The sequence below is a fragment of the Oreochromis niloticus genome, linkage group LG19, assembly GCF_001858045.2.
Source record: "Oreochromis niloticus isolate F11D_XX linkage group LG19, O_niloticus_UMD_NMBU, whole genome shotgun sequence".
Taxonomy (NCBI): domain Eukaryota; kingdom Metazoa; phylum Chordata; class Actinopteri; order Cichliformes; family Cichlidae; genus Oreochromis; species Oreochromis niloticus.
In genome coordinates, this window is record NC_031983.2 from 29,576,030 (window position 1) to 29,683,535 (window position 107,506).

General features: G+C 45.1%; 3 protein-coding genes and 1 long non-coding RNA gene across 5 annotated transcripts; 3 read left to right on the plus strand and 1 right to left on the minus strand.

Annotated features, from left to right (window-relative positions):
* The first annotated feature begins 12,177 nt into the window (after nt 1-12,177).
* Nucleotides 12,178-18,622, plus strand: rcor1 (REST corepressor 1). Its single transcript, XM_005461938.4, has 13 exons — nt 12,178-12,916; nt 12,996-13,055; nt 13,678-13,758; nt 13,850-13,902; nt 14,559-14,720; nt 14,835-14,953; nt 16,159-16,237; nt 16,330-16,380; nt 16,479-16,625; nt 16,884-16,961; nt 17,432-17,489; nt 17,693-17,940; nt 18,195-18,622. The coding sequence occupies exons 1-13, from the start codon at nt 12,754-12,756 to the stop codon at nt 18,237-18,239; spliced, it is 1,344 nt and encodes a 447-aa protein (XP_005461995.1). The 5' UTR covers nt 12,178-12,753; the 3' UTR covers nt 18,240-18,622.
* A 6,447-nt stretch (nt 18,623-25,069) lies between these two features.
* On the plus strand, nt 25,070-33,237 carry traf3 (TNF receptor-associated factor 3). Of its 2 annotated transcripts, XM_013265318.3 has the most exons (14): nt 25,070-25,494; nt 29,421-29,571; nt 29,740-29,905; nt 30,008-30,059; nt 30,398-30,502; nt 30,594-30,758; nt 30,843-30,923; nt 31,029-31,103; nt 31,233-31,325; nt 31,408-31,548; nt 31,648-31,825; nt 31,962-32,305; nt 32,384-32,575; nt 32,671-33,237. In XM_013265318.3, the coding sequence occupies exons 2-14, from the start codon at nt 29,424-29,426 to the stop codon at nt 32,704-32,706; spliced, it is 1,776 nt and encodes a 591-aa protein (XP_013120772.1). In that variant the 5' UTR covers nt 25,070-25,494; nt 29,421-29,423; the 3' UTR covers nt 32,707-33,237. The 2 variants fall into 2 exon arrangements, with proteins under 2 accessions (XP_013120772.1, XP_025756743.1); XM_025900958.1 differs by lacking the exon at nt 25,070-25,494 and having other exon boundaries at nt 29,398-29,571.
* Nucleotides 33,238-34,445: 1,208 nt separating this feature from the next.
* mipol1 (mirror-image polydactyly 1) lies at nt 34,446-94,671 on the plus strand. The gene is made up of 13 exons (XM_025900974.1): nt 34,446-34,607; nt 56,846-56,921; nt 57,293-57,348; nt 57,679-57,958; nt 59,681-59,774; nt 59,942-60,047; nt 60,862-60,988; nt 63,780-63,813; nt 63,897-64,067; nt 67,916-67,957; nt 71,098-71,189; nt 91,880-92,053; nt 94,386-94,671. The coding sequence occupies exons 4-13, from the start codon at nt 57,822-57,824 to the stop codon at nt 94,450-94,452; spliced, it is 1,044 nt and encodes a 347-aa protein (XP_025756759.1). The 5' UTR covers nt 34,446-34,607; nt 56,846-56,921; nt 57,293-57,348; nt 57,679-57,821; the 3' UTR covers nt 94,453-94,671.
* LOC112843116 (uncharacterized) lies at nt 49,642-55,032 on the minus strand. The gene is made up of 3 exons (XR_003215258.1): nt 54,310-55,032; nt 50,409-50,557; nt 49,642-50,285 (listed from the first exon to the last, which is right to left on the minus strand). It is a non-coding gene; the product is annotated as an uncharacterized LOC112843116 (long non-coding RNA).
* Nucleotides 94,672-107,506: the final 12,835 nt, after the last annotated feature.

The following is a 107,506-nucleotide window of genomic DNA, read 5'->3' on the forward strand; positions in this document are numbered from 1 at the left end:
TCGAGCTCGGAAATGTTTGTTATGCCATTTGTCAGTAATGGTTAGAGCGCCACCTAGTGGGACGACTATAATAATGGTTGAATGAGATGAAATTTTAGCTGGTGGTTAAATGCATGAATTCCATCAATGTGACATCAGATCGGAAGCGCTGGTTTTAGGTGTTGGGCTTGGCTCGACGCGCCGGGGTGCGAGGGCCCTCATATCGCTGCTTGCAGCTTTAATTATTATTATTATTCAGGCAAAAGAAGGGCCTTTTTGAGAGCTTTAACATGCTCGAAAACTCTTGGAATTTTGCACACATGCCAGGTCTGGTGAAAAATTTTGTTTTTTAATGGTTTTACATATGAGCACTGGGAAATGGCTCTCTAGCGCCACCTATGCCTTGTTAAATGCAGCCCTACGAACACATTGTTTTAGCTACATGTATGAAATTTGGCACACATGTGTATCATGCCAAGACGAACAAAAAAGTCAGTGGGACCATTGTCGCAAACCCAACAGGAAGTCCGCCATTTAGAAGTGAAGGTGACATTTTGGCTCTAATTTTGCCATTTCCATGCCTCAAACTTTTGCGAACTCCTCATTGGAATTTCATCGTACAAGCTTCATATTTGGTCAGTGTCAACTACACACCTGGGCCATGTTAAATTGCGGAGCTTTTGAGTTTTCGGGATACGGTGAGCCCGTGGCGCCACGGCGAATTTCGATGACGCGCCATGAAAATCTTATTGCCTCTCATTCTGTCATACATTGTCCGACCTTGACCAAAGTGGACACATATGATAAGGCTCCACCCCTGAACATATTTCAACTGCCATATTTGACATCAGGTACAGCGCCACCTAGTGGGAACAGGAAATGTCATGTTTTACACTTTGGGGTACAGTATTGTAATGGGTGACATCTGCAGCCTCAAATTTCTCCAGGAAAGCCTTAAGGAGTTGGTCTTGGGCTACAGAGAAAACTGTGAGTTTTCGCTGAAGGGTGTGACCCCAGCAGCATGGCGAACATTGAGGTCTCGCCATGAAGAAACAAATTAGTGTAACTCAATGAAATCCAATCTGATCAGTACCAGATTTTACAGGGATGATGTCAGACCCGCCCTGAACAGATTGATATGCCCATTGTCAGGAATACGTAGAGCGCCACCTAGTGGCACCAGGAAATGTCATGTCTTTCATTTTGTTGTACTGATTTTCACAGGTTCATCGTGGCCACCTCAAAAGCGGTGAGTATCACCATCAGTCCTTCATGATGCTTCTGTGAGAAAATTGTGACTTTAAACTGAACGGCGCACCCTGGTGGCAACGCGGTTCACCATGAAAGATGAAGTGGCTTTTGAGGGGCTTGGAAATTTTAAAAAGTCTTGGAATTTGGCCCAAACCTCCAATGTGATGAGGGCTTTGTTGTTATGTGATCATTTTCCTTGAATAGTGCAAAATGGCTCCACAGCGCCCCCTACAAAATTTCAAAACATCAGCCCCTGCTCTGTGTTTTATTTATAAGTCTGAAACCTGGTAAGCTTATGGAGGATATCACGATGTACAAAAATGTCTCTTGGAGCAATATCCCAAATCCAACAGGAAGTCAGCCATTTTAAAATTAATGTGTAATTTTAGCCACTTTTTCGCCTCTTTTCAGGCCTCATACTTTGACGAACTCCTCCAAGGGATTTCATCAGATTAACCCGATCTCCTGTGTGTGGAATCTAAAGACCTTTGTGATGTTAAATTGCGAAGCTTTTTACGTTCAGGGAAACAGGGTGGCCATGGCGGCACATGGAGTTTCAATCCCTCGCCAAAAAGCAGTAATCTGCTGTCACTCAAAAATACAATGTCCAATCTCTCCCAAAGTTCGCAGGCGTGATGAGACTCAAGGTCAGAAATGTTTGTTATCCCATTTGTCAGTAATGGTTAAAGCGCCACCTAGTGGGACGACTATAATAATGATTGAATGAGATGAATCGTTAGCTGGTGGTTCTAGGCATGAATTCCATCAATGTGACATCAGATCGCACGTGCTGGTTGTAGGTGTTGGGTGTGGCCCAACGTACCGGGGTGCGAGGGCCCTCATAACGCTGCTTGCAGCTTTAATTCTGTTTATACTTCAATGCAACCAACATCCCTACCTCTTTAAACTGTATTTATTTTAACCTTATTTAGTATAGTTGCAACAGCACTATGTGCCATCAGAAACTGAATTTGAATAAGTTAAATTTGAATTTGAATTGCTCAGATTGAATCTGAATTGTAACTTGAATAAATGCTTTTGAAAACTGAATTTGAATTAGTCTAAATTGAAATTTTATTTTATTTTTGAAAATGAATTCATTTGCTTTGAAACTGCATTTTATCCTTTAAAAATTCAGCTCTCGAATAATTTCAGTTTCACTCTCACCATTCAATTTCAGTTCCAAAATTCAGTTTTTTGGAACTTACATCCGGTTCCGGTTCAAGAGTAAACAAGCGCAGATTAATAGAACTACGTTTTACTAGCGGACCGAAAGGGTTACTGACGGGAATCTACAGCGTCTTGAGCTAGTGATGGCCAAATGAAGCTTTCTGAAACATTGAAGCTTGTATTGAAAAACGGTTCATTACTCGAAGCTTTTCAACACAGTTTTCTCTGGTGACATCTGGTGGCCAAAAATATGAAGAGCAGCTTGAATCCACAAAATAAAACCAACTGCTTCATAATGATTGCTCACTCTACAGAATGGAATTCTGTCTGATATTGGGCTGCTGTTGTGTTGCTTTGAACGCGTATTTTTTGGTGTTTAAAAAATGTAGTTTATTTGTTTAATAAATAATTTTGACCAGTAAACTTTCCTTGTTTAAACATGCACCATGGTGTGGTCTTTCTTTGCTTGTGACTTCTTGATGTTGGTAAATACAATAATTGAAAAATACCACGTTACATATAACATACATATAATAATGCACATTATGGAGTATGCTTCTGCTGTGAGGTCCTGCCTCCATGTACTTATGCAGTTAATCACAGGAGGGGTATATTTATAAATAATATTATATTAGGGAAATTTTCCTATACATATTTTTGACCTGGGGGTAGAATTGATTGTGGAATGGAAAGGGAAAATGCTTATGAACTTGCAAATTAAAAACATGATGCATTTAAGGTAAGCCTTTTTCATTTTTATTTAAGAAGAGAATTTGTTCCACTGTGCGATGGCCGAACTTGTTCCTTTTCGTGGAGATAATTTCTCCTGCCTTAAGGAAAATCCCTTCACATGGCACAGAAGAGGCTGGAGTGCAGAAAAACCGGTAGAGATGCAGTTATACAGTCTAACTGGGCCCCACAAACTATCAGCTAAAGAGAATAAATAAATTAAATTGCTGCACATTTTGTAGACTAACATTTTAAGATTATTTTTTAAAATAAAATATATCTTTTTATAACATTAAATGTTACGAGTCAAATGGAAGTTTTTCTGAAGTTATTTAATGATATTTATATTATGAAAAGCACATTTTTGACATTTTAAGTTTGTCCCGTTTTCAGATAAAATAAACACGCACAAAACAAAAGCAAACACCCAGAAAATCTGTCACCATCAAAACACTCCACAAATCCCGTGAATGATTCACTTCCTTCCATTTGAATCAGGTACCGAAGCAGTTACGTGCGTAATGAAGCTTCGGACGTCACTGGTCACGTGACTTTTGCTAAACGAAGCAAGCTTCGACACAGTGCTTCTGAACCAGTGTGTTGTTTTTTTCGACACACGCTCCGGAGCGTCAGCTTCAAGCGAGCCATCACTATCTTGAGCTGAATTAAGACTTCAGAAGTCATTCGTCATGTCGAATGACCAGCGGATAAACTCTCAGGTTGGTAATAAATGTATTACATGTATAAGAACAAGCGTCATGTTAACAAATGATAGCCGTACAGTAACTTTTATGCTTATTGTAGCTGTTAGCTAAAAACGCTAATTTAGCCTAGTTTGCCCTGGATTTAGCTTTGACAAACAAATATGATCGACTGTTTCTAGTAGAATTCCAAAGTTGTCATCTTGTACCCTGTCAGAGCCCTGTATGCTTGCAGACACCCCTACAGTAGGGAAACATGCAAAACAGTGTCCAAACCTTTGTATTTGAGCTTTATTTATGTCTTACACAGCATCCCAACTCTTTAGCTAACTTAATAACTTTAGCTAAAGTGAATAGTTCGTCTAATTCATTAGTGCAGCATTACTGGATCACCTCCGTTTGACGTGATATGATATGATATACAACTATCACTGAAACAGCAAACTTTCTAAATAAACAACACTTCTCATTCTCTAAGCGTTTGGCCACAGCTGTAGATTACACTATCAGTGCTTTTTTTTCTAAATTCTCTTTGTGCATTTACAGGTAAACAATATCTAATATTTTATCTAAATGACTGCTTTGTCTTTGAAAAGGTGAAGAGCCTGAGGCTGGTGACAGTCCAGTTCTACTCCAAGTACATCCTTACGGTGGCTCACAGGACAAGGCCACATTCCTGTCCTGCCAGAAGAGAAGAGAAACTTCAGAGTCTTCATGCAGTTCAACCACACCTGTCCGTATGACAGGGGTCTCAAACTCCAGTCCTCGAGGGCCGGTGTCATGCAACTTTTCCATGTGTCCCTGGTGCAACACACCTGAATACAATTAGTAGGTCATTAAAATCAAATCAAATCAAATCACTTTTATTGTCACGTCACATGTGCAGGTACACTGGTACAGTACATGCGAGTGAAATTCTTGTGTGCGAGCTTCTCAAGCAACAGAGTTGTGCAAAAATACAATAACGTAAAACAAGCAAAAATATAAGAATGGCTAAATCTGAAAGTAATAAATATATGTACAATATATAAGAGTATATGCATTACTGGATGTGTATACTAAATATGTTTTTCTACGTGTGAGTGTGAGTGTGTATATACATATTTTACAAATGAAATAGAGTAAACAATAAAATAAGATATATAAAATGTACAGAGGTTGGTAGTCGGACATGTGCAAAACAGTGGCATTAATGTACAGTATGGAGTGCATAATGTTGAAGTTCCAGTAGTGAGGGTGAGGTGTCTATGACGTGTTCAGCAGTCTGATGGCCTGGTGGAAAAAGCTGTCTCTCAGTCTGCTGGTACGGGACCGGATGCTGCAGAACCTCCTTCCTGATGGAAGTAGTCTGAAGAGTTTATGGCTGGGGTGACTGGAGTCCTTGATGATCCTCCCCGCTTTCCTCAGGCACCGCTTCCTGTAGATGTCCTGGAGGGAGGGAAGCTCACCTCCAATTATCCGTTCAGCACACCGCACTACTCTCTGGAGAGCTTTGCGGTTGTAAGCGGTGCTGTTGCCATACCAGGTGGTGATGCATCTAGTGAGGATGCTCTCAATGGCACAGCGATAGAAGGTCCTGAGGATGCGGGGGCTCATGCCAAATCTTTTCAGTCTCCTGAGAAAGAAGAGGCGCTGCTGCGCCTTCTTCACTGTTTTGTTTATGTGTACTGACCATGTGAGATCCTCAGCCAGATGTACACCAAGGAAGCGGAAGCTGCTCACTCTCTCCACAGCGGTGCCGTTGATGGTGATGGGGGCGTGTACTTCCCTGCACCTCCGGAAGTCCACTATCAACTCCTTTGTCTTTGCGACGTTGAGGGTGAGATGGTTGTCTTGACACCAGTGGGTCAGGGCGCTGACCTCCTCCCTGTAGGCTGTCTCATCACCGTTGGTGATAAGACCCACCACTGTAGTGTCATCCGCAAACTTCACAATGATGTTGGAGTTTCTAGTGGCCGTGCAGTCGTAGGTGTAGAGTGAGTACAGGAGAGGGCTCAGTACACACCCCTGTGGAGCACCAGTGTTCAGTGTGATGGGGGATGAGGTGATGCTGCCCAGTCTGACCACTTGGCGTCTGTCAGACAGGAAGTTATTAGCAAGAGTATAGAACTTGACTGCATGCTGAGGTGGCAACTCCTAACCCTACCTACCTACTAAAGTAAATTTAAGTAAATATATGTATTTGGAAACATATACTTCTAAAATACTTTTATTGCACCATGTTCATTCACTCATGAGCTGCTGTAACGTGAATCGCCAACTCAGCATGCATTCAAGTTCTATAGTCTTGCTAATGACCTACTAGGTGTGTTGCAACAGGGACACATGGAAAAGTTGCAGGACAGCGGCCCTCGAGGACTGGAGTTTGAGACCCCTGCCGTATGGTGTTCATGCAGTTTTCTACCCCACATTTACAGCATGTCTGACTGCCTGTTCAGCATATGCAAAAATATATGAGTTTAAGCATGTGATGACAAAGGCCTTCCATTATGGTGTTTGTCATCACATGTCACAGACATCTGGATGATCATTTGGAATAAACAAAAAACTAAAAACTTGTTACTTATTCTTTTATCTTTATTATTATTATTGTTCTTATTTTACATTTTTCATTGTTAGGCATTAGGTTTATTTATAGTAGTCCTTTCCAACTTCTTTCCCTCTTCCATGTTACTGTGTCAGCATCTATTTGGGGTTGGGAGTGGAACAGAAAGTAAGGAAATCCAAAGTGCCATTAAAACCAGGAGAGGTTCTTATATTTCAGAAGAAGGGATTAATTCAAAAGAAATGACCTCAATGCCATATTTTATTTAGGAACCCTAGAGAGCACTTTGCAAAATAACACATTCTTATAATTTCACCCTCAGATGAGCCAAGCTACGATTGTCAGGGAAGGTGATGTAGGTACAGAGCATGTGAGAGTGGTTAAGTTGATGTCTCTGGTCTAGAGGAAGGCGTAGAGATTCAGTATCTTCAGTCTTCAGTGGACACTCCATTTCTGGCACAAAACACCTGTAAAAGATGGTCGATTTAGGAGGTGACCCGACACCTTCAGCCTGTCAAACATAGCAATGGAGCAGTATGTTAAAAAAAAACAACTAATTAAGCATGCACTCAGTACCCTAAGAATTATTATGATAGTTAAACACAGTGATAGTCACACATCATATCACTTCAAACGGAGGTGATCCAGTAATGCTGCACTAATGAATTAGACGAACTATTCACTTTAGCTAAAGTTATTAAGTTAGCTAAAGAGTTGGGATGCTGTGTAAGACATAAATAAAGCTCAAATACAAAGGTTTGGACGCTGTTTTGCATGTTTCCCTACTGTAGGGGTCTCTGCAAGCATACAGGGCTCTGACAGGGTACAAGATGACAACTTTGGAATTCTACTAGAAACAGTCGATCATATTTGTTTGTCAAAGCTAAATCCAGGGCAAACTAGGCTAAATTAGCGTTTTTAGCTAACAGCTACAATAAGCATAAAAGTTACTGTATGGCTATCAATTGTTAACATGACGCTTGTTCTTATACATGTAATACATTTATTACCAACCTGAGAGTTTATCCGCTGGTCATTCGACATGACGAATGACTTCTGAAGTCTTAATTCAGCTCAAGACGCTGAAGATTCCCGTCAGTAACACTTTCGGTCCGCTAGTAAAACGTAGTCCTATTAATCTGCGCTCGTTTACTCTTGAACCGGAACCGGATGTAAGTTCCAAAAAACTGAATTTTGGAACTGAAACTGAATGGTGAGAGTGAAACTGAAATTATTCGAGAGCTGTACTCATGGCCATTGATCAGTGTTCTTTGATCAGTGGGTTTTGGTCAGTGATTGTTGATCAATGGTCATGGGAATTTGCATAATTATGATTAAGGAACTGACCTCACAGCCCATTGTTCCCTCAGTGGGCTGGTTTCAGTCATTATGCAAATGTACTGTTTATAAGGTTTGGGGAAACCTGCAGTCAGCTGAGACTGAAGAAGTCACTTGGATGAGTGACGAAACGTTTCTCCCACAAAACGCTACGTCCAGATGAACAGATTCAACTTTTGGAGATTATCACCAAAAGGTTAATTTGCAAAAATCAAAATTAGCTGTATGTAAGCTGCAATACCTGAAAAAACTGTGGGACCCGCCATACAAGCTAGTTTAGGGTTATTTTAATTTAAAAAAACAAGTCTATGCAGATGCCCAAAGCTTAACAACACAACCGCTATAACAATTTAACTTTTGTAGCACCAGATTTTCATATACTTACATTTGAAAGTGTTTTCCTCTGATTGTGATTGTCTGTGCAGTGTCTATTTGTGTCTGTCTACATGTTGGGTAGGTGCCGAGTATTTGGTTGTGTATATGGGGGTGGGAATGCACGTTTGAGTCTGTGTGCGTCTGTTTGTCTGTGTCTATATGTCAGGTTGGGCCTTAGACTCTACCTCTCTGGGAACATCTCAGGCCCTCCAAAGTACGGAGGCCTATCTCCCCTCACCACACTGATGCCCTCAGACGTTGGTGTGCTGGTGGTTCTTGTCAACTGGGGCTGGGCACTCATGTATGTACCGGCTCACTCCTGGTGGCCAATTGGCGGGGCCTGGCACCTGTGGCCCGGCTGGGCCCCTTCCGGGGGTGGGGTGCCCTCAGGCCTCTGGCCTCTGGGCCTGAAGCTCGGTCCTCTCTGGCGCAGCCGGCTGCCGGCAGAGCCGCGGGCACGCCACTGCAACCCCCTCCGGCCTCTGCTCTGTGGCTGCTGGGTGACATCTCGTTTGGGGATCTACTCAGCTCTTCCCAGGAGGGTGGCACGGTTCCCCCCCTTTGGTGGTCCTCCTTGGGTCCTCATACTCTGGGGCCTCTGGATGTCTGGGGCCTGGATCTCCTCCATAGCTGCTTCATGCCCTGGGGGACGGGGCTATGGCTCCCCACACTCCCTAGCAGATCGTTACATGGAGAAACCTTTGGAATACAAGCATGCTTATCCACACAGGTGTATACACGGGTGTTCACAGACACAAACTACACCTTTCTTGGCTGCTACCTCAAAGCACATTGTGCGCTATCTATCTTGCGTGCTGCACAACAACATTTAATATTTAGTATCTACTGTTATCTACTGCTAGCTAGTTTATTGTGATGGTGCTGTATTTATTATGTAGCTGTTTTTTTTTTTTTGTATGTTTGTTTGTTTGTTGTCTCTTCTGTTTTTTCTCTCCATACAGGTGATCCAGGTGTTTTGTTTGTTTTCTTTCTTTCTTCTCCCCTTTCTCGCCATCTCTTCTCCCCTCAATTTTTCTTTCTCTCCCTCTCTTTCTTTCATTCTTTCTCCCTGTCCTATCTCCCAGTCATGTCTGTCCCGACTGTAACAACTGAAAATAAAATAAATACATAATTATAATAAAGGTCAATCAAATGGACCAATATGGCAAGGCCATGATGATCCAGTTGGTAAAGTAAATCCGCTTGGCATCTCTCTTGGCCTTAAGACAACAATTCTGATGGCTAAAGATCCAAACGGGACAGGGGGGGAAAAAAAAAAAGAAAAAAAGAAAGTGTTTTCCTCTCCCGCTTTGACCACCACTGTTATCAGAAAAAAAATGTATGGCCCGCAATGAATCCTGGGATATGGTAGGACACGAAGGATACACCGGATCCATTCTTCAAATTCGGGGAAATGAAGAAGGCATTTGTCGCCACATTTGAAGAACTCTTCGAATTCGGACAGCCTTCGTCGTGTCGCGTTGACATCATTGTCTACAAATACGGCATTTGAAGCATCCTTCCCCTGAATTTGGACACAACCACCGTGTGGCCTGAAACTAGGTCAGCCAAGGATACACGGAGGCCATGACAGAAACACAGTCTCAGATTTAATTATTCTAAACTAAGTTTAGGCTTTCCATGACTTTCAGTTGTAGTTACATTACTCATATAATCAATATCAAAGGTATTCATTGTTCAGCCACAAGTGCAGTCTCTAGATCAAACAACACATTTGTTGGTATGTTGTAATATTTAAAGGATGGCTTGTTTCCAGTGCGGGCGTTACTGCCTGAATGACTGTCATGGATTTTGGTGATCCAAATGTAAGTGCAGAAGAAAGTCTTTAACATTGTCCCAACTTCCCTTAAGACCCTGAGATACTTAAAGTCATCCACGTGGGGCAGAGTGGACACTGCACCCTTTTCTGGCTGAGGACCACAGATTTGGAGGTGGTGATTCTCATTCACGTTGCTGCACACTCAGCTGTGAACTGCTGTGAGAGCTGGAGGCCACCACCTGATGGCTGATCAAGCCTGTAAGGACCCCTCTTCAGCTTGATGGTGATTACCACCACGACACGACTAACATGGCATCTTGCAGCCTGCCAGGTTTGTCCAACTCACCACCAGGTTGTGATTAGTTGAAAACTCAGCTATCAACTGAGGTATCTCTCAACCTCATGCATGACTCAGGCTCTGTCAGGTGATGAAATAAAATATAAAATACAGTGAAACAACAACACAGAGAGGCATAAAGTAGAATCCAAAAGCTCAAGTAAAGCAGGCGACCTGTGAGTTGTAAGCTTCGGGGCGATCGTGGCTCAAGAGTTGGCTCAAGAACTGCTCAAGAGTTGGCAGATCGTCTTGTAATCGGAAGGTTGCCGGTTAGAGCCCCGGCCCCGACAGTCTCGGTCGTTGTGTCCTTGGGCAAAACACTTCACCCGTTGCCTACTGGTGGTGGTCAGAGGGCCCGGTGGCGCCAGTGTCCGGCAGCCTCGCCTCTGTCAGTGCGCCCCAGGGCAGCTGTGGCTACAATGTAGCTTGCCATCACCAGTGTGTGAATGTGTGTGTGAATGGGTGGATGACTGAAAGCACTTTGGGGTCCATAGGGATTAAGTAAAGCGCTATACAAATACAGGCCATTTACCATTTCTACCACTTTACTTAAGTACAGTATAGAGTAAATGTACTTAGTTACATTTAACCATGAAAAATTTCCAGCTTACTAAGTTTTTTTTAATTTAAGACAAATCAAATAAACTGAGTTGAACAGCTTTTTGAATGAATAGTACTGGTAACTTACTTCAGTCTACTTAATATTTGTTAATTAAGCACAATATTAGATTTTACAGTGTACAATAATACTGAGAAACCCCAACAGTCATATGACCCCCTATGAGCAAGCACTTTGGTGACAGCGGGGAGACTACGATGACTACGATGACCTGGATGACTGAGAACCTTCACAGACAATGAAAAACAACCTTTTAACAGGAAGAAACCTCCGGCAGAACCAGGCTCAGGGAGGGGCGGGGCCATCTGCTGCGACCGGTTGGGGTGAGAGAAGGAAGACAGGATAAAGACATGCTGTGGAAGAGAGACAGAGATTAATAACAGATATGATTCGATGCAGAGAGGTCTATTAACACATAGTGAGTGAAGAAGAAACACCGAGTGCATCATGGGAATCCCCCAGCAGCCTACACCTATTGCAGCATAATTAAGGGAGGATTCAGGGTCACCTGGTCCAGCCCTAACTATATGCTTTAGCAAAAAGGAAAGTTTGAAGCCTAATCTTGGAGAGGGGTTAATGTAGGAGGCAGTGAACCATGTTCCAGAGAGGAGATGGGCAGTTATTTTTAAATGTTTAAAAAAAGCAAAAAAAAAACTCAATAGGAAACCCATCAGGGCCTGGAGCCTCATGACTTTGCATGGATTTAATTGAAAGGAAAATGTGCTCTAGACTGAGAGGTGCATCAAGCCTATCAAGGAATATGAAGATTTTAAAGGAAAGTCATTCTGACAATGATTCAGACTGATAAAGAGAAGAGTAAACATTTCTACAAATATTTTAATAGCTACTGGTTTAAAAACGAGATTGCCTGAGAAATCCTTACTTTGACAAATTAATCGAGACTGAGATTTCGGTTGGTGTGCTAAAAGCCTGCTTGGTTTCTCGCCATAATCATAATAATAAACAGCACAGGAAGGTGATATCAGACCATCGAGCAGCTCTGACTGAAGGTCTCATCGTTGTTTCATTAACCTCTCTGAAGGCTTGTCGACATTTCTTGAATCAACATCATGAATTTGAGTTTAAAATGAATGAATGAGTTTGTTTTTGTGTAACGATGAACCGAGAAAGAAGTGATTTTCCCACGGAGATAAACTTTAGACCGATTCCCGTGATGCTGAATAAGAAACTGAACTGTTACGGATAAAAAAAAAAATCAATTGGATTAAAGCAGTGAAGGGATTAAACTGATGATCCGAAAGATCAAGTGGATTGAATCTCCGTGGTAACGAGTTTAATTATTCCACGGATCAATATTATTGATTAATCTGTGATTTGCTGTGAATGTTTAATTTATCTGACTGGTTGCAGGGTATTTGGGGAAATCGGCCGCATTCATTAAAAACTGATCACTGATCAATACTGCCGAAGTACTGCTCGGTGATCTATCGGTTATGGGTCAGCTGTGCAGAGTATTGATCAGTGATCAGGGCTGTTCCGGATGTCCTGTGATGGCAGCTCTCTCTCTCTCTCACACACACACACACACACGTCGAGCCGCCTGCACGCGCCTCTCTGATCGCTCTCGTTGGTTTTGTATCAGCTGATCGGAGCGGGTTCGGCTCTGGGTCCGGCTCCGCGTCTGGATCCCTGTACGGTTCCGGTCTAATCCGGTTTCTTCTGGTTTGTGCTCTTTGTTCCGGAACTTTTCGGACTCTTCGGTGAGCTGTTAGCCGTTAGCCTCTCCTAGCTGCAGCGGATTGATTCTTTCCTCGGAACCTTCCACAGCACAATTCCTGTTTCAACCCGAACCTTGCCCCGGCTGCCCGGCCCGGACTCTCGCTCTTCTCCGGGCCGACAGGCGGCTCGGTTTGGTTAGTGGAGCGGCTGAGCGAACAGGCTAACAGTTAGCCTGAGCTAGCTGCTAGTATGCCCGCGATGCTGGAGAGGAACCCGGAGGCTTCGGGCAAGAGGAGAGGCCGAGCCCCGGGAGGAGGGCCCGTCGGCGGGAAGAGTCTGTCCGGTAATGGAACCAGTACCAACAGCTGCTGGGAAGAAGGAAGTTCAGGCTCGAGCAGCGACGACGAGCATGGTGGGTAGCCTCGATCATCGCCGCTGCTGCTGAGACTAATCTGAGTACTGTACTGAGTACCGTGTGTGTGTGCGCGCAGGTGGAGGAGGGATGCGGGTCGGACCGCAGTACCAGGCCGTGGTTCCAGACTTTGACCCGGGTAAGATTGCTGCTGGCTCGGGAGCCTCGAAGTGAAGTAGTAGCCTTGAACAATACCAGCTGTAAAGTTCGCGGCGCTGGTTCCGGTCCCCGCGTGCCGGTTCCAGCTCCACGTGTGTGTCCGACTCTGGTTCTGGGTTCGTGTGTGTTTGTGTTTCAGGAACTTTTGTTTCCTTAGCAGAAGCAGCTCGAGTCTCCTCCTCACAGTCAGAACATTGAACTTTAGTCACAAACTTCACACACCGAAAATAATCAATAATCAGATAAAAGTCATTAATAATCGCTGCAGAATCTGACCAGAATCTTGAAAACTGGTCAGAGTAACAGCTCTGAGTTAAACTTCATGTTGATCCTCAAGGTGATGCTGAGTCTAACCCCTTCTTCACACAACCACCTGAAAAGTCGTACAGGTGAGCAGCTCTGCCTGCACAGGTGTGGCTGGTGGCTCAGAAAGAGCTGCTCCATTTTCAAAATTAGTTTATTGATCAATTTCTGATAAGCTCCAGCATTCTACCAGAACCGTTACAGCATGAATCCCTCATTGAGTTATTGAACAATAAAGTCTCTGACGTGAGAACCTTTCTCATCGTTTATCTCATTAACGTATGTGTGTGTGATTCCAGATGTAGCCCGGGCGGCTCATCTCAGGGAGAACCTGGGGATGTTGGTTTGGATCCCCAACAGCTGCCTGAACCAAACTCAGTGTAAGAAACGGCTGATTCACCTGAGAACATGGTGCGCTGATGCATCAGAGTCTGATGGCGTTTTGTGTGTGGGGGGGGGTTTCTGTTGCAGTGGACGAGTACATCGCCATCGCCAAAGAGAAGCACGGCTACAACATGGAGCAGGTAATTGTTCACACCTTGGTCACTTTTTTATTTTACTTTCTCTTTATGTGCCGCCATATTTAGACGTTGGTTCACGCTGCCATCCTCAGTCAGTAACAGGTGTACTTGTGAACACAGTGTTATTTTGGAGGTTGAGTCGCTGCTAATCATGTGGTGCTGCCCCTTTCTCTCTCCTGTCGGGTTCCTGCTCCTTCTCCACGTTGGACTGCAGCTGGTGATGTTGTCATGGACCTCTGACCAGCAGTTGCAGCAGGAGGAGGGGCTTGGAGAAAAAAAATGTATAAATTACATCTTTAACAGGGCACCTGCTTTAGCAGCGAACATGTGACTATCTGAGCATGTGCACAAACAGATGTCACACTCAGTCGGATCCGTTTTTTTCTTTGTTTATTCAAAATGCTCTGCAGAACTTTGCTTCACTTTCTGGACGGTAAAATAAAATTCAGGTTCTCTCAGGAATATCAGACAGGTGGATCTGAAGTTCTTCTCCCTGTGTTTTTAAAATCGCTGCCTTCACGCTACCATCACATGTTCAGCTGTTAGAGGGCCTGAACACACAGGAAGTGCTCAGCATTTGCAGGGACCGTACAGATCATGACGCCAAATATCCTTCAGTATTTAGAATGTCCACATTTTACCTGTCTCACCTGTCTCAGGCGCTGGGCATGCTCTTCTGGCACAAACACAACATCGAGAAGTCTCTAGCCGACCTGCCAAACTTCACTCCGTTCCCCGATGAGTGGACGGTGGAGGACCGCGTGTTGTTCGAGCAGGCCTTCAGCTTCCATGGGAAGAGCTTCCACCGCATCCAACAGATGGTACCAGTGCTCCCAGTCCTAGTCTGTCTCTGTCACCAGTGCTCCCAGTAATTTTCCCCCCTTTGACCAGTGCTCCTAGTTTGACCAGTAGCTCCTTGTTGTGTCTGACTGTAGTTACCTGATAAGTCCATGCCCAGCCTGGTTCGGTTTTATTACTCTTGGAAGAAGAGTCGCAGTAAAACCAGCCTGATGGACCGCCAGACTCGGAAACACAAACGAGAGCGAGACGACAGGTGAGCAGATACCTGCGCAGGTGTGGGTGCCAGGGTTTTAATAGTTTTGCAATTTTCATTAGTTTTTATTTTTATTTCGTTTTGACTTCAGATTTTCAATTTTATATTAGTTTTAATTAGTTTTTACCAATTGTTTGCTAGTTTAGTTTAGTTTTTATTTTTTTGAAAATCCTTACTTTCAGTTTAGTTTTGATTAGTTTCAGTTATAGTTTTAGTTGTGTTTGCAATAATTAAGTGTAACAAAATCCCAGTTTCATCATATCAGTCATGCTCTTCTGCTTATCCTTGGGTATGTTGCTATTCCAGCTACCATACCCTGCACCCTGCACAGGTCGCCTGTCTGTCGCAGGGCTAACACGCAGAGACAGACAACTCACATTCCCACCTATGGGTTCTTTAAATAAATAAATAAATAAATAAAGGCAGATGAACAACCATTGATACCAGGCAACTATAAAATGTATATCTTGGCCGCAATGAGACTATTAACTCTTGCAGCACCGGGTGTTAAGGCAATTGACTCACACAGTTATGTAGATATCCCAGTCCTGTTGTCTCGGGATGCATCACGCTGCCTTGCCTGGGGTTAGCTTCTGTTTCTGGGGATGAGGGTTGAGTGTGCTCCCTTACCTTCTCCAGGTAAGCTAGGTTAGCCTTCTTGTGTGAGCTTTTCAAGTGCACTTTAAGGTTTGTGGGATTTTTTTCCCTTTAGAAATGTCCCTCATAATTTGTCTCGTTCCACTACAAGACACTTGCTTTATCCAAAACACAGTCATATTCAAAGTAATCCCAAATTGGAAGCTGGCGCTTTCTCCAGACTTTTCCTGACATGATTCTGCGCGTGGACGGAGCAGCAACACAGACGACTCGACTAACGTGCTGCCACCTGCTGGCATAATGAGACACAGCAAGAAAAAAACCTGGAAACTAAACTTCATTTTCACCCTTGACTATTGTATGACACGCACACATCAACGAAAACTAAACGCATTTTTGCTATAAATTCAGTTAATTTTAGTTAGTTTTGTGAACACTCATTACAGTTTTAGTTAGTTTTCCTTTTTTTGTTTTTATTTTTATTTCCGTTAACGAAAATGTTTTTTCACTTCTAGTTTTTGTTATTTCGTTAGTTTTCGTTAATGATAATAACCTTGGTGGGTGCTACCTGATTGGCCGATGAGTGTAAATATAAATGTCTGTTTCAGTGACGATGAAGTCGAGGACAGTACTGGAAATCCTCCGAGTGACTCTGAGTTGGACGTAAATAAAGAAGACAAGAAGGAGGTACAAAGTTCAGTGTTTACTTGTCTGTTTGTTTGTTTGTTTGTTTGTTTGTTTGTTTGTTGCTGTTGTTTACCCGTGTGACTCTTTTTCAGGTGAGCTCAGGTTCAGAGAGGTCAGAGGTGAAACCAGTTTCTGGTCTGAAGGTAAGAACACCATAGCAACCCTCAGACCATAGCCTGTGTGTTCGTACCTGTCTGTCAGACAGGTGACGGCGGCTGCCTCTCTCTCTGTTCACCTGCAGACAGGTGGGAAGGCGTCCCAGCGGATGAAGAAGCGCCCCCCCAGAGGAATGTTTCTGAACCATCAGGACGTCGTTTCTCTGTCGTCCTCATCGCCTCAGGGACTCATCAGACAGCTCGACTCGCAGCTCGTCTCCATCAAGAGACAGGTGAGTCATTGTCATGGAAACACTGGAACGGGGAGGTGCAACCATCGCCAGAAATCTACAGAAAGACTGAAAATAGTCAGAGGGCTGGTCAGGTAACGGGGTTTATCACTGATACAAACAAACCTAATCTAAACAAAAGGTCACCTGTACGAGCTGCAACAGGTAAAAACAGCTTTCACGCCTGATCACCTGCACAGTGTGGATACCTGCACTCACCTTCATCACGTTCCTGTTTCTGAGCCTCAGTCTCGGTTTCAGATTCAGACCATCAAACAGACCAACAGCGTGCTGAAGGAGAAGCTCAGCTCAGGGGTGGACGAGTTCAGGCTGCCCGAGGTAACCACGGTAACACAGCAACATGGCAGTGCGATACAGCAACGCAGTACAGTACCACACAAACGCAGTACAGTACCACACAAACGCAGTACAGTAGCACACACAAACGCAGTATAAAAATACACAAATGCAGTACAGCAACATAGCAAAGCGATATAGCAACGCAGCAGCGAGGGCTGTGTATCCTCACTGATTTTTCTCTCAGTGATTTCGATGATCGATTCAAATTGCTTTATTTAAACTAAAATGGATTTTTTTAAGCCCAGCACTGACAGCAACAAAGTAATGCAGCCCGCCTTTCTCGGTAAGCTGGCTCAGAGATTACAGCACCGTGGTGCTTATTAACTTTCTGTGGTAATGTGGGCTCTCTGCTTCATGCTCTGAGCACGCTCGCAGAAAAAGGAGAGGCATGTCGGTTCTTCCAGTTGCTGGTATTCCTGGGTGCTGACGTTAGTTTCTTTATGTTTCAGGTGAACCAGAAGTTCAATAACCGTTGGACCACAGAGGAGCAGCTGCTCGCTGTCCAAGGTAACACCTGAAACAAGTCGCCTGACAGATGTTCTCATCTTTTTAAAGCATCTGTTTATCAGCATCAGGGTTTATTGATCAGACATGTAAAATCATAACTAGATGACCTATCGAGGTGCAGACATATGAACTTGAGGCTGCTGTCAGACTTCTCAGTCAGTGATTGGTCGATGACTGTCTCCCTCCTGTCCAATCCTACACAGCCATCAGGAAGTATGGGCGGGACTTCCAAGCCATCTCAGATGTGATCGGTAACAAGTCGGTGGTGCAGGTGAAGAACTTCCTTGTAAACTACAGACGCAGGTTTAACCTGGACGAGGTGCTGCAGGAGTGGGAGGCGGAGCACGGCATGGAGGTGGGGGCAGGAGCGAGCGAGGACGACAGGATGGAGGAGAAGATGGAGGTGTGTCCCACCGAGGAGGATGAGGTCACCGCCAAGCAGACCAAGGAGGTGAGGACACAAATCCCAGCATGCTTGGCGGCACACATACCTGTCTCGGTCATGTGACCTCCGTTTGTCAGCTCATGCTACTCATGTGACTGATTTTGGGCTCAGTGGATGGGATGAGTTTAGAGGCATTAAGGGAGTAGTAGTTTATTTCACAGCACTAATGAAACTGCATGACTGAAATTACTTACACCTGGCCACACCTCCGCTCACCTGCTCAGGTGTGACAGTCTCACCGTGTTTTTCTTCTCCTACAGGATTCGTCCTCTCCGCTGAATGCCAACAAGCCTTTGGCCTCCTGAGACCTTCTAGCCCTTCCTCTTTAGCTTCAGGGCTCCGCCCCTCCAGTTTCAGGCCCCGCCCCACAGGCTTTATAATGTAATTTGTTTTATTGTATGATACGTTTCTCTTTGGTTTTCTCTGTTTTTAGATCACGTGTGGGGTTTGTTTTATTAACCTGTCATTTACCGCTTGCTCTGGACCAATCAGACCTGTCAGTCAAAATGGGCGGAGCTTTTGTTGCTTATTTTCTACTTTTTCGGGTTGTTTTTGCTTTTATTACTTCCTGTTTGGTGTGTTGGGGATTGGGGGTGTGTCCTAACCTGATGGCATCTTTTTTTTTTTTCTATTATTTTAGGGCTTTTTAGAAGAAAGACAATAAAACCAAAGTTGATTAGTAAAGTAATTTGTATGCTTTCTTTTTTGAGACCAAACTGAGTCCTCAGGTAATTTAAGAGAAGTGGCGCCCCCTGCGTTTGTGTGCTACAGAGACAGACTGACCAGCTGTGCCTACTGATGGAAAATGAGCCAAATAGAAAGGAGTCACCATATTAAGTCACAGCAGTCTCCTCAGATGGTGGAAACGCTGAGGTTTTTTTCATTATTATTGTTCCACCAGATCATAAAACATCTCAGGACTCAGAGTTAATTTTCATTAATCTGCAGCATTATGAGTTTTCTAAAATGATCTCAGGATTTAAATCGGTGTGCGTGCCTGAGCTGGTCTGATCTGCAGCTAAGTGGAGCAGAAACAAACTCGTCTTTAAAGAAATATTTATCTGTAAAATAAATCAGAAGCTACACTTGAATCATTTTCCTTTTCTTGTTTCAGCCTGCTGCTCTTAAAGCTCACATGGAAATTAAAATAAACACTGCAGCAAAACTCTGTGGCGGGCTAGTTCTGGTCCCCAGGCCTTGTGTCTGACACCAAACCTCAGTTAATGAATTCACCATTTTTGAAGAAAACCGTCTGAGGCGGGATGGATCCATGCTTTCAAACTCTGACTGTACCATCTCTCTGAATGTTGCAGCAGAAACTGAGACTCATCAGACCAGAAAAGGTTTTTCCATCTTCTGAGCCAGAATCATAGTTTCTGTCAAACTGCAGAAGGACCAAAGAGCTTCAACACCAAAGCAGAAGAACTGATTTATGACAACCAGATGAGGAAAATGACCATCGGACAGCAGGACAAGGCTCATCTTAGATGACACGTTATAACTCGCAATGTCCTCCTAATTGCCACACTCCTTTTGTCCTCTGGGGTGAAAAATGACCCTATGTGATTTGACCGTTATTTAAAGTATAACAGTATAAATTATCTGTTCTGTGTTACAACTTTAGTCTTCAGTCCAACACATGACCACAAAATTTTCTCTTCAATGGAATTTAGGGCCAATAGACCTAGTTTCCGTAGTCTCTCCTGTTTTTGAGTGAAAATAAAATGAAACATTGAATCACAGAGTAGTACATTTCCAAATTTAGTGAGGATGCTGTTTTTCAATCATTTGAATTTTTTTAATGGCAACACATGATCACACTTCTTGTCCTCTGGTGTCAAAGTGTACGCTGTCTGCTTTGTTTGTTATTAAAAGAATATAAAGTGGATACTTCACCCTATAGGCCAATAAGACCTCATTCACATTAACTTTTACCTTGTTTTTGAGTAAAAATCGTCAATTATTCTTATTATAGTTAATAAATAAACAGCTTCTTCGCCCGGTTTGAAACACCACGATAGCAGCACTCATCTGCTTCAGCCCTGCTCCCATCCTCATCCTCACCCGGTTCCTGCACCGCTCCACTCACTGTAACGGAGCACGATGTCAGGCGTGTGCTCCTAGCAGTGAACCCCAGGAAGGCGGCCGGTCCAGACGGAGTACCTGGCAGGGTACTAAGAGCATGTGGCCACCAGCTCACCCTCATCTTCACCAGACTCTTCAACCTCTCACTGGATCAGGCAGCCATCTCATCCTGTCTAAAATCAGCCACAATCATCCCAGTGCCGAAGAAGTCTCCCATCTCCAGCCTGAATGATTACCGCCCTGTGGCCCTCACACCGGTAATCATGAAATGCTTTGAGAGACTAGTCCTTCAGCACATCAAGGATTACCTCCCCCCAGAATTCGACCCCCACCAGTTTGCATACCGCGCAAACAGATCCACAGAAGACGCCATCGCCACAGCCCTCCACGCTGTGCTGAGTCACCTAGAGCAGCGGCAGAGCTACGTCCGAATGCTCTTCGTGGACTACAGCTCAGCCTTTGATACAGTCATCCCAGACATCCTCATCACCAAACTGGTCACTCTTGGCCTTCCTTCTCTCACATGTGCATGGATAAAGGACTTTCTCCCAAACCGGCCCCAGACTGTAAGACTCCGCCCTCATCTCTCCTCCACTCGCACACTGAGCACCGCCTCCCTACAGGGCTGTGTGCTGAGCCCCCTCCTGTATTCTCTCTACACCCACGACTGCAGTTCGACCCACAACAACAATCTCATCATCAAGTTTGCTGATGACACCACGGTAGTTGGACTCATCTCAAAGGGAGACGAGGCAGACTACAGAGAGGAAGTCCTGAAGCAGCCTGGTGTTCAGAAAACAACCTGACACTGAACACTAAGAAAACCAAAGAACTCATTGTTGACTTCAGGAGACACAGCACTGACTTAGCCCCCCTCTACATCAACGGAGAGTGTGTGGAGAGGGTCCACACCTTCCGGTTCCTTGGTGTCCTCATCTCTGCTGACATCTCCTGGACGGAAAACATCTCAGCGGTCATCAAGAAGGCCCAACAGCGGCTGCACTTTCTGAGAGTCCTCAGGAAGTACAAGCTGAACTCCAACCTGCTGCTGACCTTCTACCGCTCGTCCATTGAGAGCCTGCTAACCTACTGCATCACGGTATGGTACAGCAGCTGCACCAAGGTGGATAGAGTGAGGCTTCAGAGTGTAGTCAAGATTATCAGCTGCCCTCTCCCCTCCCTGATGGACATTTATTCCTCCCGCTGCCTCAGCAGAGCAGCAAACATCATCAAGGACAGCTCCCACCCTGGTTTCAACATGTTCAGCCTGCTTCCCTCAGGGCAGCGCTACAGGTGCATCAGCACAAAAACCCACAGACTCAAAAACAGTTTCTTCCCTAAAGCCATAACCACCCTGAACTCACCCTCACTATGGGGTACTAGGGGGTCTTTTTCACCACACAGTCAAAAACAGATTTACAAAACAAAACAAAACATTATTTTCAGACAATTAAATGAATAAAAAATATATTTTGATGGCAAAAGATTTATTTTGGGGTCAGAATGACCCCGAAACAACACAAGGGTTAAAGTTGCAAAACTTCAGATCTTGTTGTTGGAATAACTGTTATTGTGTTACTGGGTGGAAGAGGTGGATATTTTACACAGTATAGATGGCAGGAGAAAGAGTGACTGCAGCCTGAACTGAACAGGACCTCTGCAGCATACCTGAAACCTTCAGTGATTGCACACATAGACCTCCAGCTGTGAGCTGCTTTTAAAACTGCACACTTTTCACTGCATCTTCAGCTTTCGGCTCTTTGGAGTGCAGCATTTAAAAATGTTTATGTGCACTGTTTCTGTTTCACTTCTGTGTGACGGAGTATAAAGTTATCAGCATTACTGGAGACCAGCCAGTAGATGGCAGCACTCTCCTAACCCAAGAGCTGCTTCCACTGCAGCGCACAGAGAAATGAGAAAACTCATTCAATGTTTAATTTGTGCTGTGACACTGGACAGTTTCCACACGGGTAATTTCCATTTACAAGAGGACTAACGTAACTGACTGTCTGTGTTCTTGCGTTCATATAACAAATCAAAAGAATGTGTACCCTTGGTGGCATTATGTCCTTTTACCTTTAGCTGGTATATTGATTTAACGTTCATATTTTAAAATTAAGTTTTATTTATATAGCGCCGAATCATAACTACATTTGTCTCAAGTTGTTCATGTTTATCCAGTGATGTTTATGTTTACTTACCTGTCGGAAACTTGTCAGGATGATGCTTGGTAAGTGAGCACCGTTTCAGAAAAGATTAAACGGGACCAGCTACGCTTTCCCTAGTTTTTTTCCCACTCTAATTAATATTAGCCAGTATTCTAAACACTAAACGTCTTCCACCTAACGTTAAGGTAGTTAATCTGTGGGTTGGACCATATCAGTAACTAATTATAATATAATCGGTTAAACAGGTTGATCGGCATTTAGCACTACATCATCTGAGAAACGATGATAAATAACCAGATTTATGATTAGTCACATTCTTTTCTAATTCTGCTTCATTCTGTTTTACTAGGATTAAGCACAGGATGATCCTGTAAAGAGGCTCATGCACCTCTCCAATGGCTGCAGTCATGACGGAGAGCATCTTCAGCGTGGTTATCAGCAGCTGGGAACATGACCTCAAAGATAAGAGTAAGCGTGAATTCATGAACTGAATCATCCGTAACTTTGGAAACTTGTTATTTTGGACTGGAAAATAAAATCTTCTTGATTTAATTTGAAGCTTTATTTGAACTTTTACTTTTCTATTCGCACATTATTTTTTGTCTAAATACTAAATACACTTTAATTTATATCACCCAATATTTTATTTCATTTTATTCTGACAGTCCAAGTGAGTAATGTTAAAAATACATGTGAGTCTTTTCAAATTCATATGTCTCCTGGGTCATTATTTTAATTTGCTGTGGGGCGATATTCCCAGGTGGGCAGACCTGAGCAGGAGAGGTCCTGGAGCCTAGAACAGGAGCTTTGCCCACAGGAAGGACAGACGAGAGTTACTGACAGATTCGCTGAATAATCAACTAATCAAAGAAGGATCGGCAGATCAGTTGACCACCAAAATAATCTTTAGTTGCAGTCTCACTATAACTAGAATTAGTAGATGCTATCAATAAATCCATCCATCCATCCACTTCCGCTTATCCTTTTCAGGGTCGCGGGGGGCGCTGGAGCCTATCCCAGCTGTCATAGGGCGAGAGGCAGGGTACACCCTGGACAGGTCGCCAGTCTGTCGCAGGGCCAACACACAGGGACAGACAACCATTCAGACTCACATTCACTCGCACATTCACACCTGGTGACAATTTGGATTATCCAATTAACCTATCCCCACAAGCTGCATGTCTTTGGACGGTGGGAGGAAGCCGGAGTACCCTGAGGGAACCCACGCAAACACGGGGAGAACATGCAAACTCCACACAGAAAGACCCCGGCTTGATGGTGGAATTGAACTCAGGACCTTCTTGCTGTGCGGCAACAGTGCTAACCACCGTGCCACCGTGCTGAATTCATAAAACAGATTCTGTAAATAGCATCAGTAAAATCAGTAAGACGTTTTGATTCTGATATTTTCCAGCACTGACTGCTGACAGTTCAACAGCTTAATAAGAGATCTTTTTTAAGAACAGACAAACTGTGGAGATGATTTTCTTTCAGTGGAAACAGTTTGGAATGATTTTCCAAAACTGGCTTTACTCTAATAATACACATTTGTACACTGTGAATATGTCACTGAAAACTGGAATATTTCCATCTATTCATCCTGGTGCACAGTTCTGCAGCACTATATACATATGAACAGTATTAACAGAAATATATATATATATATATGAAATGTACAAATATACAATGTAGTGTAAAAAAAAAAAGTAGAAAATACTGTTGTGTATACACATTGCACATAGAATTTAGTATTGCACAGTGGTGATTTATAGAGGGAAATGGGAAAGTGTGTGTGTGTGTGTGGGGGGGGGGGGGGGGGGGCGCTGTGTTATCGGTGCATGTGTGAGTTCAGGGTGGTTATGGCTTTAGGGAAGAAACTGTTTTTGAGTCTGTGAGTCTCTGTGCTGATGCACCTGTAGCGCTTCCCTGAGGGAAGCAGGCTGAACAGGTTAATCAAACTCACAATCATTTCTATTCCAGCAGATTGTCTTAGTGTGCAGGCTGTGATCAGCTGACCTGCTGCTCTCTGTAGATGTACACACCTGGATTAACCAGAGGTGAGCAGATGTTTCGTGAGTTGTCCATCCTCTACACTGACAGCCTGCTGTTCATGCTCTCTTTTTATTAGACAGCCACTGTGCACCAGTCACACACTGTTCTTTACTTTAAACCATCACAGTACAAACTAACCTGTTTATCCTGCAGAGGATTTTCATGCAGCCTTTAAATAACTCAGTTAGTCTGCCTCAGTTTGATTAGCAGCAGGTTTCACAATATATAAAAAACATAATGTCACATGTATGGCTTTAAAAACACGATGACTTACATGTCAGCTGGACCTTTAGCTGCAACACACTGTGAGACAAACTGCACACAAATAGTTTCTGTGTTTGCTGATGTTTATTGAGTTCATAGAAATGCTGCATTTCAAATTACCTGACACTTAAAAACGTTACTGCCTTTATGCTCGCTCCTCTTCAGTAGAGCTAGCGAGATGCTGAAGTACTGGCACCTGCACTCACCTGCCCAGGTTATCCCTGAGTATAAACTATAGATGAACCTAAAATAATGAATCTCTTTTCTGAAAATGTAAGGAGAACAAAGTACAGATATTTGTTTAAAATGTAGGGAGTTAAAGTAAAAAGGGTTAGAAAAATAAATAGGTTGCTCAAGTAAAGTACAGATACCTGAAAATTCTACTTAAGTACAGTAATGAGTGCTTACAGAGGAAAAAAGTTTGGACTTTCTGGTCAATTAAATGATTATGTTGTTCATAAACGTAAAAATGCAAAGGTCAAAGGCCACATCAGTCGAAGCAAGAATGAGCTGAAAATACTAAAATGAAATTATTTGACCTAATGAACTAAAATATGCTCCTGCCCTGTGTTTCAATTGTTTTTTTTTAATTATTATTATTTTTCGTTCCTGTTAATATCTCTTTAATATAGATAAACAAATAAAGAAAACTGTGCGTGGCGGAAGCAGCGCCCTCCTGCGGCCCGCCGCCGCCCTGCATGCTCCGGGCAGCTGGGGGATTTCCTGGGCGGAAGCAGCGGAGGGGGTTTCCAGCACTCAGCCCGTCCTGCTGCTGGATCTCTGAACTGATCCCAGCGCCGTCTGCTCACACAAACCACTCAGCCGGAGAACCTGAACCCGAAACCGGACCATGAGGAGTCCGTCCCAGGCCCGGAGGCTCCGACACAGCGGCAGGTTGACGGTTTGAATCCCGCAGAGAGTCCGCGGAGGAACCGCCGAGAAGGAGGTCCCGGGGAGTCCTGAGGAGCTGTGGCCTGCGGAGGAGATTCATGTGAGTCCGAGAGAGCAGAAACAGAATAAAGACGCACAGTAGACACATACTAGAGACGCGGTATTGACAAGAGACTCGGCGTGAGCAGCGGGAACATGTTAGCTGTGTTAGCGGGCTGGAGGAGATGCTACAGCTCGCTGTGTTTACATGAAAATCCCCGTTACCGATCACACCGAGCTAACAGGCTAACGTCGGCTAGCGTCGGCTTTCCGTCTGTTTACATCCGCGCCCAACGGATCAGTAACAAGATCAATAATCCGATCGGTAACTTGATTGATGCCCTGATCAGAGCAGCAGAGCTAAAAACAGTCAGACCTGAAGAATCGAGCTCAGAGAGGACGAGCTCAGTCAGTTGCATCTATTGTTCTTATTCATCCGCGGATCAGTTCCTGGTATCGATTATCGCTTGTGTGTCGATAAAATGTGATTTTTCAGGTGATGGGAAGGTTAACAGGACAGGTGTGTGTGAGGTCACGTGAACTTTGAGTTACTACAGTAAAACCTCTGTTTGTAAACACCAAAGTACTGTCAGAGTAAGCAGGGTAGTAAGGCAGTAAAAGTACTAAGAGTACTCCTCAGACAGCCTCGGGTGTAGAGTTTCCAGGTGGTTTCCCATTTGAGCACACGCAGATTATCAGGTTAGTTTCACCGTCAGCTCACCTGTGAGAGAGCAGCTGATCGTCAGCTGACAGAACAAACCATTATTCAGGTGAAAACACCTGGACATGCAGGTGACGCTGATGGTCTGAGAAGATTGAGGCACTGAGAGAATAAGACCCCGCGATGTTTAACATCTGAATCAAAGGTCTCACCAATAACCTGACACTGAGCATATCCGGGGGCGGAGCGTGTTTTCTTAGGTGATTCAGGGTGAGCCGGCAGGAGCTCTCAGGTTGACCTCTGACCTCTGATCGTCACCCATAAGTGTCTAACGGCAGCCTGATGGGATCCTGCTGAGGAAACACCTGGACAAGACAGATGTTAACACCATGTCATCATCGTTTTTGGTGGATTAGAAAACTCCAGAAAACACCCAGAGGGTCTGACTACATTACCCAGAACCCTACAGTACAGATCAGACAGACATGAGAAAAAGCTGCTCACCTGGGCACCTGTCCAAATTTAAGATCATGGGTGTTAGTGATGGTGCGTTCAGCTGAGCAGACGATGATAAGAATCCTCCCTTTACCCCAAGTTGGCCGCCCCTTCCCTGAGCCGCTTTCAGCTGAAGGTTTCTTCCTGTTAAAAGCTCGTTTTTCTTTCCCTCTGTCGCTAAGTGCTTGCTCACAGAGTGTCATTAAAGCACCTGACATGGCTGCTGTTGTTTTTTTGCTGCTATCTAAATAAAATGGTACTGATGGTGGTGATGATGATGATGGTGGTGAGCACAGGAGCATAAGCTCCACAGAAAGAGCTCTGATCTTCAGCGTTGCTCCAGGATGGTAAATCATAGAGAGGAACTGTGTTCTCAGCTCAGGGCAGCCTCTCCGATGGTACTGGTGTGTGTGTGTGCGTGTGTGTGCGTGCGCACCGGGGTAACTGGGACATGTGTGAAGGTCCTGTTAATGCTGAACCACATCTGCAGGTTCAGAAACATCTGCTGTCACCCAGATGTTTCTGTTTCAGGGACGATGAATAAACCCACCTGAGTACAGTCCACACCTGCCCCTCCACAGGCGCCCCCTGCTGGGCGCAGACTGCTATCATCAGGTGACTGATCCTCCATCAGCTGCTATGAGGAAAACCCCTGTGATGAAGCGAATCCTTCCAGTTTCTCTTTCTGAGAAGTGCTCAGTCACGACTGCAGAGATCACCTGGTCCCTGCTTCATGTCGCAGCACACGTTAACCACAGGTATGACATCACACACCTACGTGTGTGATGTCACACATCTGGCAGATCCAGATTGCATGTCAGTGACAAGCTTTCACTCTAACTTGAACCTTAGAATGCCACTGACTCATTTGGGGCTTTTATTTTGAAAGGGATGAGTTTGTCTGTCTGTGTGTGTGTTGATGATGCAGTGAATGGAAAAGTCCCCAGCATCCCTGACAGGAAGTGTGTGTTTCTGTTTCTCTGTGTGTGTGTGTGTGTGTGTGTGTGTGTGTGTGTGTGTGGAGGTTAAAGGTCACAGCTGTGTGTGTGGTCATGAAAGCGCTCACTTCAGGTTTTCATGTGTCAGCTGACCCAATGCTTCTGAAATTACGCAGAATTCCTGAGTGAAGTGTGTGGAGCCTCTTTCTGGATTTATTCAAATGTTCAAATCTTTCATTTTTTACCAGATTTCACTGGTTGTGTTTTGAAAATGCGTCGGCTCTTTGAATGTTCGTGAGTTGATAACATAAGCTAGGTAAATACTTCTGATCGAAACCCCACCAGTGTCACCGCACAGCCTCACTGAGGAGGCACATCTCATTGGCTGACCGTCCAGGTAGCTCAGGTGTGTGAAGCTGCAGTGGGCGGGTTTCCCGTCAGAGTCGAACAGCAGGAAGTGATGGTAAACCACGTGTGCACACCGAGGTTACTGTAACAAATGTCGGAAAGTCCGGTTGTTCCTCATCGTGTGTCCGATCGGCAGCCGGGATTCTCGGTCTGCGTGTTTGGCCAGATTTTCCAGAGCCTGTGCTGTCGGGGCAGTGGTCAAACGTCCAGATGAACAGAGGTGACTGTTGTTGTGATTTGGCGCTGTATAAATAAAATTGAATAGAATACTGCAGTACTGTGATACGGCAATAGTGTAATACTTTGGTACTGTGCATGCAGTGAGTATCAGAACACTGAGATCATTTCCATTGTGGATGTTTTTGAAACATCACATGTTTAAGGAAAAACCCCAAACTGCACGTCAGCCGACTGGAGTTAAAACAGGTTATCCAACTGTCAGCTTCATAAACTTCATTTAGAAAACAGAGTAACAGGTTAATTTTCCGAAATTCTCTTTATGTTTTTAACTGAAATTATTTCCATTTTGACTGAGAGAGAAATGCATTCATTCCTCAGTTTAATGGTTCAGTATCTGAACCTTTTTCCTTTATTTAACATTGGGACTCACGTCCAGGGCTGCTCAAACATCAGAGACTTGAACGACATGACGGAAGTCTGCTGTGAGGGTTAAGGGTCAGTATAATATTTAAATGTCTGGTCACACTCTACACGAGGAGTTCCAGCATGACCAAAATATGATTCTTCAACTGCAAACGTCCACCTGGTCATCAGGTGACCCATCAAGGGTTCAGGTAGCATCGGCCCTTTCAGAGGATCCATGAAAACACGAAAGGAAAAACTGTGAATGCCGACAGGTCGGAGACGGGGTTCCCCTGACATTCAGCCAGAACCGACCAGCTAAAGGATTCACCCGAGGGTCCACCTGAAGGACCTACCTGAGTCTAAGATGTTTGGAGGAAGACCAACTGATCTTTGGACACTCACTCTGACATGTCTGTGAAGGTTCTTAGTCACCAGGTCATGGTAATCTGAGGTAATCTGAGGAGCTTGGAAAGAAAAGCGACTGGGCTTCATGACATCACGAGCGTCTGAGCTGAGGTCGGTGTTTCTCTCGTCGTGAATGACCTGCCGCACCGTAGTACATGGTTAAACCTGACCTGTGACATCACAGTGACTGAAGGTGGAAGTTCTGAGACCTTCTGGAAAGATCTCAGGCTGGATCATGAAGTCATGTATGAAGGTTTTCAGCTTGTTTACTGGTTTTACTGGTCTGAATCAGTGGAGCTGAAACTGCCATGTTTGAGCTCACTGCCTGTTCTCCTTCACCTGTTCTCACCTGTTTTTGCTGCACTTTCTAATTAAATTAACATATGACCATTCCACTTTCCTATTCATAGGCCACGCCCCTTCGCCCCTTGCTGGACTCCACTGAGCACGTGCAAACCGGACTCAGTTGTTGGGTTTCTTTTAATATTTCTTCAGGTCATGTCCGCGGGGAGGAGTGCTGACGGCAGGGAGGTGCAGATTCCCCTCCAGCAGGTGGCACCCTCCCTTATTTCGCCCCTCTCGGCAGCCCCGCCCTCTCACCGCCCAGCCAATCTGTGGCCTTCCAGTGAGCCCACCGCTCAGCAAGGTAATGAGTTTCAGAAAAATCTTCGTTAGGCAGGATTCACACACAGCGGCTGATCTGATTGGCTGAGGTTACTTATGACCCAGTCAGGCTGTTGAAGCCAGGAGCGTGTGAGTCCTCCTTGAAGACAGGTTCAGTAAGGTGTGTCTCTGACCTCAGGTGTTTGTTCAGGTGTGCCCGCAGGCTTCCTGCCTCTTCATGGCGGCTTCAGAGATCACTTTGTAGAAACTCCAGAAGCTAAATACTGCTGCGAGGCGTGCAGGCTGGTCCTGTGTCAGCCCCGCCAGACCGAGTGTGGACACCGCTTCTGTAACAGCTGCATCTGCGACATCCTCAGGTGAGACAGGCCACTCCCACTCAGGGGAAACGCTGCATCGATTTGACTTCCTGCTCCGCCCTGCAGGTGTCAGAGTTTAACTTTGTGTCCTCTCTCCTGCAGTCGTCCAAACCCGGTGTGTCCGGCTGACATGGAGCCACTGTTCAGAGACAAGGTGGGCAGGAAGTGACATCACAGCAGAGATCACATTGTTGACTGATCAGTAGGACTGTCAACGTTAACGTGTTAACATGCGTTAACAAATAAAATTTTTTAACACAATGAACCCATCTGGAGCGCAGAATGGACAAACTGCCCGAAATGTGCTGACAGAGACATTTCCGATGGGTTCATTCGGTCAAAATTTTAATCGTGTTAATCCTGACGACGGATAACGCACGTTAACGTTGACAGCCCTACTGATCAGTGATTGATTCCCGATCAGTTGCTGATCAATCTGTGATCACTGATCGGTCTGTGTGATGATTGATCAGGCTGTGCTTTGGGTTTCAGATCTTCAAAGACGTTTGCTGCCACCGGGAGATCATGTCGCTGAAGGTTTACTGCCGCAGCGAGGCAAACGGCTGTCAGGAGCAGATGAGTCTGCAGCAGATACCTGTGAGCACACGTACCTGAAAATCCCGCTCTCTGATTGGCTGCTCTGCATAAAGCAGAAACTGACTTACGTGCCTCACCTGTGTGTCTGCAGGACCACCTGAACGTGTGTCCGTTCTTCGAGGTTCCCTGCCCGCTGGGAAAGTGTAAGGAGAGGATGATGAGGAAGGAGATTCCTGACCACCTGAGCTGGAAATGCAAACAGAGAGAGACCACCTGCGAGTTCTGCAGCACGAAGATGCCCCTGACAGACCTGCAGGTGAGCCGCAGGCAGCGTTTGGCTTCTTTTTCTTGGTTTTTAGTGTTTTTTGTGAAAAATTAAGTTTTTAAAAACTTTTTTCAGAAACACAAAGATACGGTTTGTCCGGCGTTCCCCGTGATGTGTCCAAACCACTGTTCCTTCACCTCCCTGCCCCGGAGCGAGGTGCTGACCCAGTTTTTCCCAGATCACCCACACCCTTCAGGTTTCAGCTTTTCCGATCGCAGTGATTGATCGATCTATTGATTTATTGATATTGTGCTGTTTCAGCTCTCCGGTCACCAGCACGACTGTCCCAAAGCTCAGGTCAGCTGTCAGTTCCACCGCTACGGCTGCATGTTCAAGGTAGTTTCATCATCATCCTCACTAAACGTGTGACAGACGTGTGGCTCATGTACCACAGTACTGCAGTTATACACCTGTATTGATACTTCATACTGTATGTACTGCAATATTGCGTGTGCTGTGTTTCAGGGTTTGAACCAGGACATGAGGCAGCACGAGTCCACCTTCGCAGCCGAACACCTGAAGATGATGGCAAACAGGAACCTATCGTTAGAGAACAAGGTAACCACGGTGATACGTAAAACACTTCACATCTTCCTCAGAAGATGCGGTGCGAGCTTAACTGAGCGCTCTCTGCTTCCAGGTGGAAGATGTGAAAGGTGAGCTGATGGAGCGGTACAAGGTGCTTCCTGCGCTCAGCAGCCGACTGTCGGAGCTGGAGAACCAGAACGAGGAGCTGAGGGAGAAGAACCGGCAAATGGAGCAGAAACTCGCCACCATGCAGGTACCGCCATTTCGCTGGTGGAGGTTTTTTCTTGACAGCGTGGGCTCCTCCCACCATCCACAGACACGCTCATCACGTTAATCTGTGCTCTCTCCACAGAAACTAATGAGCTCTCACTCAGAGAAGTTGCTGGAGGTGGAGCTGGAGCTGCATTCACTCCGTCTGCTCAGAGATGAGATGGAGAGCCTGCGAGGAACGCTGGAGAGCGTACGGACGAGGCTCGCCGCTCTGGAGCAAGGTGGACGCGGCGGATCCGGATCCACGACACACACACTGGGTTAGAACGACCTCTCTGTACCGCCGTCGGGGTCTGGGGACGGGCTGTAGTCTTAGACACCAGAGGTTTAGGGCAAGTTACGGCTGTTTGTCAATCGATAATCAATAACTCCTGGTGCACGTCTTCTTCTCTCCAGCATCCCTGGAGACTCAGCTGAATCGCCATGACGACATGCTGAGCGTCCACGAGATCCGATTGGCTGACATGGACCTGCGTTTCCAGGTGCTGGAGACGGCGAGCTACAACGGGACTCTAATCTGGAAGATCCGCGACTACAAGAGGCGGAAACAGGACGCGGTGGCGGCAAAGACGCTGTCGCTGTACTCGCAGCCGTTTTACACCGGATACTTCGGTTACAAGATGTGTGCTCGAGTTTACCTGAACGGAGACGGCATGGGCAAGGGGACGCACCTGTCGCTGTTCTTTGTGGTGATGAGGGGCGAGTACGATGCCCTGCTGCCCTGGCCCTTCAAACAAAAGGTACACCTCACTTCCTGTGTGATTTAGCACAGAAGCGTGAACAGTGTAGCGTGTTCTGATGCGGTCTGTCTCTGTCAGGTGACCCTGATGTTGATGGACCAGGGTCCCTCCAGGAAGCACCTGGGCGACGCCTTCAAACCGGACCCGAACAGCAGCAGCTTCCGCCGTCCGGTGGCCGAGATGAACATCGCGTCCGGCTGCCCGCTGTTCGTGTCACAGAATGTCCTGGAGACAGGGACCTACATTAAAGATGACACCATCTTCATCAAGGTGAGGGGCGTGTCCTGCGGGTTACAGACCACACCTATGTATTGATTAATTGAGCAATCAGTGAATTAACCTGTGGTGATTGGTTTGACCGGCAGGTTACCGTGGATACCTCTGACCTTCCTGACCTGTAAGCGTGTGATCTGACAAATGTGACCGGTGCGCACCTGGCAGAGCAAAGGATGATGGGAAGGATCAGAGATGGAAGAAGATGGAGAAGAAGAGACAGGAAGCAGCCAGTCAGAGTGAACTTTTTTGACTGGTGGACTACAAAACTGTGTGTGTGTGTGTGTGTGTTGGGGGGGGGGTGTGAATGACTCAGTGTCACCGTGGTGACAGAACTCAGAGCCAACATGGCCGCCACTATGAGGACGTTGTTGCTGCTCGTTACTGATGCTGTGCATCGAGCTTTACTTCCTTTTATTACCCGTTTACAGAGGCATGCTGGGAAATCCACTACAGCCACAGAGGAGTCCGAAAACCTGGTCAGACTGGCTGAAACTACATAAAGAGCAGACTCCTGTAGAGCCCGGCGGTGTGGTCCGGCTGCTCTGTGGCCTTGGTGGGTTTCCGAGCGTTGACAGAATTCGTGCGAGTCGTTCGGTTCATTTGCACACTTTGTTTGAATGTTTGTGTGAAAATAAAACTGACAGAAAACAAACAAACTTGTTTTATTGTGAAGTTTTTCTGCGGAGTCTTCCTGTTTTATCATCACTGATGAGGTCATCAATAAAGGATCTCTCTGCCCGTGAAATAATAGCGTAGCCGCATGATGTCACTCGGCGGTTTGGCTCCATGTTGCTGCCGTCACTGATGTCTCAGAGTCCGAGGCAAAAAGAGGCTCCAGCATCTGTTTGAAGAAACTTTATTAATATCCTGAGGTAGTAAAGACTTGGTGTGAACAGTCTGTGTGCAAGTGACCTGAGTGATGAGGGTCACTCACACCATGGCTCAGATTGGTTGGAGGGCAGGGTGCCATGTGTGTCGGGGGGGAGAACAGTCCGAATGGCCCAGGAGAAGAAGCTGTTTGTTAGTCTGGAGGTGTGGGACCTGACTGAACTGAGTTCAGAGGGTCAAACTGGCGGTGGGCAGTTCACTGGTTTACCTGAGACAGAAGGATCTGGCGATGGCCTCCAGGGGTGGCAGATGACAGCCAGTGCTTTTTTGGGTGGTGTTAATGACTGTCTGCACCGCCTTCCTGTTCTCAGTTGTGGCCCCTGAGCACCAAACACCAGGCAGGAGGAGAGCACGCTCTCCACTGAGCAGCAGTAGAAAGCCAGTAGCAGCTCCTGGTCCAGATTCTTTTTCCCAGGACACCGAGGACGTGCAGGCGCTGCTGGGCCTCCTTTACCAGGGCGATGGTGTTGTAGGTCCAGGTGAGATCAGGGGAGATGTGGGTGTCCAGAAACATGAAGGTGGAAACAGATTCTGCCTGTTCTTCATTTATAATGAGGGGGGAGTGGACCTGTCTGTGCCTCCTGAGTTCTTTGGTTTTAGGGATGTTCAGCTTCAGGTTGTTCTCTGGATCCCAGGATCAGGATCTGAAGGTGGTCCAGTTTGGTGTTGAGCATCCTCACGGAGCTCTTCCTCTTCTCCAGGTGGCTCAGTGCTCTGTGAAGGGTGATGGCATCCTCTGTGGGGTCGAGGTAGGGAGTGGACAGTCTGCGATGTGTGAGACACTACCCACTCGAAACACTAGATGACTACAACTCCAACATACGGATAAATAGAGATTAATAGGAGGACGACGAGATTAGCCATTTAAATGTCTTCACTGAAAGTGAACATTAAAAGGCCAGATAAACTGATTTTTTAGAGGAGAAGGAGGACGGTAGGTGGCGCTGCTCACAGGAAACGGCGGCTCTTTGATTTTTTTGTTTGAACCATAGAAGAAGAAGAGACCGTCATTCGCAGAAAAAGAAGCAGCTGAGAGTTTGTACTTCAGCTCCAGACTTCAGGCTCAAACCGAACCTGAACCACCTGACGGACCCCAGAACACCGACCCGGACCCAGCGGGGCTGCGAGGCCCGACCTGGTAAGTGAAGCTCGGTTCTAGCTGTAGAACCGTAGAGCCCCGGGCAGCCAACAGGCTAACAGATAGCATTAAGGTTACCAGAAAACAGGCTCTTACTTTGAAAGGGCGACAAGCGGTTGAATTACTTGAAAAATGATTTCAAAAATGTTTTCAAGAAAAAAATAAAATAAAAATAAACACAAAAAGCGGCACGGTGTGTGATCTGTCTGTAAAAAAAACAATAAAAATAAAACGCGTGTATATATAAGTAAAACAACAAGGTAAAAACAAAAATACGAATAAACATGTTTAAAAGCTGACAGGAAGGAACAGGCTCTACCTGTCAGACAGGTGTAACTGTCAGTGAGGCGTTTGGGTGACGGGCTGGCAGCTGATTGGTTTGTAATGCTGTGTGTGTGTGTGTGTGTGTGTGTGTGTGTGTGTGTGTGTGTGCGCGCGCAAGCTAAAATAATGTGAAAAAAACTTTATCATGAGTGTTCTCATGCAGCGTTTTCATCTGAGTATCCTGTGTAATATTACTATTCAGAGTAATCTGAATATCCTGAGTATCCTGAGCAGTGTTGGTCAATTTACTTGAAAAAAGTTATTAATTCCTAATTGCTGATTAATTCACCAGAAATAATTCAGTTAATTTACTGATTACTTATTTTAAAAGTAATTAGTTACTTTATTACTTAGTTACTTTTAAAAAACATGATACACAACCTGAATACGTAATACCGCCATAGACCTTTCAGCCCAATTCTATTTTTCTGCATAATCCATCATATAAAATGTAATCAAATGGAAAAGCCTCTTTTTAAAAATTGTTTTATTCGATTTAATTTTTTAACTTTATGCATCAAACAAAAATTAAATATATGCAACAGTCTTTGACTAGAAGAAATGTGTTTAACATTTAAACCTATGTTCTGCATATTCCAGCATATAAGGAGGAGTGGGGCAGGTGGAGGTTTGCCCACAGCGGTCATGTCAGTGGGGGGGATCCGGGGGCTTCTCTGTGAATGTCACATTCCCGTGACGGCGTGCTCGCTGCTCGCTCAGATTTGAAGTTTAACTTCAAACTTCTCCTGTACTCTGTGCTCTAGTTTATAGGCCTCCTCACCTTAACAAAGACTTCATTAAGGAATTTTCGGATTTTCTGTCTGTGACATTACCAACCACTGATAGGCTTCTAATCCTTGGCGACGTCAATATCCATATGTGTTGCCCCTCTAAACCTTTGGCTAGGGAGTTTTTACAACTCTTGGACTCATTTAATCTGACCCAGTCTGTCAACGGCCCTACACACAAGCAGGGCCACACTCTTGACCTCATCTTGTCATCTGGGCTCTCAGTGATCAGCGTTGAAGTGATTGATGTGTGTCCGTCTGACCATAATTTCATTTTGTTTAATATTCCAATTCCTCACTCATCCCCCAAACAAACCCAGGCCCCCTCTCTTATACGCCCTATAACACCTGAAACTGCTCCCCAATTCTCAGCTGCCTTCGCTGCATCTCCTTTAGCCACCTTTGATGAAAGTTCTCCTCATAGCAATAATCCTGATGAGCTTCTTGCATGTTTTAATTGTGCTTGTACCAACATAATGGACTCAAGTGCTCCTTTAAAATGTAGATGGCAAAAATTTAAAACTCAGCCTTGCCTAAATAAGGTCGCTCGTGCCGTCAGGCAGGAATGCAGGAAAGCAGAACGAAAATGGAAGAAAGATAAGCTCCACGTTTCTTATCAAGTGTTTAGAGATTGCTTAAATAACTATCAGCGCACCATCAAGGTAGAAAGAGCAAATTATTTCTCCATGATTATTAACAAGAAGTCTGGTAATCCTAAAGTTCTATTCAATACAATCAACTCTGTCCTGCATCCCACCACATCAGTCATATCTGAGACTGCCTCACACACGTCTGAGGATTTTCAAAAATTCTTTACTGAAAAAATTAATGATATCCGAGCACATATCCCGCTCCCATCCCAAGACCCCTCTGAACTACCTACATGTTCATTCCTTTTTTCAGAATTTAAACCGGTTTCATTATCCCATCTCACTGATATAATAATGCACCAACTACGTGCCCCTTGGATATGTTACCTACACCATTTCTCAGAGATGTGCTGAAGACAGTCGGCCCCAACATCCTTGCTATTGTAAATGGCGGGATCTCATATGGAACTGTTCCTGACTTGTTTAAACAAGCTGTTGTCCAGCCGCTTCTAAAAAAACCTGGTTTAGATCTGTCAGTTCTTGGCAATTTTAGACCAATCTCTAAGCTGCCATTTTTGTCTAAGGTTCTTGAGAAGATTGTCCTCCACCAATTATCCTCATTCTTAGACACGCATAATATTCTGGACAAATATCAGTCTGGTTTCAGATCCTTCCACAGCACAGAGTCCGCTCTACTGAAGGTGTTCAATGATGTGCTTCTAGCTGCTGACTCTGGAAAAAGTACAGTTTTAATCCTTTTAGACCTGAGCGCAACATTTGACACTGTCGACCACACAATCCTATTAAACCGTCTAAAGACATGTGTCAGCATTCAAGGCTCCGCTCTAAAATGGTTTGCCTCTTACCTAGAGAGCAGAACATATTCTGTGATGCTGGGTAACAAATACTCTTCCCCAGTTACACTCACTTGTGGAATACCTCAGGGCTCTATTCTGAGCCCGGTCTTGTTCTCCTTATACATGCTCCCATTAGGCTCCATTTTTCAGAAACACCAGATCTCTTACCACTCTTATGCAGACGATACACAGTTCTACCTCTCTCTAAAACCAGGTGCTGATAGTACACTGCAGAAAGTCTCAGAGTGTCTTAGTGACATACATTGCTGGATCTCTCTGAACTTTCTCAAACTAAATCATGACAAAACCGACATTATAATCTTCGGTAAGCAGGACTCTATTAGTCTGATAAGAAACAATTTGGGCCCATTATCAGCTAATATACATCCCCATGTAAAAAATCTTGGTTTCATTTTTGATTCCACTCAAGCTGGACAAGCAAATAAATTCAGTCGTTCGTGGCAGTTTTTTCCAACTCAGGAGCATTTCTAAACTCAAAAATATCCTGTCATCTAAAGACCTGGAAACTGTTATCCATGCTTTCATATCGTCACGTCTTGACTATTGTAACTCTCTCTACTTAGGCATTTGTCACTCAAGCCTGTCACGCCTGCAACTGACGGGTACTAGAAAGAGAGAGAATATTACTCCGGTACTCGCATCTCTACATTGGCTACCAGTTAAACATAGAATCGATTTTAAGGTTTTACTATTTGTTTTTAAAGCTCTCCATGGTTTGGCTCCTGGGGTCCGTTCTTCGTACCTCGCTTACTACATCCAAGATCAAATGACACATCCAAGATCAAATCATCGCGCCAACTTTGAGCTCGCTAATCCGGTTCTCCGAACACACCTGTTGTTGACGATTAGTATAGCTGGATGAAGTAATCTGAGATCACTGGGTGGCTTAAAAGGGGCTACGCATCGATAGTAGAAACACTGATCGGCAACCCTGTGATTGGTCGGCGAAGATGTCGAAGGAGCGCGCTCAGTATTTTTCGGCAGCAAAGCAAGAACTCTTGATTGAGGGATTTCAGGAGTTTCAGAGTTTAATTAAAACGCAGGGGAACACTGCAAAGGCTGCAAAAGCAAGGAGAGAGGGCTGGCAGAAAGTTGCTGACAAATTAAACTCGTAAGTAATTTATTATATTATATTACATTATATCCTCTTTCACATTAGAGCCACAACAGGACCCACTAGAACATGGGAACAAGTAAAAGTGAAATATAAGAATATTCCACAGAATGGTAATATTTATCACTTATATTGCTTTTAGTCTCTTGAAAAGAGACCCTGAAATAATCTGTTTGTGTGTTTATAACAGCAACCAAGAAAAGGGCAGAGCAAATAAAGACAGGTGGTGGTCCTGCACCCCCTCGTCACACCCCGGCTTTTTGTACTGTGACATTTATTGACATTGTGGGTTTTTTTGTGTGTAGTTTTACATAACACTCCATCACTTTTACCTGTTCCCATGCAAGGGGTGACTGAAGCATGCACAGTAAGTTGGGAGATGTATATATATCTATATATATAGAGAGAGAGAGAGAGAGGGAGAGAGAGTGTGTGTGTGTTAAGTAAATAATACCCTCACGGGAAAATCGATATCTCTCTATGAGCACACTGTCGCGCTGAGCTAAAGGATCCTGTCTATCCCACAATATCCGCTGAATTCTGAGAACTCTCCTTATCAATCTTGCACCTTCCGCAATGGGTTGCTCGCGTACAAACGGACAGGACATGGCTGCGACAGACTTCCCAAATCCACCTTCGCTTTTATAGCCGTGGTCTCTCATCTTGATTACACGAAGTAATTTACTATTACTACTCTAAAATATGAATTACATCTGAAATAATCAAATACATGTAATAGAATGATTAATAGTACATTTCCCTTTTTTTAGGAAATGACCTGTATGTATCTGTATGAAATCAATAAAAGAATCGAATACTGCATTATCTTTAGTTACATTGATAATATTTATTTATGGTAAAACAGTGGAGAAATATCGCTGTTGCTTTCGTATAAATGAAGCGGACATACCTGAGTGGCCGCGATCTAATCCTGTTTACATAAAGTAAGCCTGCTCCCGAGCAGGTTTACGCTTACGGATCTGTTGCTATGACAGCAAGTCCCGGATGAGCTTCGGAGAACCGAACGATCCAAGATCACGCGAAATCGTCAACAATCAAATCCAGCTAACTTACTTAGCGACGTACGAAGAACGGACCCCAGGTTACATTTCAGATCTTCTTAGCCTGCACTTACCCACTCGATCTCTGCGCTAGTCCTCCAGTCAGATGGTTTTATCAGTTCCACGCTCCCAACTCAAATCTAGAGGTGACAGGGCTTTCTCCATTGCCGCCCCGAGACTCTGGAATAGTCTTCCCCCCCTTTCATAAAATTCTCTTCATCCTTGGAAGTCTTTAAATTGAATCTCAAGACCTACTTATTTTCCAAGGCTTTCGGATCTCCTTGATATCCTTTTTTATTCTGTCTATTTGGTCTCTTATCTTATTGGATGGTGTCGTATGTATATATACGTTATGTTCACATATGTGTGCTTGTGTGTGAATGCGTACAGTTTTTGTATATGTATGTGCATATTTGCATGTACATTATGTGCTATATAATCTTACATGTCTTACAATTCTTTTTTAAAATGTTTTCTTTCTATTTTAATTCTTTTATTATATTATCCCTCTGTTCAGCACTTTGGCCGACACTTGATGTCTTTTAAATGTGCTATATAAATAAAGATGACTTGACTTGACTTTTCGCTGTAGAAAGAAGTTTTCTTCCCACGCAGAGTGTACAGCGGACGCTAATGTTTGTATCACTTTTTACAGAATCAAACTCAAAGTAATGTGATTACCTCCACGCTTTAAATGCTGCATGGTCGTACTCTCTCCTGCACTCCATATTAGCCATTGTTGATCTGCACACGTCTGTTACCACGGACGTCGCACCACGGATGTCACTCATGAGACTCTCATGAGACAAACAGAATCACGGTTTAGTAACGCACCATGCTTATGGGAAAGTAACAGTAATCTAATTACTTTTTTGCAATAGTAATCCTTTACTTGTTACTTTAAAACATATAATCGGATTACAGTAATGCATTACTGCCCATTTCTGATCCTGAGTGACCTGAGTAAACTCAGTAATCTGAGTAATAACCTGAGTGACCTCAGTAACCCGAGTACTCTGAGATTTGGCACTGATGTATAAGCATGATCGGCCGAAATGATGCCAAAGCGTGGAGGACAGTGGTGTGCACAAACTTGCTGCCTGCTGAACCTGTGATTGGTTTCTGTGAGGACATGTTTGCTCTCTGATGGGCAAGCTGCATGCAGGTCAGTAACTGTGTCTCTCTTTGTGTTCTCAGATGAAATGTTTGTGATGAAGAGTTTCTGTGGACCTGCAGCTCTGCAGCTCCGACTGTTTTCCACTAAAACTTTACCCACTCTCACTCTTTTCACCAAGGTAACACCCACACCTGTTCGATACACTAACATGAGTTCAATTCAGTTTCATTTATAAGGCAGTAAATGACAACAAACGTCGCCTCAACGTGCTTTATACTTTAAGGTAAAGACCCTACAATAATACATACTGGGAAATCCCCAACAATCATATGACCCCTGAGCAACAGTAAGAATGAAAAACAACAAAGGTCCTAACGACCTAAAGGACAAAGGTCACTCTTTCGAGGATGCCAATGTTCACATTTTGGACAGAGAAGACAGATGGTTTGAAAGAGGAGTGAAAGAGGCCATCTACGTCCACTGTGAGTGACCATCTTTGAACAGAGGTGGTGGTTTACGACACCAACTGTCTGCCATCTATAATCCAGTTTTGAGATCCCTTCCCAGATGCCTTAACGCCCACTCACATCCTGGGCCATCTGACCTCAGGAAATCACATGATAGGGTGGGGCCAGGTTTCACAATGAGCTCACCTGAAACCCTGGCTGATTGTGACCCACACCCACTTTCACACCTTGGCTCATGTGATTAGGTAGAGGATCATCAGGGGGTCCTTTGTCCCTCTTTGGAGGGAAACTCCCACTGGGTTTAAATCTGGGACTCTCGGCCATTTGACCCTTAGAACTGAAGAAGCTTCTCGGATGAGAGGTGAAACGTCTTCAAGCAACTCAAAGAAGTCCAGACGCTTTTCTTTCCAAGCTCCTTAGACTACGATGACCTGGATGACTGAGAACCTTCACAGACAATGGAAAAACAACCTTTTAACAGGAAGAAACCTCCGGCAGAACCAGGCTCAGGGAGGGGCGGGGCCATCTGCTATGATTGGTTGGGGTGAGAGAAGGAAGACAGGATAAAGACATGCTGTGGAAGAGAGACAGAGATTAATAACAGATATGATTCAATGCAGAGAGGTCTATTAACACATAGTGAGTGAGAAAGGTGACTGGAAAGGAAAAACTCAATGCATCATGGGAATCCCCGGCAGCCTACGTCTATTGCAGCATAACTAAGGGAGGATTCAGGGTCACCTGGTCCAGCCCTAACTATATGCTTTAGCAAAAAGGAAAGTTTGAAGCCTAATCTTGAAAGTAGAGATAGTGTCTGTCTCCTGAATCCAAACTGGAAGCTGGTTCCACAGAAGAGGGGCCTGAAAACTGAAGGCTCTGCCTCCCACTCTACTTTTAAATACTCTAGGAACAACAAGTAGGCCTGCAGTGTGAGAGCAAAGTGCTCTAATAGGGTGATATGGTACTACAAGGTCATTAAGATAAGATGGGGCCTGATTATTTAAGACCTTGTATGTGAGGAGCAGGATTTTGAATTCTGGATTTGACAGGAAGCCAATGAAGGGAAGCCAAAACAGGAGAAATATGCTCTCTCTTTCTAGTCCCTGTCAGGACTCTTGCTGCAGCATTTTGGATCAGCTGGAGGCTTTTCTGTGAGTTTTTAGGACATCCTGATAATAAAGAATTACAGTAGTCCAGCCTGGAAGTAATGAATGCATGAACTAGTTTTTCAGCATCACTCTGAGACAGGATATTTCTAATTTTAGAGATGTTGCACAAATGGAAGAAAGCAGTCTTACATATTTGTTTAATATGTGCGTTGAAGGACATGTCCTGGTCAAAAATGACTCCAAGGTTCCTCACAGCATTACTGGAGGCCAAGGTAATGCCATCCAGAGTAAGAATCTGCTTAGATACCATATTTCTAAGATTTTCAGGGCCGAGTACAATAACCTCAGTTTGATCTGAATTAAGAAGCAGAAAGTTAGCGGCCATCCAGGTCTTTATGTCTTTAAGACATTCCTGCAGTTTAACTAATTGGTGTGTGTTACCTGGCTTCATGATAGATAGAGCTGCGTGTCATCTGCATAGCAGTGAAAATTTATGCTATGTCTTCTAATGATGCTGCCCCCCCAAAAAACGTCAACATCACACCCACACGATCAAGAAGATAACTTCCTGTCCTTCATCAGGTAGCTGGACGGAAGTCGTTCAGCAGTCGGCGTTGAGAGTTCAGCATCATATAGAAATTTGCTTTAACACTCAGGCAGCTGGACTCTCCACACTTCCTCATCTTCTTCTAATCTAAATGGATCTGTGGTCAGCTGATCAGGTTTAAGCACAGCGTCATGTGTGGGTTCATGCGACCGGCACTTAAATTTAATCGTTCCACATGTAAACTTCACATCCTGTTCGATCTTAACTCAGCATGAAATGCTTTCATTTCCTCCTGTGTCTTCCTCTTAAATCAGAGTTCCTTCTCCCTGCTTTTGCCGAGTCTATACCAGAATGTCAATTCACTGAAGACTGCTTTTACCTGTGTGTCTGTGTGTATGTCTTTGTGTGTGTGTGTGTGTGTGTGTGTGTGTGTGTGTGTGTGTGCATACACCTCCACCAATGCTGAGAGGTCTCCCTGGATCCACCAGATCTGTGGGAACATCCAGATGTGTTCTTGATAAGTCTTTATGAAGAAGATTAAATCAAGCAGTCCCCCACATCTGGGAATATTTTTATCTAACCCTACATCCTGAAAACGGCGAGAACCCGGTCACAAGACCTGCATGGTGGAGGTAAAGACATTGAGATCGTGTGTAATCAGATTACTGTACTCTGCAGGATCCGTGTCCTCTGTGTAATGAAGCCAAAGAGCAGCTGCAGCCGTTCAGACACCGGGTGAGGAGCTTGTTATGAAACTGTTGTTAATAAAGTTTAAAGGGAATTAAACTGACGTTACTGATCGATCAGTGATGACTGATAGGCTGATATATGATGTGTTATTGATAGACTGGGATGTGATTGATTGCCATGTTCACGATAGTATTAATAAGAACGTCTGTATGTTTTCCTCGTATTTTACGTGTGTGTGTGTGTGTGTGTGTGTGTGTGTGTGTGTGTGTGTGTGTGTGTGTCAGCTGGTCCTGCAGCAGGTGGACATCAGCCTCCCAGAGAACCGGCTGTGGTGGGACAGGTACAGGTGGGACATACCTGTGTTCCACCTGAATGGTCAGTTTGTGATGAAGCACCGTGTGGACACTGCCCTGCTGGACAAACTGCTGCAGGATGCCGAAGGCCAATAACACACAAATAATCAATAAACACAAGTGATTAAGAAATCTGTGGCTTCACTGTGTCATCTTTACACAGCCAATCAGAGCAGGCCTCACTGTGACATCACTGTGAAACAGATCCTGTTTTTCTCGAGTCACCTGATCCTGTGACCTTATCAATATTTAACCTTCACATAACTGTCAGCCAGTCACAGCTCAGCTCCTCCTCGATGTGTAACCTGGTTACCTGAGGCGTGCTCTCAGGCAGGTGAAGTTGTGGCGATGGCGTCGCGCAGAGCGGCAGATGTTCAGTTTGCTCTGCAGAGGGCAAAAAGGAAGATCAATGAGCTGCAGCTCCAACTCAAGTAAGAACTGACTAATTGGTGATCAATAATCTGTCAGACAGGCTGAACTGATCGATCAGTAATTGATAAGTAATAATCTAGTGATTAGGTCCAGAGTTGAACACCTAACTGTTGAAGTTGAATTCAAGTTAAACCTGTTTTGGATCAATAATTCCAGGGACTGGCTGCGCCGCTTTGAGGTTTGGGTCATAAAGGAGCCATCTGATTGGCTGTTGGAGCTGCTGACAGGGAGAGAGGGGCTAGCTGTGCTCTGTGTAATGATAAGGGAAACGATTCACGTGGAGAGAATATTGATTACCACGGGAATCCACCGCAGGAATGACCAGTCAGGTTCTTTTACCTAATGAAGGTCACCTCGTTACCTCTGACATCGTTACCGTTAATCAGACTTTACTTCCTGTTTAAAAGGTCAGGAATCATGAGTCACTCTGAGGTGTTCTAAGAAATGAATCAATAACATCAATAAATCAGCAGAAAATCCATCAAACCTGTAAACCAGTTTTTATTGCTGTCAGAGCTGCTGCAGGTCACAATGTAAATGTTTGTGTTGGACAGTCACCTGGTTTCAGGTGTGGGTTTCTCCCAGGGTGCTACAGATTAAACAGCTACATGACCTGAGGTCACATGATTGTCCTGCCTGGAGAGCAGGTTCTTGGGCCTTTCTCAATATGCGTACTTGTGCGTACTTGTGTTCTCGTGTACTCGTGATACGTCATCAGTCGGAGACCAAGTACTGTTCCAATTCGAAGTACGCATCAAACCGAGAACGCGAAAAAGTCCCGGATGTGTTCTCGCTCCGCCCGTTTTATCGAGCATGCATCGGTGGTGACTTGTGTGGACTTGGTACAGCTAAATATCCCAGAATGCATTTCGTCCAAAACTCAGACAAAGGCCGTTTCTCAATTCTCAAGTACGTGAGTACGTACTCGCGTTCTCGGCGAGTTCGTACTCCCGTGCGTTCTCGGCCAGTATGTACTCGCCGAGAACGCGAGTACGTACTCACGTACTTGAGAATTGAGAAACGGCACTTGTCTCCAGTGCTGAGGCAGGTGCGCTGTTCAAATGTGTCTCTATTGAAACAAAACTATAAAGATAAAAGGGTTCCCTGTCACTCTGGTTCTCTGAGTGATGCTCCCTCGTGGCTCTCTGTTTGGCTGCATTTAGCTCCGCCCCCCGACCTCAGGCAACTATGACAGTGGTGATTGATATCAGTGTGCGTTTGTGTTTCCAGGGAAACCAGATCACAAAGTCCAGAGGAGACCAGTCAGCCCACATGGACCCCTAGCAAGGAGCTCCAGGACTCTCTGGTGGACATGTACACAGGTAATACCACTGTACATACTACAGATACTACACAGGTAATATCACCTATAATCAGAGATGGGCAGTAATGTAATCAGATTACTTTACTCATTACTTGAAAAAAAAAACTGTAGAAAGAAGTTTTCTTCTTTCTACAGCGAAAAGTTAAACTTCAAATCTGAGCGAGCAGCGAGCACGCCGCCACGGGAACGTGACATTCACAGAGAAACCCCCAGATCCTCCCACTGACATGACCGCTGTGGGCAAACCTCCACCTGCCCCACTCCTGCTAAACAGCTGGCAATAGATTTAAGAGCTGCTGAATCTTTTCTGCTGTGTTTTACTTGCATCTATTTGAAAGAGTGTAAACATAAAACATGATTTTATTTTATATGCTGGAATATGCAGAACATAGGTTTAAATGTTAAACACATTTCTTCAAGTCAAAGAATGTTGCATATAATTTAATTTTTGCCTGATGCATAAAGTTAAAAGATTAAATCGAATAAAACTATTTTTTAAAAGAGGCTTTTCCATTTGATTACATTTTATATGATGGATTATGCGGAAAAATAGAATTGGGCTGAAAGGTCTACGGCGGTATTACGTATTCAGGTTGTGTATCATGTTTGTAGAAAATAACTAAGTAATAAAGTAACTAATTACTTTTGAAAATAAGTAATCATTAAAGTAACTGGATTACTTTATTGGAGAATCAGTAATTAGTAACTGATTACTATTTTCAAGTAACTTGACCAACACTGCCTATAATACCACAGATACTATATGTGAACACAGGTAATATTACTGTAAATCCTACTACTAAGCAGGGTACTTCAAGTCAGAGTCCAGTGGTTCAGAGTGTGGCTGGCGGGTCATTGGCGGCCCTCTGCTGCGTGCTGTGCGGTCCCTACCTACCTCTGTGATCAGTTCAGTGAGGCATGAAGAAGAAGAGAAGCGGCCTGGCACTGCTGGTCGATCAGACCCCGCCCCATTGCTTAGACAGGAAGTTGACGTCCTGTCTGCAGCATCTCCTGAGCTTCGTGTTTCGCATGCTGATGATTTTGAGTTTTGAATCAATGAGTTTGATTGATGCAAATTTACTGGCTCCATAAAATAAATCAGCCGAATTCTAGTGAAGCTCAACCCATCTGAAACACCCGTCTGTGTTTTTAAGAGTGAAATAAAACCAGAAAATATGCAGAAAAATGAAACGAAGATCAATAAATCTGATGATCAATAAGCCTGATGGAAGCAGCCTGAGGTCCTGAGGTGATGTCAGCAAATGTCCACCAGGGAGAGCTGTTCTCCTTCACATCAGAGCCCTGCTGCCGCTCAAAGGGACAGAGTCCTGTTCAAAATCAGCTGTCCTCCAAGCTCTGAGAGCCTCCTCCTCGTGGTTACTGAGCACGCTCAGTAATCTGCTGTGTAAATGTGTCTCGAGGACATGGGTATATTTGGACTTTGTGTTTGGGGTGAGACGTCAGCTGAGAGGCTCGTGTTAACACAGAGGATGAAACCTGCTGGAGATCAGTGACAGCCGTGATCGCTGGTTACCAAGGCAACTCTCATTTCATCTCCATGACTGACAGGAAGTGTTTGACGTGATCACTTCTCACGTTTTAGCGAGCAGGACGCTTCAGCAGAAAGAGGCATGTTTAGAACGAGTGAGCGGGTGACATCACCACGGCAAAGTCCAGACTTTGTTTACAGTCTGTGAGCGGCACACAGGGGTCGCCGCAGCTCCATCGATTATTGATTTATTCATTTAAACGCAGATCGTCTTTGGGATGATGCTCATCCTTTAATGCAGACAGAATGTGCTTTGATTATTGAAGGAGAAGAAGAAGAAAAGCTGCAGCTACAGTTTTTTTTTTTTTTTTTAAATCACCCCCACCCCCCCGCCACCCCCACCCGTGGTGATAATCCGTCGTCTGTCGGCGTCCTCGCTCAGATCAAACTCTGCGTGTGAAACAGTTGTGCAGGAAACAAACACAGTATTGAGTCGCCCGGTGCCTCCATATGCGTCTCTGTTTACTTCTTCTTCTGTGGTGCCAGGAGCCTCACTCACACAGTGACGATGATGATGATACAAACGCTGTGGCAGCGACTGAAACAGTCGGAGCTGCTGATTAATGAAAATGAGAAGAGATGTTGCTGAATCTTAGTGTTACTGTTGTTATCATATTAATGTTATTGGTGTAATGATTGATGGTGAGGATGATGATGAAGACCTGCTGTATCGTCAGCCAGGTTTCAAGTTGTGGACGCGGTTCAGAAGCAGATGGGTTGAAGCCGAAATGTGTACTAAATGTATGAATTTCTTATTTAATAGAGAATAAAAATGGCGTGATGATAAAAATAAAGTATGCGGTCGGTGCCTGACGAGGCCATGAATGATGGATTTGGGAGCTGCGGGCAGATTTTCTATTTCAGGTTTTCATCAGTAACGTGAAGTTTGGTTGGTTTTTGTATTTTTCTGTCTTCTGATTGGTCAGATTTTAGAGGTATTGTGAAAACGAAGGGTCAGATTAACTTAAACCTCAGAGGTTTGAATTAAAATGAAGGAAGACTTTATTACCCAAGTGGGATTTTATTTTCTGTGATTTAGTAGAGAAAAGTGATGAAGGTCAACTGCAGGAGAGGAGGAGGAGGAGGAGGCAGCCAGCAGGAGGCGGCAGTGAGCTGAACACAAGGGCGTGAGGGCAGCTTCTTCTTTTCCTTTTATTAAAACAGAGTCCAAACTGCTTCTTCATCCTCTCATCTGAACTCGCACCTCCTCTTCCTCTTCACCTCTGATCTTCAGATTTCAGCTCCTTCAGCCTCTCGCTGATCAATAATCTGACCCGAGCTGCTCACAGAGTTCTTTTATGTTTAAGAGCTCCAGATGTTTAAACAGCTGTGGAGGTGAAGCAGGAGCACAGAGGGAGCGTCTGGTTCAAGTCAGGACGTGTTTGAGTTCAAAGGTTACTGAGGACGTATGAAGGACACAGTGAAGGTGTTACTACTCTGACCCAAACGTAGAGGTCACCTGGATCCTGCAGCTCAGGTCGCATGAAGTTTAACAAAGGTGATGACTCACCTGCACATGGTCAAAACGCTATGAATCCTGTAAATGTGAAAGGATGTCCAGAAACAAAGCTCTGAAAGCTCAAAACATTTAAGCATACCACCAAATTTAGACAATTAAACAGGAAGTAGAGGTGTTACTTCATTCTGCTAGGAGACGCACCCTCCTCAATAAGACTAGAAAGTTGGAAATTTTTTGTGAAACGCCCCCTCAACTCGGGTTTCCCACTTGGAAAGTTGAAGCAGCCCCACAGGAAGTAGAGGTTAGAACTTGGAATCTGTACTGCCGCTGGTGTGTTTGAGACTCATTAAAGAAGCCACAAGCAACTTCTTCAGTCCCTTTGATGAGGGATGAGACTGTTTTCCCCCTGAAAACACAACGTCCAGATGAGCAGAATCTGCTTTCTAGGATTTTCTTACCTGAATCATTGCTAGTGTGCATCAAGCAAAAAAATTGAATTGTTTTTCTGGAACACGCTAACTCATGAGTGATGTCACTTCGACATCCGAGGTCTGAAGTATCTGGAATGCGGGAAAAGGCGATAGCAGATAACGACCGTCTGGTTGTTCAGAGGTTTCAGACGATGAAGATGATTTTGAGGGCCTTTTCTGTTCCTATGTGTGTGGTAGGAAGCCCTCCATCACATCATCAGCCTGGGGCGTCACACTGTGCTGGTGGCGTCTTACTTCCTGTGTCTTTGGAGTGTCAAGACGCGGCGATATCCTCTGTTTTGCGTTTGTTGCTTTACCAGCTCTTTGGTCTTTAATTTGCATATCTCTCCTCTGATTGGTCATATTCCCTTGAGCTGTATCAGTAACAGTAGTTTTCCATAAATCATTTGTCGATGAATTCAGCAGCTTGTGATGTGGAGCGCCACCTGCAGGTAGGAAGTGTTTTTACAGGTAAAGCTGCAACACACTATCAAAATAAAAGCTCTGCTCAAAGTAGGAATCACAATTTAGATCCAAACAAGACAAATGTTATGAAATGCCAGCGTGAGCGCAGACACACACAAGCACGCACGCACACACACACACACACACACACGCACACACATGCACGCACACACACACAAGCACGCACACACACACACACACACACTCCTGCACAGAGAGCAGCAGCTACTTCAGCCTGTTCAAACAAACCAGAGTCTGCAGCCCACCCATCTAACAACAATAAAACTGAGTGTGTGTGTGTGTGTGTGTGTGTCCGTGGACCACCCACTCTGCAGATTAAACACTGTTCAAACGACTGTCTCCTCCCTCTTGCTCTTCATTCCCTCTCAGCCTCACTCAGCCTTTGTCTTACTTTTCTCTCAATAAATTAAATCTACTGACCAAAGTGTGTGTGTGTGTGTGTGTGTGTGTGTAAGCGTGTGTTTGTCTGTGTGTGTGTAAGCGTGTGTTTGTCCCTGTCTGTGTGTGTGTGTGCGTGTGTGTTTTCCACTGTCTGTCTCACGGGTCTTAGAAAGCCAAATCGTGAGAATGATTTGAGTCTCCTGCTGATCGCGGATCAATAATCTGATCATTTCAGGGTTCAGCTGCTTTTATTCTGACAGTCTGACTGAATGTGACCTATAAATGGTGAGTTAGTGGTGTTTCTGCCGTGACCTTTGCTCTGTTCCTGTTCACTGAGTCTTTCGCCACCACAGGTTTCAGGATGTCCTTGTTTTTGTCAGAATGGCGTCAGTTAGGCTAGAACGTGGACCCACAGCCGGGGTCAGCTGATCGTACAGCTGGACCTGGAATCGTCTTCAGGTGATGATAAATGTCCTCCAGTAGTGTGTGTGAAGTTTCTCAGATAATTTCAGTTTGAGTCACATCAAAGTGGTTCATCGCTGTCAAATTAAATGAAAACATTAAATATATTTAAATGGCATCATTTCTTCTGTCCTGATCACTTTGAGTAGAAATGACCTTTTTAACCCGGTTCTGTGTGCTATAAATCAATAATCAATTACCAGCTTGTGGCTGCACTCGTAGTGTCGCAGCTTCCAAGATGAAGGACAGGAAACAGCTGATTGTGACGGAGCTGCAGGATGTTTTAGATGACGTCCAGGATTTACTGCTAATAATGAGCATTTACTGATCAGTGCTTAAGAGGCCAGACCTAAAAATCAAAGACAAGAAAACAGGAAGTAAACGGGGGCTATGTAGTTCAAGAAAGAAATTGCCTGAATTAAAAGTGGAGAATAATTAAAATAGTGAGACTGGTGTGAAACATGGATTCAGTTTAATTTGTATGAAAAGGAGATGTTACGTCCGCCGCGGCCAGAGGAAACGGACGCCTGGACCAGATTAACCAAATAAATCTGAGACGTTTCCTCCGTTTCTTCCTGAACTCAGAATGAGTGACCGTTATCAGCTGCCCTGTAACAGGAAACAGATCAGGGCACAGGTGTGCTACCTGCAGGCTGTGGACTGTGATTTTACTCAGACCAAAAAGACCTTCAGTTTGCTGTGAAAGGCAGTTCCTGTTTTAAGATTAATTTTCATGAAAAACATGTTCAGGTGGCATGACCATGAGGTATTTTCTCTGGTTATTGATCAGTCGATTTCCTCTCTGATCGACAGGAGCGATTTTGTCTCGCTTTTATTGATCGCTCATTTGTTGAAGAGCAGCAGGTTTCCTGCTGATCGATTGATCTCGGAGTGTGTTTGGCTTCATGTTTACTCTGCACGCGTGTGCGTGAGCGTCCCCAGCTCGCCGTGTGTCTCCTCGGCTTAATGTCCGTATCTAAATTCATGTGCGGCGTGGCGGCGGTGTGGTGGCGGCGGGCCGGATCACAGGCGGATTGTGTTGGATTTGAGCTGAAGCCTCTTTAATCATCGTAACACCGTCATTAATATTCATGCAGTCAGCTGGAGCAGCCGACACTCAGCGCTCCAAACTTTCTGCACAAAATGTATTAAAAACAGCTTAAAAAATTAATGGACTTGAGTTTATATTACATGAAGAAAGAGGGGGGAGGTGGGGGGAGGCGTGTCCCCCCTCTTCGCCTCATTGGTTAATGTAGATTGGCACTCTGATTGGCCTTTGCGTTTTCCCTTTTTTCTGCAGATTTTCCATCTTTGACGAGACTTCAAAGCAAGCGCGAGGCATGAACGGTCATTTAGAAGGATTTAAGCACATTATCACATCTGTAATTGTACATGAATAATAAGGAGAGCCGGCGGCTCAATTAGCTCTGAGTCCACAAGGAGATCAGAGAGGGGGAGGATGGGGGAGGACGGCAGGAAATGAGAAAAGTTTCAAAGTGAACAAATTATTCAGAAATAACTGAAATTTAGCTGCTTCACACTCAGGAGCAGATAATCATCCTCCTTACTGATCGGGCCCCTCACAGATCTGCAGGAGCAACAAAATAAAACATTACAAAGAAAAAAAGTGTCAGAAAAATGTTTAAAAGGAAACTAAAAGCAGGCAAAACCAGGAAACTCTCCGGGAAGAGTCGCAGGCTCAAAGGAAGTAACCTGATGTCATCGAGACCTCTATAGGTTTTGACCCCTGGAGAAGATTACAGTCCTCCACCCGAGAAGCTCACAGTGAGAGCTCTGCAGACAGTAGTGGTGTTTTGTGGTGATTCAAGAAAATAAGAACAACCCCAGGTTTCTCTTCAGCACTGTAGCCAGGCTGACAAACAGTCAGAGCTCTATTGAGCCAACCATCCATTTAACATTAACTAGTAATGACTTAATGAACTTCTTCACAAATAAAATTTTAATGATGATGAAAAAATTACCAATAATAGTTCCACAGATGTAATATTATCTACAGCTACTTTTAGTACCATTGATATTCATTTAGACTCTTTTTCTCCAATTGATCTTTCTGAGTTAACTTCAATAATTACTTCCTCCAAACCATCAACGTGTCTTTTAGACCCCATTCCTACAAAACTGCTCAAAGAAGTCCTGCCATTAATTAATGCTTCAATCTTAAATATGATCAACCTATCTCTAATAATCAGCTATGTACCACAGGCCTTCAAGGTGGCTGTATTTAAACCTTTACTTAAAAAGCATCTCTAGACCCAGCTGTCTTAGCTAATTATAGGCCAATCTCCAACCTTCCTTTCATATCAAACATCCTTGAAAGAGTAGTTGTCAAACAGCTAACAGATCATCTGCAGAGGAATGGCTTATTTGAAGCGTTTCAGTCAGGTTTCAGAGCTCATCACAGCACAGAAACAGCTTTAGTGAAGGTTACAAATGATCTTCTTATGGCCTCTGACAGTGGACTCATCTCTGTGCTTGTCCTGCTAGACCTCAGTGCTGCGTTCGATACTGTCGACCATAATATCCTATTAGAGCGATTAGAACATGCTGTAGGTATTACAGGTACTGCACTGCAGTGGTTTGTATCATATCTATCTAATAGACTCCAATTTGTACATGTAAATGGAGAGTCCTCTTCACACACTAAGGTCAATTATGGTGTTCCACAGGGCTCAGTGCTAGGACCAATTCTGTTTACATTATACATGCTTCCCTTAGGCAGCATCATTAGAAGACATAGCATACATTTTCACTGCTATGCAGATGACACGCAGCTCTATCTAACCATGAAGCCTGGTATCACACACCAATTAGTTAAACTGCAGGAATGCCTTAAAGACATAAAGACCTGGATGGCCGCTAACTTTCTGCTTCTTAATTCAGATCAAACTGAGGTTATTGTACTCGGCCCTGAAAATCTTAGAAATATGGTATCTAAGCAGATTCTTACTCTGGATGGCATTACCTTGGCCTCCAGTAATGCTGTGAGGAACCTTGGAGTCATTTTTGACCAGGACATGTCCTTCAACGCACATATTAAACAAATATGTAAGACTGCTTTCTTCCATTTGCGCAACATCTCTAAAATTAGAAATATCCTGTCTCAGAGTGATGCTGAAAAACTAGTTCATGCATTTATTACTTCCAGGCTGGACTACTGTAATTCATTATTATCAGGATGTCCTAAAAACTCGCTGAAAAGTCTTCAGCTGATCCAAAATGCTGCAGCAAGAGTCCTGACAGGGACTAGAAAGAGAGAGCAGATTTCTCCTGTTTTGGCTTCCCTTCATTGACTTCCTGTTAAATCCAGAATTCAAAATCCTGCTCCTCACATACAAGGTCTTAAATAATCAGGCCCCATCTTATCTTAATGACCTTGTAGTACCATATCACCCTATTAGACCACTTCGCTCTCACACTGCAGGCCTACTTGTTGTTCCTAGAGTATTTAAAAGTAGAATGGGAGGCAGAGCCTTCAGTTTTCAGGCCCCTCTTCTGTGGAACCAGCTTCCAGTTTGGATTCGGGAGACAGACACTATCTCTACTTTCAAGATTAGGCTTAAAACTTTCCTTTTTGCTAAAGCATATAGTTAGGGCTGGACCAGGTGACCCTGAATCCTCCCTTAGTTATGCTGCAATAGACGTAGGCTGCCGGGGATTCCCATGATGCACTGAGTTTTTCCTTTCCAGTCACCTTTCTCACTCACTATGTGTTAATAGACCTCTCTGCATTGAATCATATCTGTTATTAATCTCTGTCTCTCTTCCACAGCATGTCTTTATCCTGTCTTCCTTCTCTCACCCCAACCGGTCGCAGCAGATGGCCCCGCCCCTCCCTGAGCCTGGTTCTGCCGGAGGTTTCTTCCTGTTAAAAGGGAGTTTTTCCTTCCCACTGTCGCCAAAGTGCTTGCTCATAGAGGGTCATATGATTGTTGGGTTTTTCTCTGTATCTATTATTGTACGATCTACTGTACAATATAAAGCGCCTTGAGTCGACTGCTGTTGTGATTTGGCGCTATATAAATAAAATTGAATTGAATTGAATTGGGGTTGGTCAGAGGTCACGAAGGGCCTAATCAGTACCCATCAGAGTGGAAAACTTCAGTCCCTTCTTGGTTCTGCTGTAAGTCTGATCAGTCTGCAGAGGCTCACAGAAAGAACATCCTGCCACCATCCTCCCGTCTGCTTCTTGCTTCTCCTTGTTCCTCTGTGGGCCCAGTATGGGGTCGTGGATGGGTCAGGTGGTCCGTGAGGGGTCTGTGGGCGAGAGAGAGAGGACGAGGGACATGACAGACGAGGAGAGAGAGGGTGACGGGGCGGGAGACATGATAGACGGACAGAAAGAGAGCAGAGGGACATGACAGAGAGAGAGAGGGTGAGGGACATGACAGACGGAGAGAGAGCGAGAGAGGGCGGGACATGACAGATGGTTAGAGAGAGAGACTTGACATTGTGTGTTTACAGCTGAGAGTAATTCATTAGACGGGTGTTCACACAGGCGGGTGATCGGACAGGCGGGTGTTTGCACAGGGTGATCGGACAGGCGGGTGTTTGCACAGGCGGGTGATCGGACAGGCGGGTGTTCGCACAGGCGAGTGATCGGACAGGCGGGTATTCGCACAGGCGGGTGTTTGCACACGTGGGTGATCGGAGAGGCGGGTGTTCGCACAGGCGGGTGATCGGACAGGCAAAAGATACACACAACAAAAGATGCAAACTCAGCAGCCTGCAACAAGTGCTTTAAGGTGATACTGTGCAAAGGAGGTAACACCTCGAATCTGATGAAACACCTGGCGACGCATAGCGTTTTTTTAAAAGCCGAGAAATGCGCCGTATTTGATAGCTTGCTGCAAGACCTCACACCGAGCACATCTACTGCGGGTGTGGTGCCTGTCATTGGACCCAGAGTTTCAACAGAAAAGGCTAACTTCGGTATCATTTTGCAGAAAAAAAGAGATTGCTAAAAATAAAAACATGAGGTTTTTGGACAAAGTTTGTGTTCTCCATTCTTCAAGCAGCGGTTCGAGCACTATTTAAGCACTGGCACCGTTTCAAAAGTACCGGTTTGGCACCGGTATCGGATAAAACCTAAACAATACTAGAGATGGCACGATACCACTTTTTTATGTCCGATACCGATACCGATATCATAAATTTGGATATCTGCCGATACCGATATGAATCTGATATAGTGTGTTTTTTAATCAATAAAACTGTTTTTTTAATATCTTGCTGCATTTTGTATAAGTTCATACTCAAGTTTAAATAAACAACAACACTAAAGCTATTCTGTTATACCTGTATGTAAACAAACAAACAAACAAACAAAAAATAATACACTGCGCTCAAAATATTTCATAGTTCAGCAACACTGATCAATCTAATAAACTTAAACCTGCTCCATCCTCCCTATTCTGGTATTTTAAAGAGTACTTAGCAGAAATATTAAGCAACCTAACTACTAGGGTTGCAAACTCCCAGGAAAAGAAAATAGGGAACCCCCCACCCCCCCCACCCTCCACCTCATGATGCTTAATCGACGTAATCAACTTTAATTTGATGCAGTGTGAAAAAAATGCACAGAAATAAATTATTTTTCAAGAATAATTAAATAGATTCAACATCTTTCTTCTACAGAATTGCAGACTGCACAGATGGTACCTTCCCAAAGGAAAAAGTACTATAGCTTACTAGGGTATATTAGACTTAACAGTTACTATATACAGTAATGGACTTCTATACATTTTACATCAGATTAAAACTTTGGGTGTAAGATTCAGATAATTATTTATTAAAAGCTTGACATTTTAAATGAGAATAAGAAAGAAAAGTATGTCTTTGTGCCCCCTTTTCCCTGTTCATGCCCTATCGGCCCCCCTGGCTACACTTTGCTAGATCCGCCCCTGCACAGTTACCAGCCGTCAGCTGCGTAGAAAAGGATCCTGGTGTAGAAAGTAATATTAAATACATTCTAACAACAGCTTATCAAGCTTAAACGTGCTGCTGTTGTTCAGCCGCTGGTTTCCTCTTTCTGGTGCAAAGTGGGCCAAACACAAAGAAGAGAGCTGATCAGCTGATCATTGATCAGTTTCATGATTGAAGTAGCAGCAGGAGACAGAGGGAGAGAGAGGCAGTCGCTCCATATATCGGTTGTTAAGCTTAACGTGGGAACGCTTTACAAACATTCAGAGATGAACTTACACACTTGCTTTACTTCTCTCTGGGATAACTTCCTCGGAGATGAAATGCTGGTTTGGTAGCGAGGCTACAAATACACACAGCCGCTCTATCACGTGACGCACACTGCTGCAACGTGCTACGGTTATCAGCCGAGTTACGCGTGTAGCAAGTTTTGTGAGGTGGGTTTTTTTATATTTAATGGATCTGATTACATTTTTTATTTCTCTCCGATATCCGAGCCAGTAATTTACGTCAGTATCGGACCGATACCGATATGTAATATCGGATCGGTCCATCTCTACACGATACCTATCCCTAGTGATCGGACAAACGGGTGTTCGCACAGGTTGATCGGACAGGCGAGTGTTTGCACAGGTGGGTGATCGGACAGGGGGTGTTTAGTTTCTGTCTGCTTTAGCTGTCATTTCCTTTTTTCCAGCTAATCCCAGAGTGAACGTGGAGCTGCGACAGCGTCTTCCTGGACTTACCAGAACCCAGCTCATCAGCTCCAACGGGTGAGTGCAGTACCTGTCAGACTATGGGTGAGGGTGGAGGTAAAGTTGGAGATTAGCTGCAGCTGAATGTGTGGTTTCACCAACAGCCGATCATCTGCCTCCATCTCCTCCTATCCCAGCATCCTCCTCTGTCACTCTAGCCCTCTGCATGTCCTCCTCCTACATCCACGATCCTTGTGAACCTCTGAGCTCTTCCTCTGCTTCTCCTGTCTACAGCTCCACCTTCATCCTCCACATTCATTCTCCAACATCTTGGCCTCTCAGTCTCTGAGCTGTCCCTGGGATGACTCATTGATCGTGTCCGTATCGCGGATGCTGCTGCTGTTCAGAGGTCAGCGAAAGTCACCTCATGTTGTTCCTGATGTTCACAGATCAGAGATCAGCCTGAGCCCCGACCTGAACTACGACCACCACACGTGGCCTCGAGGTAACATCCACCCCCATCGTAGGTACAGTTTTACCTCAGATACATTGTTAAGTGTTTATTTTACACTTTTCATGCATTTCGAACTGGAGTGCGATGAATGTGACCCATGTGGGCTTCACAGCGTGTTATTGATGGGAGGGTTAGAGCCAAAATGAAGTCCCGTCATGCTCTGGGTTAATTCGTATTTAAAGATGTGAGCCAGACGCTGCTGAATGTCGGACCTTCAGCAGCACAAACTGATCATGATCACGGGGCTCTTTGGTTCCTGAACTCTTTGATCAGGAAATGTAAAATATTCACCTGCAAATGACTTCTTACCTGTCTTTTCAGTTCCACAGCACCTGCAGGAGCCGTCGACCTCCTGCTCCCCTCCACCTCCATCCTACAGAGGGTCCGCCTCTCCTGTGTCACCTCCATCCTGCAGGAAGTCTGTGTCCCCGCTATCCTCCAGGCGACTGGGAGGTACAGGAGAGATGGAAGTGGACCTTTCGGCCAGCAGAGGTCTTTCTCCTCGGGCAAAGAGCTGCGGAGATACTGCAGATGAAAGTGGTGCATCCGGAGATCCTGCTAGCCCCTCCCTCGGCAGACACCTGGTGACCGCTGTGGACAGGTGAGTGGGAGCAGTGCCGACGATGAGATGTTAGAACGGCCAACTGCTCTGGAGACAGTCTGGTGGAAAAGTTTCGGGTTTTTAGCGCTGGAGTTGTGAGAAGTTGTTCAGATATATCCGAGCTATAGATTATTACACGTTTCAGTAATAACGTGGCCGATATTGGAGCCTCCATGCTGCCGTATTCTTGGTGCTTTTTGAACAGATTAATGTGATATGTTTAGAGCCCCCACACAGTGAGCTTTATTAAAAAGTTTATTGCTTTTCATTAAACTTGCTCTGCTTTCTTTAGATTCTGTCATTTTTCTTGCTTCTTTTGTCTTTTGATGCATTTTGAAATAAATTTGTGGAGCACTTTGAATTGCATCACTGTTTGAAATGTGAGCTATTAAATTTAGATTTGATTTGATTAGTGGGAGCGAGACCGAAATAGAAAGATAGTAAAAGCAGCAGCTTGATTAGAAGCAGCTGATGTTATAAAGTCAGAAACAGTCAATTACAGAAGACACAGTGAGCCACACTCAGCGTCTTATTTACCCGCTTTATTACGAAGCCACGACGCAGCCTGACCTTTAAGGTAATATGAGAGAATTAGAGGCGAACATCAGCCGCTGCTTATTAAACCTGCTGCAGCTCGCAGCCTCACATCTGATAAAGTGAGGCCGTGACCTCCCGTTAAAACACCTGACCTCACTACACACAGGTGAAACACTAATGAAACGCTGAGGCCTGACCAATCAGAGCCTCGCTGAGCGGCGGGCGGCTGCTGAGGAACTTCCAACCACGAGAACGGTAAAAAACAGCCGCTCGGTTTGACACTGTCCTCGGTGTCGGTCAACCAAAAGTTCCAGATAAACCAAAAGATCTGCAGGTGATGAGCTGATGGTGCACAGATGTACCTGCTCACATGCAGCCCGCCGATCCATCCATTTAAGCGTGCTTAAAGTGAGACAGCGTGGTAATTCAGTCCAGTGAGAGGCGGCGTGCTTTCTGGACCGCGTGTCATCTCTGTGGATGAACGTGACGGCTCAGGTGGAGCTCAGCATCCATCCGCAGGAGATCTGCTTTATTACAAACCTGCAGGAGGAGGACAGATGCATTATTTACCCGCCCACTGTCACTGAACTCACCGTCACTGCGACGGGCGCACCGCTCCAGAGGAAGTGGAAACAGGAAACAAAGCAGATTTCTCCACAGAGCGTCTCATCTTCTCTGAGCTGCTGCAGTCATGAGTCTCTAATCCACACAGAGACGACCTGCTCGTACGCTCCAGCCGCTGGCCTGGCCACAGTGACGAAATCCACTCAATCTCACTGAACCGAAACTGCAGCGAAGCGCCGCCGCCATCTGTTTTGGATGTACACCGCTGCGGGTGCAGCGAGGACACGCTGCCGATAAATGTGTAACACTTCTCTGTTTTTAGTTAATGTTCTCACAGTGTGCAAAATACTAGCCCACCTTCAGAGCAGCACATTTAAAACATGTTAACGAGTCCCGTTACAGATATGCTAATATGGTGTGCAACAGCAGGTACCTGAGAGTGATGTCTCAGAGCTCTGTGTGCGCCGCTGAAGCTTTCAGTCGTCCAATCCCACACGCTGGAGGGGACACCGTTAACACACACACACATAGAAACGTACGCTGAGAAACAAACATCTCCGTGACCTGCAACTCTTTAATCTGTGATTGGTTGTCACTGATGACATCATCTCTGTGCTGCAGCTCTGCATCAGCCCGGCCTCCGAGCAGCGACCGAGACAAAAACATCTCGCTATTACTGAAGGAGCTCGACGCCCTGAGACAGGTCAACAACAAGGTACACACACACACACACACACACACGTGTTCTAACCCCTTACATTACTCTGGTCTCATGACTGGGTCTGAACCTCACTGACTGGATGTTTTTTGCTGGGAGTTGTAGTCACCTCATATATATGGTGTCCAGCAGCAGCAGGAGGTGTTTGTGTGTTTGTGTTTCAGCTGCAGCAGCAGCTGGTTCAGAAGGAGAAGGAGCTGCATAGGAGGGAGGTGGAGGAGGAGCTTAGGGAGGAACAGAGGGAGGCCCGAGACTGGGAGAGACCTGCAGGTGAGGAGGAGGGAGAGTGTCACAGTTTACTCTCCTCGTAATCAGATCGGATCCAAACTCGACTTCTTAAATATTTGAATATTTTCCATGCACACTGTTTAACACACGCACACACACACACGACTGCATGCGCTAATTAAAACAACAGCAGTGGTAATGAGATGACAGTTAATGTGGCAGCTGTTAGTTTAACAGAACAGTGTGTGTTTGTGTGTGTTTAACCAGCAATCACACTCACATGTGATGTTGATTTAACTGAGCTGAGTGTGTGTGTGTGTGTGTGTGTGTGTGTGTGTGTGTGTGTAATCTGGTAGGATCATCACAGTAACACAGCTCTCCCTCCACCACAGATCACAATATAACTTTTGTTCGGTCATTTTTTCATCAGCGCCCTCTGTGGTCGTTAAATGAAATCGTCATGCACGGTCCCGCTGCCTGTCAGTTCTATGTTCTGTATGTCATGTATGTTTTCAGCAGCTGAAAGAACTGATGGTGTAGTTCCATCATTCCCAGTAAAGAGATGGAATATAAAAATACAGAGAGAGAAGACCTGTCCAGAGTAAAAAGCTTCCCACTCAGAGAACTGGTGCACTTTAATAACCAACAGAGTCTCCACTTTAATTTTGTGTGCACCAAGTCTCAGAAGTACTGTGGTCATCTCTGTGTTATTACCCCTGAACACACACACGGCGTGGTAATCATGAGCTCTGCTCTCATTGGTCCATCAGTCTGGAGAGAAACTGAAAAAAAAATTCTGTTTTTACTGAAATTTATCCTCAAACTTGTCCTGTCCTCCTCCTCCTTGTCTCCTCAGCGGTGTTGGAGGAGGTGCTGGCAGCTCAGAAGGACAGAGATCAGGCTCTGATGTCACGACTCCTGCTGGCCAATGAGGAGAGAGACGAGGCTTTGCTTCGTTTGCATCGACTGCAGCAGGCGGCTGAGTAAGTTTCATCATTTCCTGTCAATTGATTAAAGTCCGTTATCACCTGAGAAGAGCTTTAAGCAGCTCTAAAGTTAAAGGGCCAACAGTAGAACCCCGTGGACTGACAGTAGAACTACGAGGGCCAACATTAGAACTCCAAAGGCCAGCAATAGAACAATAGAATAATTGAATTCTGAGTTCCAACAGTTGAACACTGAGGACCGAAAATAAAACCCGAAAGGACTGACAGTAGAACTCTTAGGGCCAACAGTAGACCAATAGTAGAACCCTGTAGAATTACAGTACAACTCTTGAGAACTAAGAGCAGGACCCCGTGGATGGCCTGACGCCCTGGCTAAAGCCACATGTGTAGATAAGAGGCCTCCACCTCGGGTGGTGCTGAAGAGGATGTGTCGGGATGTTTGGGGTCTGGCGGTGGAGGCAGACAGAGTTCTGGCTGTTCTGATCACAGCGATCAATAACGCGGAGGTTCTGTAATGATTAATAAGAGGAACCGCGGATGTTGCGAGGTTTGTGTCGGCTCTGTTTGTTGCATAAACAGAGCGGCTGTCGTCTCCTCTCAGGAGAATCTGTTTGTTCTTTTATTTACATGTGAAACATGTTTACTGTGCTGACGGAGGAGCAACCTGCTGCTCCTCCTCCTCCTCATTATGCACCTCCTCAGCCCTGTTAAGGGCTGTGAAATGAGCTCTCGTCCTCTTGGAGGAGCAGCCAAATAGAGCAGAAAATCTAATTAGAGATAATACCCCCCCTCATCCTGCTCCCCCGTCCTCCCTCGCCCCCACCTCCTCCCCCCATGATGAGAGGGTAATTGATATTGGAGGCCACAATCCTTTTTATGAGGGACAGAATATGGAGGAGCATGTTCCATCTGTCAGGACTCAGGGTGTGTGTGTGTGTGTGTGTGTGTGTGTGTGTGTGTGTGTTTTCCTGATGGAGGAGGCGGCCTCAACCTGTGTGTGCGTGTGTGTGTGTGCGCATGAATAATGTGATTATGGTGCCGTGAAACAGAACTGGGCTGAGGCTGAGGCCTCAGACGGCGCTCACTGACCTGACCGCCGTCTGATCGATTTGACGTGAAACAGGCGCGGTCCCTGAACCTGTGGATGAAAGATGGACTCCAGGTCCTGACCCTCAGGTCGGAAGCAGACCTCTCTCAGACGTCTCTCAGACGTCTGGGACGTTTCTCTGAAATATTCTGTGAAGTGATGAATTCTCTTTCTCATCTGATCCTACTAATGGCGGCGGCGGTGGGGTGTTTCTGTCGAGGCAAGCTATGTGGGAGTGTTAATGATGGGGAGCGAGCCGAGCCGAGCTGAGCCGGGCTCGATGGGCTGTAAGCAGGGTGTTAGAGGAGCTTTATTGGAGGCGGCCAGTCTTTCATTACCTGCTGCTCCCCGCGGAGCGAGCGGCTCGGCCACCTTATTACAGTTTATTACAGAAAACAGCAGCCGGCTAAATGAAAGAGCTTCCCAGGAGGAGAGCGCAGATCAGCTAGTTACCAGCTGCACGTCCACCGTCAGGCTGAGAGCGAGCATGAAGCTCCGCCCGACCCACGCCCTCGCAGCCTCACAAAGAAGACAGCAGGTTTCAGGTGGGCTTCGGGGAGCGAGGACCAAATTACTGCCCAGCTGCAGGAGCTCGGGTCATCTCACAGGCTGCGGCGGCTTTAATTTGGTCAGCGGCAGAAAACACGGGGGCCGCCAGCCTTACAGGGCCCGATTACAGGCCGCTCCAGCCCCCTCACCTGATCCTCACATGCTGTTTTATTTAAGACTCACCGCACAGAAATGAACTCGGGACCACCTGAACACCGAAGTCACATTTCATAGAGAGGGGCAGAGAAAAGGAAGTATTGTGTTTCAGAGATGGACGCAGAGCGCCCCGAAACCTTTTCGTGTTCAGAGAACCAGAAACATCCAGCTTCAGGAGGCTGACACCCAGGGTCCACTGAACTCTGACCCCGAGAACCCTGCAGGACCAATGAGCTCTGCCGGGCCTCATCGGTCCGGCTGTCACAATAAAACTTTGGATCTTGTGGCTTCTCCACCAACGCTGTCCTCTGTCCTCTGTGCGGCGGCGCTCCAGCTGCAGGAACATAAGGCGACAGAGAGTGTTCCCACTTTAGAGTCCTGCAGGGTCGGATTTCCAGCTTAGGAACCAAAAGCTAAAAACTAAACAAATGTAGAAGCAGATCATTAACTCATTAACCAAATAAGTAACTACGTGTTACATTAAAACTACTTGTTAAGGTTTAGGGTAGTGGCTTGGATGAACACACCCCCTCGAACCCTGATGAAGTTAGTCAGGTGAGCGACTCAGGTGGTCTTCTGAGGATGAACGGGTGTGTTCAGGATCATCTGCAGCTGTTTCCAGATGTTCCGTGTTCTGGGACAGCGTTGTTGTCCTGCCGTCTCCACTTTAGTCCAACAGAAGAAGCTCCTCTCGTTTATCTGACAGCCTTCCTGCCGTTCTGTCCCTCCACCCGTTACCTGAGCAGGTGCTCCTCCTGCTCCACCTGTTAGTTTCATGGCTGCTGTATGACGGTGTGTTTAGAGGCATCTGAACTTTTCTCATCATGATAGAAACCAGCGAGCTTTGACTCGCCTCTAATGGCGGCCAGAGAGACCAAAAACACTGATGCTCAGTTTTTTTCTCTTAAACTAAAATTAAAACTCAAATCTGCTAAAAATGTTTAGCTCACCTGTTCAAAGCAGCTCCGGCCTTCACCTGCTGCTAAGACCGTGAGCGACGGTTAGTCTAATGTGTGTCCATCTGTGTGTTGTCAGGTCAGAGTGCTTCCACCTGGACGATGGCGATCAGGTAAACAGTGGTGGCATGTTGATGACCGCAGGTTCTCGTGGCTGTCTGATGTTCTGATCGGTTTCCTTCCGTGTGCGTTTTAGGATGTGGATGAGCTCCTGCGGCGCATCAGTGACGCCGACTCCGTCCAGGAAATCGAGCAGTTCGGCTCAGTTCTGGTCCAGCATCTTTGGTTGGCACGGCAACGGCGAAGTGACATCACAGCTCAGGAGATGAAGGCCGTGATGGAGGAGAGGGACGGCTCTACCGCCAAGGTGAGTCTGTTTACCTGTGCGCTCCGAGAGAGTGGGCGAACACCTGTGTTTGTCATCCATTCACGGATCAGATTTATTGATCAGAGATGAAGGTCTGGCTGCTCACAGACGATTTCTCAGGAGAACGGCAGTTATCGATCGACTCCTCCGCTGTGAGTGGACACAAGCAGACGTAAAGTAAGACTCTGTTAGCGCGGGTGTGTGTTCTTACAGGTGGGTTACAGACCAGAGTGGAGCTACAGCGTCCGGGATTCCCTCCTTGAACGTTTATACGATTCGAGCTGTTGAACTAAACCACGTGACCACAACAGAGTCAGCAAACGCAGGATTTTAGTGCCTCGGGCCGGACTGGACCGGGTTCTGGTTCGGCCGGTCATCCAGACTGGCGTGATGATCCTGAGTGCACTGTGAGGGTCTTCACGAGAAATCCCAGGTTATTAATAAGAACAGACTCTTAAGAGCAGTCATGTGACAAACGCGAGCTGCAGGTTTCTCTGTGTCATCATGTTCTGACAGCAGCGTTGCTAAGCGGCGTGTTTAACCCGGTGGAGTGTCGCCTGGGTTACGGCGCTCAGACCTCAAATATTTGAGTTTGAATGAGAACGTGAATATTTAGAATGCGGTGAAAACAGAGACACACAAATATTGACAGCAGACGGAGACGAGCCGACACGCTGTTTGCTGAACACCTGCTGTTTACTCACCTGTGTGTGTGTGTGTGTGTGCGCGCGCGCTTGGGATTTGCTTACAGACCAACGCTGATGGACACACTGATATTAAAATGAGGCACACAGGTAGACTGCCGGTGTTTTCCCTCCTCACACTACACACTCCTGTTCTCACCTGGGTGACATCTCCTCTCCTCCTGGTGTGGAGGTTAACATCAGGCAACAGCTGGGCAGAGTCACACTCTCTATCTCTTTCTTACACACACACACACACACACACACACACACACACACACACACACTTGTTTGTGTATTTATATCCTTGTGGGGACATCTCATTGACATAATGCTTTCCCTAGCCGTTCACCCTAACCATCAAAAATGAAAGCCTAACCCTGACCGTAATCTAACTGTAACCCTGACACTAAAACCACATTTTGAGTCTCAATAATGTCTTGAAACTCGTGGGGACCGGGATTTTGGTCCCCAAAGGTATAGTAATCCTCCAATTTTTGGTCCCCACAAAGATGTTAACATCCGTACACACACACACACACACACACTCTGCCTTACACACACATTCATCAACTAGTGATCATTTTTTGTCACGTTTCCTGATTGGCTGCTTCAGCCATCATTGTGTACAGTCTTTTGAAGTCATGGGGGCCAAATGGCGGGAACATTGTTTTACAGGCGATCTCTGCTGTTATTGACATTGACCAATCAGTCCCTATGGGGGCGGGGTCTTTAATAAATCGTTCTCATGATGTCAGAGCAAGCACAGAAACTCCTCCTCATCTTCTCGCTGTGACCTTTGAACCTAGCTCTGACGGCGAGCCGCCTGTGCGTAGATGATGTTGCATCAGTTTCAGAGGCTTTCGTTCAGATTTGCCAGTTTGAGTCAGACTTGGTAAATAATCAATCAGAGCTGATTCGGGGCTGATTACAGGCCTCAGAGTTTGGACTTTTACTTTGAAAACGTGTTCCTGTGGTCTCAGGCTGTGATTATTATCGGCGCTCAGTTCACAGAGTTTATTACAGGACCCACAGAGATTTATTACCCACAATGCACCCAGACTCATAAACTGCAAACTGCTCTCTGTTGGGGGGGGGTGTCTGACTGATGGAGGGATGACAGAGAGAGAGCGGGGCAATCGAAGGGGGGCTCGGAAAGCAGGATTGGCACTCCCAGCATGCCGCGCGCGGGTGGCGGGCTCAGAAGCTCCACCCTCCTCCTGATTTGCTGGCAGATCAGAAAAATCTTTATCTGTTCATCTGACAGACTGTGCTCACCATGGGAACAGGCCTGCAGCAGCACAGCTGAGCTCTAGTAACCATGGCAACTGCCGTCAGGAAAGCAGAGGAGTGATGAGACCTGATGAAGATGGAAGGAAGTGGTGAATTTTGGAGGAGAAGAAGGTGTCTGTATTAACAGGATCCAGAACTCTGCACCTGTTCAGGTGTTCAGCACTCAGCAACCAATAGGAGCACAGCTTCACCTGTGACGGGGGAGTAACTTTTACAGTCTCCAGGTGTCACCTGATCTGTATGCAGGAACTGACTGGCTCTGCTCGTACTTCTGTCAACACGACAGTTACCAACAAAGTATTTTTGCGCAGGTGTCGTACTGAGTCACCTGACATCTGATTGCTGATGTCAGCGCTGTGATGACACGTTACATGCTCTTCTTTGAATCTTTTACACATGTGAACAGGTTGGGTCAGAGCACCTAGTGGACACTAGTGGAACTGCAGGTGATGGTGTCTCCCTGCACAGCTCCATGTTTTCCTCTCCTGGCTGCTCTGCACAAATAGTGTTTATGATCTCTTTCAAACCTTCACCTCTGCTGGCTCCGCCCCCATGCGGAGCCATCTTAAACCTCTCACACCTCCACTCCGCCTCCATTAACCCCACAAAACTTGCCACCGTATCAGCATCACTTCAGCATCACCTGGCCTACTGCCGCTAACCCCCAACAATATCAGTGCGTTGCCATCTTTTAACACCCCGCCCCTCTGCGTTAACACCACCCCTCCACGGTAACACCTTAATCCCGCCCTCGTTCTACTGCAGCGCCACGCTGAAATATGTTTCAAATGCCGCTGTAATCCTCGCAGGAGAAGAAGAAGAGAGGGTGTACTCCACGCTGGAGGATCCCCCCCCCCCCCCCCCCCCCGCCACCGCTCACCAATCCCTCGCTCCCTCTACTCATCTCTCAGGGATTATCTCCCCCTGCAGCCGAGGCTTCTGGGAAATATTAGAAAAGAGGGAGGGGAAGGGAAGTTGTCCCTGAGCGCGCTCAGTCAATGTGTGCTCCGTTCCCTCTCAGAGGGAAGCTGCAGCTTCTTACTGAGCTAATATCAGGTAATTACAACATTATTAGAACATTATTACAGCGTTATTAAAGCTCAGCTGGTGCTGCCGCGCTGCCTCACACTGAGGCGGTGTGATTTCCACAGGCAGACCTTCGTTCCTCACTTACTGACAGAAACAGCTGGAGACAGCTGTGCCCGACGGATTACACCCAAACGCAACAAATCTGAGTTTAACTGGCTGATTTTGACTTGAATGTAATAAAAACAATGATTATGGTCATACTGATGGTGGTTGTGATGGTCATGATTGTGATGGTGATGATGAAACCTGTCTGTGATTCTGTTTAACACCTGCAACTGGAGGCGGAGTTTCAGGTGTCTGTCTCGCCTGCTTCCTCTCACCTGTTTCCTGATTTTCGGACACCATAATCTTACGTAACCGTGATGACCAATCAGAGCTGCTCTGACAGCTGCGCTGTGACTCCCCCTGTGTTTTCAGCCGATTGGCCTAAGTGCTGACCTCTGACCTCTGTGACCCCTAAGGCTTGTGATTCTGTCCTAAAACGCCTGCAGGCAGCACTCAGGGCTGAAAAACTCCACCATCAGTCAGACAGAAGCTGAGGTGTTCAGATCGAATGATCACATGTTTTCAGTGTGTCAGTGGATCAATACTTGAGGAAACTGTAAAAACATGATTCTACACTTTGGACTGCTGAAAGAGTCAAGTGCCCTCAGCTCAGCTCAGCTCATTGATTAGGATCAATCGCTGAACGACTGATTATAGATATGAGTTAAAATGTGTGTTTGATGATTGATCCGATCAGATCAGTAACTGCCGATTAACCCTGTCCCTGTCTGCGTGCAGTGGAAATGCCTGGAACAAGAGAGAGAGCAGCAGGCGAGCGAGGTAAACACACACACACCCATGATCAATATTTGGATGTTTGTCTACAATAACACTATTTTAACTTTTGAAAAATCACCAATTTAAAGTCCATGCAGTAAAAGTACTGCAGTACCTGTACCTCTTAAAGTATTCTTTTTTCTAGCTCCTTTCACACTAAAAGGTTCAAAGTGTGAAGCAAGGAAAGAGACATCATTAAAGTGTCAAAGTGATCAATCATTTTAATCATCAGTCAGAATAAAATAGATTATTGATCTTTTTGTTATTTTAAATTTAATGAAAGAAATTACATTTTTAAGTTGATCAGTTATTAATTTTTTAGGAGGTGAATCAGTCCTTTACAAACATGGAAATGTTGGGTTTTGGTTTCATTGATTAAAGCTTGTTGTTTGTTGATGTGAGGTTTCTGTTTCAGTCGAGTCTCAGTAGAATCTGTTTCTGCTGCTCTGCCTGCGTCTGTTTTCTTCTTCTGATTAAATTTTGTTATTAATGTAGCGCCGTCGTTTTTCCTGCTGAAGCCTGTTAATTAGGCTGAGGGCTCCGCGGGGATTAGAGCCTGGAGAGCTTTTTAATTTCACACACAAACTCAGCAGCTGCCGGCAAATTAACGCCAGGCGGCCAGAGAGCCGCCGCAGCCGACACCAGAAACCAGACGTTACAACGCACGCAAAACCTTTCCACACAGACGGACTCGTTAACACAGCAGTGACATCGCTTCACGGCCGTCCTCTGCACACGTGACCTCTGGGCTTCCATGCGTGAACCCAGACCGACTCACAGGAGACCTTCGAACCCTGAGATAAATCCAGGCCACTTTCCATCAGTCTGATTGATTATCGATTATCGATTACTGATCTTTGATGGCTCCGTCTGTCAGGTCTGTGCAGTAAAAAGAGTAAAACCAATATCAGAAGTACTTGAGTAAAGTACTCAGTTACATCCACAGTCGGTACAGTTACAGTGTGGATGTTGAAGGTCAATGGAAGAGGAGGAGCGTTTCATTTACTCCTCGCCGCGCTCCTCCTTCTGATAATTAAAGTTTCCTCTCGTCTTCACCTCCACATCCTGAGCCCCCCCACTCCTCATGTTAAAGGTCAGAGTAGTTCCTTTCATTTACCCCCCTCCCCTCCACCTCCCCTCCTCCTCACCCCGTGCCTCTCTCACCTCCACCTCCACCTCCTGTCCTGTTGCTCCTCCATGCTAATTAAAGACCGCTCCCCTCTTTGGTGGTAAAGGTTCGGGCGGGCTCCTTTTATTACCTCCTCCCCCATCCTCCCTCTTCGGTTGACCTTAACTCGTCGTGTTAAAGGTCAGTGCGGCGTCGCTCCCGCCTGCTCCTCACCTCATTTGGAAATTATTCTGATTAATAAGTCGGGCAGCTCTTTTGAAGCGTCTCCTCTGGCCCGGCTGGAGAAGACACATATTGACTCTCCGGGTTTGGTTCCTCTTTTGATGTCTCGCTTTAAACTCCCAGACCTCGAGGGCTTCGATTAGCATAGAGGAGGAGGAGGAGGAGGTCGGGATCGGGCTGCGGCTGACTTCCACGCAGTCTGACCAAAGACACAGCACGACGCAGCAGCCCGCTGTCGCCGGCCCACAGATTCGATTCCCTGTGCAGAGTCGCAGAGGAGGAGGACGAGAGGGGAGGAAGATACAGGAGGAGTGGTCAGCCGTTTGAAAGGAATAAAATAACAAAAAGTAATAAACTTTATTTAAAACATGTTTGTAAAACAAAACGCTTCACACGGTCTTTATAGGGATTAAAATCAGAGTGCGAGCTCCGCCCCCTCCGAACCGCCCTGAAGGAAATTCATTAATCATGATGTCGGCTCCTCTAAAGAAATACAACATTCACTTGTAAAATACAGAAAAAGTAGAACGAATAATAAATAAAAAGTACACCTCTCCATCCATTCTCTTCTCCTTATGCTTATCACAGTGACGCGGGGGTGGAGTCTATCGCAGCTACCATAGGGCGAGGGACGGGGTACACCTGGACTGGTCTCCAGTCTGTCACAGGGCCAACACAGAGACAACCATTCACTAACTACATGTGTGTGGATTGTGGGAGGAAGCTGGAGAGAACATGCAGCATGGAAAGGCCCCGCCCTGGTGGATTCAGACCCGGGGCCTTCTGTGCCACCGTGCTGCCTTTTATATTCATTCATGGCAATTAAAAATGGCTCCACTCAGTCCGGCAAATCCTTGCATCCTCTCAGCAGACGTGCTGACTTCACCACGATGGCATCACCCATGTCCATCTGGCAGCCACAGCGCTCCGGTGGGCGTCTGCGTTCTGCTCACCGATCACTCGTCAGAAACTTCAACCTCAAGAAACCATGGTGACGTTAAGTAGAGTTCATGAGGACTCTGGACACTGTGACGGTGACATGTATAAACTACAACACCCAGAATATGGACTACAAAACACTGCTGCTACTTTACTGCCGCCTGGCCTCACTGTGGGCTCAGCAGGTCATAAAAACAGGAAGTATGACATCATTACAAAGACAGGCAGAGCCTTTAAAATCAAAACAGCCTTTTCTTCTTCTGTGGTCCTGCTGCAGCGTGGTCCAGAGGAACTCCCCCCTCCTCCTTTAAGGTTTAATCCACGACCATCCTAAACTGGGCGATACAGACTCTGAAACGCACTGTGATTAGTCAGTATAGTCGGCATTACTGAGCCTGAATCAAGACGCTTAATGATGTCGCTTCCTGTGTTGTTGCCTTTGCCATGCAGATTAAAACGCGTCCTCTCTCTCGTTGCGTCGCCGGCACCTTACTAACACGTCTAATCCTTATCATTACCGTTAATTTACGGTGCTCGACAAACGCAGAAATCCCCTCTGATTCCCACAATGCACCTGTAAACCCCTCCTCATTACGCGCAGTGTTGACACGCGTTAGAGTTAATTAGTCCATTAGTTAATTAATCCTTTATTTGAACAGGAAGTAGCAATGAGAGCTGTGGCTTGATCTCTTCGTGAGTGCGTGCAGTTAAAGCACAAACACATGGTTAGGTCGGCCAATCAGAGCATGGCTCCCAGAAGCCTCGGGTGGACTGATGTAACGTGCCTCTCTGCTGCCGGTGTTGACTGAAATCAGCTGATTACCTGTAACTGACGCATGTTTCATCCAATCAGGAGCTGCTGAAGGTGCAGATGGAGAGGGACGGCGCTCTGGAGGACCGGCGGCGGCTGGAAGCGGAGATTCAGGCACTACGAGCCAATCACAGGTCAGCACACATGAGTCAAGCGACTGATCTTAAAGATGTTCATCCACAGGTATGTGGTGAAATCTGTGCTTTCGGTCCAAACCGAGAACATACCACAACAGGTGATTTAAGGTGTCAGTTAAAATACAGTGGCTTGCAAAAGTATTCGGCCCCCTTGAACTTTCCCACATTTTGTCACATTACAGCCACAAACATGAATCAATTTTACTGGAATTCCAGGTGAAAGACCAATACAAAGTGGTGTACACGTGAGAAGTGGAACGAAAATCATACATGATTCCAAACATTTTTTTTACAAATAAATAACTGCAAAGTGGGGTGTGCGTAATTATTCAGCCCCCTGAGTCAATACTTTGTAGAACCACCTTTTGCTGCAGTTACAGCTGCCAGTCTTTTAGGGTATGTCTCTACCAGCTTTGCACATCTATAGACTGAAATCCTTGCCCATTCTTCTTTGCAAAACAGCTCCAGCTCAGTCAGATTAGATGGACAGCGTTTGTGAACAGCAGTTTTCAGATCTTGCCACAGATTCTGGATTGGATTTAGATCTGGACTTTGACTGGGCCATTCTAACACATGGATATGTTTTGTTTTAAACCGTTCCATTGTTGCCCTGGCTTTATGTTTAGGGTCGTTGTCCTGCTGGAAGGTGAACCTCCGCCCCAGTCTCAAGTCTTTTGCAGACTCCAAGAGGTTTTCTTCCAAGATTGCCCTGTATTTGGCTCCATCCATCTTCCCATCAACTCTGACCAGCTTCCCTGTCCCTGCTGAAGAGAAGCACCCCCAGAGCATGATGCTGCCACCACCATATGTGACAGTGGGGATGGTGTGTTCAGAGTGATGTGCAGTGTTAGTTTTCCGCCACACATAGCGTTTTGCATTTTGGTCTCATCTGACCAGAGCACCTTCTTCCACATGTTTGCTGTGTCCCCCACATGGCTTGTGGCAAACTGCAAACGGGACTTCTTATGGTTTTCTGTTAACAATGGCTTTCTTCTTGCCACTCTTCCATAAAGGCCAACTTTGTGCAGTGCACGACTAATAGTTGTCCTATGGACAGATTCCCCCACCTGAGCTGTAGATCTCTGCAGCTCGTCCAGAGTCACCATGGGCCTCTTGGCTGCATTTCTGATCAGCGCTCTCCTTGTTCGGCCTGTGAGTTTAGGTGGATGGCCTTGTCTTGGTAGGTTTACAGTTGTGCCATACTCCTTCCATTTCTGAATGATCGCTTGAACAGTGCTCCGTGGGATGTTCGAGGCTTGGGAAATCTTTTTGTAGCCTGAGCCTGCTTTAAATTTCTCAATAATTTTATCCCTGACCTGTCTGGTGTCTAAATCCAACCGAGAATCTGTGGCAAGATCTGAAAACTGCTGTTCACAAACGCTGTCCATCTAATCTGACTGAGCTGGAGCTGTTTTGCAAAGAAGAATGGGCAAGGATTTCAGTCTGTAGATGTGCAAAGCTGGTAGAGACATACCCTAAAAGACTGGCAGCTGTAACTGCAGCAAAAGGTGGTTCTACAAAGTATTGACTCAGGGGGCTGAATAATTACGCACACCCCACTTTGCAGTTATTTATTTGTAAAAAATGTTTGGAATCATGTATGATTTTCGTTCCACTTCTCACGTGTACACCACTTTGTATTGGTCTTTCACCTGGAATTCCAATAACATTGATTCATGTTTGTGGCTGTAATGTGACAAAATGTGGAAAAGTTCAAGGGGGCCGAATACTTTTGCAAGCCACTGTATGTCAGAGCTTTGATTAAATCTGTGGTTTTATTGTGAAAGTCCCTTATCACTTCCTGCTGTGGATTTATCAGAGTAATATTAGGACCAGCTGATTTCAGCTGGGTTATGCCCTTTCAAATTAGTGAAATCATAAAAAAATTATATTTTCCATGATTTCATCATCTCTAATTAATGGCAGGACTTCTTTGAGCAGTTTTGTAGGAATGGGGTCTAAAAGACACGTTGATGGTTTGGAGGAATTAATTATTGAAGTTAACTCAGAAAGATCAATTGGAGAAAAAGAGTCTAAATGAATATCAATGGTACTGAAAGTTGTTGTAGATAATGTTACATTACGTTACTGTGAGATGATTTTGAGTCATTTTTTTCTCTAATGATTAAAATTTTACTTTTGAAGAAATTCATGAAGTCATTGCTAGTTTTCACCTGCAGTCCATCTCATCCCAAACCATCTCCATTGGGTTTAGGTCAGGTGACTGTGGAGCCCAGGCCATCTGGCACAGCACTCCATCACTCTCCTTCTTGGTCAAACAGCCCTTACACAAGGTGTGTTTGGGGTCATTGTCCTGTTGGAAAATAAATGATGGGATGTAAGGTTGGGCGATTGGGCGAATATATCGACTGAGGCTGAGCCTTCCACCAATCGTTTTTACTAGATTTATTTATTTGTCCATGAGTAAGTTTGCTGATAATGTAAGTAAGCAAGTAAGTAAAATTTTATTTATATAGCACATTTCTAGATAGAGATCACAAAGTGCTTTACAAGATGTAACAGATTAAAAAGACAAAATACAAACAAAGTTAGCAAAAAGCAATTTTAAAAAGATGTGTTTTCAGCTGTTTTTTAAAAGTAATCAATGAATCAGCGGATCGTAAGTCCTGAGGAAGGGAATTCCACAGTCTGGCGGCCACAGTAGCAAAAGCTCTGTCACCCCTAGTTTTCAGTCTCGTATACGGAATGACAAGTAGGCCCTGACTACTCGACCTCAGAGACCTACTAGGGGCATAGGGCTGTAAAAGCTCAATAATATATGGTGGTGCTTGTTGTTGAAGAGCCTTAAAAGTTAAAACCAAAATCTTAAAATGGACTCTAAATTCGACGGGAAGCCAATGTAACTGCATAAGCAACGGTGTTATATGTGAATATTTTGAAGCTTTTGTCAAAAGTCTTGCTGCAGCATTCTGAACTATCTGCAGGCGCTCCAAAGAACCTTTGTTTAGACAAGTAAACAGGGAATTGCAATAGTCCAGTCGTGAAGAGATAAAAGCATGAATAACAATCTCCAGTTCGGTATAGGATATTATAGAGCTCAATTTAGAAATATTTCTTAAATGATAAAAGCAAGACCGAACAAGAGATTTAACATGACTATCTAACGTAAGAGCAGGATCAAGGATAATCCCTAAGTTCCTGACAGATGGTTTTACAAACGTTGAAAGAGGACCAAGAGCATTTATTATACTGGGTATATGTTGGTTGAAGCTAAGAGAAGCAGTCAACGGAAAAATAATAGTGCTGTTTTAACGGCACCCTCCTCTAGCTGCAAGCAAATGCACCCTCCTCAGAGCTCGCCCAAATGCAACGATTCATTTACTCAAACTCACAACAGAAAGAAAGAAAGGCAGTAGCCTATGTTCAGAAAAAAACAAAAACATATTATTTAAATTTAAAAAGCCCACAATGGTGGGAGGGAAACAAAGAGAAACTGGCTTCTTTTTTCCACTATAACTGTGTTTATCTGTCTTACACAGTCGACCCAACAGCAAATACAAAATTAAACCAAAAGTAAATTAAAAATCAAAAAGTCTCTTCCAGGGAGCATTAAAAAAGTTACGTGTTTTGTGCAATTTGGCGCATCTCAAATAAATTAACAGATAAATAAATAATCCAAAAAGTAGCTATGTTAATACTGAAACAAACAAGAAAAGGAGGTAAAATATTCCCTCCAAACAAAACTTATAAATTCTAAACGCACAAATCAGTCCATGCATGATTACAGTGCTCCCCCCATCAAAAAGTCTGCGCCTGTGCGAATATATCGCCTATTGTTGGTTATTGGCGTGACGGTTGTCGGTTGGAAAATTTCTACATATCACCCAACCTTAATGGGATGACATGTTGCTACAGCATGCTGTGGTAGCCGTGCTGGTTTGCCTTCAATTTTGAATGAATCCCCATCAGTGTCACCATCAAAGAACCCCCACACCATCACACCTCCTCCTCCATGCTTCACAGTGGGAACCATGTAGAGACCATCCATTCACCTTTTCCTTTTCTTTTTCGCGCAAAGACACAGCGGGTGGAACCAAAGATCTCAAATTTGGACTCAGACAAAAACACAGATTTCCACTGGTCTAATGTCCACTCCTTGTGTTTCTTGGCCCAAACAAATCTCTTCTGCTTGTTGCTTTTCCTTAGTCATGGTTTCTCAGCAGCTATTTGACCATAAAGGCCTGATTCACACCGTCTCCCCTGAACATGTAGAGATGTGTCTGCTGCTGGAACTCTGTGTCTATCTGGGCTCTAATCTGAGCTGCTGTTAACTTGTGATTTCTGAGGCTGTTGACTCGGATGAATTTATCCTCAGCTGCAGAGGGGACTCCTGGTCTTCCTTTCCTGGGGCGGTCCTCATGTGAGCCAGTGTCATCGTAGCACCTGGTTTTTGTGACTGCACTCGGGGACACATTAGAAGTTTTAGCATTTTTATGGACTGACTGACCTTCAGTTCTTAAAGTAATGATGGACTGTGGTTTCTCTTTACTCAGCTGATTGGTTCTTGCCATAATATGAATTCAAACAGTTGTCAAACACGCCTGTAAGCTGTGCACCAACCTGACTTCTGCACAACACAACTGATGGTCCAAACCCCATTAAGAAGGCAAGAAATTCCACAAATGAACCCTGACAGACACACCTGTGAGGTGAAACCATTTCAGGTGACTACATCATGAACTTCAGTGAGAGAAGGCTGAGGGTTTGCAGCGCTGTCAACAAAGCAAAGGGCGGCTACTTTCAGGAATCTAAAATATAAAACATATTTAGAATTATTAATTAATTTTTCCTTTGCTGCATAATTCCATATATCTTGCTTCATATATTTGATGTCTTCAGTTTGTATCTACAATGTAGAAAGTAGTAAAATTAAAGAAAAAAATTAAATTAAAAAAAATCAAATGAGAAGTTGTGTCCAAACTTTTGACTGGCAGTGTAATAACAGGAACTTAGAAGAGAGAGACCTAGTGTTTAACCCTGGGTCCGGGGTATAATTGGCTGTTTTTGACTACTTTTGAGTTTACCTTTATAGCTCACCTTTAAAAATTATTTAATCTTTCCTTGCTTGGTATGATTTTTTTTTTTTTTTCAGCACAATCTCACATGTCTGAATTTACAGTTATTTTTTTCGTTTTGGCATACTGTATTAGCACAATTGATCTAAAATCAGACAAAAAACAAAATCCCAGTAGGAAAAAGTTATATACAAGGACACACTAACTACAATCTAACTAGCTACACTCTAACTATACTCTAACTACACTCTAACTAGCTACACTCTAACTACACAGTAACTGCACATTAACTACACAGAGGGATAGAGAGAAGAGACACTGAAAATCAGCTTCACCACCTGCTGAGAGAAAAAAAAAACAAGCAAAAAGAAAACAGCACAGTAGGGAAACTACAGCAACAACCAACATAAACATAGATAACAGTAAATAATGAATACTAAATCTTGCTGAGCAGCACACAAGTCCAACAACGCATGATCTGTTTAGAGGCACCCTAGAGCCCAGATCTAATGTGGTGGCAGAGGCTGATCTATCAGACTGTCTCTATATTGGTTAGAATTAAGATTATTTTTATTTTTCCAGTTTATGAGGACCATTTTCTTGGCAATGCATAGGGTGGTGACAACCATGTGGGCTCTGTAGTGACCTCATTAAGTTGCCCAACAAGCACACTACAGGGGAGGTTGGAATGTTACATTTCAGACACTTTGATAAGTCTTCACATATCTCACGCCAAAACTTCTGAACTGGTGGACACAACCAAAGAGCGTGCATGTAATTGTCCAGTGTATTGCCTTGACAGTGTGAGCAGTTGTTGGAGGACGTAAAGCCCATCTTGAACATGACCTGAATAGTGCATTGTATGTAGTATTTTGTATTGTAGACTGGGATTTCTAATCAACTGAAAGGTTTTTAAACATACCTGAGACCAGACCTTTTGGTCGAAGTTGACTGATAAATCTGCTTCCCATTTTGCAATAGGAAGGGATATTGGTTGATCTATTTTAGAGAGTGCTCTGTATATTTTAGACAATAATTTGGGAGTTTTGAGAGTAAGAAGTTGTACCACACTTAGTGGTATTTGTAATTCAATTTATCTGGGTTTAAATTTCTTTTTTACTATAGATTTAATTTGTCGATATTCCAAAAATCTTTTCTTGTTGATCCCATATTGTGTAACTAGTCTGTCAAATGGAATAAAGTCTGTTTCTTCTAATATATGTTCCAAGTATTTAGTTCCTTTACAACTCCAGTCTGGGAAGTTTATCATATTATTGTTTTGTAATATGCCCGGATTCTTCCAGATAGGTGTACGTTTGCATGGGATTAATGAAGACTGTCATTTTTAGAAACTCCCACCATGCTGTTAGAGAGGAGCTGATGTTGACGCTTTAAAGCATTCATGTCGTTTGATGTTTGAGCTGATAAATGGTAGGTCTGAAATCTGTATATTATTGCATCGTGCCTGTTCTACATCTAGCCAGGGCTCATCTAAGAGGGTGTGTTTTAACCATCCTGAGATGAACTGAAGCCTGTTGGCTAAGAAGTAGTGCTGAAAGTTAGGCAGATCTAGTCCTCCTTTGTCCTTGGTCCTTTGTAAAGTTTTTTAGCTGATATGCAGGGGTTTATCTTTCCGAAGGAAATTAGACATATACAAATCCAGAGATCTGAACCAATCTGGTGATTGTTTACTCTGGATCAGTGAAACTAAATAATTGATTTTTGGCAAGACCATCATTTTTAGTGAAGTGACCCTTCCCATGAGAGATTTCCATCTAGACAGATCGTCTTCCATTATGGAAGGAGCAGTTAATCGGAAGAGCTGTAGATTTTAACCAGTTTACTGAATAATCTGAAACTCTTGACAAAGAGTTTATTAATATAATTACTCCAGAGAGATTGGTTTGTGAGTTTTGGAGAAAAAGTAACACATCATCTGCATAGAGACTGATTTTATGTTCTATATTGTTGCATTTTATGCCCTTAATTACTATAATTAATTGTCTATCTAATTGCTGCTGGTAGTGGTTCAATAAAAATTGCAAACAGTGAAGGGGAGAGTGGGCATCCCTGCCTGGTGCCCCTCAGGAGACAGAAGCTTTACTATATGCTTGAAGCACTGGTCGATGTAATCTTGGAGAACGTCTAAACTCTCCCTGCTGTCACCTCCAGGGTGTTGGAAATCACAAATCTCTCTTGTCCCAAAAAGTCTCCCTCCAAACAACCAAATGCCACATGTTGCCATATCATTTTTTGATTAGTCAGCATGGTACATTTTTCCACCAATAGGAAAGTGGTGGGTGGTTTTTTGGTCACAAGCGGAGAGTGCTTGCTAGCGCCGTTTTTACCGTTTCTTCCCGCAGTAAACGTGACGACAGTATTCAGGAAAAAACACTGGGTATGTTTTTGATCATGACTCTGGTTTTACGCGGCCTATCAACACAATCTAAAAACTGGTCTGTAGTTTGAAATCCACACTTTCAACACAAGTTGAAATGGAGGGTGGCTGCATCTTGTTCCTATGTCGTCTAAAACTGGTCATGTGATTTGGATGTGTCGGCGTGTCCGTCGACCCCAGAGGGTTAAAGTTGGAGTAAACTTTATCCAGTAGGCTAACCCTTTTTGGATTTTGGAGAACACTACTTTTAAGTCCACATGATTGGATTGCCTCACTATTATGCGTTCTGCTGGGTACTAATGGCACTATGTAGAAAGCTAAGGGTTGAGTTAGCTTTAGCATCCAGAGCTATATACACTGATCACAACAGCTGGAATTTAATTTGTGTACAGAATAGAATAGAATAGAATAGAATAGAATGCCTTTATTGTCACTATACGGTTGTACAATGAGATAGAGAGCATCTCCTACTCAGTCCAAACATGCTGGGGGGGGGGTACAGTTCTGCAGCACTACATACATATGGACAGTATTAACAGAGGGAAAATATATATATATATATATATATGTATAAAATGTACAAATATACAAGCCGTTTTTTAAAAAGGTAATATGTAATAAGTAATGTTGTGTATATACAGTTGGGTTATTGCACATAGAATTTGGTATTGCACGGTGGTGGTTCATAGAGGAAATGGGGGGAAAAAATTGTAGGGGAGGGCGGGGGGCGGGGGGGCCTGTGTTATCGGTGCATGTGTGAGTTCAGGGTGGTTATGGGAAGTTTTAGGGAAGAAACTGTTTTTGAGTCTGTGGGTTTTTGTGTTGATGCACCTGTAGCGCTTCCCTGAGGGAAGCAGGCTGAACATGTTGAAACCAGGGTGGGAGCTGTCCTTGATGATGTTCGCTGCTCTGCTGAGGCAGCAGGAGGAATAAATGTCCATCAGGGAGGGGAGAGGGCAGCCGATGATCTTTTGTGCTGTCTTGACCACACTCTGAAGCCTCACTCTATCCGCCTTGGTGCAGCTGCTGTACCATACCGTGATGCAGTAGGTTAGCAGGCTCTCAATGGACGAGCGGTAGAAGGTCAGCAGCAGGTTGGAGTTCAGCTTGTACTTCCTGAGGACTCTCAGGAAGTGCAGCCACTGTTGGGCCTTCTTGACGACCACTGAGATGTTGTCTGTCCAGGAGATGTCAGCAGAGATGAGGACACCAAGGAACCGGAAGGTGTGGACCCTCTCCACACACTCTCCGTTGATGTAGAGGGGGGCTAAGTCAGTGCTGTGTCTCCTGAAGTCAACAATGAGCTCTTTGGTTTTCTTAGTGTTCAGTGCCAGGTTGTTTTCTGAACACCATGCTGCCAACTTCAGGACTTCCTCTCTGTAGTCTGCCTCGTCTCCCTTTGAGATGAGTCCAACTACCGTGGTGTCATCAGCAAACTTGATGATGAGATTGTTGTTGTGGGTCGAACTGCAGTCGTGGGTGTAGAGAGAATACAGGAGGGGACTCAGCACACAGCCCTGTGGGGAGGCGGTGCTCAGTGTGCGAGTGGAGGAGAGATGAGGGCGGAGTCTTACAGTCTGGGGCCGGTTTGGGAGAAAGTCCTTTATCCATGCACATGTGAGAGAAGGGAGGCCAAGAGTGACCAGTTTGGTGATGAGGATGTCCGGGATGATTTTATTAAAGGCTGAGCTGTAGTCCACGAAGAGCATTCGGACGTAGCTCTGCCGCTGCTCTAGGTGACTCAGCACAGCGTGGAGGGCTGTGGCGAGGGCGTCTTCTGTGGATCTGTTTGCATGGTATGCAAACTGGTGGGGGTCGAATTCTGGGGGGAGGTAATCCTTGATGTGCTGAAGGACTAGTCTCTCAAAGCATTTCATGATTACCGGTGTGAGGGCCACAGGGCGGTAATCATTCAGGCTGGAGATGGGAGACTTCTTCGGCACTGGGATGATTGTGGCTGATTTTAGACAGGATGGGATGGCTGCCTGATCCAGTGAGAGGTTGAAGAGTCTGGTGAAGATGAGGGTGAGGATGGGAGCAGGGCTGAAGCAGATGAGTGCTGCTGTTGTGGTGTTTCAAAGTGGGCGAAGAAGCTGTTTATTTCCTCTGCCAGCTGCACACTCAGGTTTTCTGTTTTCGCAGTGCTGCCTCTGTGGTTGATGATGTCTTGCATTCCCTGCCACACCTCCTGTGTGTTGTTGCTGGACAGGTGGGACTCTGTGCTCCTTTTATGGTCTGTCTTGGCTTTTTTACTCCCCCTTTTCAGGTCAGCTCGAGCAGCCCTGTACAGAGCTCTGTCACCTGACCTGAAGGCGGCATCGCGGGCTTTGAGGAGTGAGCGGACCTCGCTGGTCATCCAGGGTTTTTGGTTTGGGAAAACCCGAATGCTTTTGTCCACAGTCACATTTGCAGTACAGAACTTGATGTAGTCCAGTACTGATCCTGTGAAAGTTTCTAGGTCCTGGTGTTCAAATATGTCCCAGTCTGTCTCTGTGAAGCAGTCCTGTAGTTTGGAGAGAGCATTTTCAGGCCAGGTTGTAACAGTCTTTGTGGTGGGCCTGGCACTGCGCCTGAGGGGGGTGTAAGCTGGGGAGAGCAGGAGGGAGAGGTGGTCGGACTGACCGAGGTGGGGGAGGGGTATGGCTCTATATGCATGCTTGATGTTGGAGTAAACATGATCTAGAGTGTTTTCTCCTCTGGTGGGACATTTGACATGCTGATAGAACTTTGGGAGTACAGTCTTTATGTTGGCCTTATTAAAGTCACCTGTAATTATGTGAACACCGTCCGGGTGGGCCTGCTGCTGTTCGTTAATGGTGTTCAGCAGGATGGAGAGCGCCATGTTTACGTTGGCATCGGGTGGAATGTACACAGCCGTGATGATCACTACTGTTAGCTCTCTCGGTAGAAAACAGGCTGTGATCATGTGACCTGTACTTCTGTGCTGATGTTCACGCCTCTTTGTGGAGACTTACACGATAAACATGCTTCATGATCTGTCATGGCTGCTTTACCTATGGATTGATACTCAAGAGCATCCTTAGCTTACATTCAGAGTTTGATCTGCTCTAACATTGACCCTATCAGCAGAGAGATATTTGTGACAGAAGTTAAACACTAGTTGTGTAACACTTTTGTGTAACTGACCACTAAAAGCTCTTTAACAATCATGTGAACTTAAAAGTAGCGTTCTCCAAAATCCAAAAAGGGTTAGCCTACTGGATAAACTCTACTCCAACTTTAACCCTCTGGGGTCGACATAGGAACAAGATGCAGCCACCCTCCGTTTCAACTTGTGTTGAAAGTGTGGATTTCAAACTATGTAACTTCATTTAGCTCACACTTAAGCTAACATGCAGAGTCCACACAGAATGGCCCTGTGAGGGTTTGAAGCCTCCCTGCTGTGAGCTCACTGCACAAACCAGAGAGAAGACCTGACAGCAGTAATCCTGCACCACCCTGACACCCAAAGCTGAGGTTGGAGGCCTAGTTAGACTGATTGCTCCGACCATGGGAATTCGACACTTTGAAGCCAAAATAAACTCAAATATATATTTGTGACATTTATGTTGGGTCTATTTCCACTTAAACATGTTCTTAAAAGGAGATTCCCAAATAAGAATATTTTGTGTTTTGTCCCTAACTGGCTGAGTGTAGTGGGAGTCTGACTGTGACTGTGTCTGTCTATTATGTCAAAACATTCGCAGCTTAAAGAAACCCTGCTCTTCAGGTTTTGACCACAATTATCAGATATAATAGGAGTCTGAGGTCGTTTATGTTAAAACCACAAGATTTGTTGCAGTGAGGACAAAAATGTCCCCATTTTGATATATAACGTGTCCGCGTTGAGGAGCAAATGTGGCTCTGAAATCACATTTTTCAGGTTAATTTGTGGTTCTTTGTTTACGTTATGTGTTATCTTTGCAATGTAACATGACGATCATTCGTAAATCCAAACTGTGAAAATATCAAAGCACAACTTCAGACCTATAAAGTGCAAAGCCTCACGACTGGTTCAGACTTTAAATGATGGCTCTGAGCTGTTTCTCTGTACTTGCCTCATTGACATTGTTATGAGATTTTTGTTGTCTAATTTTTTTACTCTAATTTCAATGATGACCAAATCAGTTGGCAGACATGTTCCTGCCTTTGACTTGTACTTTTCTTTTGTTAAAGAAGAACACACAGTCTGTGCTTTCAGGACCATATAAAAGCACATCAGCATACATGGAGACCTTCACATGTATGAAAGCACAGATGGTGTTTCCTCAGTTTGGTCTCGGGCCGGGTATCGATTTTGTTTTCTATAACCGATTTGATTCAGCTTGGACTCTGATCATTTATCATTACTGACACTGTGAGACTTCATCAGAGGTGTGAGCATCACAGCCGAGGCCTTTGTGTCAAAGTAACTGAGGATAAAACAAAAAAACATGATGCAGATTTTCCTGGCCTGGCTTTTTCTAACAGATAACCTTAAAATAAAACCATGAATCAACATGTGAACATGACCTGATGCTGCTGGAGTGACGCAGAGTTACAGAGGTTTGATTACAGACACAGCTGAGCAATCATTTGTAAAAGTTTAGATTTCTTGAGGCTTTGCTGTCAGAGGCCGACAGCACTGAACACAACAGCAGACTGGTGCGTGATAAGAAAAACAGAGATTTGATGGTCAACTGGTCTCTGAGTACACAGAGAGAGAGAGCTGTGCAGGAAGTGACAGCCAAAGTCAGAGGGAATTCATGACGATGTTTCTCAAACGTGAAGCGTAGTTTGATCTTCTTTTGCTGCAGGTTCAGTCAGTTTTGGTCAGAGAGACGAAACCTGCAGCTTCAGAATCGGTGAGCTGTTGGCTTCCAGCTCGACGGCGTGTCCGTGCCGTCAGGTGAACGATCCACGCTCTGTGTTTACGTCTTTGTGCAGAATCTGTTTACCTGCTCTCATTCACTGTTTCAGCTGTTTGGTGGTTGTTGAAATAGTTTTGTGAGCTCTAAGCTGAGATTCTGCCGTTTCCGATAAAATGCATTTATATTTAAAAATTGATTCGATGTCGCTTTATTCAAACTAAAATCGATTTTTAAACCCACCTGTAGTTTGGGCCATCAGCAAAGAAACCAGGTACACAAACACAGGCCTGACCTTTGACCTGCTCATATCTGTTTTATCTAACCCGGTCTGCACTACTTTTTTTTAACTTCTCTGACACTATAGCACCTCCTCAGAGGTACTAATACGTCAGACTGAACGTGCCTGGTTCAGAGGTTGAAGTGCAGCTTTTTGATTGGCTGCAAACTGAACAATCACCAAACATCTCTCCTGTGAGGGCATCAAACCAGCACGGAGACCCTGAGAAAAACCACCAACAATAGAGAATAAACAGAAACTGTAACACAACAAACACAGAATGTGACCAGCAGCTCAAAGGTCAATCTTCTTCTGACGTCCTGCTAATCCCGTTAACCCACAAACTGATGAAAAACCATCTGACACACATCTGTCAGCCTGCAGGGCTCAGAAATCCAGCTGTGAGCCTTCAGACTGCTCAGGACCAGAACTGAGACCGGCTCCGAGCCCATGTGAGAAACAAAACGTCCCCACTTTGAGGCTGTAATACCCAGGACCCCACAGAGACAGACAGACAGACAGACACACAGGGTTTAATGAAGTAAAATCACAGGAAATTTGAGTTTTTATTCCCCCCCCCCCCGGCATCTCTGCAGGCGTCTACCATCAATCCTAATGATTTATGGAGACTCACAGTTTGGCAAGCGTGGACGCCTCGCTGCTCATCTTTATTCTGACTCGGGCTACTGCAGCGCTTCGCTGTGACCACCGAGCGGGGCCTCAGCCCGAGCATTTCCTCCTCAGGGCCGGGCCTGAAATTGCGCCCTCTGACCTCTTTGATGCTTTCTGTTGGGTTTCTTTCATGTTGTGTCGCCTGCAGGTTGTTAGCAATCCTGTCAGATCACAGGAAATGCGTCCCAGCATGAGGATGGATTTAAAATATCCAGACTGTGATTCCTTCTGATTTCCTCAGACTGAAACATAGTTATTTATGCTTCAAGTCTCTTACTCCTGATCAGACGCCGCCAACCTCAGCAGTGCAGACCGGGTTAGATAAAACAGATATGAGCAGGTCAAAGGTCAGGCCTGTGTTTGTGTACCTGGTTTCTTTGCTGATGGCCCAAACTACAGGTGGGTTTAAAAATCGATTTTAGTTTGAATAAAGCGACATCGAATCAATTTTTAAATATAAATGCATTTTATCGGAAACGGCAGAATCTCAGCTTAGAGCTCACAAAACTATTTCAACAACCACCAAACAGCTGAAACAGTGAATGAGAGCAGGTAAACAGATTCTGCACAAAGACGTAAACACAGAGCGTGGATCGTTCACCTGACGGCACGGACACGCCGTCGAGCTGGAAGCCAACAGCTCACCGATTCTGAAGCTGCAGGTTTCGTCTCTCTGACCAAAACTGACTGAACCTGCAGCAAAAGAAGATCAAACTACGCTTCACGTTTGAGAAACATCGTCATGAATTCCCTCTGACTTTGGCTGTCACTTCCTGCACAGCTCTCTCTCTCTGTGTACTCAGAGACCAGTTGACCATCAAATCTCTGTTTTTCTTATCACGCACCAGTCTGCTGTTGTGTTCAGTGCTGTCGGCCTCTGACAGCAAAGCCTCAAGAAATCTAAACTTTTACAAATGATTGCTCAGCTGTGTCTGTAATCAAACCTCTGTAACTCTGCGTCACTCCAGCAGCATCAGGTCATGTTCACATGTTGATTCATGGTTTTATTTTAAGATAAGATAAGATAAGACTTTATTGATCCCACGACGGGGAAATTTTTGCGTCACCTCAGCTCAGGTACAGATATCAGAAGGAAATACAAAAAAAATACAAATAAGTACAATCAATGAAAAAGTAAGATAATACACTATATACAATGGTAGCATACACAGTATGTGATTATGGATATGGTTGGAAATATGGAAGACATAAACTATATCGCTTGATATAGCTATTGTACCACTACTATTCCTATTTATAGACATGTACACACACACATGTAAACACTAAATATACATACATATATACCTGCACATGTCCATACACATGGAAGGTCCATTATGCATGAAGTGGTGACCGTGGATGTTCACAGTGTCCAGTGACTTATGACATCGTGATTGAGGACTTATAGAGTCTAACTGCTGTTGGGATGAATGATCTGCGAAAGCGCTCCTTCCTGCACCGAGGGTGTTTCAGTCTCTGACTAAAGGAGCTGCTCAGCCCACTCACATACTCATGCAGTGGGTGATGTGGGTTGTTCATGATGGATGTCAGCTTTACTAACATCCTCCTCTCACCAACCACCCCCACAGACTCCAGGGGACATCCCAGCACGGAGCTAGACCTCTGCACCAGTTTGTCAATCCTGCTCCTGTCCCTGTCCGTGCATCCACTCCCCCAGCAGGCCACTGCACAGAAAAGGGCAGATGCTACCACAGTGTCATAGAATGTCCTTAACAGAGTCCTGCAGACTCCGAAGGACCTCAGTCTCCTCAGCAGGTGGAGTCGACTCTGGCCCTTCTTATACAGGATGTCTGTATTTGTAGTCCAGTCCAGTTTATTGTTGAGGTGAACACCCAGGTACTTATAAGAGTCCACTATCTCAATGTCTTTCCCTTGGATGCTCACCGGTGTTGTAAGTTGTGACTTCCTCCTGAAGTCTATGATCATCTCCTTTGTCTTGCCGGCGTTGATTTGGAGTACGTTGGTCTCACACCAGCCAACAAAGTCACTGATGACCCCCCTGTACTCCTGATCATTCCCGTCTGATACGCATCCAATGATGGCTGTATCATCTGAGAACTTCTGTAGATGGCAATCGTCCGAATTATAACAGAAGTCTGAAGTGTAAAGGCTGAACAGGAAAGGTGAGAGAACCGTGCCCTGTGGTGCCCCCGTGCAGCAGATTACCACCTCGGACACACAGTCATGGAGCCTCACATACTGTGGTCTGTTGGTAAGGTAGTCAATGGTCCATGCAGTCAGCTGTTTGCCTACTCTGGCTCCCTCCAGCTTCCCTCTCAGTAGTGCAGGTTGGATGGTGTTGAAAGCACTGGAGAAGTCAAAAAACATGATCCTCACAGTGCTCCCCGCCTGCTCTAGGTGAGAGAGGGATCGGTGTACCAGGTAGATGACAGCGTCATCCACCCCAATTCCAAAACGGTAGGCGAACTGCAAAGGGTCCATCACTGAGCCCACCAGTGGCCGAAGGTGGTGCAGGATGAGCCTTTCCATGGTCTTCATCAGATGAGAAGTCAAGGCAACAGGCCTGAAGTGGTTGGGCTCCCTGGGGTGTGCGATTTTTGGCACCGGAACCACACAGGAAGTCTTCCACAGTTCAGGAACCCTCTCCAGGCTCAGGCTCAGGTTGAAGATGTACAGGGCCACCTGACAGAGCTGGTCTGCACAGTCCCTGAGCAGTCTGGAGCAGATTCCATCCGGACCTGCTGCCTTCCTTGCCTTCGTCCTCTTGAGCTGATTTCTCACCTGATCAGCTGTGAAGTAGATGTGAGGCTGGGCTGGAGTGGGGGGTGGGGCTGGTTTTGTTGTGGGTAGCTGTGTGGATAGGGGTGAAGCAGAGAGCTCAGGTGACAATGGCATTGCACCCGGAGGGGGGGCAGCAACTGGAGGGGGTTAATGGAACCTGGGGGGTGGGAGAGGTGATAAGTGGGCCATTGTCAAATCTGTTAAAAAACAGATTCAAGTCGTTAGCCTACCCCCGGCCAGCAGACACTGTGGCTCCTCCATTGTCCTGGAAGTGTCCAGAGATTTTTTTCATGTTCCTCCAGACTTCTCTGACGTTTTTCTGTTGGAGTTGGTTTTCCATCTTCCTCCTGAAGCGCTCCTTGCCTTCTCGGATCTTGTATTTAAGATCCTTTTGGACTTTCTTAAGTTCCTCCTTGTCTCCCGACCAGAAAGCACTCTTCTTCTTGTTCAGCAGGGCCTTCAGTTCTCTGGGGTGACCCACGGTTTATTGTTTGAGAAACACTGTATCTTCTTGGTAGGCACAGTGTTCTCAACACAGAAATTAATGTAGTCCGTGATGCAGTGGGTGAGGGCGTCGATGTCCTCACCTTGAGGCTTGCAGAGTTCCTGCCAGTCTGTGCATTCAAAACAGTCTTTTAGGGCCTCAGTGCATTCCTCAGACCACACCCTTATCACCTTCTTCGCGGGGGGGTTCCTTTTCACCATAGGAGTGTAAGTGGGCTGGAGAAGAACCAGGTTGTGGTCTGAGTGGCCAAGCGGGGGAAGGGGTGATGCACTGTAAGCCTGCTTTGTGTTGGCAAACAATAGATCCAGGGTTTTGCTGTCCCTTGTGTGGCAGTCAACGTACTGGGAGAAGTTAGGGAGAGTGACAGATAGTGAGGCATGATTGAAGTCCCCAGAAATAATAATGAGGGACTGCGGATGTTCCATCTGTAGCTGAGAGACGGTGGAGTGAATGTACTCACAGGCTGCTGTAGCGTCGGCCGAGGGTGGGATGTAAACAGTCAGCACAATAGCGTGTGAAAATTCCCTGGCCAGGTGGTATGGCCGGACACTAACTGCCAACAGTTCAATGTCTTTGGTACAGCTTTGTTCCTTCACAGTGATGTGCCCCGGGTTACACCATCTCTCATTGACATACATTGCTAGTCCCCCACCTCTCCTCTTACCACTCTCCATTGCATTTTGGTCCGCTCTAACCAGTTGAAAGCCCTCCAGAGTTATGACAGAGTCCGGTGTGTGGTCCGTGAGCCATGTCTCAGTGAACAGGAGGAGGCTGCTCTGTTTGTACTCCCACTGCAGTCTGGTTAGCGCAATTAGCTCTTCCATCTTGTTGGGTAAAGATCTTACATTACCCATGAGAATGGATGGAATGCTTGGTTTGTACCATCTCCTTCTTTCCTGGTACTTCACTCCAGCCCTGCGTCCCCTCCTCCAACGTCGTAATTCCTTCGGAATCTTGGGTCGCTCCTCCGGGAGTACTTTCCTGTTGCATAGTGCTAGCAGCTGCTCCCTACTGTAAACAATGGCTTGGCTTACAGGTTCTCCACAAGTGGTGGTAAAAAGTCCCAAAAAGAGTAGAAGACATACTACTACTCTCACGAAAATTTGTGGGTCCATGTCCCGTTGCACAACAAATAAAACACGACCAAGAGTGTCGGGTAAAAAAAGCTTAAAGCACAAGAAAAAGAGAAAGGAAAAGGAAAAAGCTGGGAGCTGAGGAAACAGGCTGCCTACCGTGGCGCCATCTTGGATTAGCAAGAGGTTATTTTAAGGTTATCTGACAGAAAAAGCCAGGCCAGGAAAATCTGCATCATGTTTTTCTGTTTTATCCTCAGTTACTTTGACACAAAGGCCTCGGCTGTGATGCTCACACTTCTGATGAAGTCTCACAGTGTCAGTAATGATAAATGATCAGAGTTATAATATTTCTGACCGAGTCCAAGCTGAATCAGAATCACTTATAGAAATTAGTGAGGATACCCAGTAATAAGTGATATGTTGCTTGTGTGAGGTTGTACTGACTTATTTTTAAAACCTGCTGAGAATCAAATTATTTTTTTTGTGTGTATAAAAAAGTGAGACGGAGTGCGCTTTCTTCTTTTCCCGTTGGACGTGTTTTCGTCCTGCGCGGCCCGGAAATGTCCGTTTGTGTTCGTGCCTTTGATGTAATATTGCGTGACGTCATGTGTCTGCTTTGTCACCATGAAGTTTGAGAGATGTCTCTTGCTGATGTCAGCGCGTTGATGTCTGAGATTCAGGAATGGTTTCTGCAGACTCTCGGACGAGGTGCAGCAGCGTCTGTGACCGCTCATCAGCGTTTGACTTTGTGTGTTTACTCGTGGGACTTTAAATGTTTCAAACAGTGCTTATCGCTAATATATTCTCAGATATTAACACTGTATGTATGTATTGTATTCCTGTATTCCTTTCATTCAGTTTTATGGATTTAGACGAGCTCTGCTGAACCATAAATTAAAGTTTTAGGATGTCCTGCTCCAACATGGAAAACAAAAGTTTCAAAGACGGAATTGAAGCGGTCGAGTGTGATGAAGTCAGAAAATGTCAGACGCGGCACGAGGATCAGAAAACTGCTGAAAGTTACTGAAGGTCCTGATGATGATGATGCTGTTGGTTCCTCTCTTTACGTCTGTTTTTAAAGTGTCCTGTTTCTAATTTGGTCTGAACTTTGACCTCTGACCAGTGATGGGAATGACGGCGTTACAAGTAACGGTGTTACTTTTTTCAGTAACGAGTAATCTAACTAATTACTATTTCTATCGTTACAACGCCGTTACCATTACTAACAAGAAAATGCGGTCGCGTTACTATTTTTCAACAAACAGACGGTTGAAGCTGTGTTCAGCTTACCGCATCTTATATCAGTAGGAAGTAGCTGTAAGTAATCTGGGCGCTACAGCTTTAAGCAGCTGCGCGCTCCCGCGGACGGTAATCACGATCACTGTCTAGCACAACACCTGGAGCTCAGGGGGCAAAACAATCGCATGAGTGCTGCTGTTTGACTGAGGAAGAATAAAGTAGTCGTGGTAAGACAATCACATGACCACTTAAAGACAAAGCAACAAGGTGATATATACCAGTTTATAAACTGTGTTGATAGGCCACGTAAAACCAGAGTCATGATAAACAATATATACGTGTGTTTTTCCTGAATAGTTTCGTCACGTTTACTGTCTAAGGACGGCGCTAGCGGGCACTCTTTGCTTATGAGCAGAAAATAAAAACAAACAAACCAAAAAAAAAAGCCATTTCGTGTTGGTGGAAGAATGCACCATGTCGACCAATCAAAAAACGATATGGCAGCGTGACATTTGGTTGTTCAGGGAGAGGGGGAAGTTTTAGGAGTGACGGCGAGAGAGAGAGCGAGTTTTGAGATGTGAGATTTGTGACGTTTAGCGTGTTTGTTGTGTGTAGTTAATGTGTTGTCTTGTGTAGTTAGTGTGTAGTGTTGTGGATAGTTTTGTGTTGTGTGTCAGAACAATGAGGCGACTGCTGTCTCCAGGTAGAAACAGCAGTGATACACCTGCTGCTGTCAGACCTGCAGGTATCAGGCTGTGATGTTCTCCTTTATAGTGGACAGAAATTATTTTTTTGGAGTGGCACAAATAATTTGTGTGGCATCTTATTGAAGAACAGCTGATTGTTCTGTAAATAGTTTGAAATGGTTATTTTTAAAAAGGATAAAATGTAAATGGATGCAAATAAATTTGTTGTTTGCAAAACTTGTGCATATGATTTTAAAATTGACAATTAATATTTGCATTTAAAGTTATGAAATAGGATTCATTAAACATGTTTGTGGTTGTTACAGTAAAAAATAACTTTTTCTACTCAGATTTTATGCTTTTTGTCTGATTTTAGATCAATTGTGTTAGTACAGTATGTCAAAATGAAAACATGACTGTAAATTCAGACACGTGAGGTTGTGCTGAAAAGGATGATACCAAACAAGGCAAAGCAAATAGTTTTTAAAGGTAAAATGTGGAGTGAAAATCAAAAGTAGTTAAAAATGGCCAATTATACCCTGGAACCCTGATGGTTAAACTCTTTTTTTAAAGTAACTCAATAGTTACTTTTCAAGTAATTAATTACTTTTAGAATCTTGTAACTCAGTTACCAACTCAGTTACTTTTTTGAAGAAGTAACTAGTAACTATAATTAACTACTTTTTCAAAGTAACTTGCCCAACACTGCCTCTGACCTGTCTGTTTACCTTTAATTAACCTAACCCCACTCAGCACCTATCAATATCCCACCGATCGATTATCTATCAGCTGCTTCGCGCTGACGATCACAGCAGGTTTAAAGTTACAGCCGTCTGAGGATCAGTGATCATCAATAATAATCAATAATACCTGTTGATGTGCTGCAGCTCACGTCACGTCGTCGCCTTTGAATCATTTTTATTTAAATACTTTTTAAATAAACTGCTGGTTGACGTCTGTTTCCCTGAGTGTTTACTGTGTGAATGTGAGGAAGCTCACTGGTTCTTCATCACTTTTTTACCTGTTAGCCAATTTGTTTTATTTAGGTATTATAAAAAATCGTTTTCATATTTTTAAGTTTCTGAAAATATAAAATAAATATATAATAAACCCGTTTTTTCCCAGCATGCACTCTGACAGCTCAGTCAGTTTAACAGGAACGTCCTCCTCTTCCCCTCTCAGATCTCAGGACTTAGCCCCACCCTCCCAGCCCTCTTTGCGAGCTGATAGCGTCTCTCCTGAGGCCCCACCCCTGATGGATAAGCTGCAGCAGCTGATGAAGGAGAAGCAGAGCGTGGAGGCGGAGCTTCAGCGCTGCCAGGAGGCAGAGAGAGAGGCCACCGAGCAAGTGCGCAGGTCAGAACCTTCCCTTCCTGTTTGTTGCATTCTCTGTTCTGATTGGCTGCTGCTGCTGAAGACATGTGTAATATGTTTGTCTGTTCTGCTCCTATCGCCATGACAACAGAAACACTCTGTGATGTAACGCTAAGTCATCAATCAGCTCAGAGTTTACAGGAGAACAGAAAACAGCCGCCACCGGCTGCGTGTGACATGCCACCACGTTGGGGGGGGCCGACACAATATTAGGAACGTGGTCCTAATGTTGTGGCTGACTGGTGTTTCGGTTCTGCTCATAAAGCTGCCGACGCGCCGCAGACGCAGCGGCGTCGTTGTGTCTGTATCAGAGTAAATCTGACAGTTCTTCAAATGAATCAAATCGTGATTTTTTTTTTAAGGTTGACGTGAAAATCAGTTTTACCCGTTTGTTGCGTCACAGTAGCTGTAACGTTAGAGCACTGCTCCTCTTCATCACACAGTAATAAATCACACACTGCTGCTCAGAAGAAGAACAAAAACAGAGGAATGAAAATCGAGAGAATCTGCAGCGTAGCTTCAGCCCAGTTTTAGGTCCAGAGAGCCGATTTTACTGCAGACTGAACTGAGAACGGCAGCTTTGAAGACCTGAAGAGTCTCTGCAGACTGTGGGAGAGGATTTTTATGATGACAGGAACCAAACTCAGACCTCTGGGGTTCGGCCTGGCAAGCCTGAAGAAGTTTTTCTACGTGCAGATGTCCCTCGGCTGTGAGGACGGCGAGGTTTTCTCCTTGAGCCTTCAAAGCGGTGCCCGGCTCATTTCTAATGATTTAATGTAAAGGAGCAGAAGTGACGGGTGGAGACACGGTGGTGGCGTTTCATGGCGAGCTGACGGTGTCAGTCATGTTTCACGCAGAGATAAAGTTTACCTAAAGAACGTCCAGCTGTCGGATTAATAAAGTTTATTTTGTTTGATGTCGTCACAGAGAACTGTGCAGACAGCCTGCCAGCGGTGCACACGGAGCTCTGAAACATCACTTTATGTATTATTCATAATGATTACTCAAGTGATGACGGTAATGCCTCGCAGCTGTCAGGAAACATCAGGTGAGCTATTGTTTGTGGCCCACAGGTGTGACGGGCAGGTACTGGACCCTCAGAGCTCTGTGGGACAGGTCGGCAAGAATGATGAATTTAATCAGAGTTGCTCGGACGCTTTCAGGCTCCTGGCGAGTCTCCTGGTTTACATCAGACCGTTGCAGCTCCACAAATAAAAGTTCTTAGGACCCTGAAACCCGCTGAGGTTTAAATTAGCAGCAACGTCTGAATAAATGTTCTTCAGTCTGAGGAGATTTTATCTCAGCACTGCTCTTCATCAACAGCAGGAGCCGAGAGCCTGAAACAGGCCGACGATCTGAGCCGATCGATCGGGAAATAACTGGGCCTGAGGGTCAGAGGTCAGGGGACAAGGCGAGGTCCTAACTCCTAGAGAAAGCCAGATGTTTGATTTCTCCTGACAGATGTTATCCAGGTGCAAACCTTCTCACCTGTTCATTGGCTCACTGATCTCCTGTGCAGATCGATAAGCTGGTTCTCTGGACATCTGGAATCCGGCGAGAGCACAGTGACCGATCGGTGACGTTGCCTCGGAAACTGTCTCACAGACTCCGGGAGGCGTTCAAAGACCGGTTAAGCGTGTGGGACTAAGGAGATTTGGTGTGATGATTCATATTCAGCGGATGAGGTTGTGCGAGTGTCTGCAGCGAGCCGATGAGGAGAATTAATCCGTCAGATTCCCGCTCCTGCAGGATGGCGCTCCGACGCCGGATAACGTGACTTCTTCTTCTGCTGCGGCGCGGCGGCTCATCAGTTGAAGATGAAGGGATGAGATTCATGATGAAAGCAGCTTAAGTCGTCCGTCTGCGTCCCGCGCTGTCCTCCTGGGCTCAAACCCGCGGCTTTCTGCTCTAATTTGGCTGCCAGCGGGGGGGCGCGCGGCGCTGAAGAGCCTCCCAAGTTTCTGAACAGCGGAGAGGAATATTTGCTCTGGGTGGGGGGGTGGGGGTATTACAGAGGGAAGTTTAATTTGATTTAGAGAGAGAGAGAGAGAGAGAGAGAGAGCATCACTGACTACTGGAAAGTCATTCAGGTCGACCACCCCCCCCCACACACACACACACGCACACATTTCATCTTCCTCTCACTTTCCTCATTATTTCCTCCCGTTAGTCAGAAAACTCCACACTAGGTCACAGCATCAGAGCGGCGGCCACAGACAGAGGATCACCGCCATCATCATCATCGAGCTTTTACAAACTCTCGTCGGAGAACATCAGAGTTCAGCGTCACTAACCGGGAAATCTTTCTCCTCAGATTGGAGCGTCTGGTCGAGGTGCTGAGGAAGAAAGTCGGAACAGGAAGTGTCCGCGCTGTCATCTGAGCGGCCTGATGTCCTGATCGGTGAAGACAGCAGCAGCTCGGTGACCATGATGATGAGTTTCCTTTTCATCTTCTTAGCTTCGGCTCTAAAACCCAGAGAAGCTTCAAACTTTCCGGAATCATGAAAGAAATTTTTCTCTCAATCAAACATTTTTGTTGTTCGGACGTTTTAAAATCAATCAAATGTTTTTTGTTGTTTAATAAAACGGTGATGGCATAATTTCTGTTTCCTGACGGTTTATTGGTCGATTGGTTGATCGTGGAGTTTCGGAGAGCCCTGCCCCTCCCCCCAGGGTCTTTAATTGGAGATCAGTGTCTTTTAGTTCTTGTGTTGATTTAAGGTTCTTCTTAAATTCGCCTGTTTTAAACTGAATCTCTGCTCGCTTTCATTTCTGAGGATCACCGTGACAACCGCGATGAAGCCGCTCTGACTTTGTGTTGTCAAAACTTCTAATTAAAATTTAACTTTGACAAGTTTCCCGACTCGGTCACACGGCGCCCTGAGCACGCTCTTCTTCTTCTGTCACTCCGTCAAGGTTCAAGGTTCTTTTTTGCCCTTTGTGCATAAACCAGCAGTCAAGGGTCAGTGCAGAGCGCTCAGCCACAGTAAGCATGTTAGAAGAAACAAGACAATACTCATCTAAAAGATAAATCACACCCCCTTACAAGAGGGGCGGCGGTTTATACACAAGAGTCTAATTATATCACAATACTTCAGTATTCTGAGCTCTCCTGACCGAGGAGGCGTCCTGCTACGCCCCGCACCATCACCCCACCTCCACCAAACTTTACACCTGGCACAGTGCAGTTGGACCAGTACCGTTCCTGGCAACCACCAAACACAGACTCTGATTGGTCGTTCCAGAGACCACTGCTCTAGAGTCCAGCGGCAGCGTGCTTTGCTCCGCTCTGTCTGATGCCTTGCGTTGATATAAGGCTTGAATGCAGCTGGTCGCCATGGAAACCCATTCAGTGAAACTCTCTGCGTGCTGTTTTTGAGCTCACCCGAAGGCCACGTGAAGTTTGGAGAACTGTAGCGATTAACTCTCCAGAAAGTCAGAGACCTCTGAGCACCGTGATCCTCAGCATCTGCCGACCTGCTCATTTTACGTGGCCGACCGCGTCGTGCCTGAACTGCTGTCGTTCCCAGTCACTTCCACTTTATTCTAATTCCACTAACTGTGAAATATTTAGCAGTGAGGAGATTTCACTACTGGACTCGTTGCACAGGCACGGAGATAGTGTTACGATACAATCCACAAGTGTAAACTCAGATTGACAGACGTGTGCAGGGATTTGTGTGTCACAGCGGAGGACTTGCGGTTTATTGTGTGTGTGCTCTGATCCACACACAAACATGGAGCAGTCTGAGCTCATGTCAAACTATTTTACAAATGTGTACATGCAAACATGAACAAATACTGATTATCTAGGCACAGTTTAAGTTCAGGTTCATCGTTTTCACATTCAAACACTTTCTTGTACGCACAAACATCTAAAACTACACCAACATGCCTCTGACTCACACACTGACACACACTTTATATACGTGTGCCCGATGTCCACAAACCACGCTGCCATCTTAGCAGAGATCCACAAATCTAAGCTGCATTCATGTCCCAGTGTAAAGGTGGGACATCTGGATTTCCTCATCGTTAATTTGAAACTCAGCTTTTCAGCTCCACCTTCAGCTGCTTCTTCCACACTAAACCTTTTCTACGAGCTGCATGAGTGAAGGTAGGGGAGGGCCCCGTTATGTTAAGAGATTTGATTGGGCAATACAGTGTGAGTAATAAAAATGAACCTGGCGGCCATCAGTGTATGTACGGCCGGTGAGCAGCGACCCTTCTGTTGACCCATCGGATGGTACCAGATTACCGGCGCAGCCCTGATATACGATCCATCTAACAGGTCCTGGTCAGAAGGTGATCACAGTATTGAGTTTTATTAATAGCATGTATGACTCCCAACATTTAGATCATTATGCAATATTTACATTTAAGTTTATCATGTTTATGTTTTTCATTGGCTCCCATTTAAATCCAGAATTCAAAATCCTACTCCTCACATACAAGGTCTTAAATAATCATCTATCCATCCATATTCTTCCTCTTATCCGGGGCCGGGTCGCGGGGGCAGCAGCCTAAGCAGAGAAGCCCAGACCTCCCTCTCCCCAGCCACCTCCTCCACTTTATCCGGGGGAACATCAAGGCGTTCCCAGGCCAGCCGAGAGATATAATCTCTCCAGCGTGTCCTGGGACTGTCCAGCTGCTCCTGGTGGGATATGCCCAGAACACCTCACCTGGGAGGCGCCCAGGAGGCGTCCTTGTCAGACGCCTGAACCACCTCAACTGGCTCGTTTTGATGTGGAGGAGCAGCGGCTCCACTCTGAGTCCCTCCTGGATGGCCGAACTCCTCATCCCATCTCTAAGGGAGAGGCCAGCCACCCTTCAGAGGAAGGCCCCATCTTATCTTAATGACCTTGTAGTACCATATCACCCTATTAGAGCACTTCGCTCTCACACTGCAGGCTTACTTGCTGTTCCTAGAGTATTTAAAAGTAGAATGGGAGGCAGAGCCTTCAGTTTTCAGGCCCCTTTTCTGTGGAACCAACTTCCAGTTTGGATTCAGGAGACAGACACTATCTCTACTTTCAAGATTAGGCTTCAAACTTTCCTTTTTGCTAAAGCATATAGTTAGGGCTGGACCAGGTGACCCTGAATCCTCCCTTAGTTATGCTGCAATAGGTGTAGGCTGCCAGGGATTCCCATGATGCACTGGGTGTTTCTTCTGCACTCACTATGAGTTAACAGACCTCTCTGCACTGAATCATACTTGTTATTTTGTCTTTATCCTGTCTTCCTTCTCTCACCCCAACCGGTCGCAGTAGATGGCCCCGCCCCTCCCTGAGCCTGGTTCTGCTGGAGGTTTCTTCCTGTTAAAAGGGAGTTTTTCCTTCCCACTGTCGCCAAAGTGCTTGCTCATAGGGGGTCATATGATTGTTGGGTTTTTCTCTGTTTGTATTATTGTAGGGTCTACTGTGCAATATAAAGCACCTTGAGGCGACTGTTGTTGTGATTTGGCGCTGTATAAATAACATTTAACTGAAATTTGAGCGCAGTTTTTCTCTTACTGTTGTCACGATATTAATATATTGTTAGTGCTTATTTAGTGCATATTGTTACTTGTTTTTAATATAGTCTAAAAGGGCCAGCTCTGAGTAGAGTCTGAGCCAAAAGTACTGACAGGAAACTGCATGCTTTTGCAGAGCACAGGAGGTGCAGACAGAAAGTGAAACTAAGCAGAGTGTTTTGATCGAAACTTAGAGTGTGTGTGACGTGCTGCGGAAATATATATATAACCATGTTGGTTGCTGATGCTTTCAGACCTGAGTAGGGATGGGTATTGATAAGATTTTAACGATTCCGATTCCATTTTCGATTCTGTTTAACGATTCGATTCTTTATCGATTCTCTTATCGATTCTTGTTTTTAAAAAGGAGAACACTAAGGTCGATTAGCTTAGAACTGTTTTATATCTTCTCTTTCAACAAGATAGAAATTTAGGAGTAACATGGCCTTACAAACCCAACAGTGAGATCTTAAGAGATCCAGCCTACGGCTCTTCAATGGGGTGTCACAGGGTCCCCGGGGAAAATTGTAAATGTAAAATAATAAAATAAATATTCTTCTGTAGCAATAACAAAGTATAACATAAATTATTCTGTAGCAATTACACAAGAATATCCAGTAATGTCCCTGCCTACAATTAAACACATTCACTTACCATCTGCTGTGGCAAATGGCTGCAAGGCTTTTACCACAAACTTAGTCACTGCTCGGTGACATTCGGGCCTGAAAAGAGACGCTACCGGTAGACTGCAGCGAGAACTGCCAGCGAGCGCCAGCCAGACTCTGTCTGTCTCATCATGGTCACCTAAATGCACAGTAATGGCAGGTTTTGTAATAAAGCAGATCGCGCTAACATAATATGCACTGTTAGTTGATTATTTACCTGCCGCATTAACGGGAGATGACGTGCAAACGTTACCGCTGCTGCTGCTGGGTTGAGATTCACGAGTCCGGAGCGGAATTAAAGACATTCATTTAAGATCATCGCGTGTTTTGTGAGCAAATGTTTTTGCATATTCGTAGTGTTTCCTCCCTTAATGAAATATCTACTTTGCAAGTATTGCAAGTTGCCCTGAACGGATGACAAGCGTTTGAGCCGCTTAGGCGCCGTGTTTCCTGCCAGGTACGCTCCGACGCTCCGCAACGTGGTGACGTCATTCGGGGCGACTGGAATCGATAAAGGAATCGTTTGCAAAAATGGCAAACGATTCCAAGGAACTGAAACAGTGGGAACCGGTTCTCAACAACAACCGGTTTTCGATACCCATCCCTAGACCTGAGCTTGTGTCTTTGTGTGCTCGGTCTCCTTTTCTGGAAATGTAAAATAAAGATCATTTTTTGAGCTTTGACCACCCTGGGTCCAGTCTTTCTTTGCCGCCAAAAGAATTAAAAGAACGGAATTTAATACTGTGCTCATGTTTTCTTTTATTGATCTAAGGTGCATGAAGCTGTTTGTCAGTCAGACTGGTTCTGTAACTGCAGAGTCCTCGAGCTGACGACCAATCATACATGTGGGAGCGTTTAATAAAACAGGAGGTTCTGATTTGGACTCAGGACTGAACAGCTGTGGGAGACGAGGCTCTTAGGTGGTCTGCAGATCTGCAGGTGAAATCTGACAGCAGGCGATGAAGAACGAGGTAATGAAAAGTTGCTTCCATCAGCCCCGCGGTGCTCGTCTTCTGATTCTGATCTTCTGTGTCCGTCAAACGAAGACTTAGAATAGAATAATCCTTTAATTGTCCCACAAGGGGAAATTTGATTGTAACAGCAGCAAGAAAAACACATATACAAACAAACAGAACACAGAACAGAAACATACACAATTTTTACATATTTACATCAAAGACAATAGTTACCAAAAACAGAGTACTGTACCGTTATTAAAATTAAATAAAATTAAATACAGATAAGAGGCAAACCCTGGTTGTAGTGTGAATCGGTTGATGAGTTACAGCGCTGATGTAAACACCTGTGTTTGTTGGGAGCAGTTCTGATTGTACAGTCTGACAGCTGCAGGGAGGAAGGACCTGCGGAAACGCTCCTTCATGCATCTAGGATGCAGCAGTCTGTCACTGAAGGAGCTCTGCAGTTCAGCAACATTTCCATGCATGGGGTGGGAGACTGTCCATCAGAGATGTTATTTTGGCCAGAGTCCTTCTGTCTCCCACCACCTGCACTTCTTAACTTCATTCAGCATCCCTCAGTGATGGGTCAGGGGTCAGAGGTCACTTTGTTGTAGGCACATTTAAATTTGATCTTGTTGTTGATAGAGTTCTTTTAAAGGTTTTCCTCACAGATGATTAACCAACAGGAACCAAATCCAGACCTCAGCTGAGTCCTGCATGGGTCACCGGAGGCCGTCAGTCCATTTCTGTGTGTTTGTTCCAGATTCTGCTATAATAACAATAACAATACTCATCATCATCATCATCATCATTTACCTTATTTTACATTTAGCCTCCTGAGTTAATACTTCGTTAACCAAATACACCAAATTTAAACTCATGGTTTAGTTACAGGTGAATGTGCCTGACCCACATGGAGTCCATGCAACTCTGGCTGGGAAGCCCCACACATGCAACATGCTCACTGGTGGTGTCCCACTGATTAATGCCCCACGACAACAGTGACATGTGGAACCTTGCTGTTAAAAAAAAAATCAGTTTAAATAATAAATAAAAAAATTCATTGTTCACTGCAACTCACTCAATACAGTAAACCTCAGCTCCAATAAGAGTGGGCTATTCCACAGCATTCATCAGAGTAACAGCGCTGGGGGACTAACTGGTTTCAGTAAACAGCGCTCTGTAGCGCCTCCTGAAGGCAGCAGTGAGAGCAGCAGTGTGCCTGCCCTCAGTCAGGAGCTAATTCACCGCGGGCCAGTTTCCTGCAGGACAACTTTCTCCAGAACTCATAAAAACTTTAAAAACATCACTGACCCAGTTTAACTCATAGTGATGAGCTGTAATCACTGCAGCACGATCGGGAGGAGGAGGAGGAGGGGCCTCCTGTAAACAGTGAAAACAGAAAAAGTGAACGTACAGCAAATGTCCCACAGAGTCTGAAGAAAGTGCTGAAGCTGCAGACCTGACACACATACACACACACACACACACACACACACATTAAAGGCTCTGCTCTGCATAATAACGCTGTCTAAACAGGACGAGAACAAACCTGATTGGTTGAACTGTGCCCCCCCTCCACACACACACACACACACACACACACACACACACACACACACACACACTTGTTTTCATATCTTAGTAAGGACATCTAATAAACATACTCACCCTAACCATCAAAAACAAATGCCTAACCATAACCTAACCGACTGTAACCCTGACACTGAAACTACATTTTGAGCTTCAGACTCGTGGGGACAAGCATTTTGTCCCCATAAGTAGGGATGGGTACCGGTATCCGGTGCCATGATGGCACCGGTTCTGATATAAACGATAGTAACCAGACCGAAAAGCAGCGCACATTTCGTGCTTTATTTTGGTGCTTTTTTTTCCTGAGATGTCATACACTTTGGATTCGAGCCAATCATTTTACGTTTCCGAGGATAGTAGGCGGGTCCAGGTATGTACGTTCTTTTAGAGCAGCGCTACAGATTAAAAATGCCCAAGGCAAAGCGGTCAAAAGTCTGGCTGTACTTCACAGCAAAAGATGCAAACTCAGCAGCCTGCAACAAGTGCTTTAACCTGATACTGTGATACTGTCAAAGAAGGTAACACCTCGAATCTGATGAAACACCTGGCGACGCATAGCGTTTTTTTAAGCCGAGAAATGCGCCGTATTTGATAGCTTGCTGCACACCGTGCACATCTACTGCGGGTGTGGTGCCTGTTATCAGACCCAGAGTTAGCAACATCCCCCAAGAACCCGAAGAGTAGAGTCCTGGCCCCTAGCCCTGTCAGTGTAGCAGAAATGATGACGATGATGATGGCAGCAGCAGCCGTTCTCCTCTGCGTGAGTAGCTTCATGTTGTTCGTGTGTAATTAACGTTGAGTAGGCCAACCACATTATTACATTAATGCATGTAAGGTGAACTAGCAAATACCGTCGTAGTTACATGCGGCTGTCTTCTTGTTTGATGGCAGATACTCCCTTCACCCTGGCCAAAAAGGCTAAAATGACCAAAGAAAAAGTGGAAAACAGTTAAACATGAGAGGTTTTTGGACAAAGTTTGTGTTTTTTCCATTGATTAAGCACTGCTTCCAGCCAAGAGTGAGACCATATATGCCCTATAGCTGCAGAAAAGGCTAACATTGTTATCTTTTTACAAAAAAAACAGCTAAAAATGAGAGATTTTAGGACAAATTTGTGTTTTCCATTCTTTAAGCACCGGTTCGAGCACCGTTTAAGCACCGGCACCGTTTCAAAAGTACCGGTTTGGTACTGGTATCGGATAAAACCTAAACGATACCCATCCCTACCCATAAGTGCTGTTGGCAGGGGCGGAGCTAGAGAAATTTTCTTAGGGTGGCAAAGAAATCAAATAGGGTGACAAAATCAAAGCCTTTTTTTTTTCCAAACACATATGCAGGTGGTTACATATGGTTAAAATGATTCAAATGCAGTAAGTATACACGTTTTTCATATAAATATAGTCTATAACTTAATTATTGTCTGTAGCCCACATAATTACACACTTTAGTTACATAAAACATGTGAGTTTTGATGTTATGTACTGTATAGCCTGTATAATAAATAAATATGTAGCTCAATAAGTATAAAATCCAGAAAGCTACACAACATGGGGCGGTTCATTTACAAACACAAGTCTAACTTAAGTTTCACACTGTTCTTTGTTAGAAAACAATCACATTGTTACAGCTTAAATTACACAAAATGTCAGAAATCTGCACTGTCATGAACAAAAATTTAAACCTAATTTTTCATGATTTGTTGGATTAACCCACTGAGGTCTGAAATACACCCGGACATTTTTGACTCCTTTTGAGTTTACGTTTGTATTTCACCCTCAAATTGTTTCATTTTATTTTTTCCCCCTTGTCTTGTTTGGTATCTTTTCAGCTCAACTGAATTTAGTTGTTTTTTTTTCACTGACATACTGCATTAGTGTTACTGATCTGAAATCACACAAAGAACTTAAAATCCTAGTAGTATTTTTTTACTGTAAAAAAAACCCCACAGACATGTTGAGTAAATTTTTATAACTTGAAATGCAAATATAAATTGTACTTTTGTAAACATATACAACTATTTATCTAAAAATGCAGCCAATACACCTGCCGTTTCTTTCATTTTGTACAACCATTTAAAAATATTACTAAAACTAAAGTGAGAGAACAATCAGGTGTTGCAATAAGATGCCCCACAAATGATGTGTGCCAGTAAAAAAAAGTTTGTCCACCAAAAGACAGAGGAGAGCAGCACAGGGATAAACCTGCAGGCCTGACAGCAGCAGGTGTATCACTCCGCTGGTTTTCTACTTAGTGACAGTGTTTACAAATGTGCCTTAGTGACATTCATTAGTGCCCTCACTGACACACAAAACAAAACGACTACACAACAGAACAACTACACAAGACAACACAACACACTAAGTATACACTCCACACTAAACGTCACAAATCTCCCACATCTAAAAACTCTCTCTCTCTCTCTCTCACTCGCTCGCTCTGTCTCGCTGCCGTTACCGTCACTCTCCCTCTTCCTAAACAACCAAATCCCTTTTTTTTTTTTTAAATTGGTCGACATGGTACATTTTTCCACCTACAGGAAAGAGGTGTATGGAATAGTTGAATTCTGATGATGCTATATTTCTTCCATAGAGGTGGCTTCTTTTCCTTTCTTTACTGTTTTCGCGCTGTCCTTAGAAAACGCTTAAAACACACACACACACACAAACATGACGACAGTATTTAGAAAAAAGCGTGGCTTATATATATTATCACAACTCTGGATTTACTGGCCTGTAATTAAAATTTAATAACTTTGAAGTCCGAACTTTCAATGTGGGCTGAAATAGAGACTCAGCGTGGCTGCAGCTTGTTGCTATGTCAGCTTACATCAGTCATGTGATTTGGAGGTGCAGCGTGTCCGTGGACCACAGAGGGTTAATAACACTCACCTTCCTTCCATTTCCAGAGTGTAACATCCAACCACCTGTGTAAAAAGCGAAATTCCCATGGTGTTGTTCAAAATGTGCTCTGGCACAATCATAAGCATCGCTTGCTACTGAAAACAAGAAAAAAGCCGTCCTGCTATGGGCTGAACCATTTGTTAATGGTGGAGGGGGGGGACACTATGCAATATATTCAGTTTTAGCATTTATATTCACTGTTGACTGTAACTACGCTCAAACTGTTAATGCTATCTTATTTTAATAAACAACACTGTCATATGCAAAACTGGGGTGGCAAGGGATCATTTTAGGGTGGCACTAAAATGCCACCCTAAAATGATCCCTTGCCACCCCATGCCACCCTTCTAGATCCGCCCCTGGCTGTTGGGCTCCACAAGTATAGTAAAATTTGAAGTTTTGGTTCTCACAAAGAAATGTAAACATGGTACACACAAATGTCAGTCTGTAAGTCTCACAGACCGACATTACTCTGCTTGTGTCAGGGGACCTGATCCTTGGGGTGGACCACTGTTTAGGGTTTAAAAGGCCACAGAGACGCGGTGTTTAGAGAAAATGTGTCTCAGCTGACACCTACGGGATCACTGAGGGTTTTCACTCAGGCAGCAGTTGTCCTTCTCTCCTGGATAACCACATTTACTCAGGGCCTTCTGGATGTGATGTTCTCCTGCTTCCCTGGCTGCTGTCTCTGTGGGGATGTGATCTGCTGGATGTTTAGTTTGTGAGCCTGTCAGACTAACCTGAGGGCAGAGCGACCCGTAAAGGACCAGTCTGTAATTTTATTCACACAAATCCAACTGATCCTTTTGTAAATCAAGTTTAAAGAGACAAATGTTCTTTTCTGTAAACAAGGAAACTACTTTGATGGAGCGGTTTCCAATCAGTGGGTCATGACCCTCAGAGGGTCACTGGATGATTCCAAGGGGTCAGGGAAGAAGAGAGGATCATTCATGGTATTTACCTTAACGTGTATGATTAAAATCAAGTTTCATGGAAGAAAAGTGGAAATAATTTGGGACAAATTAAAAAAGAACTTTAAATTTTAAGGTCATGGATCGTTTTGCCAATCTGATCTCGGCGATGACGACAAAATAGAAATAACAGAAATAATCGCTGATTTTAAGTCGTAAGACATGTTCAGACTGAAGTGAGTCAGACAAACTTTAATACAGACATGGAGATACGGGGTTCCCACCTGACAGCAGTGTGTGGGGTGGAGGCCCCCCTCCCACCACTGCCTGGTTACCACAGTGACGGGAGACCACTCGTGGTCGTCTTGGGTGGTTTTAATCCATCAGTCGTTAATCTGCTTGTTCTGAAGAAAGACTCAGTTTGTTGGAGATCCAACTTCTGACGCCACCCGGGAGTGTGTGTGTGTGTGTGTGTGTGTGTGTAAAAATAGAATTTTACTACTTTACTACTTGCGGGGACCAACAGTCCCATCCCCACAAGTTTGAAGGGATTATTAAGACTCAAAATGTGGTTTTAGTGTCAGGGTTACAGTTAGGTTAAGGTTATGTTTAGGCAGGGTTAGGCATTCATTTTTGATGGTTAGAGTAAGCAGCTCAGGAAAGGGTTAAATCAATTTAGATGTCCTCACTAAGACATGAAACGTGTGTGTGTGTGTGTGTGTGTGTGTGTGCGCGTGTGTGTGTGTGTGTGTGTGGTCTCGATCTCTCTCATTTCGTGTTAACTCGAGCATCAGGTTCAGAAACTGAGGTCCACCTCCCATAGAGAATCCTGCTCTCTGATTGGCTGTTGGCTCTCTAAACTCCCTTCCTGTTTGTGCAGCGAGTAGAAGTTGGGCGTGTGCTGCAGTTGAACTCCCAAAATAAGGTTTTCGTTAGAAGCCTAGTCATCTCTGTGATGATGCAGGGACTCTGGGTGGATGTGACTAATCACAGTGTTTGTAGGTGAGGGTGTGGTTACAGCAGGGTGGAGGCACTCCACAGCGCTCTAGCTCAAGGACTCAAGTTCACATACCGTTAGGCAAACGCCACACAGAGACCGTCTCACTCAGAGAAACCAATCACGGAGCTCCAAGTGAACCCATCACAGGTGTGCAGCAGAGAAGCACCAAAACTGCAGTTCCTCCTCCGTCCAGCAGAGGCTTCAGCACTGAGTGAGTCTAGAGCAGGGGTGTCCAATTTCAGGCCTTGAGGGCCGGTGTCCTGCAGATTTTATAGAGGGTGGAGCGCTGACATTGTGACGTTATGTCTGCATCGCACACACACCTGCTGATCTGGAGCATCCAATCAAAATCCTTGAATTTCAGCTCCTAAACCTGGAGCAGAGACTGGTTGGATGGTTGGGAACGGTAACCTCAGAGCAGCCATGCTATTGGTCAGATAAATAAAAACGCTCCAGCAGCACAAAGCCACAGCCACCTGGAAGTCTAAAAGGCCACACCCCAACTGCAGATTTTGGGACTGACTTTCCACCCTGCAGTTTTCTGATTGGTGGGTACTGTTTTAGGAAGATTTCTGTCAGCCAGTCAGGAACAAGCTCAAAATGTCTGTGACTTCCTGCATCAACATGCGCCTCTGAAACGGTCTGCAGCTCTGCTGCAGCAACATGATGATGCGACGGTGAGCTGATCCACCTGTTCTTTCAGAATAAAAGCAGATGAGCCTGTTGGCACAGGTGCTTCTGTCTGTGATTGGCTCTGAGCTGGACTCCCACCGCACACCTCTGCAGCCACCTTACATCCAACCGTGCTGGTTGCAGCAACTTGTAATCAGCCAGTTTCCATGTGGTGAGACTGTGGACGCCATCTCTGCATCAGTCGTGTCACTGATCGGATTTATTGATCTAATATAACTGTCTGATCACTGAAATCATCAGTTCACCACTGATTGATCAATAACCAATCAATAGTTGGTTGCTGCTGGCTTGATGATCCACAACCATGTTTATGTTGTTATGTTTAGTTTATGGCGGTTGGGCCTCGGCCCCCTCTCACTGACTTACGTGATCAATAACAGCTCAATCAGCTGAGTGTCTGAATATTCTGATCGGTCAGAGATTACTGTATTGATCGATCAGAGGAAGTTCATCTCGTGTTTCAGCAGCTGAAACTTTGCTGCTCAGTGATCCGGTTTGAGCTGAATGACCATGAAATCTCTGCCAATTACCCCGCGCCTCCTCCCCCGCGCCTCCTCCCCCTCCCTCCATCATCTGTAATCACCCCACCCCCCTGCAGGACCACCAACCTCCCGGCTGATCCATATTAGGCCCTCAAAGCTCTAATAAACTTCCTCCGTATCGTTTTAATGGAGAGGCAGCTGCTCTCTCTCTCCTCGCTTTGATCGCCCTCGCCTCCTTTCTTCTTCTATGGTTTTGGAGGGGATTTCTTTGCTCTTTTCGTGGCCCGGCACAATTGTGTTATTGGAGATAATTAATTCTAATCCCCATCAAAAGGCATTAGTGGCCCCGGGGCCCCTGTTCGCGCTTTTCTAGCGGGCGAATGAAAGGCAAGGGGAAGAAAAGGGCCGAAGGCCGCCGCATTGTGGCCGCCATCTCCCTCCATAAGGCGTGAGTGGAGAGAAAAGGAGCGAGAGCTTTAGAGAAATGAGGCCAGGGGCCCCGGGGCAAGGCCCGCCGCCACCGGAGGGCCCCGCTCCTCCCTGCCGAGAACATATGGCCCGTATTACAGTGGAGGATTGCGCTCCATCAGGAGACGCGACGGCCTCCGTCTTCAACTCCATCATCACCTCCTCTCACAGTCCTCAGCCAGAGTCGCATCAGCTAAGCGGACAGTCCGAGGATCAGCCCGAGAAAATAAAAGCCCCGACATCTGACATCTG

Excerpts from the sequence above, each read along its gene's own strand:
- mipol1 (XM_025900974.1), top strand. The coding sequence starts at position 57,822 with ATGGAAGTGGACCTTTCGGCCAGCAGAGGTCTTTCTCCTCGGGCAAAG. Across the intron at positions 64,068-67,915 it reads GGGACGGCTCTACCGCCAAG|TGGAAATGCCTGGAACAAGA; the intron begins GTGAGTCTGTTT and ends GTCTGCGTGCAG. Across the intron at positions 92,054-94,385 it reads GCCACCGAGCAAGTGCGCAG|ATTGGAGCGTCTGGTCGAGG; the intron begins GTCAGAACCTTC and ends CTTTCTCCTCAG.
- traf3 (XM_013265318.3), top strand. The coding sequence starts at position 29,424 with ATGTCCGCGGGGAGGAGTGCTGACGGCAGGGAGGTGCAGATTCCCCTC. Across the intron at positions 30,060-30,397 it reads AGCCACTGTTCAGAGACAAG|ATCTTCAAAGACGTTTGCTG; the intron begins GTGGGCAGGAAG and ends TTTGGGTTTCAG. Across the intron at positions 30,924-31,028 it reads CCTCCCTGCCCCGGAGCGAG|CTCTCCGGTCACCAGCACGA; the intron begins GTGCTGACCCAG and ends GTGCTGTTTCAG.
- rcor1 (XM_005461938.4), top strand. The coding sequence starts at position 12,754 with ATGCCCGCGATGCTGGAGAGGAACCCGGAGGCTTCGGGCAAGAGGAGA. Across the intron at positions 14,721-14,834 it reads TCCACCGCATCCAACAGATG|TTACCTGATAAGTCCATGCC; the intron begins GTACCAGTGCTC and ends GTCTGACTGTAG. Across the intron at positions 16,962-17,431 it reads ACGAGTTCAGGCTGCCCGAG|GTGAACCAGAAGTTCAATAA; the intron begins GTAACCACGGTA and ends TTTATGTTTCAG.